We start from the raw sequence: 144,179 nt of genomic DNA on the forward strand, positions 1-144,179 counted from the left end.
CAGCTGACAGTCCATAAACAGAAAACAACATTTTTGCTGCTGATATTACACACACATGCACACAGACACTATTCCCTACACCCCTGTCAAGCTCAGCGTACATTTAGAGGTCTGGTTAGGTGTCCTCCAAATAAAATTCTGGTTCCCTGCAGCGGACTGTGTAAAACACATCTTTCATGTTCCACTAGCATGTCCAAGTGAAATTGATGCAACTGTTAAGTGCTACTCGTCAACACGAAGTATAGCTTAAGAGCCGTTTGTAAAATGTATATTTCAATCTACAAATTCCCATGAGGGCAAACACCAGCACACCTCTGCTCTCAAGTGAGATTCATACAGTAAATATGGGACAATAAGTCCATAGCCAAAGAGCATCATTTTTCATTGACATAAAGGTGGCAACACCTTAGGTCATGGCTTTGCAATATTGAGAATGCAACTTTGAAGCCATGTATGACTTCACTTATTTTGTTGGAAGAAACAGCAAAAGTTTTAGAAAACCTTATTTAAAATAGAGCTAATGACAGAAAAGTGTTAACCGGAGGTTTTGCAGCTATACGATCATATTTCCCCATAGCACCACCGCTAAATTAAAATTCATTTATTTTCTTTAAAAGGAGCGGTGCAAAGCTTATTCAATTTTTAATGGCGACTGCACATACCTATTTATTATTATTCCCAATTATTCCACAAAGGCCTATAGGCACCGAGTTTGCAGTTCTGATGTATGAAAAATCCTCGCCCCCCCCCCCCCCCCCACCCCACCCCCCAAACAAAAAAAAACAACAACACAAGACTGTGCCAATTTTGCTCATAAATAAATCCTTTGAAAATGCACTTGCGCCAGGTTTCTGAAACCACGCACGATTACCTCTGCCTCTTTCAAAGCCGCTCAATTAAACAACAAACAAACAGGAAGTGGGTCCCGCGCATGCAAACGAGAGTTCTCACCGAACCTCAATGATTAGGCTGTCCTTCAGTGAATAATGAGGAGCTGAAGGAATATGAAGACCCCCCCTCTGCCCCAGGTACAGATTACGTTGGAAATGAATGTTTCTGTCAGTCGCCACTATGAGCTATTGTAGCACGGTGCTTCCGCCCTTTCTCCGAAATTGGTTTCCCTCAAATAGTAATAAATCACACCGAATGAAATCTACATAAACATTCGTTATGATTATTCGCTGGGAAGTTTTCTGGCAAAGTTCCCCTCCACCACCACAAATAACACAAATCAAAGACGTCTTTGGACGTGGCCAGCTGGCGTTAAATTTTAAGATGTGACTCAGCGAAAAGCTCCGATAACTGGACCCGATAACCTCTATCGCCGTCTGCCACTGTCTCATGGTGATAATGTGCATTTATAAGTTTTGACAAAATATTTTCTGTAACATTCGTGCTCATGCTGTTTTTCTATAATGTGATTTTTTTGTTGTTGGTCTAATTCATTCAAAATTTCTCCCAGGAATAGTGTAAGGAATATCTTTCTGTGCCCTCTGATTAGTATGAGATTAGTAACCTGGTTAAAACTAACTATCAAATTATGTCCAGAGAATAAAACAACCGCCCCCCCAAAAAATAAATAAATAAATAAATAAAACGAAAAAAACCCAAAACAAAACTGTGGGGTTTGGATCTAAGCCAAATTATTTAGCTTCCAGCTCTTCAAACAGTTTATGATTTTAGCTTCAAACTCTGCTAATAACTGATTCACCTTCAAGCTTTGTTAATCATCTTATTCAGCTTGAAGCCTAGCAAATAGCTTATTTAGCTTCAAGATCTACTAACACCCAATCTAACTTTAAGCTCTGCTAATATCTGATTTAGCTTCAATCTATGCTAATAGCCAATTTGGCTCAAGCTCAACTAATAGCCTTTAGCTACAAGCTCTGCTAACAGCGGACTAATAACTGCAAATAGATGTTGGCCAGGAACACAACTGAAACAAAGCACTAACTTTCCAGAGTACTATTGTTTTGTGTGTCTGTGAGTGTGTGTGTGTGTGTGTGTGTGGGGGGGGGGGGGGGGACCTTTATGAAGTGGGGGTAACACTTATCTCCCTTCCAAATAGAGGACCATAAATAGTCTCAATCCACAGGCAGTATGATCAGTTCCTGTGTTGGTGGTGCAGTGTTTAGATTAGTGTAGCTCACGCATTGTTCACCCTTCGCTGGTCGTTACGTGGTGCCGAAAAGGCCCGGCGAGCCATAAATCCCACATCCTGTAACCGCTGGAGGGACCAGGCGGCGCAGCGGGGTCGCAACGGAGTTCGGGAACGTTAACCGTAACCCTCTTTTCATTGGGAATGCCTGGAAAACTAGTGTCCTTCCTGTTGAACGTGACAAGAAAGGAAAGAAAAAAATAGATCCCCCCCGATGTTTTCAGGATGCGCGGTTGGTTTCCTGGTGCGCTGTCTACGCAGGCCTCTGTTGTTTCAAGCCCTCCTCGGGCCCATCGATTTCTCCCCAGGAGTCGGCTCCGCAGATAGAGGAGATGACATCTCCAGCAGGATTGATTATCTTCCTCCAGCCCTCTCTTCCGGTACCGTGTGGAATTTCCTGGGTTTGAAAAATGGGAGCTTCCTGCTCCCCCTGCAGACCCTGCCGCCGCTGTACGGAGCTGGAAATCAAATTCCCCGGGCTGTCATCCCGACAGGAAGTGGGTCCAAAAACAGGGCTGGGGTGGGGGGGGAGGGTATATGGGTTGGCTGCTTTTCACTTGTTGAGGAACTTATGTACTTGTAAGTCCCTTTGGATTAAAAGTGTCTGATAATTGATTACATTTTTAAATTTAAATGTAGGGGAGCAGCTCCCCCAGCAGCTTCAATCATTCATTAAATAATATATATATATTTTTTTACATTACGTTATTTGTTTGACGCTATTATCCTGAGCGACTTACAGTTGATTTAGACTACGCAGGAGACAATCCCCCCCAGGAGCAATGCAGGGTTAAAGGCATTGCTCAAGGGCCCAAGTGTGCTGATCTCACAGCGGGGATTGAAGCACCAACCTTGTGGCTCCCAGTTATTTACCTTTAGCCACTACGCCACAGGTGCATCACTTTGGTGGCAGTTTCTCCAAGCAGCTGGACACAACTGTAGGGGGCGCTAGTGCTCCTTAGGCCCAAACAGACTGGCACTGGGTCACAGCTGGCTCATGCCTACAAACCAAGTGAAGCATTCACTGCAGGTTAATGCGTAGCGGACTGGGCTTGAGATTCTGGATCGCCAGTACAAATCACTGATGAGATACAGCCGTCGTGCCCTGGGAACTAAACCTTAATTGTTACAGTACATATCAACCTGTGGACTGTATGTCATAGAGACTGTAATCTGAGCAGGTGGGTGTAGATGTGGATAAGGGCACCTGCAGTGTAATACAGCAGACAAGCAAGGTGGAGGGGAACAGAGGCACAGGTGGGTTGTGTGATTGATAGACTGCAGAAAAACTGTGGACCAAGTGCCTGTAACATCACCCACTGTCTATCCATGGGCTCATGAAAAGAGTCCATAAACCATGGAAGTTGAGATTTTCAGGCACTGCCTTGGACAATTTGGAGCCAGACACTGCGCAGTAGAGAAAAGGGAATCCCTTACATAGGCATGAAGTCCACGGAGAGTGTGAAGTCCACAGCGTGAGAGAGAGTGACTCAGCCGAGAAGCGAACTGTGCCTGAGTCGTCCACAAAGTATTACTACATTGTCTTAATAACACAATCATTTATAGAGAATCTATAGATTGACTTAAAAAAAAAAAAAAAAAATTATCGTATTGTTACCACTGACAAGCTGGTGGCTGAAACACATATGCAGGAGCCAACCACACTGACACACGAGTGCAACGTCTCTCAACAAGACCGCATCAAAAATGAAGCCTCAATACAAAGCCCGGTTTTGGCTGCTTGGTTTGATTCCTCCTCAGCTTAATTTTGATGAATTTCCTGAAATGTGTGACTTCAAATGGAACGGACCACCCTGCCAGCTGTGTAGTACCTGAAAGACAGGCTCCTGAGCTGAAGACCCACCCTTCCAAAGCATCATCAGGGGAATCCAGATCAGGCCTGTCACGTATTTTCACACACTTTTTTTAAATAAAGCCCCTCCACCAGAATGAGCAGGACCACGCATTGTGGTGAGAGGGCCCTTCTAGAGCCAAAAACCTGCTCTACCGCATCTGTCCCAGACCAGGAAGCAGGCACACCAAACCAAGGGAAATAGCACAACCTTCAAACGCCAGCCGGAGTTCGGCTGCTCCAAAACAAAGAGACCACCATAGCATCATCAATCATCATGACATATGACATCACACACATATATACAGTTACAGATGAATGGTATTGATATACAGTGCTATATAGCCGATTTGAAATTTTGTGAAATTTTGTAAAAGTTTGGGGTTTGGGGGGCTGGACTGCAGGTCTTCGAATGACAACACCACAGACTGACTATTAGGGTCAGGGGTTGGGCAGGTTGGAGATCACTACCTCGATCTGGATAGCTGGACTGCAGTTTCCAGGCAACAATATCAAAGCCACTTGGACAGACAAAGAAAATGTGTAAAAAAAAAAAAATTGTTATTCACTTCAACAGTTTAGACTCGGGAAGGTCTGGTAGCATGTGGAACAAGGAGAGAAGTGCGGCTCCACGAACAGACTATTATCCATACGGATCCAGAAACCTGTGCTAACACACATTTTTTATTAAAAACATCTAGAGGTCACGAAGGAAATGAAAAACAGAACCTGCTCTGCGAACAAACAAACCAAAACAAATAGCATTTAATTTCTTGAAGACGCATTAAAGGAAAATATGGAGAAAAAAAAACAAATAAAAATAAAAAATTCTTCCCCCACATGGAAACTGTGCAGCAGGCCAAAATGACTCACACCTCAAGCAAGGCTGCTTGACCTACCAACAGGAAGGACCACTTCAGACAACAACGGTAACTGTCAAAATTCAAACCAGCTGAAGGACTGCTGGTTTCCTGTCCTGTATGTAGATTAAAGGGATTGGGAAAGTGGGACAACATTGGGACAACATAAATGCACATAAAGAATACCTGATCAAAGACCAAGTCAGAAAACATTACCCTGGTCACTTTGGGAGGGAGCTCAAAGGTCAACCTCTTGGCATTATTTACACTGAATGTTGTCATAATCATAACACAATATAATGGACAGTAAAAGAGGAGGTTCTATCTTCAGGTAAAGGCCACCTACAAGAGTGTTTCTCCAGATCTCGAGCTTCCCTCTTCAGTTTTGTTTTTTAAAACGAAACAAATACTTGCATACTTACGAAATGATCTACCCTTATGTGTAATAATAATAATAATAATAATAATAATAATAATGAGTCATTAAACTGTGAAGTAACATGGAAAACAGCAAACAATTTTACCTCTCAAAAAACTAATTTTAATTAAAACAAAAAAATGTTGAATCATTAACAAGTTTATAAAACAGTGATTTAGTTACATAAATAAATTGATATCGGTGTATCAAATCTTAATTTCAACTTCATGAGCATGTTGACACAGGTGATGAAGAACAATCGCTTACCTATTATAATAAATAAAACTGAGAAACATGATATTTCTGTTTCTAAACAAAAAGAGCTACAGACATACCTCTAAGGAAGAGAACAAGAGACACTAGACAACGTTTTGCACCAAAAAACATAAGAAAACTGCTTTTTAAAGCACAAGATACAGAACCATTCAGCTAAAATTAAAGACACTAAAGTTGTAACCAAAGTTGGTTGGCTTTTCATTTAATGAACAAGTTTGGTTGTTAGAACTCCAGTTTGGTTATTTTAAAGCGTTAAGACAAGGCAAGAAAGAAGGCTGTTCTTGTTTGAGGAATTCTAGAGAAAAAAAAAAAAGAGAAAAAAAAAACAAAAAGAGGAAAATGCGTAAAAAAATTAAATAAAATTAGAACAGTCAGACCTACACAGCAACTTTCTGTCCTGCACAAAGTCAATATGTCTGCAGAATCATTGTGTCTGTTATTGTGCATAAACGGAGCTTCCAAATACCTATTTTATTTTTGTTCACTGTGGAAATAGACGCAAATGTGGTCAAGCCAAATATATTCTGTAGTTTCGGATTAACGTTGATTAGCTTTTTCTTTTTTTTTCTAAAAAGGAAAAAAGTTGACTCTGTTTAGCCTGTTTATGTGGGATCTACACTTCTAGGCTGGGAGGCGCTCTGCCCACAGCCCTGCATCCTGGCATGGTTATGCTAAGGCTCGCTGCTCTGCTATGACGCCCTTTACAAGTGTGTGTACAACAGAAATATATTTTGTACGCAGATACAAAATATACCCATTTATTTGTTTAAATATATACCAGTCCAATCATGCAGTTGAAGAGGTGGCTCTGCATAGATGCCCAGCGTATAAGTTAACCACCTGAGCCAGCCCCTGGTGCAAGGTCCACGGAGTCCTTCTGATATGTTTCTGTTTAAAACCAAGCTACTGTAGCTTCAAGTATTTTGCATTACATAGAATATTCTTTATAAATTAGTTAACGTATACTTTTTTTTTCAATATTCAGACATATACTATCATATATACAGTACAATAAATGCTCTCATACTTCCTTTTTCCTTTCTTTTTTTTTCTTGAGAAATCCCTGAGAATGGATGTTGACAGTTGCTAAGTTTCCACACGAGTGAGCGCTGTGTTGTCACGCTTCTCTTGTTTCCTGTTGTGGTTGTTGACATACAGCACTGCGAAGCCATGTGATCAGCCAGGAGTTGGAGATCTCTTGTTTTTCTTGTTTTGTTTTTTTTGTTTTTTTCAAAGTAAAATCTGGATTTTTTTTTTTTTTTGTTTGTATCCTTTTGCATTTTTTTTTTTTTTTTAACTACACTGAAATGTGAGAATGGATTACAAAGGAGTAAAGCTGGATCCATACGAGGTACTTGTCACTTAGGATGGAGGTGCTTTGTTTGGTTTAAAGCCATATTTCTTTGAGGCTGTGAATGCTTAGAGAAGTAACAGGAGAGCTATGTGGACTTTCGCCACTGGACAACATATACTCAGTGTAAACCAAAACATTTTGTTTTTCTCTTTTGCCTCTCTCTCTCTCATTCTCATTCTCTCTCTCTCGCTTTCTCTCTCACTCATACAAATAAAAAGAAAAACACACAAACTTTCACAACATGACAATTTTCTCTTTTTTTGCGAACTAAATAGTTCTGCACACATTAATACCGGTGTGGCTCTTGTTAGTGTTTTTTGTCGTTTTATTTTATGTTTTTTTTTTTCATCCTTTTTTTTGTCATTTTAATGTAAAAAAGGGTACAAAGGCAGGCTCAAGTAAAAAGGGGGGGCAGAACACCGGTTACCCGAACCGTTCACGGACCAGCATCATGAGTTTCTTTTTGCCTTTGTAAATCTGTTTTAGGTTGTCGATGAACTGTCTGAACTGGATATGGCCGTCGTGGGCCATGAGGAACGTCTCTCTGGCCTTGCCCAGGAACTCGATGAACTCGCTATAGTGCCGCGGGCTGATGTGCGTCAGCCTGGAGTGCGTGGTGTTGATGTAGGCGCCGATCGTAGCGTCCAACAGCTGCCTTAGCGGGGCCTTGTCCAGCGACATTAATTTCCCAGAGTTCCTGCGCCCGTGCAAGGCCACCATGCCCGGCGTGGTGAGCGTGCACCGCCGCAAGATGTCCGACAGCACAGTGGCGCACTTCACGCTCTTCACCACCAGGGGGATGATGGCGGCCAGCTCGTTCTTGCCCAGCGAGTGGCTGAGCGCGCACGCCCACAGCACGTCGTTGATGGCGGGGTGCGTGTCCTGGTTGTAGCTCAGGTTGAGGTGGGTCATGGCCAGAGTGGCCAGCTTGTAGGCCCGCATAGGGTAGCCGCGGTGCTCCATGTAGCGGGCGATGGTGAAGAGCTGGGTGTAGCTCATGCCCGTGGAGGCGGCGTCCAGCACGATCTGGTAGGCCGTCTCGAAGGCGATGTGGTCCTTCTCGCAGAGCGTGAGCGCCGACAGGGCGCAGTTCTGCGGGTCCTTCATGGCGCACTGGAGGGCCAGCGTCCGCGCGCTGCCCGCCAGGTTCTCCTGCTGGTGGCAGTCCAGGTGCAGCCTCACGATGGTGCTGTTGGACATCACGGTGGTGGCCACGATGCTGGTCGCCTCAGTGGGGGTGAAGAGAGTGAACCAGCTCTGCATGATGCTGTCCAGCGCAAAGACCCCTGCCACAGGACGACAGGACAAGAGTGAGCACTACTGACGCTAACGTGAGCTTTCACACCCATATAATGCGTGGAGCTACCACACACTGTCAATGATTGATTTCTTGATCCACTGATTGGTTAATATACTTTATTGCTCCGGGGTGTGGAAATTCACATGGTCACCAGGAGAAAAACAAACGCACATCAATTAAACAGGAACATAAAACAAGGGCCCACCAAAATATTACTGTACCGAAAATGATTTACAATGACACAGAGTACAAGTCATAAAAACAACAAAAAAGAAACCAACAGCAACTCTGTCTAGAGTGGACCAATCACACGACTCTGCTCTCCGCAGTAAAACCCAATGGCAGGTTGCAGTAGGCGAGTAAACTGCTAGCATACGACGGCTCCCCTGCATTGCGAGCAGATGGAGCCCCGGATTTGGAAGCGGTTCCAGACATTTTCCTCTTAAGCCCCATCTCCGCCCCCTCCACAAACAACAGAAGAAGGAATAAAAGCTATGACCACAGCCTCTAAGGAAAAAAGTTTACTTATTAAAACCATGTTTTTGAGTAATCAAGTAAAGCACATTTTCCATGAGTGAGTGCCACATCACACGTGCTATCATAATTTAAGGCAGTACCTTGTCCTCGACTCTTGAGAACAAACTTGGAGAGGCCTGAGTGACTCACCCACTTCAGTGGCACATGTGACTAGCCATCGCACCATCTCTCGCCTGCGCCAGTTTAGCGTGGAGAGTGTCATTCTCATAACCTGGGGAGGGACAAGGGTGTGAGGAAAGACCGTGAAAACAGAACACAGGCCCCGAGTTGGATCTGCACAAATATTTTAATCTGCCTCAGATTCAGTCAATCTGCTTCAATATTATTATAATCTGGTTTTGTCATATTTTAATCATTTTAACACATTTTAACCTGCACATATTTGTGTGTGCTTCAATCATATCTTAATCTTCTTCACACATTTGAATCTGCTTCAATCTTCCTCAGTAATATTTGAATGTGCTTCCATATTACTTCTCTAGTAATTAAACACCCCATATCTCCATGTTGTCTTGGGAAACCCATATTAGCTAAACCATTTGCGGTCACTCAATTTGCCGTTCCTAGCAGGTAATTTCCGCAGAAATAATTCCACAGTTCCCAGAACCCTCCCTCCCACCTGAGCAGCGGGTAAGTGGCTACCTGAAGACCCAGCTCCAGCGAGACTTTGAGCAGAGTGATGTCGGGCAGACTGTCCATGAGCGTGGCGATCTTAAAGGCATCCTGGGCCAGCTTGAAGATGTGCGATGAGGAGTGGATGTTTTTTTGGATGGACTCTAATACTGTTTCAAGCCGTCGACCGTCACCTGAAAGGTAGAAACGAGACCACCTTAATTTCTGACCGATTACACATGCCGTTGCTACCAATACATTACCTACTTTCAGAACGTAATGCATAATGAGGAGAATAGGCCATTCAGCCCATATAGAACATGACAATAGATACTGAAGAAATAGACCATTCAGTCCATGTAGAACATGAAAATAGCTTTGCAATAACAGTGCACCAAGACAGCCCCAAGGTTTCTGCCTCTACTAAATTACCTTGGCAAAGGTTCCACACATTCACAACTCTGCGTAGAGAAATACTTCCGAACATTTGTCCAAAAAGCAAAACTTCCTGACATTCTTTCATAAACAGTCCTTAAATAAATCTCCACTGGGTTGCACCTCTGCTCACTGTTTGTTGATATAATGTGATGGACGTCTCTTGGCCTGAGTCACTTTACAACCCTAACGTGGTAAAATAAAGGTTATATGTATGCACTAATAACAGAAATTTGAGGACAGAGCTGAACATTTGAGGAGAGAAAGAGTCCAGCACAAACTTTGTGGCCCAACTGAGAAGATTAAGCCTGCTGAACAGAGAGGCTTGTCATGTCCTGGGCCCTCCGGTAACAACCCCCCCTCCCCCTCCAACCCCCATACCCGAATCACCGGGCTGCCAGGTGGGATGGTACGGTTTGGCAGCCTCAGTGTGGAATCTGAGCGTGTGCGTCCTGGAAGGGGGTTAACTAGTCCCACAGACTCCAGCGGTTTGGAAAAGGGGAGCAATTTATTCAGCGTGTTTGAGTAAAAACCCCTCATCCAGAGCCAAGGCACAACAGAATGCCGCAGCGCTGTTGGATGAATTCGGGTGCGAAGGGTGTCGTACCTCCGTGTCCCTTCCTGCACGCAACCCACCCCGTTTGCGTGTTGAGGGGACACGGATCTTCCAGGAAACTGCTGGCCCGTGGCACGGAATGGCGGCACCGGGCGTGTAGAAATGCGCTGAGTGCGCTTGAGCCGGTATGTCGGCAGCGAGTGTATGGAAAACCATTGAGTTGTCTGAACACGGAATGGCGGCTGTGCCTACCTTTGGCTGCGGTGAGCATGGTGGAGGCCAGCTCGCACTGCTGTGACTCGATGTGGCTGAGGGTGAACCAGCGCGGGTAGCGGTTGGGAACCACGGACACTATGTGGTGAGGCCGGGACATGTCGCCTGTGGGAGCTGTGGACTCCAACACTGGTAACCTGGAGACGGAGAGGGGGAGGGGGGAAGAGAGAAAGAAAAAAGAAAGAGAGAGAGGTATGTTAGGAAAATTCTGGAATTAGGCCACAAGGCTCTTTATTATGACTTCCAACAGATGTGACTACTGATCCGGCAAACCTTCAATATCTACCTTCGATCTACCTTTTGTCTGTGAATTAGGTACATCATGGTACCACAGAGCAACAGCAAAACACAATCCTGGCACTCAAGTCATGGATATCAAGAGGCCAATCGATCGAAAGTGTAAGCGTTTGGTTAACTGAGCGACCAGACTTTCAAACCAACAAGCAAGACCCGCGTTCAAATGCAAATTTGGTTGAGGCAGAACGGCCTCCAAATCGGCTTCCCGAAAAAGGAGGAAAACATTCCGGAGGCAGTGGAACGCTGCATTGGAGTGTAATGATGTATGAACTGTGAAATTCCGGGGAGAAACTCTCGGAGCTGTTCCCTGATCCCAGAACGGTATCAGGTTCGCGCATCTCATTTGAAACGCATTAAAAACCCGCTAAAAGCGCCACTCCGCCGGGGGTTTGCCACTCTCCAGGCACACGGCCCGCGAGAGAGGCGACTGTCCCCGGAAAGTGGGGCTCTCATTTTTAGGGGTGGGGGAGCTGGGCTCAGGTCTTAAGAGCCCCAGAAGAATTTTAGGAACACGCACGCTAAGAAGAGAAGGCAGTGAGTTTGGCCTGTTAATGCCGGCTCCACTTCCTGTCCTTCTGAGGTTAAAGGTCAGCCGCTCTCTGTGCTGACTGAGTGGGGAAGAGTGCTGAGCAGGTACGGGCGGGCGAGGTGCGGTCCGCAGGCGTGTGAGCGCACACACACCAGGGAACCGCCCGCAATCTCCCGTCCCGAAATTAGAGCGGGAATCTCTCCCAAGAGCTTCCGTTTCATTAACTAAACTTACAAGTGTCTGCATCTAATCTCATTCCATTAACCCCACCCCCCAAACTCCCTCCCCATACGTTTCTCCCAGTCAGCTATTAAATCCCCCCCCCCCCCCCCCCCCCGCCTCCTTTATAGACGCTGGGTAAGTTATGGGACATTCCCACCAAGGACTAGTCTGGTTTCTCTTCCTCATATAACCACGTTAATGACCAACCTGACTCTAATGCAGAAACGCAACACCTCACATTACGGAGCGACAGGCGAGCCACACGACTGCAGGAGCACGCTTGCTGCAAACACGGCCTGCTTTTCGGATCCTCAGCTGGGGCACAACCACCGCACTTGTCCCTGATTTCAGTTATGGACTTTGTTGCACGTCGCTCTGGATAAGTGTGTCCGCCAAATGCCTATAATGCAGGGCTCTCCAACCCTGGTCCCGGGGAGCTACTGGGTCTGCTGGTTTTTGTTTCACTGTAAAATCAGCAGCCTGTTGAGACCCAGGTGAGGCGAGTTAACTGTATAATCAACTGCTCTCATTCATGAGTTAAGTGCAGAGTAAACCAGCAGACCCTGTAGCTCTCCAGGACCAGGGTTGGAAACCACTGCTGTAATGTAATGTCATGTACTGTAAAGTAATGCTAAGGGAAGCAAGCTAAGGCCACGCTCTCTGAAAACGGCCCGGCCGAACCCCACGAGCCACAGCGCCAGCTTCCAAAAGTCAGGCCTGCCATCGACGCTCCGGTTCTGCGGCTCAAGAGGAATTCTGCCGACGGGTTTTTTCGCGGCTGTCGCCACCTGAGGAAGGATGCAGGCTCCCGCAGGTAAATGGAGCGGTTTAACAGCCCATTTGCAGCTGTACGTGTGGGCTCTGGGGTGGCACGCACCCCCCCCGGTCCCCGTCACCTCTGCCAAACGGGACCCGAGCTCCTCGGTTTGGCACTCTCCCGATTGCCTGGCTGCCACAGTGTCCCAGAATCCTCGGGGGGAGGGACACAGGGGCCGGCGAGCGAGATATACATCACAGGCCCGGCTCCTGAAAGAGCTCTCCAAACCGCTCAGAGCGAGGGAAAACAAGCTTTTCTTCACTTCCTGAAAGGTTTTGCCAACATAAATTCCAGGATTCTTTTCCTCATCTCCGCAGTGTAGATTCTGAAAGATTTCATTTTAATATATTACCAGACCTGCGCTATCCTCTCAACCGTTTCCCTCAGCTATTAAAAGTCAACAAACCACATAGTGAAGCTGGTAACCAAGCACAGTATAAATACACGGTTGCTGCTCGTAACGTGTTTGAGTTTCTCCTTCAGTCCATGGACTTTAATTGAGTGTTTTTATTTCCGTTTTAGCACTACATCTGATACTCTCAAGAAACGTCACTCAAAAGCCGATACCGGAATGAAACCAGGAAGCTCGAATGTGAGAACTGAACTCTGTTAAGGAGAAGCCAGGGAGCAGCTAACTGTGTTTTTTTCAGGCAGGAAGAGGTGGAAACTGGCAGAGCCGGAATGAGAGCCACAGGGTAACGGGAGCCACAGTCCTGGAGGGGGCGCTGTGTCTGAATTAAACCTGCAGACATTAGACACCGTTGTACTGATGAAGCCTGGTGGCGAGACTAAGACCCCCATCACTTGACCATTGTGTGCCAAACTAAACTCCTGCTGTGTTTTGCTTAAAGGTACAACAGGTACTTTCGGATTTCTAAAGGTCAAGAGAGGAATTGCAGCAACAAACACGTTCAAACCACAATACTGTTTATCCTACCCCTTCTCTGTGAACGCGCTGACGTTGAAACGCCATTAGCTGTGGCAATTAGAACCAATTTTCAACAAGCTTGAAATGAGCTTGAACTATTACAGCTGTGCAATGTTTTGGTACAGAGTGCTGGCCTGTCAATTGCATATTTTGAAACCCGAATTTAAGGACTATAAACACAGGCAGAGTCAACATGTCAGTGGGCCTTTTTCAATGATAGGAAGGGATTTACAATGGTTTTGTAACAATGGTTTAACACAAATATTTTGCCTATTGTACCTTTAACACAAACATATTCAGAAACAGGCTCCAGAAAGGGCTACAGTCAGAATCCACGATCACTTCAAATTCAGGGCTCAAATCGCAACCCTTCATTCACACAGTATTTATTTACATAATTTCTTAAACCTGACACCTACATGGGGGTTTCGCTTCGGGATGCCCAAAGACGTGTCACATACACCGAAAATATAAATAAATAAAAAGTAACCCTTCAGGGTTTCATTCAGGAGCAGCGACCGAGACGACCATGGCTCTGTAACCCAATCACAGCCCAACGTTTTATTTTCTTTTTCTTCTTTTTACGTAACCCGGGCAACAAATGAGACGATCCCTGCTGTCGGTGTCACACAGCAGGCAGCCAGAGGACACGCCCCACGTCCTGGGGGGGTTTGGGTGCTTCCTGCGGACCGCTGCCCAGAAGGGGCGAGGGTTTTGCGTGCCGACGGCCGCGGCACTCAGAAAAGAATGCTCTGTTTACGGCGCGTTGACACCCCGGCCCGCTCCACCGCCCCGTAACTACACACCGCTGTTCCAGTTTGGCGTCCTGCTCTGGAAACTGCACTCGGGACGGGCGGGATCCAAAAAGCCGTTTCCAGCCCTTCCTGTTCGTCCTGCTGCTCCGTCACCCCCCCGCTCGGTCCTGACGCCGCCTTCGGTGACGGACACGCCTCAGACGGTGCGGCCAAGAGCGCCGCGGCCCGGCCAGAGGTCCGGGTTTACCCAAACCAGATGGCCGGGACTGATCTCACAACGGCAAAAACAAAGCCTGGCCTTTCACTCCTAATTCAATGGAGACGAGCCGTGAAGGAGAGAAAAACAAAACTGCAACGTTTTCACGCGCGCGAGACATTAACCCTTTCACCGCACGGTCTATCGAGACCCTGATAAGCTCATTGCTTCTTTCTTGTTGTGCGGTTCACGTGTTCGAAGTTCTGTGCATTTCAAAGATTGGCCCCCACTCCACCCCCCCCCCCCTCCAAAAAACCCCCCCCCCAAAAACAAACAAACAAAAAAAGAACAGCATTTAAAATGGTGGCGGAGAAAAACAGGGAAAGAAAAGGAAAAACAAAAGCTGTTGAAGAAACACAAGCGCTCCTGGCGGTCTCCGTGGAAATGTGGCAGGACTCTAACATGGCGGCCTGCTGGCGCCTGTGGCAAGCGAGGAGTGGTGTGAATATGAAAAAGAGAAAGAAAAAAAGACACGCAACACCCTCCGAGGCCAAAATGAGACCCAACGCCACATATTTATTATTCACACATTTTCTAAAACTAATTTTCAAAGGCAATGAATTATTTAGCGAGGTTTCGCCGAGGCTGCTTTGTGATTAAACAGTGCCCCAAATACTCCCCTCCTGGAGAAACTCTGAGGAGAGAAGTATTCCCCCTCACTAAATGAAACGCCTCTTGCTTCGCGAGGCTTATCCTCCTCAGCGGAGTGTAAACACGCAGCTCAGAGCACCCCGCTGAACACACACCCCGCTCTACACACTCCCCGCTCTACACACTCCCCGCTCTACACACTCCCCGCTCTACACACTCCCCGCTCTACACACTCCCCGCTCTACACACTCCCCGCTCAACACACTCCCCGCTCAACACACTCCCCGCTCAACACACTCCCCGCTCAACACACTACCCGCTCAACACACTACCCGCTCAACACACACCCCGCTCAACACACACCCCGCTCAACACACTCCCCGCTCTACACACTCCCCGCTCAACACACTCCCCGCTCAACACACTCCCCGCTCAACACACTCCCCGCTCAACACACTCCCCGCTCAACACACTCCCCGCTGACGCTCCGGGAGAAAAGAAGAGGGCAGAGAACAGAAGACAGAAAGCAGACCGAGTGACAAAGACAGAATGAAAGAGTATAAACAGACAGAGGCCTCTTAACGCACGCTCTTAAACGCACACTCTATCGCACACTCTATCGCACACACAGACATGCACTTTGGGGTTGTGGGGTGTGAGGGTGTAAGTGTTGGGGTTGCTAAGTGTGAGTGTTGGGGTTGCCATGTGTAAGTGTTGGGGTTGTGGGGGGTAAGTGTTGGGGTTGTGGGGTGTAAGTGTTGGGGTTGTGGGGTGTAAGTGTTGGGGTTGCTCTGTGTAAGTGTGTGGGTTGTGGGGTGTAAGTGTTGGGGTGGCTCTGTGTAAGTGTGTGGGTTGTGGGGTGTAAGTGTTGGGGTTGCTCTGTGTAAGTGTGTGGGTTGTGGGGTGTAAGTGTTGGGGTGGCTCTGTGTAAGTGTGTGGGTTGTGGGGTGTAAGTGTTGGGGTTGCTCTGTGTAAGTGTGTGGGTTGTGGGGTGTAAGTGTTGGGGTGGCTCTGTGTAAGTGTGGGGGTTTTTGGGAACTCACCGCATGGCTCTCAGTGCAATTTTATACGCCAGTTCAGCATCGTGAGGTAGGAGGGAGGTGAAGAGATACTTGGCGAAGGTGTGCATGGGAACGCTCTCTCTGTACACAAGCTCCCCAAGACCACTGTATGGACCACCTGTAGGGAGAGAGAGGGAGGTAGAGAGAGAAGCGTTGAGCATCATCGAGGCCACATCTCACAGCAGAGTCTGTAGGAGGTCAGAGTGTAACAGAGGTGGGCTGTGTGCAGCTGCTCTGTGTGTCTGTCGCCTCCTCTAGAATGAAAGCACATTCTGAGAGCTTGGGGTGGGGTTCTGGGTATCTTTGGGGGATTTGAGGAATTTTATCGGGAGTAGGACTTCCTGCCTCACTCGTGTGGGGCGGGGGGGGGGGGGGGGCATTATGGTTCAATTCCCGCCCCCACTGCAATAAAGAGGAAGGATTTGGAGTTTTTTTGAGTAACGTTCCAAAATGACCATAGCAGGAAAAAGGAGAGAAAAAGGGAAAAAACTAACAAAAAGGGATATGCGGGGAGAACAGAAGCGGGGCGTGGACGTGGGGGAGGGGCCGCTCTGGCGGTAATCTCTTTAGGGCCTGTGAGGGCCCCTTCTCCAGCCAGACGAAACCGCCACTCGCTTTCAAGCAGTTTTGTGTTGCCCGCCCGCAGTACAAGCTGCCGTGCGGAAAGCCACATGTGAGAGCCGTCTCCCCAACCGCCCCCCGGCCTGCATCACATGACCCCAGTGCCCACTGGCTGCCGTCGGGCCTACTCTCCGTGCCAAGCCTGGGAACTCTATTATTCCCGCCCCCAGCGGTGGGTGGTCCTCCCTGGGGTGGGGGGGTGGGCTTGGTGGGGTAATGGGGGTGACTCCCCAAACTGATTCGCCCACCACATCCTACGCCGCCCAGCAGGGTGACGACTTCCTCTGCGTTTGGCCGTTACGGTGTCAAAAAACACGTTCTTTAGTTTAGTTTCCATTAAGGCTGTGCAGGATGCCAAAAACATGTTGAGTTCTTATGCTGATATTGTGACACTAAGACGTGGAGCCTGTTACAGAGCCTGGGCTATGTTGTTCAGACATGCACACACAACAGCAAGTCTTTTCCGCATCGAGTCAAGCTACACGACAGCCTCAGCAGTCATCGATATTAGATTAATAACCAAAACAACACTGCTATTCCCTGAAATCAGCCAGCTCTGCTTTGAAAGTGTTTTTCCTCTCTGCAGAAGAGCCTCCACTTTCTCTGGAACATACGGCAGACACCTGGGCGTTTCTGGCTCCTGATGCCCAGCCATATGCCAAAGGCACTGACGGCTTATTGGTTGGATGGCTAGAAGCAAACATTTTGATCGAGGTGAGCACAGAACCTTTTTTCCTCCCTTTATGTCTGTCTGGCAAACGCTTGCAGGGTTTAGCAAAAGGCACCGTGAAAATCAGCCATCTTGGCCTAATAAGACAGAAGTAACGGGAAACAAGACAGCAGGGATCAGCAAATCACCGTCCTCAAGGGCTGAGACCTGCTGCTTTTCCACCCTCCCTTTACCTGGGAGTCAGGTGTGAAGATAGTCTGGCCAATCAGTAGCACTAACTACCTAACTAGAAAAGAAAACCACTGCTCGATTTGGATTTGAGGGCCTGAGATGATGATCCCTGTGCTGGAAGCATAGCTAGCATTGGATGCAATAGTCTGGTATCCAATGTTCATTCACTGGTCTGGGAATGTTGTTAACCAGTCTATGTCCTCCTACATTGTGAGTTACTCTAGAGAAGAGCATCTCTCTAAGCGAATGCAATGTAAAATAATATAATCCACAGCAATATTTTCAATCCTTGTTTTTAACTATATTTTAAAGAGGAGAAAAGAAAGCCAGGTCAGGATTGGATTGGAGGGCCAGAGTTGATGATCCCTGCAGCAGGGGATATTCTGAACCTGTGCTAATTGGTCTTTGTGAGCAGGTCACAGGACGGAGGCGGGTGGGCGGGCGTGCCTTGCCTTCTAACAGGAAGACCGCTTGCTTGCGGAATATCTTGACCAGCGCGTCGTTGAGGTCCACCTCCAGCAGCTTGGCGATGAGCTGCTCCTCGTTGCGGCACACCTTCTCCTGGGCGTAGAGCCCGTCGGGCATGACGCGCTGCTGCCCCAGCCCCACCAGGGCCATCTCCACCGCCAGGGACAGGCACGTCTCCCCCTCCTCCAGGAACCGCAGGGCCGCCGGGAACCGCTGAGGGTCCAGGAGCTTCGCCTGACCGCCGCCGTCTGAGAGAGAGAGAGGGAGAGAGAGAGAGAGAGGAAAAGAGAGGGGGAGAGAGAGAGAGAGGTTAACATTTGCGACATTAGCTCAGGCAGTAAGAGCTGTCGCCTGGCAGCCAGGGGGTTGCCAGTTCGATCCCACCCTGGGTGTGTCGAATTGTCCCTGAGCAAGACACCTAACCCCCAAATGCTCCTGATGAGCTAGTTGGTGCCTTGCATGGCAGCCAATCGTTGGTGTGTCAGTGTGTGTATAAATGGGTGAATGAAACCATCAATTGTCCAGCGCTTTGGATAAAGGCGCTATATAAATGCCAACCATTTAGCATGAACATAAGAGTCAGAGAGCACTGCTGGGGAGTCACAGGACTCTGTTGCTCTTCATCCTGCGCTGCTCCACGGCTACAACACCCCCCTCTCGCCCCAACCCCCCCCCCCCCCACCCCACCGCCCATCTGCAGCGACCACAGTCCTCCAGCGTCTCTCTGGCTTATGAAGGACTGCAGCTTTTAATTGGCTGTGAAAAGTCACATCTCTGGGGCGCCATGCGGACGCGTCTCTGCCGCAATTAAAGCGGGGCTCTGGGTAAGAGCGCGATTATTACCACCCCGCCCCGCCAGGACCCCCCGCCGGAATATTCCACCAGCCGCGTGAGTACTGGGGGGGGGGGGGGGTGGGGGGCAGCCCAGTCTCTGCTTATTAAAGGAAAACCCTAGAAAGCTCTGGAACATCAAGAAAACATCTGAGGCCACGCGCTGTCGGGACAACCGACAAACGCACACTTCCCCTTTCTCAAAAAAGGAAGAATGCCGCCTGTAATGCCTCGCAGTAACAAGAAACAGCACTCAAACTGTGAACAATGAGAGCGTAACAGTTACATTTACCCATGAAATATACTACAAAAATAAAATATATTATTATTATTATGATTGGTAGAATGATTATTATAAAATAAAAGGTATATTATTACATTCAAAAGACAGTGTGTGAATGTCACCATGCGACTGCGCTTAGGCAGCAGTGATCCCTGTTAACAGTCATACATTTTAATCACGATCAGTGTTACTATTACTTATTCATAATTACAGTGAAATATCTATGAAAAAGAAATGTATTATTAGGAACGAATACTATTAGCACCGTTGCCTTACAGGAAGAAGCAAGAAGGTCCCAGGGCCTCTCTGCTTGGAGTTTGCATGTTCTCCCCGTGTCAGTGTGGGTTCCCTCTGCGTACTCTGGTTTCCTTGTTTGGTCTAAATTGCATGAGTGTGTGAGCGAATGGGGTGGGTGCCCTGTGATGGATCGGTTGACTTGTCCAGGGTGTATTCCTGCCTCTTGTCCAATGCATGCTGGGATAGGATTCAGCACCCCCAGGAACCCTGACCAGGAATGAGTGGAATAGCTCGATGTACAACGGGATTTGCTGATCGGGACTAGCAGGACTGATCGTAGACAGTGGACGGCACACAGATCAGAACCCACGGGGAGTCAGGACTGTGAATCCACATCCAATCCAAACTCTGCCCTTGAGTGCGCTCCTGTCTGAAATTATTTAGACTTCAACAGTCCTCTTCAAAAAAAAATTTAAAAATCAATACTTCATCATACAGTTATCTCTTAACATGCAATTCTAATTGGAGTGTGAAATGAATATTTTTTTGGATACAAGTTAATAAGCATTTCTAAAGGATCCCACAGATGGAGGTGACCCTAAGGCCAGCACAACGGTTTTACAGCGAGGTCCGTAAGTATTTGGACAGTGACGCAATATTAAAGGACAGCAATTTGCACACATTTCACTCAATATGGATTGTAAATACCCTCAAATCCAAGCTGATTTTCATTTTCACACTTTCATTTGAGGATATGTACATCCATATGGAGGGACCCATGAAGGAATTACTGCCCTTTCAAATTGGGTTACTGCCCAAATACTTACGGACCTCACTGTATGAACACACGACTGGTCCAACTGAAAGCTTTCCTCTCTTTGAACGTCCTAGAATAGCGGCGTAATTGGGGGGGGGTCTCTGGGGTCGACCCTAAGAGGATCAGCCTCCTAATCCCTGGCCTCCAGGGAACGAGATCAGTCACCTCTCACACCCGATCACGCCATCGCTGATCCGGCCCGGCGCAAGGCTAAACGCTAAAGGACACTCTCCGGCTCCAGGTGCTGCTCTGCACATATGATAAGCGGCTTGATTTCCTGCGATAAAGGAGAAAAACCAACAGAACTGTTGACTTTGCTCTGGGCTCGGTTTTGGGAGAGAAGCATAAACACTGCGTTTTATGGCCGGACCTCGAAACAAAAGAATAACGGTCATAAATTCATAAAGCTTCACGCGTTGCGTTTCCCCCAGAAGGTGAACACTAATGTGTAATCTGCGACCGGGATGGGTCAGGCCTCCGCCTGGGTCCGGGGGCGGCGTCGGGGAAACTGACGCTTTTTCCAGAGAAACTCAGGTGATGAACTGCAGGTGCAGTAACTCGGAGGGTGGGAACTTTCCGGAACATTTTAAAAGCTTCGCCTCCTCGTTCCCCTGTCCCCATTACATCAGTTAATATCTCAACTGGGAATTGAAACTGAAAAAAGAGAAAAGAGACTTTTAACTCGCTTCCGGGTTTTAGGGCTGAAAACGGTTGCACAGAGTACCCAGAAGCACACGCTCTCCCGTGAAAGGACAGGATGTCAGCCATTACCACGGTGGTGGTAATGTCAGACGCGCACGCAGCCAGAGGAAGTGACATCACATGCAGCTGAACAGGTGGACCATCAAACTGCATCAAACCGACCAGCAGGGGTCGCTAGCGAGCAAAGAGACACTGAAAACCAGCTGAGTAAAACTCTGCCAGATGGGGGGGGGGGGGTGATGGTGTGTGTGCCAGTGATGGAAGGAGCGTCTGGATCAGCCTGGCAGTGCCGATCAGCTGGACACCCGCATCACAGCCTGCACACTGCAGCTCTGACGACACAGTCCGCCCAATCACAGAGAGAGATGGGAACAAAAAAACATTTAAATCAACAAGGCATTAAAAATGCACAGAGGATGAGATCCCATCCAGTTTGCTTTCAGACCCCCCAAAACAGACTTCCTTCAATTCACACTTAAAATAAAAAATAATAAATCTATGCTGGGTCTATTAAGAGTGCATGCACTGGGCTCATGCACTATGCATGGCCCTAATTGGTCAGGGACATTTGGTGAGACTCGACAGGCCGTCCGCTGGCCTCTGTCTAATGAAACGCTTCGGAAAAGAGGGAGATATTACAGAGCCTTCCTACTCGGGGGTGAAACAGAATGTTTTAAAAATGAATTAATAGTGCCTTAACAGCTCATTGTAGCCTGGCTCCTGATTGGAGGAATGGTTGCTAAGGGTACTGGAGGTGTCTGGGGAGGGGGTAGGTGAACTGGGGTAAAACAGGTTGATTTACACACCCAGTCACACTAGCCGTTTGGGCTGATATTCCAAAAGCCGGTTTTAGTCCTTACAAAATAAGGCCCTCAGCCAATAAGGGCTGACCCAAGGCAGGACCTCACTACCTTGGCCAATAAGGGCTGACCCAAGGCGGGACCTCACTACCTTGGCCAATAAGGGCCGACCCAATGCGATGACCTCGCTACCTTGGCCAATAAGGGATAATTGGAGGCGAGTAGTAAATGGTGCACATCACCTGAAAGCACAGCCCTTTCACCAGCCGCCTCCAGCCAGCACAGGCTGCACATTCTGCCACACAGCGTATCTCAGTGCCCCCTTGGGCCACCTTCTACTTCCATGAGCAGGGGACAGGGTCCCACACACAGACACACCTCAGTGTGTGCGCACACACACACACGCGCACAAACGCACAAACGCACGCACGCACGCACGCACGCACGCACGCACGCACGCACGCACGCACGCACGCACGCACGCACGCACGCACGCACGCACGCACGCACGCACGCACGCACGCACGCACGCACGCACGCACGCACGCACGCACGCACGCACGCACGCACGCACGCACGCACGCACGCACGCACGCACGCACGCACGCACGCACGCACGCACATATCCCAGAACCCCATGGAAAACCATCATGTCAAAAAAAAAAGAAAGAAAACTAGGAATGCAAGAGTGGAGCAGATATGTGGAAGAGGCTGCTTCACAGCTGCCATCACTGCGAGATTACCCATAACTGACTGAGCACCACCAAGTCAAAAACTACACCCGAGACCGACACCCCACCAAGCCAGTAAGAGCTGCTGAACAAGTGGTCTGTACGGGAGCTCTGAGAGACCGGAGCCTCCGTGCACGCCACGCTCTCACGTCTCCGGGGGACCTCGCGCCCCTCAGACAGCGTACCTGAGAAATCCAGGACCCCCGACGAGCCCTCATCCTCGCCCCTCTCCGTCAGCGTGCTGAACAGGGTGCCGATGGGGTCCAGGGGGTGCCCCACCCACCCCTCCAGGTTTGTGATGGAGGTCACGCCTTTCAGGAGCAGCTCTGGGTGGGGGGCAGGAAGAGAGCGAGACGTTACTCCACCACACCACGGACATGTACAGTGCAGTCCATAAGTATTTGGACAGTGACACACATATATATTTTTTCCCCTCACCCTGTACGAACAAACAGTTTAAATAAAACAAAACACTATTTTACATTATTGGCATTGGGCAGACACTCTTATCCAGAGCGACGTACAGTTGATTAGACTAAGCCAGAGATATTCCTCCCCTGGAGCATTGCAGGGTTAAGGGGATCTTATCGTGGTAAGACCAGGCATTAAACCGCTGACCTTGCATGTCCCAGTCATGTACCTTAACCACTACTCTACGCTACAGGCTGCCCTGTGTGGGTAAAGTGCAGTTCAGCTTCACGTACAAGCCCCAGACATAAGCCTGTATGGCGCATGTCGAGTGTAGAACACTGGAGCACCCATGGAAGTGAATGGAGAATATCAGAAACTCAGTTTTCATGGTTGTCACATTTCCAACGAATGACAGATTGTGAAAAAATGTTATATGTAATAAAAGACGTGAATTTTAATAAACATTTCCCCAAAACATCTGGATCAAAACAACTACTACATCACAAACTGCTGCACATTATGAAGCTTATGATCACAAAAAAATGACCGATGAGGTTCTTTGGTCTTTAAATCACCTCAGGTTTCTCCACTGACTTAATGAACAGCGAGCTCTTTTGCCCTCAAGCATGCAAAGCAGAGCTTCCTGTTAGGCTTCCCCACCAGGTGTGTGTGTGTGTGTGTCTGAGAGTGTGTGTGTCTGTGTGTGTGTGTGTCTGTCTGTGTGTGTGTCTGTCTGTGTGTGTGTCTGTGTGTGTGTCTGTGTGTGTCTGTGTGTGTGTGTGAGTGTGTGTGAGAGTGTGTGTGTGTGTCTGTGTGGGAGTGTGCGTACTCTATGCACCGCACACCAAACAAAATGAAACACCCTCACACAGGGGGGAGGAGGAGGAGAAAGAGGAAGAGGGGATGAGAGTCTGGATCTTCATCTTCAGCGACCCATCTCCCGAAAAAGGGGTTCCCCATGGACCCTATTGGGGTTCCCCATTTTAAAATGTGACACGCACACATCACTGGGCTTGGGTTGGTGTGAGAAGCTTGCCAGTAGCTCTCCTAACAGTGGCTCCTGTCCTGGGCTTAGGGGCGTGGTGAGGGGCGTGTGACAGACTGATTAATTGGCACCGCTATCAGCTTTAGGCTTATTAGCAGCACCGTTCCCTGTGAGCGCAGCAGTAGGGCTGCAAATAACTGGGGTTTAGAAGCAGGAAGTAGGAAGCTCTGCGCTGGTGCTTAACATTCATGTGCGGTGTTGGCAGTGGAAGCTTCTCATTTAAATGTGAATTATGCAGACGCACAACAGGTCGCCATTTGCATTTAAATGCGTTTGACCTGGCATGCCAGGCACAAGTGGACATTAAGCTTCTGAACAGCACATTACAGGGGGGGAAAAAAATGAGTTTCCTAGATTTACAGGACAACCGTCGCAGGATGAAAAAAGACACAGCTTCTCCACCTCCGGCTATGAGGAGGACTGCAAGGTAAAGATACGGATTGAAGAAACAGAATTTCGGTGTAAACAGTGAAATAATACCAATCTCGTTCCTCACTACATGACAATATGGAAAGAAAGCCCTGTTTCACCAGCTTTCTTACGGCCTTGTGTTTTGACCTCTGAGAGAGCGATTCTGCACGCGACACTGTCAGATGATCGAGATTAATCTTTAAAAACCATGGACAAAAATCCTCCAAGAATGACACAAGCACTCACCAACTCAACTAAACCAACACATTACAGAAGAAAATGGCATTTAAAAATGTAATCATTAACCCACTTAACCGTCAACCAGTTAGTCTGTAACGTTCATACCAAACGTTTGAGAGAAGTTTGACTCCAGTTCTGAAGGTAACACTCATAAAATACAGCTCACTTTAAATACCATACAGTTTACTTTATCGGCACCAATCAACCAGCTTGGTAGACCGGCACGGACACTATTTCTTAATGTCAAAGTAAATGGGGAAACAACAAGAATTTACTATTGCTGGACAATCTCCCTATTACTCATTAATAATGAGAAACACAATCTCCCAGCGATCAATCAGGAAGTATTCAAACTCTCTGTCAGGACGAAGGCCCGAGTTCAGCCGTAATTCTGACGCTTGTCGAAAAGTGAGAAAACTTTTCACGCTCACGCTCTGCACCGCGTGGGCCTGGCAGGCCATGCTAATGATTAATCCTAACAACAGCTCCCCGGTGAAGGCATTGAATGATTAATGCAACAACAACGAAAAGAAAATTCCCCGGAGAAAAGTTGCCCATTACAACGGCAAAAGGATGGTAGTATAACTGTGTCACTATATATAGAAAAAACAATTAATTGTAAGGCAAACACAGACAACGAGACAAACGAAAATAAACTAGCCAATTTTTTGCAGTCAATAACAGGTTATGAGCCCACCATTTATGTGCAAACGAACACACACGGTACAGAGACATAAGAGTTTCGCTTTGTGCCAGGTTTTTACAGCTACTGTTCTGCCAAAATTAACTGTAAGATGGAGGCAATGAATATGACAAGGTGAAGCCATGACCTCACACAGAACTCGAATGCAACTAAACATGAGCAGTGTTACCTGTCATTTGTGGGTTTGCAGCCAAGGTAGATCTTACGCTAAGACAACTCTGATACTAATGGAACCTGTTTCCGCTCAGATCAAGCAGCATCGCAGCACATATGTAATCCACCATACAGACATTAATGTTAATCCAGATATGACACACACAGATTTCGGGGTTCAGGCCTAGTTTTTGCACTTTTGTTCTTCTTCTGTTAATCTGTAACTCTGTAAAGCATCATTATGACTTCTGTAAAAAGGCGTACAGCTACAGGCGGGGGACTAAAGGTACATGACTGGGACCTGGAAGTTTGGCGTTTCAAGCCTCGGTGTAGTCACGCTAAGATCTGCACAGCCGTTGGGCCCTGGAGCAAAGCCCTTAACCCCCACATTGTTCCAGGGAGGAACGTCCCTGTGCTTAGTCTAATCAACTGCAAGTCACTATGCATAAGTGAGAGCTAGATAACCTGAAGCAGCCTATGAAACGGATTGGATAAGGGGAGGTGGTGACCTTTCTTGTGGGCGCGGAAGAGCTCCAGCTGCTTCTGCTGCTGCCTCCGCAGGGTGCTGACGATGGAGATGGCGAGCCACAGCGCCTCGCGGGGGTAGCCGTGGGACCGCAGCGCGTCCACCCGGGCGCAGGCCGTGGGCACGTGCTCTGTCAGGGGAACAGCGGGGGCGTCAGCATCCACACACGCACCCTCCCCACGCCACAAAACCTAGCTGCATAAAACCCCGACATCCACACACGCACCCTCCCCACGCCAAAAAACCTAGCTGCATAAAACCCCGACATCCACACACGCACCCTCCCCACGCCAAAAAACCTAGCAATGTAAAACCCTGCCGTTTTGTCCAATAGCGGCACCCTGGCAGTGGAAAATTCATTCCGTAAACACAAGTCCCCACCCTCACCACTATACCCGCACACATTTTAACCCTCCCCCCCAACAAAAAAAACGACATAAAACCCAGCCATTTTGTCCAATAGCGGCACCATTGCCATGCCAAAAGCCCTTGAAATTCTTTCAGTAAAACAAGTCCCCACCCTGACCACTACAACGCCCCTCCCTCCCCCATCCCTGGAGGGCCCCCCCCCCCCTCCAGTCCTATCCCTTGTCTCTTTCTCTCTTAACTCTCTTTCACTGCGTCTTTTCTTGGCTGACGCTATAGAAACGGAGGGCACAAAGAGCCAGGTCATGCGGACGTTCCGGTCCTTTCCGGTCCTCACCATGCCACAGGGGCCGCCCACGCGAGTCGAAGAGCGAGTTTTCAGTGTTGTCGTGGTAACAGTAGTTGGTGTAGAGGTCGCTGCTGATGATGTGCTGCAAGTGGCTGTCCTGCCAGTGGAGGTCGCAGGCTTCGATGGCCCGCGTGAAGACCGTCCGGTGGGGCCTGTTGGCCAAATCTGCCGCAGAGGGGACGGGGCGGTGGGAAAGAGGGAGAGGGAGGGAAAGAGAGAGAGGGAGGGAAAGAGACAGAGGGAGGGAAAGAGGGAAAGAGGGAGAGCGGGAGAGGGGGAGAGGGGGAGAGGGGGAGAGGGGGAGAGAGGGAGAGGGAGAGGGAGAGGGAAAGAGGGAGACAGAGGGAAAGAGAGAGAGGGAGGGAAAGAGGGAGAGGGAGAAACAGGGAAAGAGGGAGAGGGAGAGGGAGGGAGAGAGGGAGAGAGGGAGAGGGAGAGGGGGAGAGAGGGAGAGGGAAAGAGGTAGAGAGGGAGAGAGGGAGAGGAAGAGGGAGGGAAAGTGGGAGGAGGTGGAAAGAGAGAGAGGAGGAGGTTAGCAGGGCATGGGTCCCAGAAGCAAGTCCCAGAGGCAGGGGTGTCAGCCGAAAGTCCTTTTTACACCTCAGAGTACCTGTCCGTTTACCACCACAATGTGTCCCGGGCAACTGAAAATGCACAGGACACTGGAATGCTGTTTTTAACACACTGCTTTCCTCCCCTTTTTGTCCTCCTTTCAGGTGCAATACATTATTCATTCCCCCCCTTTGGCAATTTAATCCATAAAAGTCAAAGAAATCCGGGAAGCTTGTGTAAGTTGCCAAGCTCCAGAGAACTGGGCTATACCATGTAGTGCCTCGGAAGCTTCTGACAAATTTCCCAAGAACTGACATCACCCAATGAGCTCACTATGGCATCAACCAATGAGCTCGCGACAGCATCACCCAATGAGCCCATGCCAGCCTCAGCTAATGAGTCGGAGGCGATGCCTCATTCCGGCGGGGAAAGTGCGTTTCTGAGACAGGGTGTCATATTTACGGCTCTCAGGCCCAGGGTTGGGAGCTCTGTGTCAGCAGTGAGGACCCTGTATAAATCTCCCTCAGAGCCGCGGTTTCTGTTCCACCAGCCACTCACTCATTCCCCCCTTTTCTCACCGCTCTGCTCAGTGGAGGACCAGCATCTCCCAACGGGAGCGCTGCTAAAACCAAACCTGATGCCCGGAGCGCACCGGTTTATCCCCCCTCCCGCAGACTGGCAAACAAGAGGCAGGTGTGTGCCCCCCCCCCCAAACTGTTCCTGTACAACTGAGAGAGGGGGCAGAAAGAGAGAAGGAATGAACAGTTAATTCTGCTTTAAGTCCGTTAGCGCCGGTATGTGGAAGCGGGAAAGAAAGGCTTCAGACCTGAAGGGCATGAAGTGCTTAACAGGCTAGCAGTTTAGCCCGCAGTCACAACTTTTTCTGTCCAAGGACAAAGCGTGGGGGGCGAGGACCGGGGGCTCCTGATTATTAGGGCCGCTCCATTAGTCACAGACAGGCTAATAAAGGCCCGCAGTGCCTGGGACGGAGAGCTGATTAAAAGACTGGCTTTTCCTCACTCCGCCTCACCTTGGTTAGCGTGCGCACCCTGAGGCAAGGCGTTGGTTAAATTGGGCAGCTCGTTTCCGTGGTTACCGTCCTCCCAGGGACACACGTCCACGCTGTTCCACTTGTTGAGCTGTCTGAGCCAGGCCAGCTTCTGCTCCGGCTTACAGTGCGGGTTCAGCACGATGCACATCCACAGAGCGCCTGGGGGAGAGGAGAGACAGTCAGAGTCTGCACACACACACTCACTCACTGACACACACACATACATACACTCTTGCGCACAAACATGCACACACATACACACACACACGCTCAGACGCTCAGACGCTCACACGCTCACATGCTCACACGCTCACACGCTCACACGCTCACACGCTCACACCTGAATTTGTCAATACAAACAGCAGGATACATGAGGCCCAGCTGATAAATGAGAAAAGAGACACAAGAGCAGTAGAGGGAAATAAGCAAGCTGAAGTGCCTGATGGGAGTTGTAGTTCAGTGCCCAATTGGAGGACAGTTTCCTGTCGAGCACAACAGGCAGAAGCTGCGTATTGATATTTAAAAAAATGAACGAAGCTGGATGAGAACAGCATGCGTACGAGCAACAGCATACGGGCTGGGTTTACAAGCAAAGCTCGCTGAGGACAGGGTAGTCATTCTCCTCTGATTGTCCTCACATTCCACCCAACTACAGAGAGGCTGGTCTGGCCCCTCCAATGTCTGCATTAATCAGTTTTACTGTCCAACACACACTGACCCAGGGTTAGTTTCAGCTGTGGATCATAATGAATGAGGTCAGGGGATGGACAGGGGGGAACCTGATCATAGATCAGTACTCTTACTGTGGGATACTAGGGCATATGGGCCCTGATTGGACATTTATCTTTTCAGTTGATACATGATTCAAGATAAAAAAAGTCTTCTCCTTCAATTCCACTTCAACTCAGTCAGTTCAGGACAGGAAGTAAATCTCAATTAATTCACTGAAAACTCCTCATTGGCCTTTTCAATCAATTTCCTGAACGGACACAGCCCCGCCGAAGGCAATAGATATATTTTGAAAAGTTGGTAGGGTCGGGGGTCACCTCCACTTCCACTCAGTCAGGAGCCACTGGTGTAATTCAGGTCACAGAGATGTGTGTTTAAAAACAACCTGAGGGCCTGCTGATGACAGGGGTGGACTGTAGCCCCATCACAGGTCACTGCCCCCCACCCCCCTAGGCCCAGACCAACCCACTGAACCCTGGGAAAGGTTGGGGCTTTTCCCTCACTGGGTCTGGCTCCTGGGCTGATCAGCTCAGAATGGTAAAGATGACATTAAAAGCCATCCCCCTTCCACCTGCATTTACAGAAGCTGAGTTTGACCTCAGGGTAACATAACATGATGATGAGAACAGTCCATCGGGCCAGTAATGCTCACCTTTCCCCACCACTAGAGTACCTAGTGCCTAATTCACCTAAAAGCTAGATAGCACTGAGCAACGTATCAACCCCGGCCTTGAAGAAACTGCCTGGCGCACTTTCACAAGTCAACCACAACAGGGCGGCCTGTAGCGTAGTGGTTAAGGAAAATCACTGGGACACGCAAGGTCGGTGGTTCTAATTATGGTAGCCACAATAAGATCCGCACAGCCGTTGGGCCCTTGAGGAAAGCCCTTAACCCTGCATTGCTCCAGGGAAGGATTGTCCCCTGCTTAGTCTAATCAACTGTACGTCGCTCTGGATATGAGCGTCTGCCAAATGCCAGTAATGTAATGTAAAGTAATTAATGTAAAAAGAAGAAAGTATAATGAAATATAATGATTTGAATTGGGACAAAGTAGACCCTTGTCTTGTTCTGACAGAAACAAAACAATTTTTTGGGGGGTAGGGGGAGACCCTTAACCCAGCCTGGACTACCAATTCATCCAGACGAAAGGGGGAATGGCAATGAACCCCTAATTAAAGGGTTAAACCCTCTGGGCAGGCAGTATTTGGACAGGCAGAGAGACGGGCAGCCCCATTAAGCCCCCACAAAAGCTGCATTCAGTCCACACAACTTCATTACTCCAGACAGACAAACAAAGAAATGGGTCAGCTGACTGCTCCAATAAGCCCGGCCACCTTTAATGCAGACAAACGACCTCGTGCAGTATCTTTCCACTGGCCCATTACCCGTCAAATAAGAAGCCGGCTTCGCCGTCCTGGCGTTTTCCCGGGAAGAGACGGTAAACATGCGAATCCACAGGCCAGGGGAAGAACCCGGCGACTAATTTAATCTTTTAAATTTATTATTTAATTTTATTTTAGGTTTCACATCACCGTGGTTTTTTCTCATTTAAGGACGGACAAAACAAAGGGCGTCTTCAGCTGAGCCTTGTTTCTGGAGCCTTGTTCTCAAGCGCTGGCACCCTCTTTTCCTCTCTCACCTTTACCCGCACACCGTGTATCCGTCAAAACCATGCTGCCCCCAACAAACCCCCAACATGTCTGTCTTCAGTCGAGCCCCTCCCTCCGCAGGTGACATGACAATGAAATCCCTTTTCAGAGAACACTGACAAACCGCAGGGTCTTGTAAGAAAAGATACTGAACCTGACTGGTTTATATCCAGCTGTGAACAGATTGTAGTAAACCATTTAACGTGCAGGATCACAAATATGTGATTTGAATGAGAAATGTACACTTCTACTACACTACACTTCTACAACACTGACTTTTTTTACATTCTGAAAAAAACCCAAAAACCTCTTTAAAGGGTTAAAAGTGGAAATGTTGAAATTTGTTCTGGATACGAGCGTCTGCTGAATGCACACGCGTGTGCCTGCTGTGAGCCGTGAGGGGAACACGCCCAACACCTCGGCCTCCCAAACGAGAGGGAGCAGGACAGCCCCTCCAGCTGATGCAGCGTTCCTGCCTGAAACAGAATTCCCAAACCTTCATACGGATAAAACGGAAGACCGATTCCCCACGCCCTGACTTTTGGGTGAATTTGACGTGAGAACAAAGGGTCTAAACATCTGTGACCCGCACCTCTGTCCTGCTTTAAGGCTGCGGCGCAGGTAAACACCGCTACTGCGGAAGAATCACGCTCCGGAACATTCCGGAAATCTCTAAGAGAAGGCCCAGTGAAGCCAAACACCTGTCTCAGCCCTGGGGAAACACCTTAAAAATAAGAGTACACAGGACCCGGGGTGCATTCTGCTCCAGATCTGGAGAGGAACCGACTGAGGAGGTGGGGAGCTATCCCATAATCCTGCTGGCTCGGGGGCGGAGCCCCAGACAGCTGTGCGGTAGAAATGGGCTTTACTTCTTTGTGTTTACAGTGTTAAAGTGCCATGTACAGCGCTAAAGCTGCTACTGGGCCGCGTGTGTGTGTGTGTGTGTGTGCTGTGTGTGAAGGTTTAATCACTCCCTGAACAACACACACAGCCCTGACTACAGAGAGGGGGGGGAGGGAGAGAGAGAGACAGCGAGATGGTGAAGGAGAGAGAGGGAGGGAGAGATAGAGACCTATATAGAGAGGTAGGGACAGAGAGAGAGATGACAATGGAGAGAGAAAGGGACGGAGAGAAAAGGAGAGGGACGAGAGACTGCGAGGGAGGGAGAGAGAAAGCGAGAGAATGGGAGATGAGAGGAGAGAAGATGTGGGAGGTGGGGGAGACGGAGAAAGAGATTGCCGGTGAGAGAGAGGGAGCGATGGGGAGAGAAAGGGAGATGGGGAGAGGTAGGGAAAGGGAGGGGATGGGAAGGGGGGAGAGGGTGACAGACAGAGAGGGAGAGGCGTCAGTGCAGAGTCTTTGTTTGAGGAGAAGCAGGGCTAGACGCTGGAGGACGCACAGGGAGCCTGCCTGAAGATATTAGCCAGCGTGATACTGCGCTAGCAGCCACCGCTAACAATTAAACAACAAATAAACATCAAAAACCATCAAAAGAATAAATGGACAAAAGAGCTGTGACAATACACTTATGAGCAATCACCAGGAACAGAGGATCAGACAAAACAGACATCAAGAAGACGCGAGTTAAAAAGAAACCAGGACAAAGGATGATAACGAGACCGAACCCAAGCGCCCAAACGGCAGACAGCCGATAATCTGGCCTCAGCAGCAGCGTTGGCTCCTCATTTATCCCAAATGTTGGACGAGCGAAAACACAAGAGTTAATGAATCATTACGAGATAAACCCACAGACCGCGGGGTGGACATAAAACAATCATATTCATCCAAAAAAGCAAGTAAACAGGCTTTCCATTGGCCAAGCAGAAGAGTGAGCCTCTTCTGGAAAGGCAGAGGCTGACAGCTTCTCAGACTGCGACGGGATTACAGCATGCCGACATAATCACCTACACACTGCCCCCACTTCAACTCTAATCAATTAAGACAATATTTGGTTTTATATCACATCTTAAGTCACACAAACACAGGGACACACACACACACGCACATGCACATGCAAACAGAAACAGACACCCCTCCCCCGCTCCCTGCTGTGCTAGTTTCCCTCTCTTTCAAGGGCCTAATTTAAACCTTCTGCCCATCTGACTTAGTCTGTCAGCACTCACACTCTGACCTCAGAGCACAGAGCCACGCTGTCCGTCTGACTGAGCCCCGCCCCTTTCAGATACACGCACGCCCACGAGCACGCACTCTCACTCTCACTCTCACTCTCACTCTCACTCTCACACTCACTCTCACACTCACTCTCACACTCACTCTCACACTCACACTCACACTCACTCACACTCACACTCACACTCACACTCACACTCACACTCACACTCTCACACACACACACCCTCTCTCACACACACACACACACACACACACACACACACACACACACACACACACACACACACACACATACCCTTGCTCTCACAGACAGACACAAACACACTCACACGCACACGCACACGCACACGCTCACGCTCACGCTCACGCTCACGCTCACGCTCACGCTCACGCTCACAGACACAGACACAGACACAGACACAGACACAGACACAGACACAGACACAGACACAGACACAAACACAAACACAAACACGCTCACGCTCACGCTCACGCTCACGCTCACGCTCACACACACACACACACACACACACACACACACACACACACACACACACACACACATATACACACACATATACCCTTGCTCACAGACAGACACAGACACACTCACACACACACACACACACACACACACACACACACACACACACACCCTGCAGGTAGCCCTGGTTGTGGGGACCAGCACGCGGGACTCCTCAGTCTCACACAGGCGCTCCTTTGTTCCTGCACAAAGGGGCAATTTCGGCTGTGTGGGAGGGGCCGCTATCTCTGCCCAGCACATAAATCTGTTACAGTAATCTCTGCGCATGCTGACAGGCTGTCGGCCCCCCTGCGGAGGGGCCACGCTCGTCTGGAGCCCCCCTACCTGCCCGCTCGTGTCGGGGATTTACGGGACGCTCTCGGCTCCCTCTCGATCCCGCGCACGCGCTCCCACCACAAACCCGCTCTGAGAGCAGCCTCTCCTCTCCCCGAGACAAAATGGCCGCCGGAACGAGGAGGGGAAGGAGTGGCATGCGCCGCGCCCGGCATTCAGGCACGACCACCACCCGTCTTCACCGAAACGGCTCGGTGTAACCGCTCCGCCGATACGACTCGCAGTCAGAGGTCTGCGGGACGAGGCCTCACTCCACGGCAGGTCCCGTCACAGGAGGGGGGAGAGACAAATGCGGGCGTTCACCAGGCCGCACTGACAACAGCACCCCTCGCTGCTTGTGCTCCGAGACAGCGGACACACACCTCAAGTGATTACCCAGCAACGGGCATCGACAGCACACAGACTAAACAGGATTATAATCTTTTTTTAAATCCGCATTCACTCATAATGGCCACAATGACCCCAACACCAAGCCATTCGCCGCATTCTGAAATGCAGAAGGAAACACAGGTTTGGCAGTGTGTTTGTGTTCGTGTTTGTGCCGTTTGCCGACGGCAGGAGCTGGCGCCTCCATACCTCCCCCTTAACATTCTGCCGGAAAATTTCCCCAGCAACGCCAAAGACACACCGTGCCGGTTTGGCCAAGGGGGGTGGGTGGTCCGGCTATAAAACCCCAAACCTTTGATCAGCCCACTAATAAAAAGATTACAGATCAGGCGCTACAGTTCTGCTCTACAGGGGGGGCTACAGGGTTACTCAGTCAGCAACAGACACTAAACGCTTTCCGCCCGTCTGCCTCTCTGCTTTTCTTTAATCCAGGCCCGGTCTCTCTCCAAACCCAATAAAAATCTATGTGTATCTCAGCATTAGCATTTCTCTGAGCACACAACAAAGAGTTTGACTGTTTCTTCGTTCAGGGGTGAGAGGTGACTCAGCCCCCCTGCAGGGTCAGTTGTTAAACAGACGACTGTCTCCGTGACTCAAATAGGCACTTACCCCCCCACCCCCCTGCCCCCCCGCCCCCCAGAGCTAAGTGGCTAAGCCCGGCAGCCAGCGGAGAAACACACTGGTACCTGTTACACATTAATCGGCGACTCCCAAAATAAACAGATTAGCTCTTCCCCTGAAAATTCCACATGGGGTGGAAGAGTTCAGCGAGAGGCGAGAGGAATCCGGGCCGAAATCTCCCACCGCACATTCCGCGAGAACCAGGCGCAAACCGCCACGCCCGTTTCCAAAATTTGGGCCTTGGGTTGGGGCGAGAGGCTGCATTGCAGAGAGCGGTGGGTAAGCCGTAATGAAAGGGTCATTACTCAGCACTGCTCACCCAGCGCCAGGGACCTGCATTACTGTGCTGGGGCAGACCAATGCCAAAAAAACCCCACAAAACATCCCGGGCTTTGAAAGGCTGGCGGGAGACGCGCAGAGGCGAGCCAGCTGCTATAAAAGTGATTACCCATCATTCCCGGCTCGCTCCGGTATGGGAGAGGGGCGGAGAGTGGAATATACAAAAATGAATCAAATCTGGGAAAAGAAGAGACAACACCTATGCTAGAATGCGTTCGCTGATTGGACGTGTGATGGTGTGACACTCTTTGGAGGACTGTTAAGGGTTGTGCTGTTGGTCATGTTGTACTGAGCTGAGTGTTGGTGTGATACCCTAGGTAAGATGTTATAGGGAATGTTGTATTGCAGGCCTGTTGCACATTTTGATGTTTTGTAGGATTGTTGTATTAGGTTGTGTGTTGGTGCAGGTCCCTGTGTAAGATTGCAGAAGGTTGTGTTGTACTGGGTTGTGTGTTGGTGTGGTACCCTGTGTAAGATTGTTAAGGTTGTGTTGTACTGGGTTGTATGTTGGTGTGGTTCCCTGTGTAAGATGGTTAAGGTTGTGTTGCACTGGGTTGTGTGTTGGTGCGGTTCCCTGTGTAAGATTGCAGAAGGTTGTGTTGTACTGGGTTGTGTGTTGGTGTGGTTCCCTGTGTAAGATTGTTAAGGTTGTGTTGCACTGGGTTGTGTGTTGGTGCGGTTCCCTGTGTAAGTTTGCAGATGGTTGTGTTGTACTGAGTTGCACAGAGACTGTATGTGGTTCCTCCTCCACAGTGACACATGATGCATGCACATGTGAGCTTGTGGGAGACGTGCAGAAGTGATGAGAGCAGAAAGCCCCTCGTCTGAGAGACTGAGCAGATTTAACCGCTTTATTGCTCTCTCCTCAGCCTTAGCTGGAGGCCATTTCTGAGAGCTCTACTTTCCCATAAAATCACAATTCGGCCCTCCACCCTGTCCTCCTCAGTTTGGAGGAGACTCTCTGGTTCACTGTTGTACCGCCCATATATGCATGCGTAATGTGGGCACATGTAATGAGCACGCGTGTAACATCTGAGCCGTGACCCGGCTATACGATACAGTACAACACTACAGGAGTCACAGCGGATCTCACGCAGCGTTAGAGAAAACTAACGAAGAGAGAAAACATGGCCACCCAACACGAGTCCTACCACATACACACACAGCTCGTGGACTCAGAGGCACATACTCAAGTGCACTGACTCACTGACTCACTGACTCACTGACTCACTCACTCACTCACTCACTCACTCACTCACTCACTCACTCACTCACTCACTCACTCACTCACTCACTCACTCACTCACTCACACACTCACTCACACACTCACACACTCACACACTCACACACTCACACACACTGTCAAATCATTCTGCCGCACGTAAAATGACTGTCATACACACACACACACTGTCAAATCATTCTGCCGCACGTAAAATGACTGTCATGCTGGACTGGGTGTGTGTTTGGATCACGCACACAGGTAAAAGATCACAGAGGACATTGGCTCAGGTGAAACAGCGGGCGGGGACAGGGCGCTGTGTTTGGGCGGGACTCACCCAGCTCGTCCCACAGCTGCCTGTACTTGTCGGTCATGGTGGTGCCCTGCTGTCTCCATAGCGACAGGCGGGGGTCGGCCATGAACTGCTCGGTGATGAGCGTGAGCATGCGCGCCCCGTTAGAGTCCCTCATCTTCAGCATCTCCCTCACCTGCAGGAGGAAGAGCACAGGGGTGAGAGAGGGAGAGAGGGGGAGAGACAGGGGGGAGAAGGAGAGGGAGAGAGGGAGAGAGGGATGGAGAGAGGGAGAGAGGGGGAGAGAGGGGGAGAGGGGGATGGAGGGAGAGGGAGAGGGAGAGGGAGAGAGAGACAGAGAGAGAGGGAGAGGGAGAGGGAGAGGGGGAGAGAGAGAGAGGGAGAGGGGGGGAGAGGGGGGGAGAGAGGGGGAGAGAGAGAGAGGGATGGAGAGAGGGAGAGACGGAGAGGGAGGGGGAGAGAGAGAGGGAGAGAGGGGGGAGAGAGGGGGAGAGGGAGGGGGAGAGGGAGAGAGAGAAGGATAGATGGAGGAATGGATGGAGGGAGGGATAGATGGAGAGAGGGAGGGATAGATGGAGAGAGGGAGGGATAGATGGAGAGAGGGATATATAGATGGAGGGAGAGAAGGAGGGAGCCCCAACAGAAGAGGAACTAAACTGGTAACAGTGTAAAATCACCGGAAAGAGGGGGGCACATTATGTTGCTGCGCAATTGTCCAGTAACAGATGTGGGTCCTCTGTGTGAGCCTGACTGGGTGAATCTATGGTCACGAGGATGAGCGCTGTGTTCAGTAAAGGGGCCGAGGGGTTGCAGGCTCAAACCCCAGGCACTGTCTAGGGCACAACATTAGCTCAGGAGGTACAGCGGTCATCTGCCTCTCTATACCTTTCATCATTTCCTTTCCTTCTTTTAACAAGGACACATACAACTGTTATCAAGCCTGTTACTAATTATTGTACACTGATGTATTATTCTCATGAACAAACACAATACAACTACTATTAAAGAGTGGATCCTTGAGAAACCTACGGAAAGTTTAAAGTTTAAATAATAATAATAATAATAATAATAATAATAATATCGTACATCATAATAAACGTCAGGTAAATCAGTACATTAAAACATTCCCTTTCCCCACTGAGGTTAATTTCCAAATATGCCCATTGATTCTTTTTCCACACAAAAACAAACTACAAATTCATTTCAAGCTCTTATTCAATACAAACATTAAATGTTTACAGAAGTATCGAACAACGGCATCAAACAGCCCAAAGTCAAATTGCCCCTCGCAGAGAGAAAGCTGGAGTGAGTGAAACCACTAATGAAAAGTGTGGCGAACCCCTCGCTGTGTGGAGACCGCACTCCTGGATCAAACCGCCATTTTGAATACTTTAACCCAGGGATCAGCAAATCTGGGTCTCGAATCCAAATCGAGCCGTGGTTTACTTTTCTCCCAGGTAATTAACTGAACAATTTCTGCTACCGATTCTGCTACTGACTTTACGACCTAGGCCTACAAACTCTACTGGCTTTAGGAAATGGGCCTACAAACTCTACAGGCTTTAAGGACCTGGGCCTACAAACCATACAGGCTTTAGGACCTGGGCCTACAAACTCTACAGGCTTTAGGACCTGGGCCTACAAACCATACAGGCTTTAGGACCTGGGCCTACAAACCATACAGGCTTTAGGACCTGGGCCTACAAACCTTACAGGCTTTAGGACCTGGGCCTACAAACCATACAGGCTTTAGGAAATGGGCCTCAGACTACACAGGTAGCTGGTTGGATTCCCAGGAGGCTAAGTGACCATTTCAGTAAATACATGAAAATGTGTGTGAAAGAATGTACGTAAAACCCTCTAATTCGGCTAATGAGCAGACCTGGGTCAAATATGTAATTGCTTTGAATTCAAATACTTTTTTGTGGTTTACTGAGCTCGTCTGGTGTACTGGAATCAATCAAAGAGTGCAAACGGCATTCTTGGTCGGCTCAGCTGTGCCAGGCAAGATCAAGCGAGCACAGAAAAGTATTTGACGCAGGTCTGATAATGAGGGGGTATGAGGGAGTATGAGGGGGTGTGAGGGTGTGTGAGGGGGTATGAGGGGGTGTGAGGGGGTGTGAGGGGGTATGAGGGTGTGTGAGGGGGAGTGAGGGCGTGTGAGGGGGTGTGAGGGGGTGTGAGGGGGTATGAGGGTGTGTGAGGGGGAGTGAGGGCGTGTGAGGGGGTATGAGGGGGTATGAGGGGGTGTGAGGGGGTATGAGGAGGCTTACCTTGGCGAAGAGGAGGTTGAGCTGCTTGCCGGAGCCGTGGTAACCGCCCTGTGAGAGGAAGAGCTTCACCTGCTCCTGCACCTGCTCCTCGTCCAGGTGCCAGCAGTTCTCATCGTCTATACTGGCCCCTGCCGTGGGGTCCGGTGCGCCTGGGGACACAGGAAACACACGTCGCCTTAGCAACCGCCCTGCGCCCACAGGAAACGCACATCGCCTTTGCAACCGTGCCTTGGGAAACAGCTGAGGGATGACCCGGTCAAGCAGAGCATTGTCGGGCCAGAGTCTGGGGCGCAACCGGTTACCGAGCACTTTATTAGGAACATTTTTACTTGATTACACCTATTTATTCATGCGATTATCTAATCAGCCAATTGTGTGGCAGCAGTGCACTGCATACAATCATGTAGATACAGGAGTTTCAGTTAATGTCTAAAGTGATTCTATGACCGTAGAATGATTGTTGGTGGCAGAAAGCCAACCACCAGCGCACACTCTAGAGTTTGCAAAGAATGGTGCAAAAATAATAATAACAATAATACAGAGAGCAACAGTTCTGCAGACAGAAACGCCTTGTTAATGAGAGAGGAGAAGGGCCAGACTGATCGACGCTGACAGGAAGGTGACAGTAACGCAAATAACCACACATTACAACAGTGGTATGGAGAAGAGCATCTCTGAACACACAACGCATCATAACTTTAAGTGGATGGGCTACAGCAGTAATAAAGTGCTCGGTGAGCGTAAGCGTCCAGTCAATCCAGGAAAAGGGATTGAAATTCAGTACTACAGCTGAAATGTGGCTGGTCTCATCCACCAGGCTGCACGCCACAAACCGCACCAGCATGTGCCCAACCTGCATGTCTCTGGCACTCTGGCCAAAAGTCCCCTAGGCGCTAATTTGTTTCCAGCAACAACAAAAAAAAGACAGTACAACAACAGATACATCCTCAATCACATTCACACAACAATAGGAGCATTCATAAGCAATCAAACATGGACCCCATACTGACATAGCCCCTGTGAGCAGTGTCTGAGAGTGCAGATGTCTAAAGATCCGGTCCACCGGGGTTCAGCTGAGTTCCTGGCCCGACTGGACTACAGTGGGATTCACCTAAAATAAAGGGGACAGGTGCCATCATACCTCTGTCCTCTACCCCCTGCTCTAGCGCACACACTGATTATCACATGCACGGGTTCTAGCACACACACAGGTTTTGGCATAAGCACGGGTTCTAGCCTCTCTACGTGCACCTGGCGGTCGAGCTGCACGTTCACGCCTGTTTTCCGTTCTGGTTCCTCAGTGGTGGAATGACTTGCCTACCACTGTCAGAACAGCAGAATCCCCCCCCCCCCTATTTCGACGCAGACTCAAAACCCACCTTTTCAAACTCTACCTTAGTCCTCCCTCCTGATTTCCCCTGCCCCTCCTTTCTGATATCCCTATCCTTGTCTAACCCCCCCCCCAAAAAAAAAAAAAAAAAAAAAAAAAAAACACTTATGATGACAACTATGTTTAGAACAGCATTTCCTGTGTATTTTGCTAGTTTCTGGATGTGATGCTTTGACTTATGGTAGAACCTATGCTCTTGTAAGTCGCTTTTGATTAAAAGCGTCTGCCAAATGACTAAAATGTAAAATGAAAATGTAGCACACATACAGGTTCCAGCAGATGCACAGACATTTTTCACGATGCTATCATTGCGTCAAATGAGGAATTCAACTCCACCCAAACCTCACTGTGTCACCGCTGGGTCAAATGAGGATTTTGACTCCACCCAAACTTCACTGTGGCACCAATGCCCTCAATGCCCTCGTAAACAGCCCCAGACATATAAAGCCGCTTGTTGATGCAATTCCTTTAGAATGCATTTACAATCCACATTAAAATGTTTCATGGGTTGGCAGAATGACACATCAAGCAGCAAACTAACAAAGCGCAGGCAACATTTGCTGCAGCAATATTTCATATTTTATGGTCATTTCATATCCGTCTAGATCATTGTTGTCTGTACTGAATTATCTTCAAAGCTTCCATGGGGTAAATCAAGAAATGTAGTTCTTGAAATTTGCCACAGCCTACATACGTTTGAAAAAGTTTTTAGTGGTCTGAATTTATAAATGTCGTGATCAAAATCATTTAGCGAGCATTAGAAAAATAATGAGCGTCGCACTTCCGGCAGTAAACGGCCCTGAATCTCATTAAAACCGTAACGACGGCAGCCGATTACAAAGATCTGGCACATAACACAAGAATCAACAACGACTACAACGTGTAGGAATTACGGCCCTTTATATTTGTGTCTGTCCAAATAATTACGGACCTCATCGCATGTGCTACAGTGGCACAAACACTGCTATGGAAGGAACTGCAAGCTGGTGGAGTGAAATGAAGCAAAGGAGTCCCTTTCAGTATTTAAGGCCTCATAACACTGTTATCAATGAAGCCTGTTAGAATACATAATTTGACAATTAATTTCTATTAAAGAGCAGAATCATGAGCATATAAAACAGAAATCATTCCAATCAATCCCAAGGGGGTTCATTTAAAAAAACCATACCCAGTTTTCCCCCAAATAAATATTGTCTTACATGTGGAGCCTTTTGGCATTTCAGTACAAATCCAGAAGGGCGCAGACCCGTAGAGTCGAGCTCAAAACCATGCAGGCTGGACATGAATAATTAATGATGAAATTAAACTTCGGTGAATATCATGCATTACATACAAGGGACAGACCAATGAAAAGGAAGGGGGGAGGTCACATGCTAATGCCACATTTAGCTTTCCTCTTTCTAATTCCACAAGTCATTTACGATAATAAACAAAGAAAACTGTTCTTTTTCTAATTTATCACAATTTTTCATGGCTTCGAATAGCAAAATCCAATTTTCAGCCCATTATTAAAAAGGGCAAAAGTATTCAAATCAATCAAGTGACTTTCGAAACTGCTGTCCTTCAAGTCCAGTGATGCAGTCGCATTCCGTTCTGCAGTTCAGTGGAAGTACATAATAAACTTTCAGTGCTGAACAGATCGCCGCAAAAAGAACAGCAGTGGAACCTCGACTCTGTAGATAACGCAGGCACTCTAGAGTTCAGCGCTCTGAACATGCCGTTCAGCACCATGGTCAGGAGGCCAGGGGTGAAGAGGCTTTGTTTCTTGGCAATGTGTGGTGAACATCTTTAGGTGTCACAAGGTTCTCCCGGAACAATTTGCTTTTGTTCCCGAAATACCAAATGTTTCAAAGTTTATTTATTTATTAAAGAGCACCTGCAATGGAGGAAAAGCTTTCAGCCAATATTCCATCCTTGACCATTTCATTGCTCTAGCTTCATCCAGCTAAAAAAAAAAAATGCTTTGCTAGTAGCAATTTGCAAATCTCTCTCTCTCTCGAAAACACACACAAACATTCACATACACATACAGACAGATTCTGGCATGAGTACACAGTAAATGTGACTGACACCTCCTGCTACACTATATAGACGGATGGGGGAAGGGAGAAAACTGAACAAGGAGTGTTTCAGTGCCTAGATAGAACAACAACAGTCATTTAAATTGTTAAAACCCAACTGTGAAAACCCAGGTCCCTACAACACAGGGCTAAAACCCCTACAACACAGGGCTAAAACACCTACAACACAGGGCTAAAACCCCAACAACACAGGGCTAAAACACCTACAACACAGGGCTAAAACACCTACAACACAGGGCTAAAACCCCAACAACACAGGGCTAAAACACCTACAACACAGGGCTAAAACACCTACAACACAGGGCTAAAACCCCAACAACACAGGGCTAAAACACCTACAACACAGGGCTAACACACCTACAACACAGGGCTAACACACCTCCAACACAGGGCTAAAACCCCTACAACACAGGCCTAAAACCCAGGCCCTACAACACAGGGCTAAAACCCAGGCCCTACAACACAGGGCTAAAACCCCAACAACACAGGGCTAAAACACCTACAACACAGGCCTAAAACCCAGGCCCTACAACACAGGGCTAAAACCCCAACAACACAGGGCTAAAACACCTACAACACAGGGCTAAAACACCTCCAACACAGGGCTAAAACCCCAACAACACAGGGCTAAAACACCTACAACACAGGGCTAAAACACCTCCAACACAGGGCTAAAACACCTACAACACAGGGCTAACACACCTCCAACACAGGGCTAAAACCCCTACAACACAGGCCTAAAACCCAGGCCCTACAACACAGGGCTAAAACCCAGGCCCTACAACACAGGGCTAAAACCCAGGCCCTACAACACAGGGCTAAAACCCCAACAACACAGGGCTAAAACACCTACAACACAGGCCTAAAACCCAGGCCCTACAACACAGGGCTAAAACCCCAACAACACAGGGCTAAAACACCTACAACACAGGGCTAAAACCCCAACAACACAGGGCTAAAACACCTACAACACAGGGCTAAAACACCTCCAACACAGGGCTAAAACACCTACAACACAGGGCTAAAACACCTCCAACACAGGGCTAAAACCCCTACAACACAGGCCTAAACACCTACAACACAGGGCTAAAACCCAGGCCCAACAACACAGGCCTAAAACGCAGGCCCAACAACACAGGGCTAAAACCCCTACAACACAGGGCTAAAACACCTACAACACAGGGCTAAAACACCTACAACAAAGGCCTAAAACCCAGGTCCATACAAGTGAGGGAACTGACAGGTAGAAATTAAATATTTGGAATAGTGCTGCAGGATTGGAGCTGGTAGGTCCCTGCAAGACACCCAAGTCACAAATCAACCAATCACTGCAGCTGCCAAACTGTTTTTTTTTTTTTTTCAAACAAGAATTGTTGGTGAGTGATGAGTTGTAGGACAGCGAGGCAGCTGGATTACTGACAGCTGGATTACTAACCGTCTTCCAAGCACATTGGCCAGGCCGAGGTGTGGACGGCAGCAGCTCCTGGTGGTCAGAGACAGGGCGCGCGACGGGCCACGTACCTCCTGCTCGGGATGACCGAGGAGGCCCACGACCCGGCCCGTACCCCACCTTCACCTCTGCTTTCAAACATACTCACCCACACAGCTGTACTGAGCTGCAGAGCTAAATCCAAACACGTTTTAAAAAAGTGTATATATAACGTAACTGAAAGGCTAAAACGACTTTAGCCAGATGACAGAACATTGTCAACACTGATCCAGAAGGCTTATGGCACAGCTGGTGCAAGGTGAACGACAGTCGAGGGCGCAATTTTCGCCAAGTCCACCTCCGAACGCTCGGTCGCAGTAAGAGCCAGAGAAACCAGCAACATCGGCCTCAAGGAGCCGCAGGTGTGTCCAGAGCGTCTTCCTACCTTCAGTCCACAGTCTGTCACTCAAAATGCACAGGGGGGTCGTGTCACCCGACTCCACCCCCGCCCCCGCCCCAGAAGGACATCCCCTTACCGTGTACTTGATTGATCTGGGAGTTCTGGGAGAGGATCTCGTCAGCCAGTTTCTGGGCAGTGGGCAGGACTTCCGTGTGGTGCACTGTGATTAAATACTGAACAAACTTCTGCAGCTGGTCTCTGTTCATCTGGAAGAGCGTCTCTGAAATGGGCAGGTGGAGCTTGACCTGGTCGGGTTTGCGTATGCGGTAGAGGGACAGGGCCACCACGTGGGCGCAGTAAAATATGTCCTTGTTTCCGCAGCCGCAGGTGACCGAGGTGATCTTGCAGCGGTCGAAGCTGATGGCCACGTTGCACACGATCTCGGGCTCCGAGGGCGTGGCTGCCTCCGTTACCGTCCCGCTGAGGTGAAACCCTGGAGGAGAGAGAGAGAGGGGGATAAATATACACGCAAAACTCGCTTTACTCTGTTTATTATTGCGCATACAGTACGGCAGATCGTACTTTGGACACATGAGTGTGTATTCGCCATGCCAATTAAATTTGGGTTGAACCGAATTAAACAAAGAGGGAGAAAAATATACACACAGAAATACATTTGTTTCGTTTTTTTTGATCTGTTTGTTACCGCACATACAATGTTGATGATCATATGTTTGGACACGTAAGCGTAAACTCTTGATGCCAATTAGATTTGGGTTCAACTTTACATGGAGAGAGGGGGATAAGGAGGGACAGAGAGGGGGGAAAGAGAAACAGTGAGAGTGGGAGAAAAGGAGAGTGGGGGAGAGGAATAGAGAGGGTGAGGAGAGAAAGAGAAAGGGAGGAGAGAGTGAGGGGAGAAAGGGAGGAGAGAGTGAGGGGAGAGAGAGTGAGAGCTAAAGTGGGAGACAAACAAACAGGAAGGGACAGGGAGAGGGAAAGGGAAACACAGGGTTGAGAGAGAAAGAGAGAGGGAGAGAAGCATAGAGAGGGAAAGGAGACGGAAAAGGAAAGGGGAGAGAGAGTGACAGAGTGCGGTAGTGGGAGCGGGGGGGACAGGGTGGGCGGGTGTATAGGGAGGGAGGGAGGGAGGGAGGGATTAAGAGCAGAGGGGGACAGGGTGGGCGGGTGGATAGGGAGGGAGAGAGGGAGGGAGGGAGGGATTAAGAGCAGAGGGGGACAGGGTGGGCGGGCCTGCTACAGGGGCAGGTTGAGAATACAGCGGCTCATTTGAATAGCGTTTGATCTGGCCCTTCGGCGTCAGGAGAGGCAGGAAGCCCGGCATGTATTACAGAACCAGCCGCAGCGAGAGGCGCTGACTGTCACCCTGCCATGACGGAGGACGGGCACGAGCCGCGGTAACGAGCCCGGCCCGACAGAACCGGCAGCCTGACAAACACCGCTACGCTGCGCGTAAGGGAAATCAAAATGGCCACAACCGGACGAGAAGAACAAACAAAACGCTCATTTTTGCACGGCGCTGTCGTTTTTTCCCCTTTGTTTTCTCGGCTGCTGCCAGACCCGTGATGTATGTGTCTTGTTGGCGAGGAGACATTCAGGGGGCCTTTCAACCGGCGTGACGGATGAGCCGGGCCCAGACGTACCGCGGTAAACAAGAGTAACGATAACGGCATACTAAGCAGCCGTGCAGCTACCGGCGGGCGGCGAGCTACCCTTTTCCCTCCGTCAGATACCCACGTTCCCCTCCGTCAGATACCCACGTTCCCCTCCGTCAGATACCCACGTTCCCCTCCGTCAGATATCCACGTTCCCTCCGTCAGATACCCACGTTCCCTCCGTCCGGCTCTCATTAATCACGCGCGGAGATATCATTCAAATGAGACGAGCGCCGAAAATAAAGGATGGCTTAAACACAACTTAAACAACGTGTCCTCATGGTTTAAGAGCTCACTGCAGCATATTTAAGGGCCATTAAATATGCACTGTAATATCTCCATATCTCGTATGTGATACTGGCATGTGTACTGTGAGATCTGCTTAATTGGAAACAGACATCTTCTCCTTTTCCTGACCTGGAAATTCATAAAGGAAATTCCCACCCATTAAATGTTCCTTCTAGGACCAAACTTTTCTTGAGCAAGGAAGCTTGGTGGCCTGTAGCGTAGTGTTTAAGGGACCCACAATGTCGGTGGTTCGATCGCCGGTGTAGCCACAATAAGATCCGCACAGCCGTTGGGCCCTTAACCCTGCATTGCTCCAGGGGAGGATTGTCTCCTGCTTAGTCTAATCAACTGTACGTCGCTCTGGATAAAATCGTCAGCCAAATGACATGTAATGTAATGTAAACCGGAGCGCATCCTTTGGGGAAGTATTTCGTTGGAAAGCGCGACGTATAAAAGATCGACCTGTCGATTGACCTCTCCACATCTGCCATGTATCTGCCACATCTGTAGCTGACGTTTGAAGGAGCGAGGACTAATTCACCATTCCCTGGTCCACACCTACTGTTCTCAGTTCCTTTTTTGCCTCCCTGATGGTTGGGATAGGAGCGAGGAAAGGAATGTGAAAAACACACGACTGGAAAGAGCTCATGATCCATGTTCGCTGACTCAACCGGACAAAATGAGGATATAGAGCTTAATAATGTGTCCCTTTTCTCTAAAGTCCCCATGGAAACTGGGATAGGCACACATACACAAACATCATAAATACATGCATTATTATTTAGTACAGAGAAGCCTTTGATAATATTAAAGGTAACATGATCATAATCATAGGTTTGACACGGTCTTACCCTCTGAAGCCCTTAGTGACCTCATGTCACCTGAGCAGCAGTAGCCAATCAGAAAACATTTAATCATTTATTACTCAGTTATTCATCCTCTTAATCTACTTCTGCAACTGCATTTAGAACTCATAACAGACAGAGCCCAGGCTGACCCGCACACTGCTGTTTTCAGTTACCATTCCATTACAACTGCTCCTTTTCAAATTCCACCAAAAAAAAAAAAAAGACGGCATACAGAAACAGGAAAAGCCAGCAGTTATAATGCAAGCGCACACACACACACACACACACACACAACCGCACACACACACGCACACGCGCACACACACACACACACGCACGCGCACACACACACACACACACACACACAAGCGCACACGCGCACACGCACGCAAGCACACGCAGGCACACACACGCACACACACACACACACAACGCACACGCGCACGCACGCACACACACACACACACACACACACACATACACATGCACAACAGCAGCAGACCAAAACAGAACAGGACCGCACTTAAGTAGCTGAAATGATTGTTATGTGTTTTGGGGGCATTAGAGATCACAGCAGTGCTAAGCAGCCTGTTGTGCTCCGTGCCTGTGCGAGAGTGTGACTGGTGTTTCAGCTGTGTTGGGGGTGGGTAACACACACTTCACCTGCCCCTAAACTTAAGCACTACTAACCTTTAATCTGCTCTTCCACCGTGCAAAACTGCTTTCCAACACCGCTGCAGCTCACAAATCTCCTAATTACTGTTTTGGGGCGTAGGGATGGGGCTGGAATTGCTACCTTGGGCTTTGCGCGGCGTTGGGCTACAGCAAGGTGTGGGGCTCTGGTCGGGCTGGCGGCTTACGCCTGAGACAGAAATTGTCCTTAAATTCGGGTCAATTATGCGGCTGAAAATCTCACGCCCTCAGAAACACAACAAGCAATCAAAAGACTTCTTTAACAGAGTCAGTAATCGTGGCAAAACTCAACTATTGAAGATTATTAATAAGCGGACGAGAAATCTGCCAAATGAGTGATATTGATGCGTGCAGGACGCCAGAAGAAAGAAACTAAAAGGATTGTGGTAATACTCCGCATGAAAGGCCCACAGAACATGTAGATCACCTGTGGCTGCCGGTCTTCCATTTTGTTTAATCTCCAGCTACACAAACAGATCCACTCTGTGCAATGGCTCCTAATAACCAGCTTCAAAATCTAAAGTATTCCCCCTTAACAGTCTCCATGGCTACAAATGGAGGAAATAAGAGCAAATGTTTAGAAGCCTATTTAAACAAACATGAAAGACAAATTTATATCACTGGGCTTTTAAATGAGTCGGCTGCATATTCACAGTGTGAAATTTTTAGATGAATGTACGGTAGGCAGTTATCAACCTCTGTGCAGAACAGAGAGAGCGTAATCTCATTATTTAATTTAAATCAGTGTCGCTATTGAGTTTAAAAGCAACGCGCTTTCCCTGAATTAATTTTTTTATTTTGCCGTGTCAGCAGTAGTTATCAAAATACATAATACCAGAGCTCCATGTTTTCCGAGGTAATGTGTTGCTTCGTAGGACTGCTGTAGGTTATGGTGTATTGTTTTGATGGTGTGATTGCTGTAGGTTGTGTTGTACTGGGTTGTGTGTTAGTGTGGTACAATGTGTAAGTTTCTAGAAGGTTGTGTTGTACTGGGTTGTGTGTGCGTCTGGTACCCTGTGTAAGATTGCAGAAGGTTGTGTTGTATTGGATGTGTGTTGGTCTGGTACCCTGTGTAAGATTGCTAAGGTTGTGTTGTACTGGGTTGTGTGTTGGTATGGTACCCTGTGTAAGATTGTTAAGGTTGTGTTGTACAGGGTTGTGTGTTGGTGTGGTACCCTGTTTAAGATTGTTAAGGTTGTGTTGTACAGGGGTGTGTGTTGGTGCGGTTCCCTGTGTAAGATTGTTAAGGTTGTGTTGTACAGGGGTGTGTGTTGGTGCGGTTCTCTGTGTAAGATTGCAGAAGGTTGTGTTGTACTGGGTTGTGTGTTGGTGTGGTTCCCTGTGTAAGATGGTTAAGGTTGTGTTGCACTGGGTTGTGTGTTGGTGTGGTTCCCTGTGTAAGATGGTTAAGGTTGTGTTGCACTGGGTTGTGTGTTGGTGCGGTTCTCTGTGTAAGTTTGCAGAAGGTTGTGTTGTACTGAGTTGCACAGAGACTGTATGTGGTTCCTCCTCCACAGTGACACATGATGCATGCACATGTGAGCTTGTGGGAGACGTGCAGAAGTGATGAGAGCAGAAAGCCCCGCGTCTGAGAGACTGAGCAGATTTAAAGCGCTGAGCTCTTATTGCCAAGTCAGCGGTAGTTAACGGAAGAAAGAACACCAGTTCCACATTATCCGATGTAGTATTTGCACGTATATCTCGCACACACAGCACACACGTATGGACACGCACGTACACACAGCACGCACACAGCACACGTATGGACAGACACAGGCGCATGCATGCACACAGCACACAGACACACAGCACACACAACACACACACACACACACACACACACACAAAACATACACACACACAGCACACAGCACACAGCAGACACAGACAGCACACACACACACAGACAGCACACACATACACACACACAGCACACAGCAGACACAGCAGACACAGACACAGACACAGACACAGACAGCACACACACACACACACACACACACACACACACAGCACACACATACACACACACAGCACACAGCAGACAGCAGACACAGACACAGACACAGACAGCACACACACACACAGACAGCACACACACACACACACACACACACACACACACACACACACAGCACAGCTCCCTGGTCTTGGCTGGCAGTTAGCACGAGGAGCCGGGCGGGGCGAAGCGGTAACTCTTTAATGAGCGGCGGTGAGAGCCGAGGGTGTCGCGGGGGGAGTGATGAGAGAAGTCTCCGGAGTCTCCGCATCTTGCGAGGAACGGCATCTCACGGACAGTTCATCAGATCCGCACCATCTGTTCGCCTGGGTTAAGGGCGGCCCCCGCTACTCTCTGACAGAGTGCTAAATAATTAGCTGCATCTCCACACTCCACCGGCTACAGAGTTTATTATTCTGCCTTTTAATTCCGCTCCTACGCTAGGAGAAAGGAACACTAACACGGACAGACAGGGATTGAAGAAGGGCTGCCAACTGGGTTCAAATATTTTACTCGTGCTACTATAATAAAGACGATACCAGTATCGTCCTGGCCTATCCTCACACTAACTATGCTCAGCAGTGGAGAGACGAGAACATTTGTTGCCAATTAGGCTATACCCAAATGTAACAATGACCACAAAGCAGAACGGCAATACTAAAATACAACTAATTCCAGATCTCTCTAGATGTCAGGTCTCATGTACACATGGGATAATTCCACGCATACGTTTCATAAGGGTCCTTGTAAAATAAAATATCTTCTGCATAGGGACTGATGGACACCTTCTCATGTGTCATGTGTATGCCACAACTACAGAGAAAGGAAACTCACCACAAATCAGACGTCGGGCAAAGGCAGTGGTTGTGTTCAAAAACCACATACTGGCATACTACTCTTACTAAATTTCAGGCTGGTTTTAGTAGTATGTTAAGCATGCGGTTTTGAACACAGCCGTGACTGGTTCTGCCAGAGAGCCTGGCCAACGATAACAGGGACTGACCGAGCACAAAGCTTCAGAGGGCACAGAGAGAGAGACTTCCTGCCAAGGCCAGCCCCCCTCCGTGTGCAGCGCCCCCTTCTGGGGGACCTGTAGATCAGGCGGTGGTGTACGTCACCCCAAACTTGCCCTGCGCTGGGAACGCGCCAAAAAAATACTAAACGCCCTCAGCAGGGTGTTAGGCTTCCTCACACAGCACCTGATTCAGACTGCATTAGTATTCACACCTCAACGCTGTCATTTTAGTCCAGTAAGAGTTAACTTCATTAACACCGAGACTGTGTGGTGGGTGTTCAAAGCTGGCTGCTTCTCCTCTCTCTCTCTCCCTCCCTCCCTCTCTCCCTCCCTCCCTCATCTCTCGCTCTCTCTGACTCGCTCTCTCTGACCAAGAGTAAAAGGTCTGTTTCCATGGAGAAATGAGATTGCTGGCCTAAGCAGGATGGGGCTCAGGCTTTCTTTTGAATTTTAATCCAATCATATTGACAGCTTTCATTATTCAACCTTCACCAAAACAAAACACAAGCCAGCCTTCTCACTGTTAATGACGCATCTTCCCTGCAGCCCGTGCTCAATCTGCGAATAAAGTGGACATTCTTTCAAACCACTGCACCGTATTTAACCAACTAAACATCACCCCCCTGTCATTACTCTAAATGGATTTTCCCAGCTGATCAGTATCATTGGAAAGAATGTCTTCTCACATTGGCCAGTACCATAATAGCACTCAGGAGGGGATATGCCAGACTGCTTCTAAAACAAACAACATTGATACGGGTGGCAAAAACTTCACACCCTCAGAAAAGAAACTATTTCTTTTTCCGAAAAAGAAATAAAAGGACAGAAGATCTGGCCGGCTGGAATGGATTCTGTGTTCCAGACAAGCAGTGCAAGAACGCGGACGGCATGATATGCGCTCACACCTGTTGAGCCGCCATGGATTGATAACACCTCATTTCCTCCCGTCAGAGAGAAAACTCCACTCCTGCATGCGCTGACAGCAGAAATGAAGAAAGATGGCAGAGGGGATGTTTGTTTTTTTTTGTCCGTGCAGCAGGATGAGAAAACCCTCCCTCACACGCACAGTGGCATTATGGGAGATGGACATTTCTGAGAGGGCTCCAAAACACCGGCCATAAATCCATCTCTCTCCCTCCCCCTCTCCCTCTCCCCCTCTCCCTCCACCCCATCTCCCCTTCTCTTCCTCCCTTCCTCTCGTTTACACACACGTACAAGCACACAAACACGCACGCACATCAAAACCGAGGCCTGTAACCTTTTCCTGTTCCTGTCACCCTTTTTAAGGATTAGCATTTCAAAATGGCCAATTAAGCATGAGCTGCGCCTTCTTCAGCGGCCGCCCAGGAAAGCGCTGGAACGTGGAGGAACGGCACGCACGTTCTGCGGCTAGGCTAGTAGTTTTGTGTCGCTGGAGCCCAGACGCAATGCTAGATATGAAGACCTACAGTATGCTTGAGCTACGGGGCGTGAGGGAACTCACAGTCAGGGGTAAAATGGTAAAAATGTCTTCCTCAAGAAGAGCCTGTTTTCAGTCCCTGAGCTGCAGTCTGCGGTCTCTCGCGGATGCACTGCTGGACCGGACCGCTCTGACGGCACCGCTGGACCGGACCGCTCTGACGGCACCGCTGGACCGGACCGCCCTGACGGCACCGCTGGACCGGACCGCTCTGTGTGCATTTCGCCGGTCTGATACACACCTCTCCTCTCCTGCGCACCCAGGAAACACGCGGTGCCATTCTTAGCTCCGACCGCACCTCATACTGCAGAGTTTACAACCATGAAGAAATAAGGCATGCCAATTCAGGCCCGGCTTAAACCTGAAGACAAAGGACAGCAGTCCATGCAACGGCTTATCAACAGGTAGACAAAGCCTTTATTTAAACAGGGAGAGGCCAAAGCTCTTTTACAACGGCGCCCTGAAAAAACTACTATACTCTAAAATACCACAAAAATGGAACAAACACATTAAGAGTTACATTGTAAAAAAATATGTTTCATGTAAAACATCATATGTGAGAAACCTGAAAGCCTCAGTGCTAATCATTCTGCCCAAACTGAGGTAACAAAATAAAACAAAAAGGGTAAACAAAATGAAATGAATATAAAAACTTCACCACAGAACTCTCTCTGGAAGTGCACTCCCAGTCTCGGCCCGACTGTGGAGACGGGCGCACCTCTCAGCGCCCGGGCCGATCAGCTAAGGCACCGCATCCTGCAGCCCACGCGGGCCGCTTCTCCACCGGACCGGAACGCCAAACCACAGCCGAACAGAGGCTTTGTTTATTGCGCGGGTTTTGCAGCTAGAAAACACGTTTTCCTTTTCCCGACTTTCCTCCTGGCAACAACAACAACATATCAGCCAGGCTGGTTCTGTTTATCTCATGAGCAGCTATCTGACACTGGGGTTTCCCCGTATAGGGAAGACAGACGGGGAAATGGCGCGGCGCTCCGTGGCATATTCAAATAGAGGTGTGAGAGTTCGGGCGGTGCCGGGGTTCCGTGCTCTGTATCGCGTTGCCGGGTTTTAGCACCGATTCCCAGAATGCACGGCTCCCCTGCCCTGCCGCCGCACAGTATAAATAAGCCGGGGCCTGCCGATATCTGGCGGAAAATGTGTTTGCTTTGGATAACGGCGGTTTTAGCAGCCCCAGCACTGAGCTCGAATAGCAGGGGCGGGGCGGGTGACGCTGGAGGCGGTGGGGCAAGTCCCCTTTTAGACCGCCGCTCTGCGGAGCTCTGCCCCCCGCTCCCCCGCTCCCTACCGGCCCGGCTTAACACACCGGACCTAAAGAAGCAGCCCGCAGACTCCACGGAGATATCGCTCCCCTTAACGAAGAATGAGCGCCATCTGTCTGACGAGGCCCGTGGTTCAGCAGGGCACTGTCAGACACCAAATACCTGTGTTAAGATAAACTATCGCAGCCAGTTAGCTGTATGCTGAGCCCCCTGAAAGCAACAACACACACACAAACACACACACACACACACTCCGTTTATTTCCTAAGCACCTCCCCTCTTCCCACCAAACCCCCCCTATCCCCCATAAGAAAAATTCCCCATGATTCCAAGATAATGTTTGGTATTTAGGCTTCTCACGTGGCAGTTATTAAACACTGACATGACCCCCTCCCAACCCCACCCAAGCCCCGGTCCCGGCTCCGGCCCCACCCCTGTCTGGGGAAGGGGAGGGGGGGGGGGGGGGGGGCATTCTCCAGCATGTTCGAGAGACCACGGTGTTTCAAAGGCCCCAAAGCAGCCAATTTTAGCAGAAGCCCAGCTCAGCCCGGCTGTCCCAGAAACCAGGCAGTCTGGAGGAGAGGCACAAAAGCCAAAATAACCCCCCCACCCCCGCGCACCAAAGACTACGCAAACACGCGGCAGCCAATCAGCTCTCCCCGCACTCAAGTGTGGTCTTTGAAACCGTGCACTGCGGGTGCAGTTACTCAACACACAACACCCTGCTAAGCTTTACCCTTCACCGGAGGGGGGGGGGGGGGGGGAAGAAAAGAAAAGAGCGCACCAAACTGCAAAAAGGAAGCTGCTCTGATAAACGGCAGCAGCGATGAAGAGGTGCGGTCGCGGCGAAACTGAAGAGAGACGCGCTCGCGCACCGTCGAGACCACGGGGCGCAGAAAGGAGGCCAGCGTCCGGGAGAGAGCGCAAGATGACGTCCCTTCCCAGAAACCGGCTCGCTCAGGATTATGTCAGAGTGGATTTGTATAGATTTTCTGGGGCCGGACCAGCGTAGCAACCAGACTGCAACAAACCCTAACTCTGAGAGAGGAACGGGATTTCAGGGTGGAGGTCTGTGAGACATTTTGGGGTGGAGTTGAGAGAGAGGTTTTGGGGTGGAGGTTTGTGAAAGAGGCCATCTACCAGGAATCAACTTAGTAATAACTGGAAAATTGTGACAGCAATGTAGAAAATTGATTTGATTTAAACATAAACCATTAGACAATATTCATACATGCAAGAGAAGGTCAAAACCTGCAAATGGCTTCACTGAAGCCAGGCACAATCAGAGTGTCCGCCCGTAAACATGAGCGCTCTCCAAACCGGCCGCCTGCTCTCAAATTAGATTGGGCGCTGCGGCATATTTGTCTAATCGAATTTGGAAATTCCCTGAGAATAATCCTGAAGAATTAAGACATAATTGAACCAAGGTCATTAATCCTGTTTGCTTGTTTTTGAGTTACCTTCCAATGAACTTGGGCAAAAGCTTGTTGCGGGTAAAGGTGTGTTCGTGAGTGTGTGTGTATGTGTGTGTGTGTGTGTGTGTGTGTGTGTATGTGTGTGTATGTGTGTGTGTGTGTGTGTGTGTGTGGAGGGGTAGAAATAAATTGAAGTTTCACACATAATACACATACTCCAGGTAAGCATAAAACCACATGGACCCCCATGCCCAAGGAAACTCAAACCATAAACACTAACACTAACCCTAACCCTAACCCTAACCCTAACCCTAACCCAAACCCAAACCCAAACCCTAACCCTAACCCTAAACCTAACCCAAACCCCTGTCCATAGATGGCCCCATAGATGGACCTCCAGGGTCAGAACACAACCAAGAGGCAACAGAAGAGGGGGCCAGTCGTGCTGGGGAATAAACAGGACAGTCTGCATATGTGTGTGTGTGTTTGTGGCCTGTAGAAACAGGACAGTCTGCATATGTGTGTGTGTGTGTTTGTGGCCTGTAGAAACAGGACAGGATCAGGGACTGAATATGTGTGTGTGTGTTTGTGGCCTGTAGAAACAGGACAGTCTGCATATGTGTGTGTGTGTTTGTGGCCTGTAGAAACAGGACAGTCTGCATATGTGTGTGTGTGTGTTTGTGGCCTGTAGAAACAGGACAGTCTGCATATGTGTGTGTGTGTGTTTGTGGCCTGTAGAAACAGGACAGGATCAGGGACTGAATATGTGTGTGTGTGTTTGTGGCCTGTAGAAACAGGACAGTCTGCATATGTGTGTGTGTGTTTGTGGCCTGTAGAAACAGGACAGTCTGCATATGTGTGTGTGTGTTTGTGGCCTGTAGAAACAGGACAGTCTGCATATGTGTGTGTGTGTTTGTGGCCTGTAGAAACAGGACAGTCTGCATATGTGTGTGTGTGTGTTTGTGGCCTGTAGAAACAGGACAGGATCAGGGACTGAATATGTGTGGTCCCGTTAGGGAGCAACATGCGTGTGTGACCGCTCGCCAGCGATATCCTGCTCCGGGGCACAGCTGTGCACACCCCCCAGCCCCGCCCGGCTGAGGGGCCCTCTCCAGGACCTGATCCTTCTCCTGTTTTGCTTTCGGATCGTTTTCCTGAATCAAAGGAACCGGGGGGGATCCCAGAGCTACCACACACAGCTCGCCACCCCCACACCCCCTCACCCCCAACATCCTCCTGCTCCTCCTCCAGGGGAAATACCATGGTTACAGCAGAGAGAGAGAAAAGTGTGTGTCTGTGGGGGGGGGGGGGGGCAGAGGCAGGGAGAGAGAGAGAAGAGGGAGTGACAGAGAGAGATGGAGGGAGACGGGGAGAGAGAGAGGGAGGGAGACGAGGAGAGAGAGGTGGAAAGAGAGCTGGAGGGAAGGAAACAGGGAGAGACAGATAGGTGGACAGAGAGAGGGAGGGAGATAAGGAGAGAGTGGGAGAGAGAGCGAGGTGGTCAGAGTGGGAGAGAGAGCGAGGTGGTCAGAGTGGGAGAGAGACAGGTGGACAGAGAGAGGGAGGGAGAGGGAGAAAGGGAAAGAGGAAGGAGCCACAGTCAGGCAGCTGTTTCCCCAGGACAGCTCTGATATCATGACTGTATGCTGGGGAGGGTGACACTGCAACACGGGTCTGGCCTCACGTTACGGTAAGAAACACTACACCCAGGGAGGGGGTGTGTGAAATGAGGCCCGTGTACACCCCCCTCACCATCCCGCCTTAGCGGGAGATTATTTCAGCACTGATAACATTACAAACACGAGGGCCCCAAAGAGAGCCGGCACTTCCTCTCTGGTCTAATCAAAGGGGTGCGTTGTACGGGGCAGAATTTCCTAACGCCGTATACGTTAACAAGGTCACAACCTCCACACTTCCCTTGAAAGAGAAGAGGACAAAAAGGAAAGGTCGGTACTGACGTGGACGTCGAGGAAAAGTATCTGACCAAACTATCGGAGACATTTTCATAGTTTACATGCCTTTTTTATTTTAGACGTGTCAGAGGGGGGGCACTGCCCTCCCTGGCCTATGGGTGAGAGGACTGGGGAGCGGGTCACCCATGAGCTTCGGCGTGACACGGGAAGCAGAATGTGTGTGTGGGACCTCGTCTGGTGAAAGTACTGTCAGCCAGGAGGGGGGTGTTTCTGTACTGGCACCCAGCAGAGATATTCTCACTGGTGCTTTTTTTAAACAGCAGGATAAGGAAGGGGGGGATTATAGGACATTACTGCCTTCTACACCCCCCAGGAAAGACTCCGGACCAGGGGGATGAATAAGGGTTAAAAATAGGAAGGACCTGCTCCCAACACCTCCTTCCTGCCCTCCCTACTGGCCCTCACGCCCGGATAGACTGCACACACACTCGCACGCACACACACTCGCACGCACACACACACACTCACACGCACACACACACACTCGCACGCACACCCACACACGCGCGCGCACACCCACACACGTGCCCACACAGACATTCGCACACACACACACACGTGCACACACACATACACACACGCGCACAGACACTCGCATACACACAGACACTCACGCTGATTTGCACATATACAAATCATCACGCACACACACACACGTGTACACACGCGCGCACGCACACGCACACAGGGAACAGGTTGCAGTCTGTGTGTTTTGTTTGAAGTCTAAGCAGAAAAGCAGGTGGTTATAATCCCCCATAATGCACCATTATCAACAGGAGGCACATTGCAACAGATCGTAGGGGATACAGGGCAGCCAATCAAACAGGCTGGGCTCCTGCTGACACTGCCCCAGCCACCACTACAACTCGCATAATGCCAATGACTTGCATTTTTAACCACCGCTGGCAGAAAATGGAGTCTAATTCCCCGCAAGATGACTTTCAGTTCTTTTTTGTGCAAGTTTGAATGTGAATGATTCCGTCAGTGATCTGTATAGTGGCTGCCAGCATCCAGATGGAAATTGAGGCTACTAGTTCTGTGTACAGAAAAAGGCTGGGAAAACCCTTTGAGATTTGTATTTGCTGTGGGTTTTGACATAAAGGCAGGTTTTTGCACGCACTGTATGTTTAACCCGATATAGCCAAAACAATGAAACGTCGAGCTAGAGCAAACATGGACCAACAAAAAAAACAAAAAACCATGTAGACAGATAGAAGTGGTATGAATCCAGAGGGATTGAAGAGAGGATTACAGGTTATATTCGAGAACGCAAAGCAGCTGTGCGTGTGTGTGTGTGTGGGGGGGGGGGAGTATAGAAGCTGTGTGTCTGTACGTGTGTTTGTGTATGTATGTGTGTGTGTGTATGTGTGTGTGTGTGTGTGTGTGTGTGAGTACAGGTGTGTGTGTGTGTGAGTGTGTGTGTGTGTGAGAGAGAGAGAGTGTGTGTGTGTGTGTGATGCACTGACACACACACATGCAGAAACACACCCACACACACAGGGACAAACATACACATAGACAGGGACAGACAGACAGAGACACACACACAGGAATAAACCCACACACACACACACACACACACACACACACACACACACACACACACACACACACACACACACACACACACACACACACACACACACACACACACACACACACACACACACACACACACACACACACACACCCAGCGCTGCCTGGCCCTCAGTTGAACCGCTCGCTGGTGGTGATGTCACACAGAGACGGACGCTGCATTCCTGAAGAGCAGACTGAGCAGCTGGGAGCTCAGACAGCCCTGAGCGAGGGAGAGAGAGAGAGAGGGAGGGAGGGAGGGAGGGGGGGGGAGAGACGCAGGGAGAGAGAGCACGAGAGAGAGCGAGTGTGGTGCTTTGGCAGAGCGCCAGGCCAAACTCAGCGTTTTCCAACGCACTTCCTTTCCGCTTAACAGCTTGCATAATGCATCCGCTGCGGCGACCTTTCACCCCGCTCGCCCTGCTACGCCCCCCGCTGCACAAAGCGGGGGGGAGAGGGGCCACAGCAGGGTCACAGGGGACAGGAAACACCCCAAAGCCTGGGGAAAACCGCCGCATTAACCCTCGCCGTGCCAGTCTCCCCTCCCTGAAACCCCCCCCCCCCCCCCCCAAACTCAACAGCTGTCAAAATCTATTCCGCTCTCCAAATAACTTTGTTCTGCATTTTCTGAAGGACAAAAGAAAAGTACGAAGAAGAAAACGCCAACAGCATCGCCCTGCCAGACGATTTGGGCTTCACTAATGTTTGATTGCAGGATTCTGGCACACAAAAGGCTATAGTGTAAGAAAAAACGTATTCACAATAACGCATGTATAATTGGAGAATTTATAATTGGTGAATAAGATGCAAATGTGAGACCACGGTTGACCCAGTAAAATAAATACCCACGGTTTTCAGCAGATGGAATTTACCCAGATTTTTATGTTTTTATAATGATGGTTGATAATATGCACACAGTTTAAACATGTACTACTCATGAAAAGCCAAAAATACAGACCTGATTCATTAATAAAAAAAAGGTACTTTTGGATAGCATAAAAATAATTTCAAAGACATATAATGAAAACTATAAAACAGCACTTGGGCATTTTTACCAAAGCAGCATGACACATATTACTTTTTCCACACAGCATAGAATCTGAAATAAGGAAATTGCTCCAGAACTGTGTACTGAAATAAACTTGTCCTCACGCTAACCGCAGCTGACAAAGCAGTGTGATCAGCAATAATATCACCCAACACACGACCAGACATCTAAAGCAGCACCATCACCATCAAACCCAACACACGACCAGAGACCCACAGCAGCACCATCACCATCAAACCAACACGACCAGAGACCCACAGCAGCCTCATCACCATCAAACCCAACACACGACCAGAGACCCACAGCAGCACCATCACCATCAAACCCAACACACGACCAGAGACCCACAGCAGCCTCATCACCATCAAACCCAAGCACACGACCAGAGACCCACAGCAGCACCATCACCATCAACCCAACACACGACCAGAGACCCACAGCAGCCTCATCACCATCAAACCCAACACACGACCAGAGACCCACAGCAGCCTCATCACCATCAAACCCAACACACGACCAGAGACCCACAGCAGCACCATCACCATCAAACCCAACACACGACCAGAGACCCACAGCAGCCTCATCACCATCAAACCCAACACACGACCAGAGACCCACAGCAGCCTCATCACCTCAAACCCAACACACGACCAGAGACCCACAGCAGCACCATCACCTTCAGACTTCCTTCTGCTCAGTAGTGGTCAGACCTGTTCAGATCACCAGGCTACGCAAGATATGATCAGACAGGTGGCCTTGACCGAGGGCAGGCTCACAATGTAGGTTCTACACAAAAGCACATCTATTTTTAACTCATATTAGCATAGGAATAAACTCCACACAAATGCTAAAGCTCATTGGCCTGTCCAAGAAGCCCGAGCTAGATCCCAAAATAAGCCACAGCCCAGGCCTGCACCTTGGACATCCACACCCCCACACACCCGCGCACACCCTCGCACACCCTCACCACCCTCACACACCCTCACACACCCTCACACACCCTCACACACCCTCACACACCCTCACACACCCTCACACACCCTCACACACCGGAGGCCTGTCACAGTGTACTCCAGAAGGCATCCATTTTGCTTTTTTCTGCCAGGTCTGCAGAGACTCCTCCTGTGAATGACTGTGGGTCCCAAAATCTGCTGCAGTAGTACCCTTCATCGTGAGAGAGGAACACGACCAGGCGTTTGAGCCCTTTGCCGCTCTTTCGGGGCGTTCTTGAGGCGCGCTCGCGTCGAACGCGGCCGAACGGAAGGCTTCCACGCACAGCGATTAGCAGCTGTGAAAAGGTTACCCCCGCTCTCCGTTTCCTGAGAATAGCGTTAAAGATGTCACCCCGGAGGCGGGGCATTGGATTCGGCAGTTAGGGATCCCCCCGCCTGTGGATGCGGTGGAATAACAGCCTGTAATGCCTTCATTTCCTCTGGCCGGGAGAGAACGGGCCGCTCTCACGCACACACCCAATTATACAACACGTCACGCTCCTCGCCTTCACAGCCGCGACAGAGGGAGCAGCTTAGAGCAGAGAGAAGAAAGGGCAGACAGAGGGAGCAGCTTAGAGCAGAGAGAAGAAAGGGCAGACAGAGGGAGCAGCTTAGAGCAGAGAGAAGAAAGGGCAGACAGAGGGAGCAGCTTAGAGCAGAGAGAAGAAAGGGCAGACAGAGGGAGCAGCTTAGAGCAGAGAGAAGAAAGGGCACACAGAGGGAGCAGGTTAGAGCAGAGAGAAGAAAGGGCACACAGAGGGAGCAGGTTAGAGCAGAGAGAAGAAAGGGCAGACAGAGGGAGCAGGTTAGAGCAGAGAGAAGAAAGGGCAGACAGAGGGAGCAGGTTAGAGCAGAGAGAAGAAAGGGCACACAGAGGGAGCAGGTTAGAGCAGAGAGAAGAAAGGGCAGACAGAGGGAGCAGGTTAGAGCAGAGAGAAGAAAGGGCAGACAGAGGGAGCAGGTTAGAGCAGAGAGAAGAAAGGGCAGAGGGAGCAGCTTAGAGCAGAGGGCAGAACCGAGCCCTGATTCCTTATGATCGCTCGATGCCTGCACTGCTCCTGTCCTCTCTCACCCGGCTCCGGGAGACAGCGGACAGACAGACAGACAGACACAGACAGTGGGCAGACAGAGACAGAGACAGACACAGACACAGACACAGACACAGACACAGACACAGACACAGAGACAGAGACAGAGACAGAGACAGAGACAGAGACAGACAGAGACACAGACAGACAGAACCCCCATGTTGTGTGAGAACTGCAGTGTGTTCATGCTTTTTTCCCCCCCATAAGACGCATCAAACTCAAATGTGTCCAATCAGCTCCAATAGGGAGGCAGAGCTTTCCAAGCTGGGAATCTGCTGGGTTTATAGGACTTTATAGGACATCGCTTTTTACACACTACCTTTTACTCACTCACACGCACACACACGCGCACAAACTCACGGAAGACTAGGACGGCAGTCACTGTACCCCTTTAGCACACACATGGGTGGGTGGAGTTTTGGGGGCATTATGTGTGTGTGTGTGTGTGTGTGTGTGTGTGTGTGTGTGTGTGTGTACAGAGGGGCTTTGGGGAAGCGTGTTAGTGGGTGGGGACTCGCACGCTGAAGGCCCTTTGACCAATCAGCAGCAGGCTGCAGTCACAATGAGCAGGGCTGTGTCCTCGTGGCACCGGGGGACATGGCGAATACAACCGCCTCACTCCTCAAAAACCCCAAACCTCCAGCAGGGCGTCACGCCAGAGAGGGACAATGCCCATTGTGTGAGTGAGAGCGTGTGTGTGTGTGTGTGTGTGTGTGTGTGTGTGGGGTCTGTGGGGGTCTGGGGATACCCCCACCGAGCACGACAGCGTGGGCAAATTAGGTCAATGAGATTTCTGCAAATTAGGTCAATTGCAGTCGCTCTAAAGTAATCTCCGCCTGGCTCAGCGGAAGCTTGAAAACGTTCTGGACTTGTGAAAATCCCACCCCTCCGTGATTAAAGGCACTTGATACAATGCTCCGGCTGATTTTCCAAGCCATTATTATTCTTATTATTTCCCTGCATTCATTAGTCGGCCAGACAGAATGAGAGGTCTGGTGCTGGCAGACCGTTGACAGACAGACCCTCAGACATAATCGGCCTGTTTCCTGTTTACCATTTTCAAAGTTTGCAGAGAAGCCTCCGTGACACTTTCCGTCTAATGGAGCCATTTTGGCTCATTTCCAGCCATTACGGCTCTTTTCCCACACGGTTCACTCCCTGGGCTGGTACCAGGGAGGACTTCACATAAAACAGATCATTAGAAGAAGAGCTCCATCTCACCCCTGTACCCATGTTCGGCTCTTTTCCGAATGTCTCCTGGACAGCTGCACACTGGAGCTGGCAGTGTCTGTTTGGGGCCAAACGTGAGCCCCCTTCCCTGCTGCCCCAAACCCAGTAGATCAGTGTTAGCACCCACGGGGGGTTAGCATGTAGCAGCTGCCACTCATGGCTACGAAAGTTAAAGGACAAAGTAGGCCAACGATAGGCTGACGCACTAAATCTGGGTCCAAATACTCAGTGGTAGAACACGCGCACAAGATGGCCTGTCAGCAGATTAAAACCCTGCTCCCTAACTGCTGATAGCTCTGTCCACAGCAGTGTTACTGCGCTATTAGATGTCTGTGGACTTCAAGTGCAGAGAAACGTATGCGCCAGGAGGCATCTGATCTTTGTTAAGGATCCCTGTAGACTTAAACTTTTCAACTGGGGGGTGGGGGGGGGGGGGGGGGGGGTAGGCAATGTGGGGGTGCGCTTCAGAGTCCTTTGAAGCTAAACTAAATAATTCCTCCCTCCCTCCCCAGTGTGGTGGCTGGGTGCCTGTGGGCTTAGATGAAGCCAACAGAAGAGGTGGTGTTTTTACACCCATTTCAGTATCCACCCCGGATCCTCCTTTTCTTCACATCGGAGTTCTTGCGATCAAAATGGATGAGTATCCAGTTCCTGTTTCACTGAAATATGCTTTGAAAAGCAGTCATGTTCAATTACACAGTTTTTTATGTGTCGTCTGTGTGTGCGTGTGTGTGTGTGGGGGGGTGTTTCTCTCTTGCTGTTTTCTTAATAGAATTTTGAAAAATCCATATCATTCTGTGGATGTATCTATTCTTTTTTAAATAAAGTGGAAGAGAATACACTTCGCTTATTTTATGCTGACGGCACCTTTTTTTCATGTCAGTGACAGAACACGACGCGGAGGGAGGGGTCTCTAATGCATTGCCTTCACAAAGTCTCCCAAAGCTTAAAAAAAAAAAAAAAAAAGGCTCTTTTTTTTAAACAATTCTACTAATCAGTCACACATTCAGACACATTCAGACATTTACATCAGCTGTGGACGGTGTAAATGTCCCACCAGACCCGGTCTCGCCACCAGTCAGACACGCATACCGTTACACACACACACACACACACCTGGACATTTTAATCACCTGTCATTCAACTCAACCCAACAGGATTCCCTAAATAAGGCGGGTGAATATAAAACCAACCCCACTGCAGTAAGCTGGGCTGGGCCGGGCCGGGCCGGGCTGGGCTGGGCTGGGCTGGGCTGGGGGGGGGAGTGGAGAGCCTCACGCACCCACAGCCATTCAGTGTCGGAGAGAGAAATCACCGTCGTGTCTCTTTTCCTATTTTACGTCGACGGGTGCTCCAGAAAGTTCCGCGCGGCTCAGCTGCCGCTCCGTGGCGGGTTTCGGCAGGTGTGCGCCGGTTGGTGTCAGGAGGCGGACGAGCGAGCGCGACGCTCAGCGGAACAGATGTGTGTGACCCGGGAGGCCCCTGGAGGGGCGGGGGCAGGCCCTGGTGGGGCCCCTTTGAGCAGGCCAGGACACTTCTCCCTGCACTCCCTGCTTTACAGGGGAAACCAGCACAATTTCATTTATTTTTCTTTAAGATTTTAAAGATAACTATTTTAAGAACACAATAATTATTTACAGGGCAAACTGTGCATCCAAATACAACAGGTTGGATCTCACAAACACGAAGACTAAAAGTAAAACCTCCGCCACAGCTCAAATTCCCTAAATTGTTTCAGCAGTCGAGGCGGAGGGGGAGAGAGGCAGCAGAAAATGGCCCCTGCGTTTGGGCGGGGAAACCCCAAAGTGCTCAACAGCCCAAACTGCTGAAGGCGAAGAGGTCAAGAGGAGCGAGACGCATGTGCCAGCGCGTTAATTACTGCCGAGCTGCTGAGAGGCGGAGCGTTATGGGCTGGACTCGCCGTAGTAACCGCTGAAACAGAGACGCGCCGGCTCTCACATACAGCTCACAGTTTGACCAACGCTCAGATAATGTGCGATGAGGCCGGTAAATGCAAAATGCTTTTGGTGAGAAAACAAGGAAAAATAAAACCTGTCAACGTTAGGGAATGTCCCTGTTCCAGATAGACATTTGGGAAATTCACTCTGGGATGGTCGTTTGGGACAGTATCCTGGGAACATGACTGTTCGGGATGGATGTCTGGGAACATGACTGTTCGGGATGGATGTCTGGGAACATGACCGTTCGGGATGAATGTCTGGGAACATGACTGTTCGGGATGGATATCTGGGAACATGACTGTTCGGGATGGATGACTGAGAACACCACTGTTTGGGACGGACTGAACAGGAATTAAACTGAAGCGCTAATGAATAAGAGTCTCAATGAAAGATTTGAAAGAAATGCCAACTGTCAGCCTTTTCACTTACAATAACTTACATCCAAAGAAATGAAAAATACAGTTAAAGTTACCTATGACTACACATCAGACAGGTTTCATCACCACAAATGAAGGCAAGACGGTGCAGAAGAACATGAGTGGAGGTAGAAAGAAAGAACAAAGGGAGAAAGAAAGAAGGAATAGCCAGGAAAAGGCATCAAACAGACAGCCATTGATCATCAACACCGAGCATATGGCTTAGCACCACTATTTCAGGACTAAGCAACGAGTGCTCATCTGGTAATCATCAAACAGAACACGTATTTCACTGAACGAGTGAAAGCACAATGAGCTAGAAAACACACTCCTCACACACACACTCTCTCACACTCTCTCACACTCTCTCACACTCTCTCACACTCTCTCACACTCTCACACACTCTCACACACTCTCACACACTCTCACACACTCTCACACACTCTCACACACTCTCACACACTCACACACTCACACACTCACACACTCACACACTCACACACTCAGCTGTCATCTTCAAAGGCCTACAAAGGTCGGTCCTGTCCTTAAAACCAAAGACCAGCTTTTCCTTGGCTCCTTCTTTCCAGAAAGACTTGCAGGATTTTCTTAGTGTCAAAAAATAAATAAATACATAAATGACCTCGATGACAAGGTGCAAAAGCATTATGTCCCAACCAGTACAATGCCTCAGGTGACTTTGAAAATTGTCTGGTAAAACACCATGCAAATGCAAGTGTGCAAATGCAAACACAACTGCAAATGCCTCCTGTTCCCACCACTCTTGTAACCAAAAGGAGAGGGAAAACACAAAAGAACCATTCTGTCCACTTTGGCAAGACACTCCAGCACAATAACACCCCCCAATCCACTGCCAGCAACTACAAAAACAATGTAAGCAGCAGGGGATTTTAGTATCATTATTTTTTTAAATATCACTTTGGAGGATTTTCAAGATGTCTACGTTTGTCTCCTAGCAGAATTACTCAGAATGAGTCAGGACGAGTTTGATATTAAAAGGGAGAGGAGGGGGTGAGGGGAGCGGGTGAGTTCTGGGTAGGTTTACGGTAAAAGCGTCTTGCGGAAGCAGAGGCTGCTGGGACGTTTAAAGCCTCCCAGAGCACTTTGCTGAGCGGAGGTGGCAGAGTGCTTCCCTGTGCCTGTGAAAGCTGAGCGCTACGTCCATGTGACATAGAGCTGGGGCTAATGTGGCTACCGCTGAACCTACCAGGCCTGTGTCTCTCCCGCTAACGCACCAGGCCTGTGTCTCACCCGCTAATGCTAATGCACCATACCTGTCTCTTCCCTGCTAACGCTAATACACCATACCTGTCTCTTCCCTGCTAACGCTAATGCACCATACCTGTCTCTCTCCTGCTAACGCTAACGCACCAAGCCTGTGTTTCCCCCGCTATCGCTAACCCGCCAAGCCTCTGTTTTCCCCACTAACCTGCCAGGCCTGCTTCCCAGACTCCTCTGGGGCTGAGGTTTTGTCAGCTGTTCTCAGCGCTGGCAGCTGGGAGGGAAGGCGGAAAACGAATTACAACTGTCTGAGAACCGAAACCAAGGGAGCCCCTCGACAGCCCACAGCTGCGTGTGTGTGTCTGTGTGTGTGTGTGTGTGTCTGTGTGTGTCTGTGTGTGTGTGTGTGTGTGTGTGTGTCTGTGTGTGTGTGTGTGTGTCTGTGTGTGTCTGTGTGTGTGTATGTGTGTGTATGTGTGTGTGTGTGTGTCTGTGTGTGTGTGTGTGTGTGTGTCTGTGTGTGTGTGTGTGTGTGTGTCTGTGTGTGTGTGTCTGTGTGTGTGTGTGTGTGTGTGTGTGTGTCTGTGTGTGTGTGTGTGTGTGTGTGTCTGTGTGTGTGTGTGTGTGTGTGTGTGTGTATGTGTGTGTGTGTGTCTGTGTGTGTGTGTGTGTCTGTGTGTCTGTGTGTGTGTGTGTCTGTGTGTGTGTGTGTGTGTGAGTGTGTGTGTCTGTGTGTGTGTGTGTGTGTGTGTGTGTGTGTGTGTGTGCGTGTGTGTGTCGTGTGTGTGCGCGTGTGTGTGTGTGTGTGTGTGTGTGTGTGTGTTGGTCCAGGGCAGGGTTTTATATTTCGACTGCTCGGATTTCGTCAGAAGTGAAGTGTTTGGATCCTGACTCATTCTCAACAACAAAAAAAACACTTTAAAATGAAATACTTTAACCCCTTTGGCACCAGTTAAATGCCTGCAGATTGCTTATTGACTATTTTTATTTCCACCGAGAACAAAAATGTTCAAACTTTCATACCTCAGAAGTCATGTTTGTTGATGTGTTGAGATTACGTTCATGCCAAAATAAGACAAAAATAAAACAGAACGCAGATGCTGTTGCCTAAACTTTCGTTCCTAAACTTGCGGTTTCCACCACATCCAAAATGGCTCTCTCACACAGCAGTGCGCCAGCTTCGTGTTTCACCCCCAGTGTGTCACCCACACCCTCTCATCCCCCCTCTCTCAGCTGATCTGCACAGTCACACCTGTCACAACACTTTCATTCAGTTACGCCTGATTTGGGGAGTCTCGTGTAATGCACTGAACTACAGGAGTGGCTTTCACCCTTTTCAAAGGCATTCAGGGCTCCCCTATCATCAGTTAAAATGTAACTTGTACTGAAACACTTTCAAATAATTCCTTATCAGGGGCAGGTTTGGAGAGAGGCATGTCGGCCAGCGTCAGGTTGCTCAGCTCAGTGCAGCCGCAGACAGACGGACAGACTGACTCACACAGGCCCATCAAACAGAGACCCAGGGTACCCGCAGGATTTTGGCTACATGTAGACTGCCCTGAACACGGCTATACCGTGCAGACCGCCCTGAACACGGCTATATCGTGCAGACCGCCCTGAACACTGCTGTACCGTGCAGACCGCCCTGAACACGGCTATACCGTGCAGACCGCCCTGAACACGGCTATACCGTGCAGACCGCCCTGAACACTGCTATACCGTGCAGACCGGCCTGAAAACTGCTATACCGTGCAGACTGCCCTGAACACTGCTATACCGTGCAGAGTACCCTGAACACTGCTATACTGTGCAGACCGCCATGAACACTACTATACCGTGCAGACCGCCCTGAACCCTGCTATACCGTGCAGACCGCCCTGAACACTGCCATACTGTGCAGACCGCCCTGAACACTGCTATACTGTGCAGACCGCCCTGAACACGGCTATACCGTGCAGACCGCCCTGAACACTGCTATACCATGCAGACCGCCCTGAACACTGCTATATCGTGCAGACCGCCCTGAACACTGCCATACTGTGCAGAATACATACAGATCACACTGAACATGCACAGAATATAGTGCAAGTGGAGCACACACAGACAGTGCTGTAACCAGGTAGACCACACAAAGCACACGTAGACCACACAGAAAGCCCGCCGTTCTGCCTGTATTAGCCTACTTCATGTTCATTTATCACCCCACTGACAATCAGGGAGCAAAAACACCAGGAAAAGAACTGAAAAATTCAGCACGAACACATGCATCGACAACACCTGCATGTGGTCTGAACACTGCTTTGCCGATTCACCATGTGTTCCATTCTGCGAATAATGAAGAACAATAAAAATCATAATAATAATAATGACGGACAGAAAGAGTAGGCAGCTACCAGAGGATAAGCCCATGGAGAGAACTCAGACTGGTTTAGCATACCCCCAGCTCTGCTCTACTCATACCCCCCCTGCCCCCCTGATCTCCAACAGGTGCTCCCCATAAAGGTGATACAGTCCTGGGGCGACTCAAGGATGTTCCCCGGGAGCTCCACAACACAGTATGGGTTCCAACGTGGGGTTTCAATAAGAAGTGGGAAAGTGGGTTTCTTCTGAAAGAAATGAGCCCTTTCTCATCTGGAGCCTGAATCCCTTGGCAGGAAAGCCCCTAATGCGGGCTTGGGGCAGAAGTCAAATGGAGCAAATACCCAAGGCCAACGAGTGTGTGCATGGAGAGATGAATCCTCATCAAGCTCTCCGTTTCATCTCTAAACACAAAACCAGCTGCCAAAACAAACACCCCTTCCCAGCTCTACCTCCTACACCTCCCCTACCAGGAGTCATACATTTGTACACAGGCACCTGTATGCACACAGCTCACGCACACATGCGTATACATCTACACGCATGAAGCCATCCTCATATGCTAGCAGGGTCAAAGGAATATAGGAGCAGAAATGGAGCAGAAATAGAACAGAAATATAGCAGCACCTGGTCTGGCTCAAATACTGAATATTTAAAACCTTCCGAACACGTTTTAGTTAGTTAGTTAGTACCATTTACTGAAAATGATCAGGGAATCAAGGATCTGCAGGAATGTCATCCAATGTTTCAGACAGCTAAAGAAATCCCAGACACATTAATTTACACTGGTCTGGTACACACAGACACCAGATACATTAACGTATACTGGTCTGGTACACGCAGACACATATTGAATAATAAGATTAAACTCAGATATCAATAAAATCAGCGATGGTTGGCAAATGTGGTTTGAATGAGAGACATTTTTTGTGTGGATAAATGCATCGCAGTTATTGCAGAACAACATAACCTCAGTTCTCCACTCCTTTTGCCCAGGGATGATGTGCCCGGATACACCATCACTGCACAGGAGGTCTCTGCTGCACAGGTGTGGATGTGGCCCACACACCGTTTTAGTCTTGTATTCATATTTCTTCCTATGAAGGAGACAATATTAGCTGGTTTTAAGTTACTGCTGACTTTACATGACATCTAAGTGACATCTTCTCACCCCATTTTCTTACCCGAATGAATGAAATGGTCTCGCCTCATTTTTTTGTCTCATTTTACAAAACAAGTGCTAACTTAAAATACAAGTCGAAATGCCACACTAAAATATGTTTTGTTTTAGTTTTTTTGCAGTGTATTTAAACCCTGAGGCCAGAGGCCTGGTCTCTCTCTCTCACACACTGCCAGGCAATGAGGCAGTGTTGGCACTGCTGGTCATGACCTCACTCTCCCAGCTCCGTTTTCGGGTGGGTGGGAGGAAGTCAGCTGGCGGAGCGCGGGGGGGGGGGGATGCAGCTGTGTGAGCGTTTCTGCAGGTGTGTACGCTTCCCCCGGCAACTGTAGCGCCGTGGTTACGAACTGCCACCACACCCTCACGTCACACTTCACACAGAATAACTGCCAATGGTAACCGTGCATCCTGAGATACACATGCCCATACGCATTACTCAAAGATGTGGTCTGCCTTTGTGCGTTTGTGTTCTTTTCGTTTTTGCGATCTCACCTTTCCTTTTTTTTGTAGCGTTGTGTGTGAAAAAACTATGATCACACAAAACAAATAACTGCCAACAGCAGCTCTGAGCAGCAGGAGAGGTCAGTCTGAGGGAGCGGGGACGTGTGATTTCTTTTGGGGGGGGGGGGGGGGGTTTCTGTGGTACAGTTGAGTAAATGGTGCTAAAACAACCACCCCTCCCCAAAGGTTTTCAACCCTTCGAGGAGTAGAGCAGATTTGTTGGAATGTTTTATTCTAAGTTACTGTTCTCAAACTCCATTGCTCTTCATTACCAGGAGACTGTTACACCAGCATCAGAATGGTCAGCTCTATTTATGATCTTAAACCGTTTATCAGGGTTCATTTATGGCTGAATCGGCTCAACTCTTCCCAGCTAGCCGACTCCCCCGGCGTGTGGGACCCACCTGCCTGTAAACTCAACCTACAGAGGTCTGCTGTTCATTCAGAAAAAAGGTCCCACTCCACTTTCTAAGGGAAGCAACAATGGGAAACCCCTCCCCCAAACCCTGACCACAACATGGACAGGAACCAGGGGCCATGCCCAGGACACAATGAAAACCACCAGCCAAAACAGCATTTATTTACAGAACAGAACATCGTTCAGGAGACCACATCACACGGAACAGACAGAACAGCTAAACAACACGGGGCCTGCCCTGATCTACCCCCGCCCACCCGAAACACTTCCCCACGCAACCCCCCTAAAACAGTTCCACACGCTCTCCCTTGCTCCTGCCCCCCCAACCTCAACACTTCAACTAGCTACACCACCGCTGTATCCCCACAAAACACTTCCACCTGCCCACCCAGCATGGAGGAAATCAAAACCAAACTGAAGTAAATGAGGGCTCCAGTTACCTGGACCGCATGACCGGAAACAGGACTCTCCTGGTCTTTGCAGCCGTCGTCCGTTAGAACACCGTTACCTCTGTGGCCCCCTTGACAGACCACACAGCCGCTCTCTCCAGAGAAACGAGAAGACTTCCAGCCAAATCACTTCAGTGCAGGACTGCCAATCAACAAAATGTCTGTAGATGTAAAAAGATGTAAATCCCCAATTCCAGAGGCTGACTACAAATCATACGCAAGCACTGGTGAGTTACTTAACGCTATTAGTTAACACTAAGGTTTGCATGAAGTTTAATTTGTTCAGTAAATAGGCACCGAACGCCGGTTTTACCGTCAGCAGAGCACTTATGAAAGTGAGGAGGGTTCCACGGTCATTAACTGTGGGAACAGGGGGAGCTTTTTCTGGAGGAATGGGGAGTTCTGCGGCATTTTTCTTTAAAAAGTGGAGCTAAAACCACTCTGAAGAGGCCTCAGGAGTGAAGCCCACAGCCGGCACAGGGGCAGTGGTTTCGGAAGGGCTTCTGCATGATGCGGGCTCGGACTGGGAGGTGCACTCTGTACACAAGATTATATTCTAATTTGGGCATGACAAAAGCCGTCTCTTTTGTCTCTCTCAGCGGAGGGTCACTGTAGGCAAAGCTTTGCCGATGCAACCCGTTGGAAAACTGGTCTTCCGGTAAACAGTCTCGGAGAGGAACGGGAGGGGAGGCGCTCCTGGTTTCGGGAGAAACCTCTGTGATGAGCGCCCATCGGAGCGACCAGGCTCCTCGCACGGCGAGAACGTCCAGTCACAGAAGAATACACCGCGCTCAGGAAATCATTTCAGACGTGTCTATTGGGTGGAAAAATGCCCTCCCTCCCTCCCTCCACCTCTCTCTCATTCTCCCTCCCTCTCTTTTCTTCTCCCTCCCTCCCTCCCTCTCTTTTCCTCTCCCTCCATCCCTCTCTCCCTCCCTCCCTCTTTTCCTCTCTCTCCCTCCCTCCCTCTCTTTTCCTCTCTCTCCTTCCCTCCCGCTCTCTTCCTCTCTCTCCCCGCATGTAATTTGCACACCGAGAGGCTTTCATTCTGGTGTGAGCGATTTGTCATGCTACCTTGCATATCCAATTTCTATTTATTTCTGCCGGGTCCGTTAGCATCTGCGCTAGAAAAGAAGCATTTTCTCGCGGCGCGCAGGGACAGAATTATGATCATTATTACGCCCTCCTGGCCCCCCCAAACAGCCTGCCCCCCCCCTGTTCCACAGCGGCTCCGAACACTTCACACTAAATTACTCACACAGCGCCATTCCGCGGCCGCTAAATACGGCGTTTATGGCGCATTCTTCCTTTAACCGCGCCACGGCACAGAGGGGACGAGCGACCCATCCGTCTCGCTCATGCCGCCATAAATCCTGATTGGCTTTGGGGGGTGGGGCTGCTGCTGAATTAACGCTCCCTCACTCTCTGTTTCTGAGTAAATAAAAATGATAAACTCCTGCCTGCCGTGTGGGAGCAAAGCTCCGTTAGAAATGCCACCAGCCCTGCTGCTCTTCCCCCTCTCCTCTGCTGCTGATCCAGTGCAGTGAACCCCTCTGCTGCTGATCCAGTGGAGTGAACCCCTCTGCTGCTGATCCAGTGGAGTGAACCCCTCTGCTGCTGATCCAGTGGAGTGAACCCCTCTGCTGCTGATCCAGTGCAGTGAGCCAGTGAGCCCCTCTGCTGCTGATCCAGGGAGTGAGCCCCCCTCTGCTGCTGGATTGAGAGCATCCTTATTCCAGATATCGCTCACTCACACTCACACTGCCAGCTAATCACACCCCCTCTCACATGCACACCAACCTCCAATCACAGTCCCACACTCAGCACACTCCAATCACAGTACCCTCCAATCACAACCTCACTCACTCACCAACCTCCAATCACAGTCCCACACACACCACACTCCAATCACAGTACCCTCCAATCACAAGCTCACTCACTCACCAACCTCCAATCACAGTCCCACACACACCACACTCCAATCACAGTACCCTCCAATCACAAGCTCACTCACTCACCAACCTCCAATCACAGTCCCACACACACCACACTCCAATCACAGTACCCTCCAATCACAAGCTCACTCACTCACCAACCTCCAATCACAGTCCCACACACACCACACTCCAATCACAGTACCCTCCAATCACAAGCTCACTCACTCACCAACCTCCAATCACAGTCCCACACACACCACACTCCAATCACAGTACCCTCCAATCACAACCTCACTCACTCACCAACCTCCAATCACAGTCCCACACACACCACACTCCAATCACAGTACCCTCCAATCACAACCTCACTCACTCACCAACCTCCAATCACAGTCCCACACACACCACACTCCAATCACAGTACCCTCCAATCACAACCTCACTCACTCACCAACCTCCAATCACAGTCCCACGTGTTCGGTCGCCATGCTGGCGCTGCGGCTCTCGTTTCTGAGCTACGCCCTCATCAGCGAGGTCCGCCCGCGTTTCTGAGCTCGGCTCCTCCCGTTTCTTCTCTGGCTGGTCAGCAGGTTTGTGATTGGTTTACTCAGGGGGGAGGGTCAAACAGTGACCCTGACACAAAAGGTAGAAACGAACCCAAAATGGTGGACAAGAGCAGCATGCCTGCAGCAGCAGCACACTGGAGCCTTGTTTACCCCAAACAGAGGGCACCATCTGAGGCCTACCTGTCACTCATTCTAGGGCGTCTGCAGCTGTGCTGGGAAACGTGATGAAACTCACTCTGGAAGGTGTAGTTTTTTGCGTGTGGGAGGGGGGGGGGGGCAGGTAAGCGAGCCACCATTTCTGACCAGGGCAGAGAAAGAGACGCGCTACCACACGCGATGCAGTCTCCCCCTCCCCCTCCAAACCCGGATTCCGGATCTTTCCGCGCGGCTCCACACGGGTGGCGCTCCCGCGCCAGCGTTAATGCGCTCTTAAAGGTCCCATCGATCACTGCTCGGCATCCGGGTCTGCCGGTGGCCCAGATACTCCGAGGCTGCCGCCGTCTGCGCCCGCCCGGGAGGGGAGAGCTGCCGGGCGGAGAGGAGTGGAACGAGCCCTCCCCACACCGTCCCGCTAACACACCGACAGAAATAGCCACGGATATCCACCCCCCGCCAATACCACCGTGCGACACGCAATATCCCATCATGTACACCGGCTTACAGTGAGGGTGGGAGAGGAAGGGAAAATCGCAGCAGAGATGACCGCAGACTTCCACTGGGATGTCGAGCACCCAAGCTACTTCGAAGAGGAACAGGTGCAGCAGACAGGAAAGGTTTACATGCCTATATTAACCAGCTGGCTTAACATGTCAAATCTCCAAGTATAAAATAGCCTCCATAACTAAATGACAAGCAAGGCCTGCAATCCATATTGTGGCTTTCAAATAAACATTGCAATAAAATCGCAATTTACCACAATCGAAAACTGAACAAACGACCGATATAAACGCATAAAACATTGCAAAGGATCAGTGCACAATTTGATTACTCAAACAAAAACGTCGGTGCAAAACAAAACATTTTATCCACCTTATTTAAATAGCAATGGAAGCCAAGGTCCTTCCAATGGGTTCTGAAGCAGCGCGATTGTTTTGTGTTCTTTGGCGGTTCTGAAGCAGCGCAATTGTTTTGTGTTCTTTGGAGGTTCTGAAGCAGCGCGATTGTTTTGTGTTCTTTGGAGGTTCTGAAGCAGCGCGATTGTTTTGTGTTCTTTGGAGGTTCTGAAGCAGCGTGATTGTTTTGTATTCTTCGGAGGTTCTGAAGCAGCGCGATTGTTTTGTGTTCTTTGGAGGTTCTGAAGCAGCGCGATTGTTTTGTGTTCTTTGGAGGTTCTGAAGCAGCGCGATTGTTTTGTGTTCTTTGGAGGTTCTGAAGCAGCGTGATTGTTTCGTAAGCAGCAGGATTTTCATTATTCTCCTCATGCGAGACTTCAGTGACACAGGCCTCCATGCATTAGTGCTACGGGGCCTGTAGAAAAAGGCCATTTAGGGACGATGGTCTGCCCATCGTCCCTAAATAGCTAGCGCTATCTGCAGCCTGATGTCAGTGGCACCTTGCAGGGCAGAGCACACTCGCACGGTGGGGGTAATTACATTCAGCCCAAAACATTTCACTGGTTTTTTTGTGTGGTTTTTTTGGTATCTTATTCATTTTTCTTTTGCAGAAATGTAATTGGTTTGAGTGGAATAGCGCCCTCCATAATGTTTTTTTTGCTTCACCATGAAGACATTCCAGCCCTTTTCATACATTTTACACACACACACACACACACTCACTCTCTCTCTTTCTCTTTCTCTCCCTGTCTCCTTCCCCCTGTTGTTGCTGAAGGTTAATGGTCGCAGACAATGGAACTGAATACAGATCAGCGGAAGATGGATTGTACACCGGACAGGAACAACACCTCAGGTTCTGAGTGTACAGATTAACTAAATATTAACCAGGATAACTCCCCACCCCCCGCCCTCCGCTGCACCCTTCTCAACAGCCACAGGCCGTTATTTTTCAGCGGCCAGCTCGGCGGACATAAACAGAGGGGCGGGGAGGCTGGGGGGCGAGGCGATTCTCACCTCCCACCTCCACGGCGTATCGATCAGCTGGGTGGAGGCCCTTTTGTTTTGAAACGCGGGGCTCTCCCTCCCGCCAAAGGCCGATGCCCGCCTCGGGCCACGTTCGTGTCGCTGGGATTCACCGTCCACACGGCTGGCATGATGAGGACGCAACCGCCATTCTCCCACATTCAAACCGGGGGGAGAGGGGGGTGGGGGGTGCCCTCGAGTGGAGCTTCGACAAGTGCTCTTTTAACTGGCTGACATCAAGGCAGAGAGAAAGAAGCCCCCCCCCCCCCCCCCCCCACCTCCATGTCACAGAAAGGCCTGTAGTATAGAAGGCTGTTGTGGTTAAGTGTGCATTCTTAGCATACCACGCTGACAGACAAAACATTGAGTAGAACTTAACGATGCTTCTCGTCCCAGCCAACCTGATGCAGGAGGTACCCAGATCCTTCTCACAATGCTGCTGCAGTGTAGTGGCCATGTTGTAACATTACCAGTAACACTGTGACAACGTTTTGTGTTTTGTTTATCGGGGACTTTTCTGCGTTACTTCCTCCGACTGACAAAGTCAGCAACATCTTCAAGGCATTTCTTTTCTCTTAGTCCCTAATGAGTGCCAGCCTTATTCCACGTAAACACCGCAGTTCCCGTTTGAGTCAATTCCACAGGGTAGAAGCATGTTGAATTACGCTCATAACCTGCCTTCACAGGGCGGGTTGGGACGCACACGGACTCAGACAGCAGCCTCACGCCTGGCCGGTCCTGCTAAACCCGCCTCTCATTAAGCGCGTTTGCTCCAGGTCATTGATTCCACTCGCCGGAAAAATGACTGAGGAGAAATCCAGAATTTATCAGTGCATAAATCAGTGTGAGTCTGTGAGGCCGGGCACTGAATACAATTTACTACATTACCCATAACCCCTCCCGCTACCACGCAAGACCTCGGTTGGTTGTCATGCACCGTCCATCTGCCCTAACACACACACACACACACACATGCACATACACATACACATACACATGCACATGCACACACAGACACACATGCGCAGAAACACGCATACACAAGCACACACACAAACACACACACACACACACAGACAAACAAACATGCACACATACATACGCGCACACACACAAACGGCATCACACACACACAGACACGTACACATGCGCACACACACAGGGGATGAGAGGGAATGTGCGAGAGAATGTTCTAGAGACATTGTAGGATTCCAAGCCCCCTCAACAAACCCTGTACAAACAGACACACTTCACCAGCTATTCAACAGCACTGCACTGAAAACACAAGCACAAAATACCACAGGACAATGTCATGCAAGCTGACTAACACACAAATAAAACATTCTAGTGCAAACACTTTCGGCCTTTTAGCTGAACGAGGGGAGTATCCGTTCAGCTCAATGATTAAAACGAAGGTAGAGCCCGTAATAAAAACAGCTCGTATTTTTTTTTCTGCTCACTTGTGTTTGACTAATTTGTATGGAAACTTCATTCTGCCTGCATGACTCAGTGCACACCAGTCTGTAGGTAAACAGCAGGCACAGACGGGCTGAATAGCTTGTTCTCATCATGTACTCACAGAATAAAGCCAAACACAATCCTGACGGCAGCCAAACCGGCTCAGGTCTGAAAGGAGGGATTTGGTAAAATGCAGGCGTTGGAATGTTAAAGGTAAAACTCCGGGAGTTCTCAGTTACTCAGAGCAGGTCTGGCAGAGCCAAGCCATCTCTCAGCATGGGCTGGGGAACCAAAACAATGCATTCAGCCATCATTAATCTCGCTCAAACTGTCAGCCATCACACAACTGCCTCCATTTTGCCTTATCTTGTTTCTTTAGTTTCCTTTTGTTCGAATTCCCGACTGCCAGCAGAAGCGGAGTTTAACCACGGATTAACTCTCCCACCCGCCGCAACAGAAGCGGGCCAGGGTGCAGATATAAACCTCCCCGGCAACTTGGGATACAAAAAAAAAATACAATGAGACAGGAAGTGACATCACCAGTGTTGTTGGAATGCAGCGTGGGAGCCAGGCCCCGATGGTGCGCGCTTCCTCCTCTGACACGGATATGGTGGGGGGCCCCTGGGAGCAGACACACCATCGCGGCGCGCGGGGGGGGGAGGGGCGTACAAGCTCAGTGATTGGACACAGCTCCGGTATTCCAGCGCGGTGGCACTGATTGCATTCCAGTCAGTCAGTGCGGCCGTCTAATCTCCCCTCCCGGCTCCACGGGCTGACGCCCTGAAACCCAAAACTAGCTCCTCACATACAGCCTGGGTCTGCAGGCTCATGACTCTCCTCCGGCAAGGAAATAAACACACTCACTCGGTTAGATACTATGCCATCTCACACAAAGGGGGACGGAGATATCTGCTAAAATGCAGTGAGACCCCCCCCCCCCCCCCGCCTGGAGGTTCCTGAGCATGGGCCCCGAGTCACTACGCAGATATCCCCTTTAACAACACACCCCCCACCCCACCCCCTCATCCCCCTCACTTCAGCTTCTGGGCTTAGTCCAAAAGCCGGAGCCACATCCTCTTATTAAAGCAACCAAAGCAAATGAAAGCTTTAAATTGGCACTTCACCCGGCAATCAATTTCTGATGGTAAAATTGATCTGTACAGTGTCAAATATCATACAAAAAAAAAAAGAAATAAAATACAGCCATCACAACCACTCCAATCTTCTACATGCCAACCTCCCATTTCTGGAAGAGGAGGGATACATAAAATTGGAAAAGATCAAATTAGTACGTGGAAAATAACTTTCCCCTGAAGGGCAGGCTGAAGATTCAAACATGTGTGCGTGCTGATGAATACGCAACACTTAAGGAGTCTGTATTTAAGCCCCCAGATGAAAGCAGAAGAAACCTCAGCTTAGGCTGAGTAATGACCCGCCTCACTCGGCTCATCTGTAGTTTGTTTTTCAGGGGTTTTTTCCCCTCTTTGGTTTTGGTTTATTGGACCAGCATGTGAAACGCGCCGGTTCTCTCTGCTGCTCATTTCACAGTGGTTTGAAGTATTAGCTTTGTAAACCTGCAGAAGGGAAAACGAGATCAGCCTCGTATCCACCAGGTAGCCGCATTTGCTTTCTGTCAGGCAGAAGAAAAAAAAACGTTTTGCTTTCAATAAAAGCTACAGAAGTTTGCCATTAACTGGTTTACAGAAGAAGGATGATTTACTGACAGACAGGCGGGCGGGTGGGGGGGGGGGGGGGGGGGGGGGTGGAAGCGGGTGTTCATGCTGCCAGTACCAATGACTTTCCACAAAAATCCCACAGCAGTCCGGTCTCTCTCCTTCCACTGGCACGCACAGCTGTGCTATGGCCTGAAGCGTCAGCTTTTGACTGGTACCTGCTGGTCACGTGACTGCCATCAAGCCGCCATAGAACCGTGGCCCGTCTCGCCGTTATGCAGAACGGGTTAAAACGCCTGAAACCATACTCTCATGCATCGCGACAGAAGCCATACTCTTTTTTCTTTCAACGAATCAATCCACCAAAAGCACTTCACGAACAAGAAAGGAATCATATGCACAGAAAATAAGAAAGAAAGCCTGACGGCTTCAAACAAATAAGATGGGACACAATGGAACCCACGACGACAACAAAAAGATAGTCTGTTATCTGCGGGTTTACAATTTAATGCAAATGTGGTCTATTCTGCCCGGGCACTGCGATGTGGAACCCTACACTGCTGTGTGGAGAAGCGGCCATTTTTTCAATTAGCCCTGTGAAAGGGAAACAGCAGCACATTGTCTGCCTGATGCTCCTGAAGGTATCACGATGAACAGCAGTTCACGCAGCATTCAACATAAATTCAATTTAGACCCCCCCCCCCCCACACTCTCACACACACACACACTCTGCTTCCAATCCAAACAACACGCCACATGCCAGACAATGGGTAGGGTGCATGAATGGAGCTTTCCAACAATGCGGGCGCATAAAAAAACTCAATTTATTTCAAAATATCCCTGAACTCCATCAATGGAGCGAATTGATGCGCCTACACAGGTAGAATCAAAAGGCAGTACACGCGGCCCAGCAATCCGCTCTGAAGTCCCTTGTAATCAGCGGCGGTTTCTGACCGCGTCGTGCCGTCTCGCGCCACACTGCCGGGCTTTATGGAGCTGGTAGCGGCTCAAACACCATATTCACATTTTGGCTAATTATGCTTAGATTGGATTTCTTTCCCGAGAGATGGGAGAGGCTTATAATTCTTTCTGCCCATCCCGGCTATAAACGCCACTCCGGAAACAGCAATGGCAACAGCAAAGCGTGACGTTGAGTAGGAGCTCCAGTCCATTATCAAACACCACACTGAGCACAGGTCCCTTATCAAACACCACACTGAGCACCAGTCCCTATCAAACACCACACTGAGCACCAGTCCCTTATCAAACACCACACTGAGCACCAGTCCCTTATCAAACACCACACTGAGCACCAGTCTGTTATCAAACACCACACTGAGAACCAGTCTGTTATCAAACACCACACTGACCACCAGTCCCTTATCAAACAACACACTGAGCACAAGTCTGTTATCAAACACCACACTGAGCACAAGTCTGTTATCAAACACCACACTGAGCACAAGTCTGTTATCAAACACCACACTGAGCACAGGTCCCTTATCAAACACCACACTGAGCACCAGTCCCTTATCAAACACCACACTGAGCACCAGTCCCTTATCAAACACCACACTGAGCACCAGTCCCTTATCAAACACCACACTGAGCACCAGTCCCTTATCAAACACCACACTGAGCACAAGTCTGTTATCAAACACCACATTGAGCACCAGTCTGTTATCAAACACCACACTGAGCACCAGTCCCTTATCAAACACCACACTGAGCACAAGTCTGTTATCAAACACCACACTGAGCACCAGTGTTATCAAACACCACACTGAGCACCAGTCTGTTATCAAACACCACACTGAGCACCAGTCTGTTATCAAACACCACACTGAGCACAAGTCTGTTATCAAACACCACACTGAGCACCAGTGTTATCAAACACCACACTGAGCACCAGTGTTATCAAACACCACACTGAGCACCAGTGTTATCAAACAACACACGGAGCACAAGTCTGTTATCAAACACCACACTGAGCACCAGTCTGTTATCAAACACCATACTGAGCACCAGTGCGTTATCAATCACTGGCTCAAAATAAAGTAAATAATGCATTCAATACAAACTGAATATCAGCACCGAATTCCATTAGTGCCATGCCTGGTGAAGATAATTGACCACAGGATGAGGAAGTGATGAAGGCTGTACAGCTGGGCGTATGCGCTATGAGAACACAGCCAAAATCAAACCACAGATGTGACAAAGGAGCAGAAACTGACAGACGGATGACGATGATTTCAAAGTTGCTTTCGTTCACATATCCCTTCAAAAATGGACGAAGGAAGAGAGGACCTCCTCAGCCAGATAAAGAGATGAGACGCAGCCACCCATGTGATATTTCTGACCAATTGCAGGAGACCTCCGCATTTACGTTGGTGTGCGAACATCTTGGCTAGCTCAGCCAGCAGTGATGTACGTAGCAGTGGCCGAAATCAATGTGGAGCTTCGTTTTCTTCACAAACGTGTCATTTAGCACGAACTGGGGGGGGGGGGGGGGGTGTATTCCACCCAAAAATGGTGGAACACCCACAGTCCTGCTCTTACTGCTAAAATGATGTTCCATTGATGTAATAATATGAAAAACCACAGATGGAACAACCTAAAAATGTGACTGGCTATTCGGTATGTAACCCTATTTGATGAGTACCTGCCCTGAGCTCCACCAATATGTTCACACGCATGTGCAGTGCCTCAGCCCCGAGCCAGAGAATGCTGGGAAACACAGGCGGGGGGTTAAAATGCTCCCTAACCAGAGGTCAGGATCCAGTTCAGGTGTATAGCACTGAGAGCAAAGCAAGACCTATTAATTAATGCTTACATTAGCAGCACATCTACGGATAGCATATCTACATAATACCTGGAAAAATGATATTACCCTAATTATTTAATATTCTGCACATTTTCGGCAACTCGGGTCCATTTCAAATACAAGCACAGGAAATGTGTTCTTGCGTACAGTGAATAACACTAATGAATGAAGGCTGAAAATGAAGTTACTCCGGAAACGTGAAGCACAGGGACTGCAGTAAGACAGCTCGAGAGTAGGGTACGCACAGCTCAACACCCAGCAAGAGCAACAGGACGGTGCCAACTGCTGCACTGTAAACCTCACCATATAGAAACCTGAGCCTATAGCAGCCCAGCCCTATAGCAACACGGCCTTATGCCAACCTGACCCTATAGCAGGGGTCAGCAGCCCTGGTCCTGGAGAGCCGTAGGGAGTGCTGGCTTTTGTTGTTACTCAGCACTGAATTGGTTGCACAGTTTTCTCACCTGAATTTTTTTTTCTTGGGTGTGCTGAATCGATTGTTGGTTTTAAGGTGAAAACAAAAAACAGCACACCCAGGTTTACCGACCCCTGCCCTATAGCAACCTGACCGTGTAATGGCATTTCCATAAGCAGCACATGGGAGGGGGAGGTGAGAGGAAGCAGACACTCAGAATGTAGCCGTTAGCATCCAGACTGCGTGCACACCGCAACTGTTCAAGGGCTATGTGGCTCACTGAGGTCGGCCAGACAGGTGCTGTCACGCCAAATGCCTGTTTGTGAAAACGCTGCTGTCGCCGTTCGGCTAAGTACAGCCTGGACACACATCTCCACACTGAGTCCGTTCTGTCCTGGCTGGCAGCACAAGCTCCAGGACGGTCCGTATGGAGCCCGCTGTCTCAGAAACAGCACATCCCTGTAAGATTTAAGTTCCAGATCTTAAATTCTGCACTTCTATGCACAAAATGTCTGAAATGTCAGCACATGCCTACCAAGGGCCTGGGACATTTCTGTCAGAACAGAGCCTTGAGAGAGGACCTGCCTCTCTCTCTTACACACGCACGCACACACACACACACACACACACACATGACCATAAAAACACAAACCGTTACACACTCATGCAACCAAAAACACACAACCATAAGCACAAGAATCGCCTTGCACACAAACATATCCAGGCAGCCAAAAACCCACAAGGCACAGACACACAAGACACAAACACATGGTCAACATAACCATGTATACAAATGCCACACACACACACACACACAGACACACAGACACACAGACACACAGACACACAGACACGGTGCTTTCTGATCCCGGGCTGATTAATCCTGAAAGCTTGTACACGTACATGCTGTGCTGCACCGTCAGAGGGACGTGACCTCACACACCTGACCAAAGCTGTGGAGCATGGCTCCGTGTGCCAGTTCAATAAAGATGATTTATGGCCCTTACGAAGGCGTGAACGACCGTGAAATACGCAGCCGTGACACCGCTCCGCGTGCACTCATCGAGGGAAGATAAATTGCCAAGATATATGCTTAAAGAACGTATACAGAGCCTGTAATTACGCCTTCATGCCACAGTAGGCATAATGTAATGACACGGCCGATTCTATATCATATTCCATACCTCATAATGTGCACCCTGTCACACACCCAGCCTTAAAACGAACCATTACTGGCACCCTGCAGCCCAGAGAGGATTCTGGGAACCGTGGGTGTGGAGGACTTCAAAACCAACGGTTAGAGCAGGGAGACGTTTGAAAATGGTTATTCAGACTTAAACATACCCTAAAATGAGCAAATACAATGGGGTGGGGGAGTCACATTCTGAAGCTCAGAATTCGCTCAGAATACTCATCATATTTTGAACAAAAACGTGCAAAACTGCATTACAGGCAAATGTGCAACTGGAAAAAATACTGAACCATAACTACATCCCTCCCGTTCTAATACTGTACTTCAATCTCCCCTCCCCCTCCCTCAAATAAGCGGACCCCCTGATTATTCAGGGCAGTGCTTAACGCAGCATCAGAGCCGCAGATCAAAGCCCTCTGAAGCCCCCCCGATTCCCTGGCATTAGCATGCAAACAACGCTGTGGCTCTCCAGACACCCCCATCACTTCAGATCTTCTCTCCATTCAAAGCTCTCCGCGCTTTAAAAATAATCATCTTCTGTACTGGAAAAGCCTCCATTTACATTTTTTTTTTTGCCACATTTCATCCCCAAAGCTACCGTTTCAAAAATAAATCCAGTCAATTTGTGGAGCTGAGCCGGGGAAGGGAACAGCACAGAGCGCGCATCGCTAAGACGGCGCTAATGCTAACAGGATCAGCCCAGCCTGACCTCTGCCCCAATAATCCACTGACAGATGGGGGAAGGACGGAATGCAGGTCACCGCGGAGACAGAAGAGCCGAGGTCTACCGCGGAGACGGGAGAGCCGAGGTCACCGCGGAGACGGGAGAGCTGAACTTGACCCTGGAGGTGGACGGTGCCGAGCGGCCATGTTGGTGGACGAGCATGAAGACCCCAGAGATTTGGTGGCAAAAAGGCCACCCAATACACAACCACACACACACACAGGTATCCCACAACTACACAAACATCCTGATACCTGCAACCACACAAACACGCTCTCACACACCTTGGTTCCCGCCCCTGAAATCCTTCACAGAAGGGGCTTGTGGGATGTGTAGTCCTGATGTGGAGGTATGTTTGGCAGCTTGCACCTGTCAGCACCTGTTGCCCAAGGAAGAGGAAGGTCTTCCCATAATGCACTTGGGTGGAAGACCTGCAATGCGCAGGAGCGCAACGGCGTACAGGGGGAACGGTGTTCTCATCACCCCCTCCAGTCTGCCTCACAGAGAGACCTGGAGCCCCAGAACCCCCAGAGCTGAGAGGCCCGCACCCTCCTGGTCTGGGGGCTCTCCGGAGAGTCTCCCAGCCACTCCACGCTCCGCCAAAGCCTAAACACCCTCCCAAAAAAAATACAGTCGGGTTAAAAGCACTTCAAATAACAAGGACCAGAGGTAGCCCCTTCCAACGCTCTCAGATTTTAATAGGTTCTTATGGCAGCCTGCCTCAGATGCGAATGGGGGGGAAGGGGGGGTTGCCGGAGTGCTGTTTGGTTTTCCCATATACACTTCCCTATGCTCTGCTCTCTCCCTTTCTCCCAACCCCAAACCCTGAGCCACACCCCCTCCCCAACCCCAATGAATCCCTTTTGCTGTGTAGCGTAGCGCTACGCGAGAAGTTAGCATACGCCACAGTGCCATTCTCAATCAGCCGCCCGGAACTCAGCCCCTGCCCCCGCGCCGGCCCGTCTCCCCAGGAAGATTGCATCTTTTATTTATCAAGTCTTGCCTTTATTCTCACACACGCTGAGTTCCAGGCTACGATGCAATCAGCCCAAAAATCCTCCCTGTCCCGCGTGCAGACCTGTCATTCCCCACAGCTAGCATGTGGAATGAGACTGACAGAGAGCGTACACACACATACATACAGAGCATACACACACCACAAAGGGGGGTGAGGGTGATCTCTGCCAACAAAACCCAAGCCAATTCTGGTGTTTGACCGTTGGAAAACAGGGCAGATCATTTTGATCTGAAAAATTTTTTTAAAGGCTAAAACAGACCAGAAATAACGGGATCTAAATGGACATTACGCGAGACAAAATACAGACACGCACGACACATTGTCAGCTGCACTCCCTCTGGCTCTCACGCAAGGGCACAATGCCCAGGTAAAGCACTCCAACTGCGTTTGGAGGAGGGGGAAATTATCATGCAGAAAATTACGTTTGCAGATTGCATTACAATTAAAACCAACCGCAGACAGTAAAGCGATTAAAATCCTGAAGCCCATCCAAGGGCGTGGAGCCTCAGATCCGAGACAGCTCGCAATAGCGCCGAAACAAAGGTGTTTGAACTTGGAACGTGGATGTTCGTTTGGCAGGTAATATTCGACGGTAGAAAGGGAGGACGGCTGTTGTTGCTGTTGACATCCCCCACCCCCCGCTCGGAAAATTTACTGCGTTATCGCTTCCCGTTTCCCTTAACTGACGCTACCCAATTATGAAATGTACTAATATTTCTGCCGGCCCAGAACAAAACGCGAATCGAGAACCAATTAGCAGCAAATTTGTGCAAATTACCGAGGTCCATTTAAAAATAGAGGTTCTGCAGCTTTAAATCGCTATCCCTCCCTCCCCTTTCCAAATCTCTTCTATTTAACAAGCAGTGAAAAGAAATAAAAAGGCGCTTTTGTTCCCCTTCCTTTTGGAGAGTGACAGAAAGCTGAAAAGACACAAATGAACGCGAAAATGGAACAAAGTACCAAGCTTTCAATGGGAATGCCTGACGGCTATTTGATATGCGCACTCGGCAAATACTAGCTAAAAAGACTAGGGGGGTTGGCTCCCAGGGAAAGAAATAGCCGTTATGGGTCTTTTAAACAAATAAATTATTCGATCACATAATGGAAAAAAATATTGCTATTTGTGTGTTATCTCCGCCGGGTAACGTTAATGGTTGAAAAAACTTGGGAGATTGAGAGTAGATGCGCGTTGGCGTGGAGAATGACAAACCCAGAAAGCTAGTTAGCTAGTCTAGCTACGCCAATAACCTCCCCCATGCCTTTCACTTCGAAAAAAATAAACAGAATAGGCACAGCCTCGTCTTTTTTCCACATCACTACCCAAAACACCACAGCTTCTCTGGCTTGCTGTAATGGAAAGCTGGAGCACAATTTGACTCGAAAACAAGACAGAAAAGAAAAGAGGTCGAGCAAAATAATCTTGTAGTAAAGTATGTTATTGTGAGACCAAGCCAGCTATACAATTTAACAACCATCCACTTCCGTAATGATTCTTCCCTTCCAGTTACAAAAAAATGTACCGTCGACCAAAATAATTAAAGATAAAGCTAGCCATAGTCGACCACAAACCAAGCTAGCGACTATGCAACCAACCCGTCAGGAATTTTACAACGCTTTCATTTATTTGGTGAAGAGATGACACGCCAATGCAATTTTTAAAGGAACCATTTAGCTCGACAGCTAGATTTAAAGCCCCAATGTATGCCCTTTAACGTTCCTCCCTTTGTTCAAAGCAAATTTATTCTAGTTCTTTCCCCCGTGTTAATCAACACGTTTTCTCTATGCAAATATAACCACTGTGTTTTGCAAATGTAGAGGATTCATTGCGGGAAATAAATGTTTTCAGAATGGAATAAATAAAATATTGTCCTCCCCTTGGTCCTCGCACTCACCGACTTGCAATACGTTGTCTACGCAGCCGCTCTCCAGCAAAGCGATGCCTCGTCGGAAAGGCAGCCGCGTCTCGTCGCTGTTTTCCGTGGCGGCCCCACTCTCCTCTCCGCCTGTGTTGAAGGAAGAATACATGCAGATCTCCCGTTCGCTCCTGGGGAAAGACCAGTAGACGATCCTCCTTTGGACGGGCTCCGGGATCCTTTCGAAACGCTCCTCCACCCTCTGAAACGGCCACTTCTCGGCTACCTTCCTTGCCGCGATGTCCAGCAGCGACTCCGGGCTCTGGGTTTTGCCCGATCCCCCCTGGGCAGTCCCCGGACCACCGCATGCTGTTCCTCCGGCCCGCTGTCCCTGTCTGCACGTCGGGTTATAGCCGGGTCGGCAGCAGAGCCGTTTAGCTGGGGGCTGCTGAACGCGCTCCGCCATGATCGCACTGCTCTTACAGCAACGGCGGAAGTCACAGTACCATATAAACGGGATAAGGAAGGGAAAGGGTACACTTCGCTCGATTGTTCCCCGTGTATGGGTAGCCCGACCTTATTTGGTAAAATAGGCGGTCGCTCTGAGTGTTGATAAGTCCTTTGTGTAGCTTAATTAAGCATGAGAGGCGGATACTGGCTGTCTGGCAGTCCCCGTGCTGGGCTAAAAAAGGAACGAGAGGCGGAATTCCCGAACGTCGGCGAATCCTCTGTGCAGCCATACAAGGCCAAAAAGGCGGAGTTCAGGAAGGTCGGAAAACTTTGATGTTTTCCTTTACGAGTTCATAGGCGGCTGATGTTACATTCTGTGCGCGAGCAGCACGGCCTGGTTGCACATACGTCGAGCCTCAGCCAATGGGGGGATCGTTGTCCCAAGGCAGACGGAAGTGTTGGTCTGATTGGATGTAGCTCCTTTGTCAATAGGAAGTTTAATTCCAACATGCTCTCAACTCTTCAATCACGACGAGCTTGCATTAAATACGATAATTTCCAATGGATGGTGTTGTCATTGCATTCCAGTTAAATAGCATGTTTTGTTTTTTACTTCTCTGATTGATGTAGCCTATTTTTTTCCAACTGGCAAAAATGTCCAGTTGCTATGACAGTCCACGATAGGGTCTTAGTGTAGCTATTGATAGTCTGACTACTAAGCAAATATGAAATTATAGCAGTGCTTTTATAAATATAGGCTACATGTCCTATTGCATGGGCTATATATGCAGCAAAACGACTGCTGTAAAAATGTCATTGCCGTGTATATTTTCTTTCACTTTGCCTATACTCCCAGACACAAGCCGCTGAAAGGTGGAGTTTTGTGTAATGGGCGGTCTCAGACGTTTCATTGAGTTTCAAGGGGGAGGTGCCTGACAACTACTGGGTCGTGGTCCAGTGATCTGAAACCACAAGCTCTGTAACCGTAAAAACACGAGCCTGCCGAAGGGGGTGGGGGAGTAGCCGGTCGGCGAGAATGCTTTGATTGTAGAGCGGGAGGAGAGACAGTGACGCCCTACGTGGCGCGCGCTGTATTTGGAAAAGAATGTGGGCTGGCCCCATTCGCTCGCTCAGCCGGAGCTGGAGTTCCATTTTCAGAAACAGTCTGTGACGTCAAACTTTTTTTTCTTCTTCCCCAAAACAAAGAAAAACTTAAGGTGTGGAAGTGAAACTATATGGTTTAACGCAACAGGAATAACGTTGCAACTCTTGCTATACCTGCTTTGATTTCATTTCATGTTGAAACACTTCTTCAATACTGCTCAATCATATAGCTACACGACAGTGGGTACGCGGTATTTAGACAGGTTTGGGTAAAATGGATGGTAAATCGCACTATTTCCTAGCCATAAATGTGATCTATCGTATGCCCTTGGACCCGTGTGTAGCGTTATTTAAATTAGTCTGGTATGGTGCAAATCTTCTTTCATGTTTTACCAAGTATGTTTTATCTGATTGAATATGGGGCACTTATTCTTCATAGTATGCATTTTGTTTTGTTTTTTTTACATATCGTGGCCTTAATTTACACCAGTATAGGGCGCACAATGAGGGCCATTTATGCTCTTAATGTATTTAATTTGCCTAAATGAAATCTGAAATAAAATGTATCCAAACGATGTTAATGTGCTCAGGTACATGAGTGAAATAGCGTAGTTTATAGATCTGCCAGAAAACTAAAACTAACGTAATTGGTTGGAACAGAATGCAGACCAATTCTTCAGTGCACTCCTGCATTTGTGGCGTGAGAAGCGATTCGTGGCTTGTAACAAATGAGAGGTTCTAATCACAGTTGGATTATAATCCGGTGGAGCCAAGGACTGAGTTTGGGATGCACTGCTAGCAGTAAGAGCTTGCTGGTACAGCAGCTCAGGCAGGAAAGTTCTCACTGGGGAAGGAAAGTAGACTATGTTCATACTGTCTCAGTCTCGCAAAAGCACATGCAGAAAACAGAGTGCAGACTAGTACTACAGGTTTACCTGCGATCTGCTCATGAGTGTCACTAGGTGTTTGTCTCAGCCAGATCCTTACTTTCACAAATGAGTGAAACCTTCACTTGACAGCTGAGGTTTCAAATAGAAAGGACTGAGTTCCTACAGAAATGGAGTTTGTACCTGACTCACTCACCTTCCTGAGCATTAGGGGCTCATTATTAACTCAGGAGGTGAGCATAGCTGGGCGTGCTGTGAGTGATCCTTCTGAAGGTGGCTTATGAACATTGCTTCACAGCAAATCAAAGGTTCACATGATCAGCGAATACAGTCAAGGCATTTTAAACCAGTTCTATGACCCTCAGCAGGTTAGCACTGAATTGCATGTCATGTACTGACAGTTTATATTTTATGTGTACATGAACATGTTTTTGTTTTTAACAATACATTTATAAAACTGATGTCTGATGCCATTGGTTTTGAACAAATGTGCATTTGAAGAAAATGGTAACTGGTAACCCAGTACACAACAGGTTTCAGTGTTATTTATATTTAATGTCTGTTGGATAAATAATCAGTTGTTATCCCATAATTAGCTAGTGAATTTGAACCAGCACCTTTGTTCTTGCAAGAGAATTGTGGAATTACAGAAGCCAAATTGGCTTGACTACGGTATAGTACACATTCGGAAATCCAAAACACATTATAGTTGGGCAATAGCATGGTAATGGCAGTGATAATAATTGTAATATGTGTATTTGGTGTAGATATTTGTGTGGTTTCACATCAGAAGGGTAAAATTGTATACTTCTGTGGTTAGTCCTGAGCAAATACCTGGAGGAAAAATAACAGCCAAAACTGCTGCCTTGATTCTTCATTTCATTTCCAGAGAATGCCGCGAATGAAATGCTTTTTGGAAAATCAGAATCTGGGGCGAGACCAAATACCTATGTTCCACAACAAAAACTGGAGGAGGACGGTTCTGAGATGTGAGCTTCACGGCAGGGTTATTGGGTGCCAGGATATGGGATAAACTGTTTATAACATTTAACATTAAAGCATTTTCATGAAGCTTTGCGGATGCTTCATTCAAAGATTCATCTCTTTTTTTGTTGTCGTTTTTCAGCGCTAAGCCTAAAAGCATGCTTTCGGAATGTTCCGGATAGCCTGCTGTGTGCAATGCACGTGCTCCTTTCTTCTTCTTTATCTGATGTATCTCTTCAACATGCATCTTGAACATGGCTGAATGTTTTGTGTGTTTCCTGAGTGGAGCAAGTGCCAAAAATGAAAAATAAAACATAAAAAAGAATGATATTTTCCTGAAATAATTTGAAAGCAAAACTGTCTATTTTCCTCTCATTTTAAAATCACATATTGAGTCATCACATCGGCAAACTGCAAATGTTTTTGAAAGCATCATGCAGTAGTTCCTGTTCCTGTGTTGGTATAGAATAAAACTGTTCAAATGCTGTTTAAGTGGATAACTCAAATAAAACCTTGAAATAATGTTTCATGAATTTACAACAGCACCACATACTGCATATTTGTCCCTTATCTAAAATTTAAATCTTAAATCTGAATTTTGCACAAAGAAAATCATGGCTTTCATGTGTTTTCAAAGGTTTTGTTCATTTAAAGACCCTAATTTCCATTCTTTTTAGAAATAAAAATTCAGAATGGATGGGTCCCACTGTCTGTTAAGGCAGTGTTCTGGTGCATGGATAAGCCCAACGGTCTGGTATCCATTAAGGCTGTGTGTGTTTACTGCATGTATAAAAGTGTATCTGTATGTATTTATACTACATGTATTTTTCTATTTATATAGTGAGAGGTTTAATCCAGAATATCCTCAAGTATGCTACCCGAATCCCACCCATTTCAGAATAAATATATCCAGCTTTCTGCAGTAACTTGATTTGGTATGAAATTATACAGTGAAGACATTCCGTTTTTGCATTTTAAGACATCAATGCTGAACAATATTACATTGAAAAAAGGCTGCTTTGCGTTCAGCTGGACCTGTGTGATGTAGATAAGTTTAGAAGAACAGCTGGGATCGATATGCAGTGAGATACAGTCACTTTTAATAGGCCTACTGCTCTGATCTACTGACAGCTTCAGCTTGCTTATCGCTGGGACCCGTAAGGTGAAGTGTATTTGGTATGCATGAGAGTGCATAGCCCATAATAACCATCTATGGAACCTGGTCTTAGAAACCAGTCTCGCTGTTTAAGTGATCACTCACGCTGGCAGGGCTAATGTGGTCTTCCTTGTCACTTCGCAAAGTGCATTTTAACGTTTTTTATTCTGCAACCTCCTTTTCATCCCCCGCTGATCATCCTTCACTAATCAACCTTTTCCGATGATTTTACTCTTCTACTTTGTGTATTTCCATTAGCGTTTGCTTAACTGCATGGACAGGTTATAAGAGTAAGAAACCATGACTGTGTTGACTGCCGGTATTGGCTGCTAGCCCCTGGCAGGCGTCTCCTCAAGTTCTCCAAGCGATCCATTGGTCTTGTGACTTGTGACTGTTCACAAGTATCAATACCATAACCGGCACAGCAGCATTCCTCGTGTGGGTTCCCTGATGTCAATTTGTAAATCTCCACCCTCCTGTAGTGTTATTTCTTTCTGAAGCACAGACCACATAAATGCTTTCTTTTTTTTTCTTCTTCTTCTTCTTTCTCCTCAGTTTGGACTGGCCAATCGTGTTCACACTGTTGCGCTCCCTTATTAATATGGGATGGTACACAGAGAAGCGTGATATCAGGCTCTGATTCTCATCACATCACAGTTTCATCTCTGAGTCAGAGGAAGACATATCATATGCAACTCATTCCATTACATTCCATTGCATGTCATTACATGTCATTTGGCTGACACTTAATCAACCGACATAGTTGATTAGACTATGTAGGATCCCCCCTGGAGCAACTGGCATCTGCCTTCCATTTGGAGTGAGTGAGTGAGTGTACACAAACCATGCTAGCAAAAAGGGCCTCATGCCATTTCCATAACATGACTGGAACACCACTACAGAACCAGCAGAACCCATCAGTGCGAGAGCACCATTACAGAACCCTTCAGTGCTAGAACACCATTACAGAATGAGCAGAACCCATCAGTGCCAGAGCACCATTACAGAACCCTTCAGTGCTAGAACATCATTGCAGAACCCTTCAGTGCTAGAACACCATTACAGAACCCTTCAGTGCTAGAACACCATTACAGAACCAGCAGAACCCATCAGTGCTAGAGCACCATTACAGAACCCTTCAGTGCTAGAACATCATTACAGAACCCTTCAGTGCTAGAACACATTACAGAACCAGCAGAACCCATCAGTGCTAGATCACCATTACAGAACCATTCAGTGCTAGAACATCATTACAGAAGCCTTCAGTGCTAGAACACCATTACAGAACCAGCAGAACCCATCAGTGCTAGTGCTAGAACATCATTACAGAACCATTCAGTGCTAGAACACCATTACAGAGCCAGCGGAACCCTTCAGTGCTAGAACTCCAATACAGAGCCTCTAGAATCACCACATCTCTTTGCTTTTGGGACAAATGTGTTTCTATCAGCTTGTTAAAAATAAAATATTATTATCTACCTCTGAAAGATAATAAAAAAAGATTTGAATATAATTTTTTGGAAGACAACATCTATCAGAAGTTTCACAAAACTGAAATTTAAAATTTTTTTTAAATGAATGAGTTTCATATTACACGACATCATCACCCATCACAGTATGTCCTGGAGGTAACTTGTTTTCCCACATCTGGGCCCGGTTCTCACGTCTTAACTGTAACAGAAACCTGTTTCAAGCACAAGGCACTCGGCACTATCATAAAACAGAGCTTGTCTGATGTGGTGAAGAAACAGAGATGTCTAGTCCACTTCAGCAGAGCCTCTGTGATCTTTGTAATATTTTTCTAATATTTATCCTGCTTTGTTCTTTACCACATTTCATTATAATTTCCATAAATGTGCCTGTAGTTCTGCCCTCTCTGAATACAACTAAAGTCAGTACTGCAGGAAAATAAAGGAATCTGCAGTGGATGAACTGAAAGTATCTCCTAGAGACAACTGTATTTCTTACTGTATATACTGTAACTTTATTTACTGTATATAATGTATTTCTTGGCATTTGGGTTTGTAATTCTTTCTGCTAGTCAGTCTAGGGTACTTCTTCAACTGTGGCATTCTAAGCACCAGCCTAATGTTTAGTATTGTGCAGTATTTGTAACGTAAATAAATGTGTTGAAACCAGGTAAAGAAGACATGCAGGTGTCAAACCGGCACTTGCGTAGGAGAGGCTCTTGATCCTGGGACCCGGCTGAAGATTTCAGCTGCTTGGGCCCTGAGCAGAAAGGCTTGTGTTTACGGCTGTCCTGTTCATATCCGATTCTATTGGCAGCACTGAGCCACTTAGCTTTGGCAAACTAGGCTAGTTTACCATTCCATTGCTTCAATTAAAAACAGAATACATATGACAAAAATGAAAAATATAAGTCCTAGCTGAGCATAAGAAAATGAAGGCAAGGTGATGAAATTAGCTAATGATGTGCTAACATGCATTGTGCCATAAATACCTTCCATTATCAGGGCTAGTCTGTGTTGATATCGTTAGTGATGTAATCTGCATAAGAGTGGTCATTCAGCGATAATTGTACAGTAGTTAAAGCTGCCTGTCACACCTATATATCACTAGAGAAAACGAGCATGGAGGATAGGACAGGCCAGTGCAGCAGTGCAGTCTGGGACGGTAAAGTAACTTGCCATGCTTCATTTATTATACACTTGCTTCACTTCTTGAAGTCACCAGTTGTCATGACTTCATTTAACCCTTTCTCTGAGACTGCGGTTTTCTAACCCTGGTGCTGACTTATTTTTAATCCTATTTTCATTACTAGTTAGTTAGTTAGTTCCTTGCCACATGATTGGCTGGTTAAATATGCAAATTGTAAAAATGTTAAATTGTACATTTGCATTAACAAGCTGGTTTACAGGTCTACCAAATAAAGTGAGTGTATATCATTGAGTGTATATCAGCCTTAATGTAAAAACTACATTTCCCTGCATGTTTACAATTAGGCTAATTGTCATCATTGGTATCTGAACAGAGTAGGTCATAATTAAGATAAATATTTAGCATCTTGCCTTGTGTTTTCAGAAGGCTAATTGCTATTAACCAAATGTTAGGGGTTAACACAGGTGGATTGTGTGAATGGCTCACAGCTGGGGATCCAAATTAACTCCAACCTCAATTTGGAGAGGAAACAAAGAACCAGCTGGTTGCCCACAGCAGATGAATGCAGGCTACTGGAATCCAAAAACCATAATTACTATCACTGATATTTACTGCTCTCCTACAATAGAAATGATTATTCATTAAAGTATTTGAAAAGGTTGCATTTTAAATGTAATTTCCAAAGTGTTGAAAGTTAATATCTGGTAATGTGGCAGGGATATTGGTGTTTTTGTTGCAGCTGCCATGGTGCACATCTGCTCATGTTTGTGTGTTCATTTCAGAATAGTAGGAATTAATCCAAAGCGGTCAGGGGACATGACCGCTTCTGTGTTGACTGGCTGGTGACCCCACCGGGTGACGAATGATTGGCTGTAGTGACACCAAATTCGGCTGGGATTACGCGTCCCCTCGTGTAATAGCGACCCCTGCCAGTTGATCATGCAGCCACAAGCCCAGCTGTTCAGCTGAACTTGAAGGGTCTTCCTCTGACTCATGTCTGTGGGAGCCTGAACTGCAGTGCGATAAGAAGTGGCAGCTGACATCTTGCGTTTCAGAGGAGAGTGCATGCTTATCTGTGCTCTCCCAAATTGCTCCCAAAATGGAGGCTACAGTAATGAAAGCTGACAATGGGTTATTTCAAATTGGGGATAAATTGGGGGTTCAATTATTAAAGCTTGGGATGAAAATGAAACAGGCCTTGCTGATCCAAAGAAATGTTCTTTGTTGCGAGTTATCTGCAGTTAGATATAACAGTGGCCTTATTGAGCAGCAAACAAGATGACCTTGTGACAATTTCAACGTCAGTTCATCAGTTATCACGACTCTCATCATCGATCAGTGAAATAGCTGTAGAGTCAGATGGGAACTTTTTTCCAGATTTATGTGCCTTAAAAGAAAGAGCAGTTCTGCAATGTAATGTAAGCAGAGATGCAGTCAGGAGAGAGAATAACCACAGAGAGCCATTTTTTCCTGAAGTAAGGCAAAATGCATACAGTTAATGTCACTGAATGTGTACGAGTCAGGAAAAAAGGCGATCGACAGCGTTTTATATCTCTCAGCAAAAAGATCATATCAAAAGAGATATCAGTGTGTGATCAATTGCTGTTGAATGATTTTACTTGGTCATTAGGGCTTGGCCTACAAGACTACAAGCTTAATATAGTCTTAATTAAAGCTAATTGACTTAACCTAGTTAATGGCTACTGTGACAGTGGGGAAGACCAGGTCAGCTCAATTTAAATGAGTTCCTTTTACGGTTCCTTTAATCTTTTCACTAGCTCACTGTGTGCGCTTGCTTGGCTGTGGAAACAATGCCCATTTCATTATAGCTTTTTTTTTTTGTTTAGTTTTTCTTATTGAATTTTTTTCTTCTTTTTTTTGGGTTCCTGGCTTCAATACATGTGTAAATGAGGTGTATTTGATCTTAAATAATTAACTCTATCTATCTTGCGCAGAGAAGGCCTGTCTCCGGGATGAAATGCTGGCCAGCAGCGAGCTGATCTGTATTCCGCCGGCCAGGTTTTGGACTGATTAGCGCCATTTCTCTGCGAGCAGAGCGGGACGTCGCATCCCCGCGGTGACGTTCTTAAAGACATAAAGAGAGGAAAGTGGCCTGAAGGTTGCAGACAGCGGGATTATGACGGGCTGAATGGATTTTTAAATCCCGTTTTGACGTTAGCCACACTGGTCCGTATCTACCTTGTCGCAGGGTTCTGGCAAAATGGCGGCTTCTGCAATACAGGTGCAGAAACGAGGAGGATCAAAGAGATTTGAGAAAGTATTTTAGCGACAACCCCCACCCCTAGGAGCACTCACACATGCAAACAAACATACAGTATGCATGCACACGCTCACACATTCACACACACACACACACACACACACACACACACACATACAGTATATATGCACACGCTCACACACACACACACACCTGTCAGTGGCAGTCTGCACTGCAGAAGTATCAGGGAGGCGGGGCCTGGGCGGAGTTGGGGGCGGAGTTTGGGGCGGGGCTTGGGTGGGGCCATCACTTAGTGCCGGCGCTTGCTCCTCCCTCCTCTCCCGCTGGGCGGGCGGGAAGACGGGATGGGCGTGTGTTATCTCCTCTGGCAGGCCTGCCGGCTCGCAAAGAGAGAGAACATAAGCACACAGAGAAGAGTAAATGGGGAGACTCACCTCTGAAGGGCAAAGCCTTCATTTCAAATGGGAGTCTGGCTTCTGCAGTGGCAGGGCTGCAGGCCTCAGGCAGGAGTCATTGATTGGGAAAATGTGACGTAATTCAAATTTAAACTCAGCCGGGGCGCGTGCTCGCCCAGGTAATCGCAGTCAATCGGCGTAATTCATGGGTTTGTCTTCTCACACCTTCTCGTGGACAGGTTTTGTTTCGTTGTTGTTCTGTGTGCATGCGTGTGTGTTTTGGAGACGCTCACAGACATGACGACGTGTTGCCGGCCCAGACTGCATGTCTCGCTGCGCGCTTATTTCATAACGGGTGTGAGCTGCCCTCCTGTCATGACATACACTCATGTGTTTACACACACCACAGGCCTGTCATCTGCATTTCGCAGGCAGGGAACGTAAATATCAGGACGGGGCGATTGTATTCGCGTACGCGGCCTTAAATGGCGTTTAGGATTTAACAACGGCAGGCGCTGGGATTGACATGACTGAACGCAGACGCTGTGATTACCTGCAGAGAGGAAGATCTGCATGTGAATCCCGTAAAGTATTCAACTTTCAAACACACATTATGTGTTTTTATCTCTCATATATTCCTCCCATCTTAAATGGGTTATAACACAGATTCTGAAAACATACCAGCTACTCAAATCCATATTCCCAGCACTTAGAATTCCATTTCCCATCACTGAAGACCAAACATTCAGACATGATCCATTGATTCAGGGGCGTAACCAAGGTAACTGACCTGAACCAGCACTGGGAAATGTGAGAAATGTAGTGTGAAACTTTGAAGTAATGTACGATATGCAATGTGCTAAACAGATCTGGCTGAGATAAAAACTCAGACCTGAAAATGACCTTGACGTCTCATCTCTAGGAAGCTCAACTCTATTGGTCAGGATCCCTCAGTCCCCCCCTCACACACGTACACACGAACACACACTCATACATGCTTGTACACACAGACAGACACACAGACACACACGCACGCATGCACGTACACACAGATAGACACACACACATACACACAATCACACATACACACACGCATGAACTCTGCCAGCTGTATTGTGCAATAACACACATTCCTGTGGTAGGGCATTGTATTACCCCTTTACTCAATTGACATCTAACACAATTGTAGGATGTCACTGGCTACTGCTTAACGTTTCTTAAGCTCTATCATTTAGACAAGTACTGTATTTAATGAGACTTTTTCAAACAGCAGTTTTTTCAGCAGTAACCATTATGCTGAAAACATCAAATCTCCTGTGTGTCAGACAGTGTCAATCAAAGCTAAAATGTTACAACATATTTAAACATTTTAACTGAATCTGAAACATGCTTAAACAGATGATTGGTTTTAACTGAGTCGCTCATTGTCATGCATTAATGATGAAAACATTTAGCCAAATTATTTTTGTAGTGGCTCTAAATATTGCTTACAATAATAAACTGGGAGATGCACTATTAATGCATTTGGAATTTTGGTGGTCATATTTTGTAAGGCATCATTTTCATTAAGTTGCTTTGAAAATGCATTCAGAGAGTCATTTTTTTGTTACTAATAGCGGTCTTCTACTAAAGGAAATAGTTTGTGCACCATCACACAAAAAGCAAAATAATGTCAAGCATGCTGATTTTCAAAACAAGTTTGCAGTTTCAATTTCTTTTTAAAGTTTAATACTTGACCTTCACATTATGGCTTGCAGTTCAAATAAAAGCAATTTCGCTGGGGGATATAGTTTTTAATATGGATCGGCCACTATTTTAAAGGATCTAAAAGTTAGATATTTGGTGAACATGGCTGACATTCACAGTCGTTTTTATTTTTTTATTTTTTCTGAAAACATTATAAAATGTCAGCAATGACGCAATGCACCTGTTCTAATGGTAGTTGTTTCTCTACAGTGTGAAATAGTGAGGTGCTGGGCTCGATCTGGTGTGGTTTATCTAGTGCACAATGCACATGAACACCACACCTGAGGACACAACGACAGTCCGCTATTGGTTGAACACCACACCCGAGTGCACAGCGGCAGTCCGCTATTGGCTGAACATCTGTGAAAATTTTAAAGTCACCGTAAATTTTGCATTAGAAAATACTGTCCTGTCGGCCTGTGCTTCAGTTATTATAAAACATCCGCAGGTGAATATAAAAGTTATGTAGTATTAATATGTAAATCATGTAGCTGCATGATCAATAAACTCAGCCCATTAGAGCGTTTTCCAAACGATTCATCACAGCCTCAAAAATGCTGCATTGATTTAAGTATGACAGGCCAACAAAACACTCCCATGAACATGTTTTATTTATTTTATTTAGCGTATCGATTCCTCATCGAAAAACGTCCCGGCACCACACGGAACATTCTTCTTAGTACCTACTTAGATGATGGATCAGCTGTTTATGTTCCTTGGACACATGTTGCATTTTCCATTTTTACTTTGTTTTTTGGAAAGACCACAATTAAAAAAATATATTATTTTAACCAACGACTTTCCTGGCAAATAGCTATGTAGCTTCCTGCAAGAAACATTGAACCTAATTTCTGGCAACCTCTTTACAACGTTTCATCAGAGCAGTCCACTTGTCAAGTAATCTTCACATCTCAGTCTGTCATCCGTGAAAATCGATGTTCATATTTCAAATTTTTATCCCAATGCAAATCTATCAAAGGAATAATGCACTGGCTTTAGAGCTACAGTCCATTTACAAAAAGGATAGTTTTCTCATCCACAAGAAATTAAAAGTTACATGTAGCAATGCATGTGTATTTTTGTCCATTACGTATTGCCCAATAAAGAGGGAGGGGTTCCAGGTTGAAGGTTTTACGAAAGGTCTGCCACAGGTACACAGGTTTTTTGACGGGTGACAGTCCTGCCAAAACAGAGACCCGCACCTCCGCGAATAAGAGCGATGGCGTGGCTTTAAATCGCATCGTTGGTGATATCACACAGTGACATCACACAGCGACATCACACAGTGACATCACACAGAGAACAGACCCGAAGCCACAGCCACGTTCAGGAGTAACGCTAGCGGTGTGGACCCGGACAGCCAAGAATTGTCTGACCTGCCGCTTTGTGTCTCTCCTCCAGCACTGACCTGGGATCAGTCTAAAATCGTTTTTATGTACAGGTACTAGTTGTGATTGGAAGGAAGCTTGGAGGAGCTGACCCCAGAACAGTTGTTGGAAGGAGAGAGGTGTGAGAGCTGTACACAAACACGCCAGCACCAATCTGCAGCCTGATACCCAGGAGACAATACAACACATACGTGGGTGCAGATTATTTTCACCTCCCATAGCGCAGAATGTAATCAGTAATGTATTTATTTGTATTCATTTATTTCTTAAATGAAAACAGTCAGAAATTATTTACCTTTTTGTCCAACGTCTTTTGACTACTCCAGGTGGACAAACAGTTTCCCAAGTGTGAAAATCACCTGAAAGCATCAGAAGGCTCTCTGCTAGAACAACTGCATCAGAAGTATTTGTGTGTTTGTGTGTGAGAGAGGGAGACAGAGAACATCTGTGTGAGACCCTCTATGTGTGTGAGCGCCCGTGCGTGTACTTGTGTGTGAGAGAGAGGGAAACAGAGAACATCTGTGTGTATCTGAGAGATCCAGTGTGTGCAACAGAGAGAAAACTTTGTCTGTGTGTGTGTGTGTGTGTGTGTGTGTATGTGTGTGTGAGTGTGTGTGTGTGTGTGTATGTGTATGTGCGTGTGTGTGTGTGTGTGTGTGTGCATGTGTCTGAGTGTGTGTGTGTATGTGCGTGTGTGTGTGTGTGAGTATGTGTGCGTGTATGTGCGTGTGTGTGTGTGTATGTGCGTGTGTGTGTGTGTATGTGTGTGTGTCTGTGAGTGTGTGTGTGTGTGTATGTGTGTGTGTGTGTGTGTGTATGTGTGTGTGTGTGTGTGTGTATGTGTGCGCACATGAGAGAGAGAGAAATGGAGGGAACGAGAATGAGAGGTCAGACCCTCTAATTGTGTGATTGGGTGACTGGCCTGTTAGCTGCAGAGACAGACAGCTGGTCCCTGGGTTGAATCTCCAGAAATGTGAGGGGTGTTTGGCAGACCTCCACAGCAGCACAGCGCTGGCGAATTCCCCCAGTTTTGGGGGAGAACTCAGCCAAAATCTCCCATCTGTGAGGAGACGGAAACATACTGGACGGCCCTGCAGGCCCATTAACTGTTGGTTTTTATTCAGATAAATTAGTTGGCGAGGAAGACACTTTAGATAGAGATGGTGAGAGGGGTCGAGCTGAGGGACACTGTAACCAATCAAAGGATCTGGTAAGGCGGGGCATGCCCAAAACATCTGGGTCGACTAATGCGCACAGTCCTTCTGTTTCCCTCATCACCTGCCAAATGTATTCATTTTACTTACATTGCAAGTGTAGCCTAGTGGCTAAGATGTTTGTCAGGGGCTGAGAAGGTTTGTGGTTGGTGGTTTAGGCCCCAGTGTGGCCAAACTGCAGCTGTTGGGCCCTTGAGCAAGCGGAATGCGTAAATGCAGGGCACGAGATGATCTGGCACAGAGCAGAGAAACAGGCAGGCTTATATGCAAAACTAATGACAGGCAACTAGAAACAGGTGAGATGATTACACATGAGGAGACATATCTGGTGCGGGCGGCGGAGACTGGGCAAAGCATGAAAAATGGGGAGAACACACAGAAACAAATGCTGAGACAGAAGCACGAGCTATGACAATTGGGGCAAAACGGACCCATTTTTGCCCAAATAATTGCTAAATCAGCTAAACTGAAACGTGCCGTTCAATGTGCGAGCGTGAGGGTGGGGGTTTGGGGGGGTTCACGTTGACGACACCACGAGCACAACGCTCCCTTCGCCCGGTGCGTTACCACGGCAGCTCCCCTCCTGCACGTGCGGAGCAGAGATTGCGGCATTGCCCACAATGCACTGCGGGTGGGGCGGTGGGGAAGACGGAACATTAAATAACGTGCCTCCCCGCGCAGTCACAGCGCCACAGGGACGTCTTCATATCAGCGCGTCGCGCCCGCGCTGGGCTCCTCCATTTGAATATCTGGATGAAATCTCATTTTGTCTGCAGGCGGATGGATGGAGGCCCTGTAATAACCGAGCCCATTCTCTCCGCATGACCGCCCAACAGGCAGGGAAGCAGCGCCATACCACTTAGTCAGCATCAGCAGAGCTGCCTGCATTCAACACAACACTGTGCAGCGCTATGAGGCTAACGCTGCCTGCATTCAACACAACACTGTGCAGCACTATGAGGCTAACGCTGCCTGCATTACACACAACACTGTGCAGTGCTATGAGGCTAATGCTGCCTGCATTCAACACAACACTGTGTAGTGCTATCAGGCTAATGCTGTCTGCATTACACACAACACTGTGCAGCGCTATGAGGCTAATGCTGCCTGCATTCAACACAACACTGTGTAGTGCTATCGGGCTAACGCTGCCTGCATTATACACAACACTGTGTATTGCTATCGGGCTAACGCTGCCTGCATTACACACAACACTGTGTAGTGCTATCGGGCTAACGCTGCCTGTATTAAACACAACACTGCAGCACTATGAGGCTAACGCTGCCTGCATTCAACACAACACTGTGCAGCGCTATCGGGCTAACGCTGCCTGCATTCAACACAACACTGTGTAGTGCAATCGGGCTAACGCTGCCTGCATTATACAAAACACTGTGTATTGCTATCGGGCTAACGCTGCCTGCATTACACACAACACTGTGTAGTGCTATCGGGCTAACGCTGCCTGTATTAAACACAACACTGCAGCACTATGAGGCTAACGCTGCATGCATTACACACAACACTGTGCAGCGCTATGAGGCTAACGCTGCCTGCATTCAACACAACACTGTGTAGTGCTATGAGGCTAACGCTGCCTGCATTCAACACAACACTGTGCAGCGCTATCGGGCTAACGCTGCCTGCATTAACCACAACACTGTGCAGTGCTATCGGGCTAACGCTGCCTGCATTCAACACAGCACTGTGCAGCGCTATCGGGCTAATGCTGTCTGCATTCATGGTTGTCATAAATGTCTATTACAATGAATCTGTAACTGATCGAAAGCATAAACATGAGACCACGATTGCTTTTTATTTTCATTGTTTACAGTTTATAAGTGAAAAAAAAGGAAAAGGACCCTGTGAGAAGGTTTGGGAACCCTGTACATTTGTCTGTGTTTTAGTAATGTAAAAAGATGATTACTAAGGCCCAGACCCAGGTGACTTACTTGTTAGGGCTTCAATGGATAAATTCCAGGGCTGAACTTTTAATTCTGATGTAACTCCATTCCTTGTAAAGTATCCAACCACAGTGGCTGTTATGTCTGGTGTTAACAACCATAAACAGTTGTCCAAGAAGGAGAAGACTACAAAAACTCTCTCAATGTTTCAAACCACCTATTTCCACTGTCAGAAACATTATTAGAAAATGGAAGACAAATAGAACAGTTGAAGTCAAGGGAAGGTCTTGAAGACCAAAAAGGATTTCAGATAGAATGGCCTGAGACCTGGTGAGAAATGCTCAGAAAAACCCACACATCACTGCAAAAGAGTAGCAAACACAGGCCAAGCTGTTCACAGGACAACAATACAACATACAACAAAGACCTACATGGCAGAGTTGCCAGAAAGAATGACCTTAACACAAAATGAAGTGTCTGAAGTATGCAAAAGAAAACATTGGAAGCCTGGAGCCTTTTGAAAAAATGTGCTTTGGACTGACAAAACCAACATTGAAGTTTTTGGCCACCAGTAAAGAAGTTATGTTTGGAGAAAAAAGGGTGAAGCCTTTGTAGAGAAGAACACCTTGCCAACTGTGAAGCATGGAGGTGGATCCATAATTCTTTACCTCAAAATCAACTATGAAGTATCTACAGGAAAGGTGGATGAAGGTTTTGGAATGGCCACCACAATCCCCAGACTTTAAAATAATAATATTTTAGAAAATCTGTGGAGAGATCTCAAACACACCGTACATGCAAGGAGGCCAAATAATATTTCTGAGTTAGAGGTTCTGCCAGGAAGAATGGGGAAAAATTCCAAAAGTGAGAATTGAAAGGCTACAGGAACATTTATGAGCTGTTATAGTTGCCCAAGGAGGAGTTACTAAGTATTAACTGACAGGGTTCCCAAATGTTTGCACAGGGCCTTTTTCCTTTTTTCATTATTTTGACACTGTAAAAAAGACAAATAAAAAGTAATCTTTCTTTAAAATGTGAAAAAATCAGTCACGATTAACATTGTACCATTTAGAGGTCAGGCTTGCTTCTGTTCACTTAGATATTAATTGTAAAAGGGTTTTTGACCAGGGATGCCCAGATTTTTGCACACTACTGTATATAAACTACATGATCCATGTCCGGATCCAATGGCTGGACGCCATTACCTGGCTGTGTGACACTGAAGCGAAGGAGAACACAGCGCTCAGCTCCCTTTAACAACCTGACACTGACTGAATATCAACCGACTCCTTAAAGACGGGAGAGATCTGTATGAGGTGGGAACACGCTTGATAGCATCTCTCGCAGACGCAGCGTCAAAACCAAAGGCCATACCTGATGAATAAAATTGTTACCTTTTGTTCCAATAAATAGTATGGAAATCGAAAGGAAAAAATCTTACAAATATAATTTCTGTTTAAAAAAAAAAAATGCAGTTGCTGAGGCTTCCTTTCACCGAATTTGGTTGGACAAAATCCCCCGCTGCGAGAGCTCATGAAATTATTCATGATGCGGCTGTCATGTCTGACGCCGTCAGCGATGTTCGCCAGGCAGGGGCTGTTCTTCCCATTATTTCATGTCACGGTAGCAGCATCTGGATTAAAATACACCAAAACGCCTCACTGATTAGGGGGGGAGACCAATATTTTAGCAGTTATATTACTACCATCAGTACCAACCGGCGAGAGAATCCAGTCCACACAATACCCACAGAGCTGCTCCCTCTTCAAATAAACTTCCCAATTCTACCCAATTTATTTCACTGTTATAGTTAGTGTCCAACGAGAGTGAGAGAGCTACAATATTGTGAACATACATTTGAGTGAGAAGGGAGAGAGCAATGTTGATGGAGAGAGAGAGAGAGAGAGAGAGAGCGAGCTTTTTTGTACAGATAATAGTTGTGATTTTTTACAATTGTGATTCGTAAATTTAAACAGAAGTATTGAGGACCAAAAATATATTTTTAATTGTTCGCATTTTCCAAGTTCAGCACAAGGACCCTGGCTTCATCGTGGCCCCCTCATTGTTCCGGTCTTCCATATAATCTGGGTCCAAACAGATCTTTCCTAATGCTCTTTACCTCGCGGAAGCCTGCTTTTTCCACTGTGCCCGCATTCTTATTGAAAAATCTATTTAGCCGGAGTCATTTATGCGCGCGGTGCAGCCGGCTACCGCAGGAGATAACTAACGACACTTCTTCCTGCACCTAGGGATTGTGCATTCTTTTATCCCAGCTCATTTGCATTCTGATTAGTATGCATGAAATTTTCACTGAACTTTAATACCCCGACTGCTGCATAATACACTTTAATGAGCATAAAAGTGAGCATGACAATTAAACCTCACATTAATCACTAAACGCTACACTCAAGGAAGGGGAGTGAGGGAGGGGGTTGAGGACGAGGAAAGAAGGAAGAGAGAGAGAGAGAGAGAGAGAAGAAGAAGAAGAGAGACGAGAGCTTTTTTCGGCAGAACGCCGTAGAGCGAACCGGCAATCTCATCTCAGCGGGTGCGAGCGAATGAGTGATGCGCTCTCAGCTCCGGAGCTGACACGAGCCGCGAAGCAGAAATGAGACATTCCATCAGCGGTACAGTAGGTGACCGCCGCGAATTAACATCACAGAGGAGCGCCGCGGACAGAGAGAGCGTTTATAAATATTTATCCCTCTACTTGATTTGGGAGCTGGACAGTTACGTTCTCAAGGACGCCACCCTTCTGCTGCCTAACCCTCACCACCTCACCCCCCCCCCCCCCCCTCTCTTTCTGTATCTCCCTTCCAAAGGGCACCGCGAGCTGACCAGAAGAAAGCCGCTCATGGAGAAGGCAGATGCTGCTCAGCTGTCAGAAGAAATGTACGCCGCGGCGAACGTCGCAGCACATCCAGGACGTCTTCCTCGCTGCAACGGATTCATTACGGATTTGAATTGTTAATGATGTGAGACAAAGACGTTTTTTCATGCATTAGCATTTCAGTTAGCCGCTTCGGAGCTCAGCTTCTTTTCTCCTTTTTTGTTTTTTATTTGTATTTTATTCATATGGAGCTTTACATATAGGCTATACATATATACATAGTTACATATATATAAAACTTGTTTTGTTTTGCTTTGTGCATTGAACAAAACACACAGGTGCAAATAAACATACACACAGGCACTCCCGCACGCACACACACTCTGAGGCACATGCACAGACACACAGATGTTGGGGTTCCTGAATTGCACAGACGGAGCCTGGCATGATCTGCTGTGCGCTTGGAAAATCAATTTTAAGGAAAAGGAAATGAGCGGAAGCAGAAAGGACATCTCGGCGACTGCCTCCTTCTGCTGAATTACAATTCAGACCAGTGGGCAAAATTTACTTATGCATGGCACACACACCCACACATACCACACACTCACACATACCACACACCCACACATACCACACACTCTTACATACCACACACTCATACATACCACACACCCACACATACCACACACTCATACATACCGCACACCCACACATACCACACACTCATACATACCACACACTCATACATACCATACACCCATACATACCACACACTCATACATACCACACACCCACACATACCACACACTCATACATACCATACACCCATACATACCATACACCCATACATACCACACACTCATACATACCATACACTCATACATACCATACACCCATACATACCACACACTCATACATACCACACACACATACATACCACATATCCACACACCCACACATACCACACACCCACACATACCACACACTCATACATACCATACACCCATACATACCATACACCCATACATACCACACACTCATACATACCATACACTCATACATACCATACACCCATACATACCACACACTCATACATACCACACACCCACACATACCACACACTCATACATACCATACACCCATACATACCATACACCCATACATACCACACACCCATACATACCACATACCCACACATATCCTACACCCACACATACCACATACCCACACATACCACACACCCACACATACCACACACCCACACATATCCTACACCCACACATACCACACATCCACACATATCCTACACCCACACATACCACACATCCACACATATCCTACACCCACACATACTGCACACCTACACATACCGCACACCACACACCCACACATATCCTACACCCACACATACCACACACCCACACATATCCTACACCCACACATACCACACATCCACACATATCCTACACCCACACATACCACACACCCACACATACTGCACACCTACACATACCGCACACCACACACCCACACATACCACACACCCACACATATCCTACACCCACACATACCACACACCCACACATACCACACACCCACACATATCCTACACCCACACATACCACACACCCACACATACTGCACACCTACACATACCGCACACCACACACCCACACATACCACACACCCACACATATCCTACACCCACACATACCACACACCACACACCCACACATATCCTACACCCACACATACTGCACACCTACACATACCGCACACCACACACCCACACATATCCTACACCCACACATACCACACACCCACACATATCCTACACCCACACATACCACACACCCACACATACCGCACACCACACACCCACACATATCCTACACCCACACAAACCACATACCCACACATACCACACACCCACACATACCACACACCCACACATATCCTACACCCATACATACCACATACCCACACATATCCTACACCCACACATACCACATACCCACACATACCACACACCCACACATACCACACACCCACACATATCCTACACCCACACATACCACACATCCACACATATCCTACACCCACACATACCACACATCCACACATATCCTACACCCACACATACTGCACACCTACACATACCGCACACCACACACCCACACATATCCTACACCCACACATACCACACACCCACACATATCCTACACCCACACATACCACACATCCACACATATCCTACACCCACACATACCACACACCCACACATACTGCACACCTACACATACCGCACACCACACACCCACACATACCACACACCCACATATATCCTACACCCACACATACCACATACCCACACATACCACACACCCACACATACCACACACCCACACATATCCTACACCCACACATACCACACACCCACACATACTGCACACCTACACATACCGCACACCACACACCCACACATACCACACACCCACACATATCCTACACCCACACATACCACACACCACACACCCACACATATCCTACACCCACACATATTGCACAGCCGCACCCAGCTAAGCAGTCCATGCCAGATCTACCAGCCCAACTCCTGTGCAGTTACCCTCACACACACCAACCCTCCCCTTGCAGTTGACCCCCCCCCCCACCCAAACAGAGGCGCAGACATGCCTTCCTGTCCTCTCTCCTTCCTTCTTTGTCTGGACAGCTCTTTCTGTGGAGCTCAGAAGCAGGGGTGGGGGGGGGATGTTTAAAACATAACCCCCATGCACAATTTATGATGATGCACTGCGCACCTGACAGCGCGTGGCTTATTAGCCCCAGCCCTCGGGCCGTGCTCTCAGGAACCCCAGCCCAAATGTACCGAACGCGGCCCTGCTTTTATGTAAATGCGCACCCCCGCACCCCACCCCTCGCACGCACCGCGGTAACGCATGCAAATGGGCACTTCAGGACGAGGAAGACAAAGGACCATCGGAGAAAACGAGCAATGCGCCCGTTTCAGGCGCGCGGGTCGGCGGAGATAACGAGCTCTCATTGGCCGGCGAGAGAAGACGTGCCGCGGTATAGGACGGGAGCGGGGCGGGACAGAGCGGCGGCCCCTGACAGCGAGGGATTTGAGCGGAGTGATGGCGGAGGTGTCATGGCCGCCGCGGCAGGAATGAGACAGGAAATGAAGTGCTAACGATGGCTCGCCCAGAGATATTAAAGCAGCGCTCGCTTACAAAATGGCCGATTCAGTACGACGGGCCAGGTTTCTCCTTGTCAATGACAGCAAAGCCCTTTACAGGTGTTAGTTACAATGCCCATTTTATACAGGGTGTCAGAGACAAAGTAGCTAGCCTCACAGTTGCAAAAAATATCCATATATATGCACAGGCAAACTATAAAACATATAGAGCAGTATGTTGTAACTTCACACACTGATTCAAATCGGAAGGTTTTTCCATTTTATTCTGCAATTAAACTAGATACTATCAGTTTGATCACTGGAAGACTGGTTTTAGGCTATTGGAAGATTTTTGCACAATATTGTTGAGTTTGAGCCGTACGTTGATGCCATCGCCTATATGTTTGCAGACAGTGGAGCAGAAGTGCGTTTGTTCAGAAAGCAGGTGGGCCAGCCTCGATCCTATCACATCCCTGCCCTTTGGTCGTTCTGTCTTCTGTGTATTTATTCCCTTTCCATACAAGTTTCTGTTTCCTTTGTGTTTTATGTCCCTGTTCTCCTTCCGTAGTCCATTCTGTTCTGCCTGTTCATTCTGTTCACCTGTGTCTCCGCCCTCCACTCCTTACAGCTATTTCCTTCCTGTCTCTTGTCATTATTTTCACCTGTTGCACGTTGTGTGCTTGTTAGCTTTGACTCTATATCTGTTATTTTTCTTTCCCTGGTTCTAGCTGCTGCTTCCCTGTTCCTTTACCTCTGTGGTATTCTGCTTGGTTTTTATTCTGTTTTGGATTTCCCGTCTATGACCTCTGCCTGGTTTATTTGTATTTTTATTCTGGATGACATTTCGTGCTTTTGCTCGTTTGGACTGGTTACCTGTTTTTCAACTTTTGCCTGCCTTTCGTTTACGCACCTGATTGCCTCTGATTACCCTGTCTACCTGGATATCGACCACTGCCTGCCCTCTGTTCATTCTGTATTGAAGCCTGTCGTTTTTCACCGTATCCTGAGTCTGCTCTTGGTTCCTCTGTCCCGGGTCCTGACAGATCCTGTACCAAGGCCTTAACATCCAAATGCTACCATGGCTTCTGTGTTAGCCTACTAAAGCCAAACATGGTATAGTAGCCTAAATTTGTTAGTGGACCCCCCTAATACATTCACAGATCCTAATAAAAAGTAAAAAAAACTGTAATACTGAAACACAACTAACTGACTGTATAAATAAACAATAAAAACAGTTTATTCAACACACTGAGGCTTAAGGACAGTACAAATGATCTCCATCAGTCCTGAATGTGTCTCAGTGTCTCATTATGAATGCAACAATCAGGGCCACTCAGAACCCACATGGCTGGAATCCGCAGTTACCCATCATTCATAGCGTGAAGCACTTAGGTAAAAGTATCCATTATTTCAGGTCTTTGATCAACAGATTCACCATCACAGACATGAAAGCTGCCTGATGCTACATGACCACTTGAAGAAATGACACTTGCTCGTGGTTTCAGAGAAAGCGTGCGGCGAAGTGGCCTGTAAAAATGCTAGAAGGAAAAGAGAAATTAGAGCTATGTAATCTCGCTTTACAGGAGGAAATTTCATGCATTGTTGAATTAACAGGCTAAAAGTGACGGTGGTGATTTGTACTTAAATAACTCTTTGGGCTTCCATTTCGGAACAGAGCTTTTTGATACGTTATTATGAGCTGGCTGAGCCTTCCCAAGAAAAAAAGAAGAAGAAAAAAACAGGTTTAATCAAAATGATGGAAGAAACATTATACTATACGTCCAAACCGGGATGAAAGTGACGCATGAAGACAGGAAAGGAGGACTGAGAATCCCGCTGTCATTTGACCAGTAAAGATAAAGGCTAACACTTTCATTGAAGGGTCCTAAAGAAGGGCTATATAATTCCTTCTTAAGCACTACATTGCACATATGACATCAGCATTCATATGAAGAAGAATATTCCATAGGTTCCAACACACCAGACAAGCTCCATAAAGCGTAGAAAAGCATTTGAATTCAAAACAATTACATATGTGACCCAGGTCTGTTGGCAAGGCTACATAACCCATAGATGAACACCATATCCAATTGTAGCAAGCCTCTGTACACATCTCTGACATTCCTCATTTTTTTGACATACCACAGGGAAGACCTTTTTGTCCTTTGTTATATAATTGGAGCCCTACCGTCCTGTTATTTGGGGAATTTGCATAGGAATTGTACAGCTAAGACCTGTAATCGTTGAACGCAGGCGCCTGTTGTAGGAATGTAAGAATCAGTCCCTCCATCCGCCGTATTATCACGTGGCGTTTTTCTGAAGACAACGGCACACGTGCCTGACCACACCATGCTACACCGTCTGCTGCACTGTGCCACCAATGGACACGGCACATGAATTACAGCTTACTCCTTATAAGGGAACTTTAACAGATGAGAACTGTCTCAGCCAAACAGAGCCTATTTACGCCCTGCGGCCCCCCTCCAAACCCACTCATTTCCCCAACTCTGGACGCGCCACGGCCGGAGGGGCGGGGGCGGGGGTGAAAATGGCAGGAGCTGGGGAGTTCCCTTTCAACACCTGCCGTGCGGGAGCGACCCAGCGCCTCCTCTCAGCCTCCTCTCTGAACGGGCGGCTGAATTAATGATCAGAGCGCGGGTGCGGTGCGAGGCTCTCCGCCGCGCTGGTGAATATTTATGAGCTCGCACCTGTCTGCCCAGGTTTGGTGTGAGAGGCAGGGTGACAGCGCGGGGTCTGGCGGAGGCAGGATCCAATTTGGAGCCTGATTACCAACAGCGTCCCCTCTGAGCGTTCCCGGGCCGACTCCGCGCCCTCCCACCAATCACCTGCCGGAAGCGCCCACTTCGGCCCGCCCCCCCGAGCCCGCTGGCAGTGTTCTCTCTCCATTACTGCATTTCCTTTCTCTCAGTTAGTCTATCTGTGGCTGCTGGGCTTCTCCACCTCGCCTTTAAAATCAGCTGTGTCTGCGTTCGGCCTGGGTACGCCTGCCTTCGCAACACTTTTCTGTACCATTTAATTATGAGTTTAATCATTTAAAATAAATAATTTGTCATTTAGTTAGCGCTTTAGTCCAAAGTGACATATAGTTGATTAGACTAAGCAGGGTACAACCCCCCCAGGAGCAATGTGGGGTTATGGGCCTGACTCAAGGGCCCAACCGCTGTGCGGATCTTATCACGGCTACACCGGGACTTGAACTTGAACCTTTCAGGTCCCAGTCATGTACCTACAGGCCTTTACCCTTCGTTGATTTCGATAAGTACTTGAGTATGCGTTGCACTGTTTGTGTGCACTGCTAACAACACAACCTGATAAAATAAATCTGGTCCCCCCAAAAAACCCCATCCCCACTGACAGGGGTTTGGGATGGAGGGCGGGGGGTGGGGGGGGGGGGGTGTGTGTGGGCACTGCCATTTACTTACTGAAGCCTAACTGAAAATAGGCCCTCCCTATAAATCTAATTGACCAATGTGCATAATTAACAGGCTGAAGAAATGCGTGGCTGAATGTTCATCCGTCTTCCGTCTCCTGAAGGAGGGAGCGGGGAGCGTGTCTGCGCACACGCAGTGAGAAGACGCTCAGAGGCCCCGCCTCTCGCCCGACGCCCGTTTGAGAGCCACGGAGAACGCCAGGTCACGCCTCGGAATCCTAACTGACAGCTTTATGAAGACCAAGTAAGTCTGTGTGTGTGTGTGTGTGTGTGTGTATGTGTGTGTGTGTGTGTGTCTGTGTGTGTGTGCATGTGTGTGTGTGTGTGTGCATGTGTGTGTGTGTGTGTGCATGAGTGTGTTTGTGTGTGGATGTGTGTGTGTGTGCACACGCTTTCCAATCAGATCAGGGATACAGATGCTGGCACCTGCACTTTCTTCCCAATTTCCTTAGTGATAACTGATACGGGTGACGGTCTCCATGGATACCACCGGCCTATCTTTAGATAACAGTCAGAATTACTGCCTCAGCTGAGCTTCAGGACCGAACGAGGAGACGCATGTTCCGAGGTTTAAATCTTGGGCTCAAGAAGCAAATAAAAGCAGAAAACACTAAACATCAAAAACATCACAGCAGATTAGTTTTATTATCACATAAATAAAGAATGTTTAAAGGTTAAAAACGGCATCAAGGGGACAAGATGCAAACATCCAGCTGGATTTCACTATGACATGTCTACACCACAAAAACGGAAAAATACAGAATCTTATTTATTACTTTTTCTGCAAAATAATACAAATTGGGATGAGATAGTTTGACTCATTTCAAAATTTGACTTGCCAACGTAACTTAAAACAAGCTCATCTTTTCTACTTTTTACTATTTTAAGTCTCATTACAAGTTGTTTAGACAGGCTTTTTTTTTTACAAGTTGTTTAGACAGTTGTTTTTTTGCAGTGTATTTTTTAAATACCATACTACAGTCTTACAGGACCGTGCAGCTGACATCAGCCCGAAGAGCAAATTATTAATATGAATATATCAGAATTCTGCGATATGGCTCATGAAAATCACCAGAAGTGTTCCTCGATGGTTTCTTGTAGAACGCTTGAACAATCGCTCACAGTATTTCTAATTCAATATTTGTAATAATGATAATCACATATATTTTTATAGAAAGATAATCGCCTTTCCATTTCATTCCATCTTAGGAAGGAAATTGAAAGAAAGAAAATGGCAAGCCTGAAGCCATTTCATAGCAATGATGTGTATTAAATGCACACAGACAGACACAGGCACACAGAGATATACACTATGTAGTGAGACTGGGATATAGTGACATGTCTTGTTGTAAGTATTTTTATGGGTTATAGGTTCATAAGGCACGCACAGACACAGACACACACACACACACACACACACACACTATGTAGTTAGACTGGGATATAGTGACATGTATAGCTGTAAGTCTGTTTATGAGTTATAGGTTTATAAGGCACACACAGACACACACAGGCACAGACACACACAGACACAGACACACACTATGTAGTGAGACTGGGATATGTTTACGAGTTATAGGTTTATAAGACACACACAGACACACACAGACACACACAGGCACACACAGACACACACAGGCACACACTATCTAGTGAGACTGGGATATGTTTATGGGTTATAGGTTCATAAGACACACACAGACACACACAGACACACACAGACACACACTATGTAGTGAGACTGGGATATGTTTACGAGTTATAGGTTTATAAGGCACACACAGACACACACAGACACACACTATCTAGTGAGACTGGGATATGTTTATGGGTTATAGGTTTATAAGACACACGCAGACACACACAGGCACACACAGACACACACAGGCACACACACACACACACACACACACACACACACACACACACACACACTATGTAGTGAGACTGGGATATGTTTATGAGTTATAGATTTATAAGACACACACAGGCACCCACAGACACACACAGGCACACACAGGCACACACACACACACACACACACACACACACACACACACACTATGTAGTGAGACTGGGATATGTTTACGAGTTATAGGTTTATAAGGCACACACAGACACACACAGACACACACTATCTAGTGAGACTGGGATATGTTTATGTGTTATAGGTTTATAAGACACACACAGACACACACAGATACAGACACACACTATGTAGTGAGACTGGGATATGTTTACGAGTTATAGGTTTATAAGGCACACACAGACACACACAGACACACACTATCTAGTGAGACTGGGATATGTTTATGAGTTATAGGTTTATAAGGCACACACAGGCACACACAGACACACACAGACACAGACACACACTATGTAGTGACACTGGGATATGTTTACGGGTTACAGGTTTATAAGGCACACACAGACACACACACAGACACACACTATGTAGTGAGACTGGGATATGTTTACGGGTTACAGGTTTATAAGGCGCACACACAGACACACACAGACACACACTATGTAGTGACACTGGGATATGTTTACGGGTTACAGGTTTATAAGGCACACACAGACACACACAGACACACACTATGTAGTGAGACTGGGATATGTTTACGGCTTACAGGTTTATAAAGCACACACAGACACACACAGACACACACAGACACAGACACACACTATGTAGTGAGACTGGGATATGTTTACGGGTTACAGGTTTATAAGGCACACACAGGCGCACACACAGACACACACTATGTAGTGAGACTGGGATATGTTTACGGGTTACAGGTTTATAAGGCACACACAGACACACACAGACACAGACACTATGTAGTGAGACTGGGATATGTTTACGGGTTACAGGTTTATAAGGTACACACAGACACACACAGACACAGACACACACTATGTAGTGACACTGGGATATGTTTACGGGTTACAGGTTTATAAGGCACACACAGACACACACAGACACACACTATGCAGTGAGACTGGGATATGTTTACGGGTTACAGGTTTATAAGGCACACACAGACACACACAGACACACACTATGTAGTGAGACTGGGATATGTTTACGGGTTACAGGTTTATAAGGCACACACAGGCGCACACAGACACACACAGACACAGACACACACTATGTAGTGAGACTGGGATATGTTTACGGGTTACAGGTTTATAAGGCACACACAGACACACACAGACACACACTATGTAGTGAGACTGGGATATGTTTACGGGTTACAGGTTTATAAGGCACACACAGACACACACAGACACATACTATGTAGTGAGACTGGGATATGTTTACAGGTTACAGGTTTATAAGGCACACACAGACACACACAGACACACACAGACACAGACACACACTATGTAGTGAGACTGGGATATGTTTACGGGTTACAGGTTTATAAGGCACACACAGACACACACAGACACACACTATGTAGTGAGACTGGGATATGTTTACGGGTTACAGGTTTATAAGGTACACACAGACACACACAGACACATACTATGTAATGAGACTGGGATATGTTTACAGGTTACAGGTTTATAAGGCACACACAGACACACACAGACACACACTATGTAGTGAGACTGGGATATGTTTACGGGTTACAGGTTTATAAGGCACACACAGGCGCACACAGACACACACAGACACAGACACACACTATGTAGTGAGACTGGGATATGTTTACGGGTTACAGGTTTATAAGGCACACACAGACACACACAGACACACACTATGTAGTGAGACTGGGATATGTTTACGGGTTACAGGTTTATAAGGCACACACAGGCACACACAGACACACACAGACACAGACACACACTATGTAGTGAGACTGGGATATGTTTACGGGTTACAGGTTTATAAGGCACACACAGACACACACAGACACACACTATGTAGTGAGACTGGGATATGTTTACGGGTTACAGGTTTATAAGGCACACACAGGCACACACAGACACACACAGACACAGACACACACTATGTAGTGAGACTGGGATATGTTTACGGGTTACAGGTTTATAAGGCACACACAGGCACACACAGACACACACAGACACAGACACACACTATGTAGTGAGACTGGGATATGTTTACGGGTTACAGGTTTATAAGGCACACACAGACACACACAGACACACACTATGTAGTGAGACTGGGATATGTTTACGGGTTACAGGTTTATAAGGCACACACAGGCACACACAGACACACACAGACACAGACACACACTATGTAGTGAGACTGGGATATGTTTACGGGTTACAGGTTTATAAGGCACACACAGACACAGACACACACTATGTAGTGAGACTGGGATATGTTTATGGGTTACAGGTTTATAAGGCACACACAGGCACACACAGACACACACAGACACAGACACACACTATGTAGTGAGACTGGGATATGTTTACGGGTTACAGGTTTATAAGGCACACACAGGCACACACAGACACACACAGACACAGACACACACTATGTAGTGAGACTGGGATATGTTTACGGGTTACAGGTTTATAAGACACACACAGACACACACAGACACAGACTATGGAGTGAGACTGGGATATGTTTACGGGTTACAGGTTTATAAGGCACACACAGGCACACACAGACACACACAGACACACACAGACACAGACACACACTATGTAGTGAGACTGGGATATGTTTACGGGTTACAGGTTTATAAGGCACACACAGACACACACAGACACAGACTATGTAGTGAGACTGGGATATGTTTACGGGTTACAGGTTTATAAGGCACACACAGACACACACAGACACAGACACACACTATGTAGTGAGACTGGGATATGTTTACGGGTTACAGGTTTATAAGGCACACTCGGCAGCAGAGCCAGTGCGGTGTTGGGCCCGGCCTCAGCAGCGAATAGGAGTGTGAGGCTCATCAGGCTACTGTGCCTTAAATAAATGATCGCACCAGGAGCGGGGTGTAAACAGAAACATCTGCGTTTTGGGGATAATACTGGGATTTACAAACGGCCTCACAGCGGCTGAATTACAGATGAGTTCAGCGTCGTCTTTAAAGTCACTGTAAAACATTGATGCCAGCCAATCTAGGGGGATGTTGACAGCGTGTATCTGTTAGGAGAGCAACAGAGACGCAACTCGCAGACTCTAACGGAGAGTGAGAAAGCGTCTCACACACACACACACACACACACACACACACACACACACACACTCGCTCATGCCTCAGCTTTTTGTCTTGACTGTCATTGTACCTGAAAGGACAATGATGCCATGTTTATGTGCACTATTAACAGCCCCCTGACTATAATTCAGTCTGTCGTTTATTTTTAAATTACCCACCTGAGGAAAATAAATGGAAGCCACACAATTTCTCTGAAAGTTGTAAGATTGATAAGAAAAAAAAAAAACCATGGTTAAATAATTGACAATATTATAACATATTAAGGATGTTTTTCAGCAATGTGGCTTTGAAATGCTCTTATTGCACAAAGGATCTTTTTTATTTACACATCAAAAAAAAGTAATAATTGAAAGGATTGTAGAATTCTAAATATTTCATTTCATGTTCCCGGATTCACAATTTGAATTAAAGCATTTTCCCCCAAAAAGTGACATAAATTTTTCAGCCAGTTAAATAATTAAGATTAGACTGTTTGGGGCTGTAAAACTGTGACAAACTAATTTAAAATGAAGCTGAGGCCCAAGACTGTGAGGGCATTAGATATTTATTCCTTTCTAATCCATTATTAACACAAAAAGCACCCCTTACAATTCACAGACAACGGCGCTCAGCAGGGAAAATAGTATCAGCCAGGCATGGTCAAAAATGCATCTTATTCTCATTCAGCTGTAAAGGAAATATGTTATGGGCATACGCTAGCTTTTAATAACCCCATTATTCAAAACGCCCCCCAACATCGCATGTCACATGAAATACGCCTCACAGCAAGACGGTCCCAGGTTCAAATCCCAGTCGCAGGCCTTAATGCGTGGAGTTTGCATTTCCGAAGGCAGATAATGCTAATGGGAGACTCTAAATTTGCTGTCGGTGTGAATGTGTTAGAGATTGAGACGTGCCCTGCGATGGATTGGCGACCTGTCGGGGGTGTATTCCTGCCTCTCACCCACTGCATACTGGGATAGGCTCCGCCCCGCCACCGCTAATAGGAATAAGTGGTTTAGAAAATGGATGGATGGATGGATGGATGGATGGAATACCACAATTGTTACACAATAGTTTTCAGCTTTCCTTTCAAACTTACCCTCACTCGCCAAGCTATTCGTACAGTAAGAATGATACCTCTGTGTAAAATATTACTCTCCAGATCATACACTTTTATGTGCATGCACTGCGTGTAACTGCCAGTGGTGTGACAGGGGTTAGATTGACAGGTATGACCCCGCCCCGTATCACACATGTCCTTGAGGGGGTTGTTAGACCAGTGACATGAATTAGGCTCCTGCTGAGGTACGGTACAGCCACACGTGGGCATTTACATGACTGAGAGACAGAGAGAGAGAGAGACAGAGGGAGGGAGAGGGAGGGAGAGAGGGAGAGAGAGAGAAAGAGGGGGAGGGAGAGAGAGGGAGAGAGAGAGAGACAGAGAGAGGGAGAGGGAGGGAGAGAGGGAAAGAGAGTGAGAGGGAGAGGGAGGGAGAGAGAGACAGAGAGAGAGAGGGGGAGGGACAGAGGGAGAGAGAGAGAGAGAGAGAGAGAGAGAGAGAGAGGGAGAGAGAGAGACAGAGGGAGGGAGAGGGAGGGAGAGAGGGAGAGAGGGAGAGAGAGAGAGAGAGGGAGAGAGAGAGACAGAGGGAGGGAGAGGGAGGGAGAGAGGGAGAGAGAGAGAAAGAGGGGGAGGGAGAGAGAGGGAGAGAGAGAGACAGAGAGAGGGAGAGGGAGGGAGAGAGGGAAAGAGAGTGAGAGGGAGAGGGAGGGAGAGAGAGAGACAGAGAGAGAGAGAGGGGAGGGACAGAGGGAGAGAGAGTGAGAGGGAGAGGGAGGGGGAGAGAGAGGAAGTGGGAGACCAACAAAGAGAGACAGAAGGGAGAGGGAGAAATAGAGAGAGGGAGAGAAAGGGAGAGGCAGTGTCAGGATACATTTGGCACAGCCTCTTTAAATGCAATTTGTCAGGAAGAGGCATTATTTCCCACAGACAGGCCTGAGATTAACTAATAAGTACAGTCCCATTACAAGAATTAGGGTTGACAAATCTAACCGTAATCTTTTCCTGTACGTGTAACATGCCTTCAATCAGTTTTTCTGGACTCTGATTAAAAACATGCTAGAACAGAGATGTGTACTGGTGCATGTGTGCTTCATATGGGTAATAAAGACACACACTGGTCAATGCTGTACAGGAAAAGGCCCAATGTACGATGACTGCATTTCATTGTTTGTGTATCAGACAGACAAGGCAAGTCGTCATTAAGCTAACACCGTTAGCTCAACAGCAGTCTGTGTGCAGATCTTTCCAGAGACCGGCGTGTCTAACATCCCTCCCACTGAACCTCAGAGGCAGATAGACGGTGGGGTTCACACAGTGTTGCCACTGGCGTTCCCACAATATCATCCTGGGTGAGCACTGAGGGGCGCTGCTGGGTACGCGACCGGGGGGCAGTGGAGGTATGTGTGCAGCTTTTGGTGACTTAAGTGGCCATTGTCTGTCGTTCTTCAGCAGGGTGTGCTTTTCTCAACGTCACTTCTGCCTGTGGCACAGACAGCTGATTTGCGAGAAACTTCTGCCCAATCACAGGTCTCTCCAGACTAGGCACCCCTAGTCACCCATTGTCATGCCTATCCCCCCCCCGCACACACACCAGCACCACAGACCAACCCCCCCCTCCACACACACCAGCACCACAGACCAACCCCCCCCCTCCACACACACCAGCACCACAGACCAAACCCCCCCCCACACACACCAGCACCACAGACCAACCCCCTCCTCCACACACACCAGCACCACAGACCAACCCCCCCCTCCACACGAACCAGCACCACAGACCAACCCCCCCCCCTCCACACACACCAGCACCACAGACCAACCCCCCCCCTCCACACACACCAGCACCACAGACCAACCCCCCCGGCTGGAAAGAACACACACTACACATCACATAAATATTATCCCGACATTGGTTCAGCCCCCAGGGCGGCATGGATGGTGCAGTGGGTAGCACTGCCGCCTCACAGCAAGGAGGTCCTGGGTTCGAATCCCCGTCGGCCGGGGCCTCTCTGTGCGGAGTTTGCATGTTCTCCCCGTGTCTGCGTGGGTTTCCTCCAGGTACTCCGGTTTCCTCCCACAGTCCAAAGACATGCAGGATTGGAGAGTCTAAATTGCCCGTAGGTATGAGTGTGTGAGTGAATGGTGTGTGCCCTGTGATGGACTGGCGACCTGTCCAGGGTGTATTCCTGCCTTTCACCCAATGTATGCTGGGATAGGCTCCAGCCCCCCTGCGACCCTGTTCAGGATAAGCAGGTTAAGATAATGGATGGATGGATGGATGGTTCAGCCCCCAAGAAAATGCAGAGAGCGGGCAATCACACACAAGGACTACAGATAGTATCCTCCCCATCCTCTCCCCCCACTGCCCTCCCCATTCATCTGCACTGACTTCGCTCATAAATAAACAAATAAATACAGGGCGACATAACCTCAGAGGTGAGAGCGGCCTTCTGGCATTCAGAGGGCGAGCTGTTCGATCCCCCGCCCACGGTGTGTCGAAGTGTCCCTGAGCAAGACACCTAACCCTAATTACTGCCGACGAGCTGGGGTGAATTTCCCGAAGGATGGGGTCCTGTAATCTGCCTGAATTGGCTGACTTTCCGCCATTAGTGTGTGAGTGTGTGTGAATGCGTGAATGTGAGGCATCAACTGTAGAGCTAATACATTAAAGATAAAAGCGTTATGTCAATGCAGTCCATTTCCGAACTACAGTGTCACAAAATTATCAACAAATGGATTTTCATGAAATAATCTGGGCTATGGACTTAATAGACATAATTGAGAGAAACAAGCCCCCCCCCCCCCACCCTTCCGTATTGGTACAACTAAACAGCCCCCGACCCTTCCGTATTGGTGCAATAGAACAGCCCTCGACCCTTCCGTATTGGTGCAATAGAACAGCCCTGAAACAGAATAATAGAATAACGCCCCCCTCTTTCCGCCCCTCTGTATGTCTCTGCTCTCTGGTCAGTGAGTACCTTATTAACTCTAATCTGTGGGGCTGGGCCCGGGGGGGGAGGGGGGGACTGCCCCCCCGTCCGTCACTCTGTCTCCCCCCAGGCAGCCGCGCACTCGATGGCTTTTATGAAAATATCATAAATTCAATCAGCGGCTGCAAATTTCATGAGCCGTCCGTCTCCCCCCCCCGCGCCTTTCCAACGGCGTGTCAAACCAATCCGCCCCTCTCCCTCTGATGGGCCGTGCGCTGAATCGAAAGCGTCTCGGGAATCTGTCTCTCCAGCTCCTCCCCCCTCCGCCCAAAAAAACGCCAAATCTGAATTTCATATACCTGCATGCAGAGGAGAAATATGAAAAATGAAGGAGGATTTACTGAATAAAAGCGTAGCGCTCGTATCCTTCGTGGAGAGAATGTTTTTTTGGCAAACTCCCTTCAGTGAAGCAGTCTTCCTGAGCTGTGGATCTGGAGTCAGGGGCTGGTTTGTGTCATTCTACTGACCCAACACAGCCTGTGTAGAACTGGACAGTGAATGAAGCTCCTGTAAGCTGTAGAGCAGGTCAGTGAATGGCTATAAGATTGGTCAGTGAATGAAGCCGTTGTAGGTCAGGTCAGTGAACGGATGGAATGAACATAAATCCACAGAAGATGGACATTTATCCAACCCCCCTGCAAAAAAAACTCTTTCCCTGGCGACTCATTTTCAAATATTTTTTAATTCTTTCTGTTGTTCAACTTAAGAATGACGCTGTGTGTGCTGAGTAACATACGTGTGTGTGAGTGCTGAGTAACATACGTGTGTGTGAGTGCTGAGTAACATACGTGTGTGTGAGTGATGAGTAACATACGTGTGTGTGTGCTGCTCAGTAACATATGTGTGTGTGCTGCTCAGTAACATACGTGTGTGTGTGCTGAGTAACATACGTGTGTGTGAGTGCTGAGTAACATACGTGTGTGTGTGTGCTGAGTAACATACGTGTGTGTGAGTGCTGAGTAACATATGTGTGTGTGTGCTGAGTAACGTGTGTGTGTGCTGAGTAACATACGTGTGTGTGAGTGCTGAGTAACATACGTGTGTTTGTGCTGAGTAACGTGTGTGTGTGCTGAGTAACATACGTGTGTGTGAGTGCTGAGTAACATACGTGTGTGTGTGCTGAGTAACATACATGTGTGTGTGTGCTGAGTAACATACGTGTGTGTGTGCTGAGTAACATACGTGTGTGTGTGCTGAGTAACATACATGTGTGTGTGTGCTGAGTAACATACGTGTGTGTGTGCTGAGTAACATACGTGTGTGTGTGCTGAGTAACATACGTGTGTGTGTGCTGAGTAACATACGTGTGTGTGTGCTGAGTAACATACGTGTGCGCTCAGTAGTTAATTATTGCTGGTCTCAGAGAGCAGCCCTGAGTGTCCTCTAAAACAGTGCTGCATTGCCCCTCAGACCTGCAGACTGTCAAATTGCCCTTCTGAAAGATGGGAGAAGGATTCTCATTACCGCTCTTCATCTCGTGGAGCAGAGCCCGTGGATAATATAAGAGCCTGTGCCTTCAGGGAGAGAGAGAGAGTCCTCTGTGACCGAATGCTCCTGACTGCTCACCCAAATGAACTCATTAATATTCTAAATTAATGCAAATAACCATAAATGAAGAATAATTGTTTCAAATCAAAATTCAATTACGGTTAAACACTGACAAATTGAAAAAAATAAAAGGCTGGCAAACTATTGTAGCGCAAAGCACGGTTTTCTGAATCAAATAATTATTGAAAGAGTTATCCTTTCCAACAATGCCCTGACACAGAAATTGAGCCATTTTATATATATTAGAAAACAAACAATAATTCTTATGTGATGTAAAACTCCCCCCCCCCCCCAAAAAAAATGCTCAAACAATGAAAAAAAAAAAAAGAAACATGAAAACATGAAAGACAAAACCAGTGTTGCTGACTGCTACTTTTTTAAAGAGCAAATAAAATGATCTTGATGTTGTGTGGATCCTGGATGGCTGGTTTTGAAATTAAAAACACATTAGAATTCCTTTCCTCACACACACAAAGCCGGCCCTGCCCAGCAGGAGAGACGCCAGTCCAAAGGGAAGGGCCGCACTAATAACACCCCGCATCACATGACCTTGAGAGCCAGAATCATGGCAGACTTCATAAAGTCTTAATCAGAAGGAAGGACTGTACTAATAACATCTTCATGAAGTCTGTGGTCTTCATTCAAAGGGAAGGAACATCCACCAGAGGGATGTATATTTTAGGCACTCTGTTCAGGTCACAAGTGCAGAAGTGTACCGTACAGTATGTAGCCCCTTCCACAAGCCCCACCCAGCTACCCTGATTCTGATGAGATCCATCCATTACATTACATTACATTACATTACATTACATTACATTACATTAATGGCATTTGGCAGACGCTCTTATCCAGAGCGATGTACAGTTGATTTGACTAAGCAGGAGACAATCCTCCCCTGGAGCAATGCAGGGTTAAGGGCCTTGCTCAACGGCGCAATGGCTGTGCAGATCTTACCTTAGCCACTACGCTACAGGCTAATGTCTAATGTCTAATGTCTCCCCATATGCCGATTTTCTTTAAGTTATTGTGTTAATAGGAAAATAGAGCAATAATTTGCAGATGAATCAGGGACAGATTACATCACTCTGAAGCACTTAGTGGAGGAACCGCACTCGCCCTCCCTACTGTGCACTCTGGCTCCAAAGTGTACAAAACGGCGGCTTTGTACAACCTGAGCTCCGCAATTTTTTCACAACGCTTTTCACAACTCCGTAGGTAGTCAGTGGATGACTGTAGCGGCCTGTAGCGTAGTGGTTAGGATAAATGACTGGGACACGCAAGGTCAGTGGTTCTAATCCCGGTGTAGCCACAATAAGATCCGCACAGCCGTTGGGCCCTTGAGCAAGGCCCTTAACCCTGCATTGCTCCAGGGGAGGATTGTCTCCTGCTTAGTCTAATCAACTGTACGTCGCTCTGGATAAGAGCGTCTGCCAAATGCCAATAATGTAATGTAATGTAATGTAATGACATAACAGGGACCTGGTCCGTATTGTTTCTTCAGTCTATGGCCATGACGCACAGCAGAAACACACCACGCAAAGAGGCCAGCAGAGGAGGACAGAGGAGATGATTCTGAGGGTGGGGCAGCTTCCTCTCTGAAAGCAAGACCTCGCTTCATGTCAGACGTTAGGGTTGGGGTTGCGGTTGGAGGGGTGTTTGTGAGGTCCGGGTGACTGAGGCAGGGCTGACAATGCTGATGAAGGGGAAGCGGTCTTTCTGGCTGCCTACTCCAGCCGCTCGGTGACACAACCAACCCACTTCCTTTGTGCCGGGCAATCGTGTGTCACTCTTTCCCTCCAGTCCATCTACTTCCCTGCCTGAAGAGCTTGAGCCTGAAATAACCTCCCAGGACCAGTGCCCCAGTGCACTTCAGAGGCAGCGGAGGGCTTTTTCTGGAACACAGGAAGCCAGGAAAGCAGGAGAACCCCCCAAACACACAGAAAATGCCTGGTCAGGAAAGCCAGATCCTGCCAACACTCTGACTGTAGCACTTAGTTGCGTTTCCACCTATCAGGTTTCCGCCAACCACGTTTCCAGAACTGAAACCTGGGTCAACAGCCCTTTCCACACAAATGCTTCCCACTGCACATAAAACTGAACTCTCGCTCCATCATTATACATGAATTATAGCCGATAGGACTAGGATGAACTACTACTATTACTAAACTACTGCTGCTACAACTAGTACTACGGCTGCTACTGCTACTACTACTACTACTGCTGCTGCTACTACTACTGCTGCTACTACTACTACTACTACGAAAGCCTTTCCACAAGGCAATACAAGAAAAGTGAAGAAAGGTGAAACAATACAGAAATAGTCAAGTTAGAGAACTAAAATAAACAGGTCATACAACAAAAGTAGCACGGATAAAATAAAAATAAATACATAAAAAGATGTGTTTTTAAAAAGGTATTTCAAAGTGAATACCCTGTCAAGCCCTTTCTGGTAAAGATTTGCACAGTCTGGGGCATGGACAGAGAGAGCTGTAAGGGGGTCTCGACTCAGAAAGCAGGAAACCAATTTCACAAACGCGCAAAAGCGCTTGAGCGATAGAGATGGAGAGTCTGGATTTGAGACCAACTGCCGTTCTACTTTGAATTAATTTAACTGGTCACACGTACCTGAATGTTCCACCCTCTGTGACAACCTTATCATTCAGGAGTACTTTTCCTTCAAAAACCCACAGATCTTCTTTTACAAATGTTTTTTTTTATAAGGCAAAAAAGGTCATTGATAAATCACTTAATGTCATCTCATGTTTTGCTCGCAAGGGAAAAACCCCATTTAGCTGGCATTTATTTTAAAAGATATAAAAATTACCCCAGGATGGAAAAATCAATAAAGGAAAAATAATGGAATGAAGGCAAAAAGACAAAAAGCAACAAACACTGGTAGAGGGAAGAAAAATGGCAGAAGTAGATTAATGAACTCCCAAACACTGTCTTACGGCTTCCTGGCTCCACTCCACAGCAGACATAAAAGGCTTTTTGCGGCATAATGGAATGAACAGTTACAGTCAGAATATTTCATAACTGGTTATGTATAACGCAAGACTCCCCAACAGCACAGTTAGGGGTCATGCAATTAGCTATCAGTCTTCCTCAGCTTTGAGGAAAGTGAATCTTTTGCACAGAGACCGTGCTCATTTACTGAGGCCCACAGGCAGAGAGAGAGAGAGAGAGAGAGAGAGAGAGAGAGAGAGAGAGAGAGAAATAGAAAGAGAAACAGAGAGAGAGAAACCTGGCCTTTATCTGTGGTACCACAAAGCAGGAGGTAGCCTGAAATCACTGAAGCACAGAAACTCCCTGAAATAAGTATTTTACTATGTATTTCCAGTCAGACAATAATAATAATTTATCAATAATTCCTTGCATTCATATAACGCTTTTCTCACACTAAAATGGCATTACAGTGAGGAGAGGGAAACACACTTCCACCACCACCAACACGAGCTTGTACTTTTTAGTGCAAGTGGTGAGAAAAGCTTATTTTTCTATTAAAACGGATTTTTGTATCCAAAAGGCAAAGAAACATTCATTTCTATTAACGTACAGTATATGAGTGTACGTTGTTTTATGCTCAAAGTCCAAAAAGCTCTCCAAAAAGGATTACTCAACCTAATGATTTCTACATGGAAGATGGGGAGGTAAACGAGCACACCGGGGTGTTTGCAGTAACGAATCCCTGTCATGTTTTAGTCACACTGATGAAATATTTGCACTGGCAAAATGAGATCCTGACCAATGGGAGGTCCTTATTTAAACAGTCACACTTATTATTCATGCAAAATAATTAAAAACAAGCCAGCTAAAGATAACAGATAGCACAGTATGTTTTTCATTGGTTCAGATGTAGGGGCATTGGATACAGGTTATTTTTAATGACATTATTATCCTCTTAGGCAATGGACGTCTTTGACTTATATACTGTATATGAAGAGTTTCATTGCAAAATGTGATGAACGGCAAGTCTGAAAATTTAGATAAGTGTCAAAACATCTTCGATTGATGGAGTGGTCAGGCTCTGAATACATTACAATGACATCCCACAGTCACAGGCGCGTGAATACAGTGTTTTTTACAAACCGCTATAAAAGGAACATATTGCGTTATATCTGCGCAGCCAAACGATCAAGTAAATAATAAACGATTTTGACAGTTTTGAGGAAAGGGTGGTGTAGTCACCACTCCCAAGAAGGTCGGTGGAGTACCATGAACAAGAAAAACTGAAGACGCAGTACTCAGGGGGAGGCAAGATGGCAGCTATTGGCTGTACCGTGTACACACTGTGAGGGACAACGGCCAGTTATGACACATTGACCAACTGACTGACGCTGATTTGGCTATTAGTCATAACAAGTTTAATGAAAACCCCAATAAGATCGTTCAGGACCAGCTTATGTTGATGTGATCGCAAACAACATCAAATTCCTGTCATTACATTACATTATCAGCATTTGGTAGCCGCTCTTATCCAGAGCGACGTACAGTTGATTAGACTAAGCAGGAGACAATCCTCCCCTGGAGCAATGCAGGGTTAAGGGCCTTGCTCAAGAGAAAATCACGCCAGGAAGGTGAACGTATGCAAAGCAACCTTTATCAAGGTTCTTGGTGAGCTGTTTTTTTATATCCAGAGATTTAAAAAATATCTATCTTAAAGTCCTCTATTAAGCTCACCTTATAATAGGATCCTGATGAATAAAAATGTTCATGTTGATTAATGGCATTTTTCTATTGTGTATTGCCTTTTTAAAAAAAATCTTTTTTTTTATTGCATTACAATAGATTTTATTCAATAATCTATTTTACAATGACATTTTATCCCCATTTACCTATAGTAACAAAAAATTCTCAAAACACCAAAAACTGACATGAAATTCACGGTGAAGCTGCATGCACATGCATTGCACTCCATTTTTACGGATATATAATTTCAATGAGGGCAGTACCTAAATGAAGCAGCATTTCGATTATTGGCAGTATCCTTATCAATGCAATCCTTGTTTGACTTTAGACTGTAATTTAGGAGTGTTTTTCTACCCTCTCTCCCCCTAATTCAGAGTGCCAAGTGGGAATCATTTCTCAGGGCTCACTGCTGCAGCGTTCTCTGTGGATTTGGCAGGTGCACACAACGTCAGGTGCCGCTGCAGGTCACTTTCACACAGACGTGAAGCTCAAGTTCATGTGTTCAGTTAAAGGAAAAGTTAACTTTCTGTGTTATTGTTATTCAGTCTTAGTGTATGGGCCGAGACCATTTTATGTGCAATTAAGGATATTTTAGAGATGTACAGAAGTTTCTGACGACCTGCTGGTTTTATAATGCCCAGTTTCTTTATTTAAACAAAAGAATATGCTTCAAGTAACTCCAAATGTACACATTTACCATGTACACATTTAGCACAAGTTTGTGATACAGACCACAATGGTTCAAACAACAACAGAAAGCAGCAGGATTGAGAACCATTTGACAAGCATTTTCTCAAGGAGAGGTCTAGTCCAGTGCACACAAACAATCTGAACTTAAGCACAAGATAAACTAGTGAATGAACTTTATTTAATATCTGTGATATAGTAGCTTGGACTCCTACGATTATAAAACCATTGGCACTCACACAAATGATATACTTCCTTAATTTTGCCCATGGGATAACTAGTGGCTGACAGATCAGCAATCTGGTGCTTGCCCAATTTTATAAAATATTTTTTGTGTTTGAATAAGAATTCAGTGAGAAAAAGCCATCTGTTGTTGTGTTAAAAACAAACTGTTGAGAATGTGTGGTTCTTGTCTTTTTTGCATTTGCCAGAAGAAAAAGAAATAAATCATTAAAAAGCTCATGTGGGGATACTAGAACATAGTTTGGTTTACAAAGGTTGGACCTGACAGAAACCCCCTGGCCCATTTCCCAATGGTATTAACAGAAATAATTAAAAACTAGGAGAAGAATAATTAAAGTAGCCTTTGAACCGTAGTTTCAGACCCCAATACTTTGCCTGAACTCATTCTGAACTCCCCCTCACTCTCTGCACTAATTAGTGGCTAAACGGTGCTTGGTTTTCAATAAAATATGCAATAAACAGACAGAAAATGCTGTACAAATACTGGAGAATAAATGTAAAATGCATTCATATTTAGTTTGTTTATCATTCCAACTCCACACACATTCTGTCTGGCGTGGTTTATTTCTTCCACTTTTAGGAAATATTCTTCCATGCCATGCAATACAATCTGCTAACTGGCTTTGAATTGTGACACGTATGACGGAAACAAATTATTGTATCTGCAGAAATCTTCAATAAATAATTACCACCCACAATTCATCAAGTTTGAAGAACAAGAACACAATTCTGCAGCCTGCAGATCTCAAAGTCAGTAATCTGTCCTCTTGCTTGAAGGTTATGCTGAGCCAGAATGCTCTGTTGCTCATAACATGACAAGCAGCACCCCTAGTGACGGATCAGAAGAACGATTTCAAACCTTTCCACAGACACCTGTGGTTAAGGAATTAATCCTTTCACATCGATGAATGCACATGTTCTAAACACACTATCCCAAGTGATAAAGGTCTATTGTGTAAACTAAGTTGACAAAATCACTCTGCACATATGTTGGAAATGTACAAATATCACCTATTGCCAGTGACAGTATACAAGAGCACACATATATTATACATATATTATATATAGGTTTCTAAAACCTATATATAATTTATGTGTGTTTTCAATCCAGGCATGTGGGAGACCCCTGTGGAGAACAGTGATTAATCAGGGCAAACAAAACATTAACACAAATGGATTCAGTGCTTGATTAATCAGGGCTGATAAAAATGATAACACTACCCGATTCACAGAGCCTACATTTACATACATTACCTGATCCTTCTAATACAACATAGTGAAACTGAAAACACAAACAGTCAATTGCAGGTGTTTCCCCAAAATTCCTCCAAGATTCCCTAAAAAATTATAAAAGTGCTGCTATAGGACATGGTGTGAACATCTTCTCCTTCAATAAACTGGAACCCCAGGGAATTGTTAATACATTTTTCATATTTTTGCATGCTCCATGGATCTTGCGCCAATGTTTTGCAAACCTATAAATATGATTCACTATTGAGGTGTCGATACTGTTATGCCGTTAAACGTATAAAGGATGTTGTGGGTAGACTGAAGTTCTGATAAACTTGGAAATATCCCTGCCAAATATTTACAGAAAAATTATATATGACTTATGCTACAAGAAGACAAGTTTAATTAATTTAATTCCTGGAGGGAATTCACAGCAAAGAAGGATGGACACTGCCTTAAGGAGAGGTCCACCAGGACAAAGACACATTGTCAAAAATGTGATCCATTTCAAAACAATACAGTGAGCACTATGACAACTTGACAGTTGAATTAATCCATCAACAAGAAACCGGTCACAAATACATTAGTGTTGTTACTTTAAATTATCCCAAGAAAATATTGCTAATTGACAATGGGCTTGGAAAAGCTGCAAACAATAGCATTCTAACCCACAGAAGTAAGTGCAACAGAAAATGGATGGAGGAGCTGTGTTCTGTAATTAGGATACGGTGAACCACAGGCTGTTTGCGAGGAGATAAATGCTTCTGTGCACAATGTACCTCGAAAGGGGAGAACTTTCCAGAGGAAACTCTCTCCCATGAGACAGGGACAGTGTGCAAGTCTAGCTGAGATTACGTGCTAAAACTGAGCTATTATTCAGACAGAACCATTGGGTCTCTGGGAGCAGGAGCAATTGGGATCACATTCAAAATGGTGTCCAAGTGTACCTCGAAGGGTTCCTCTGAAAAATCCAAACTCAGGGTTTGGCCAGATTTTCTGTTCATTTGCCAAACTCCTGTATATGAGTCACCCGATGTGTTGGAGATCTTGGCATCACTGGTGAGTCCCAGCTGAACAGACATATTAGTCGAGAAAAATAACAGCAGGTGTTTCCCAGAATGACCCCAGGTTCCCTCTCCTCTCAGAGTATTTCACTGACATCAGAGACACATCAGTGGATGCTTAGAGGCCGACAGAACCACATAAAGCACAAAAACCAGCCTCCAAACCAACACTGAGAAGAAACTGGCTTCACATCCTGGGCCTCTGAAAGCCCACAAGCCCCTTTCTAAATAAAAACTACCATAATGGCATTGAGAGATATGGCCCAGTGCCCATAATGTGCTGCTTCCTAGATGGTAAAACGACCATCTGCGGTACACGGCAGTAACCCCAAGCTCCCGACAGGAAACAGATTCCTGGGGAGAAGGTGTTGTCGAGCTCCACTTCCTGTGTCAGACAGGTGGCAGCGGGACCGGAAAGTGCACGACCAGGATGTCCTGTTACCAGATACAGCTCTGCCGACATGAACAGGAAGTTTGGTCCCTTTCGCTGGCTTTAATGAGACAGAGACAGGACTTCAACTGCCATGGAGGGGCTCAAACCACCAGAACATACAGAGAACCGTACATGAAGGAGACACAGCTGCATGCCAACAACTGTGCCATACAGATTGTTCCGTAGCGCCTTAATCCCATTTGTTAAGAGTATTATACCCCTCCCCACCACAAACTTTAAAAAAAAATAATAATCCAGAGAAATATGAGCCCCCCCCCCCCCCCCCTGATCAATAATTGGGGCTTTTATTGGGCAATTGAGTGACATCATCAGTTAACATCTGTGCCTTATTTATGATGACTCCCCAGATTTACTTCAGCACATTTAGTGGTGGTCCCCGGTCAACGCTTCTCTCTCCCAGTCCTGGGTTTTAAAGCACCCTTCACCCACACGCCGGCCCACCCGTTTCAGATCAAACAGAGCCCGCTTTAGCAGGACATATGGCTTAAATAATACATCAGGGGTTATTTTCAGAACACTGAAGGGAGAAATCATCGGAGGGCCACGTTTTTTTGTTCCGTTTCTGTCGAAGGCGAGATTTAAACCACGCCGCTCTGCTAAAGGGAGTGTGGCTAGCATAGCAGCAGAAAACGCCGTCGTGTTATCGCCCGCACAGAAAGGACGAATGCGGCACTCTGCTGGTGAACTCTCACGGCTATCACCGCAGGCAATTAGTGTGTTTGTACCAACAAAATAAACCTAAACAGAGGCCTAGATCTAATGTCTAATCTCTGCTCTTCGCTGGGTGGATGAGCTACTTCTTAGCTTGAATACTTGAGGCATATGTCAATGTGTTCAGAAGGACTCCGGCCAAATTTCCTGCTACAGCACAATGTAAAATGCAAGCATTGGCTTTTGAGGCTGTCATCGTAAGACCACTAAATTTACTCAGTTAATTTACTCTGCAGGATTTTCTGTATCTTGGTGAGGGGAACCCCAGCCCAACTGCAAGCAGTCCTCCATTCCACCCCAAACGTTTGATACTGGTTTATTTGGGTATCTATAACAAGTACCTGTTACAAGCAAATGAGGTGCACACTAATTGTGTATTGCTGGTTACAGGTAAAATGTTATGTACAGATAGGGTACTACCCCAGTGACAAAAGTTTGCATACCTTTTACAGGTGTACATGCAACGCAGGCTGATGAGCTCACCAGCACAGGTCAGAGGACAAGAGGGGGCCTTGGGAGCACAAAACGCATTGTAGGGAGGAGCAGTTTCCTTGGTAACCTGAGGAACTGTTGCAGCAGAATGTAGCATTAGCCCAGCGCTACTCAACCCCACGTGTCTGCAGGCATTTGCTTCAACCCTGCACTACACCACCTGATTTCACTAATTAGCTTACTATCTGGAACCAAGCGGGCAAAATAATTGAGTGAAATCAGCTGGCTGCCGACACTGCAGCCCACAGGATGTGGAGTTGAGTAGCCATGCGTTAGCCAGAGAACCCGGGCAGGTGTGAGTGCCGGTTTTGTTCAGCCCAGCATTAGCACACCTGATTCTACTTCTAAAGCTCCTGATTGCAGACCATGATCAGTTAATTAGTTGAATCAGGTGTCACAGGGCTGTGCTAAAAGATAACCTGCATCCACTTACCCTTACTATGGCACCCTTGCCATAGTAAGCACCTTTAGCAGCTCAGCCAATCCCATGCCAGTTCTGAGCGGTTATATTTTACATCACTGAAAATGGTTGCAGGATGTTCTGCTACACTTCCCTCCGCTCACATGCAGTGTTTATTTTCTAAAATCTTTTTTCATGACGTCTCGTACCTGGAGCAGTGTGCGGTCTATAACACGGGCATCTATAACCACAAGCAGTACAGGAATTCTCCTTCTGTGGAGTTTACAGTGTCCTACAGGGAGTTCTGTAGAGAATATGCAAAAGCACAGCAGGATGAGAGTCCAGCTCCGTGTTTAAGCCAAAGCATTTTGCTACCAATCGCCCTTAATGCTACATTCAGTCTCGCCTCAAGTTCCAGGCTCAAATTCCCATAACTTTGTCTTTGGCATAACTCTCCTGAACTTTGCTAATACACCAACAGAGATACTTCTCATCTAATGAATCAAAAAAATCTGTGGGCAGGATTCCAATTAGATGCAAGGATTCAAAGCTGGTTGTGCTGCCAATAATGCTCACAGTGTAGCAAGTCCCTGTTTTTTAGGGCACAGCAGCTGGAGGAAGTGGGGTTCCGGTTGAGAAAGCCTGAAGCCTACATCATGCAACCCAGGGATTGTTGAAAGCATTTTCACAAAACAGCTCTGCATCTTACAAAATGGCCTCCCTGCTCCTCCCACACACCTGCTGTTAATCCATGTTCATATGAATCACCAGCAGGGGTGCAATTCGGCTCAGTCACAGCTCCTGACAGGCAATTAGCAGTTCACAGCTAAAATACAAAAAATAACTAATCTCAAGTCTTATATTCTTATATTCAGACTTAAAATTTATTAAAGTATTTCTATTATGCGAAATAACGCCAATTAGGTGACACTCATTTCAATATTTGCCAATTGGGTAAGAACTTCAAGCAAATAGAAACTTAAAACAAGATAATATTTTCTACTTTTTTTTGCAGTGTTGAAGGAAAATAATTGAAGTGCACTCCAAAAGAACAGGAACAGAGTAAAATGTGTTATTTTTGTTATCTGCTGACGGCATTTGGATTTGAGATCAAAAGATGTCTACTTTAGGGCGGCACGGATGGTGCAGTGGGTAGCACTGCCGCCTCACAGCAAGGAGGTCCTGGGTTCGAATCCCCGTCGGCCGGGGCCTCTCTGTGCGGAGTTTGCATGTTCTCCCCGTGTCTGCGTGGGTTTCCTCCGGGTACTCCGGTTTCCTCCCACAGTCCAAAGACATGCAGGTTAGGCTGATTGGAGAGTCTAAATTGCCCGTAGGTATGAGTGTGTGAGTGAATGGTGTGTGTGCCCTGCGATGGACTGGCGACCTGTCCAGGGTGTATTCCTGCCTTTCGCCCAATGTATGCTGGGATAGGCTCCAGCCCCCCTGCGACCCTGTTCAGGATAAGCGGGTTCAGATAATGGATGGATGGATGGAAGATGTCTACTTTTGTCTCAGCTTTTATTTAATGGTATTTACATGTGTATTATGTTTTATGATTAACAGAACCATTGTTTTTGTGTTGAGTCCCCACATTTAATGGATTAACTTGAAAGTAATTCAAAACAAAGCAGTCAAATATTTGGTTGCACAGACTTTAAATGCAAGAACTGCATTGAGTCTACGGCCCATTGACATCACCAAAGGTTTAGTATCTTCTTCGGAAATGCCTTTCCTGGCCTTCAATTAGGTCTTCAATTATTGCTTTGTGTGTTTCTGTCTTCAGTCTCCTCTTCAGTAACTGAAATACATGCCCAGCTGGATTTGAATCTGGTAACTGACTTGACCAGTCCAGAACTTTCCATTATTTTCCATTGATGAATGCTTTGGTTGTATAAAATCTGTCTGTACAATTCATCTTACTGCTGCCCTCCTCCGTTACATCATCAATAAAGATGTGTGAGCCTGTTTCAGAAGCAGCCATACGTGCCCAAGCCAAGACACTACCTCCTCCATATTTCATCGATGGGCTCTGGATCACGGGCTGTTCTTTTCTCCACACTTTTGGTTTTCTGTTGCTTTGCAAAAGGTTTAGTATGATTTCACATCTCCACAACTCTTCTGACTCAACTCTGTATTTTGCTGAATTCAAATCTGGCCTTTTTATTCTTGCTGCTGATAAGAGGTTTGAATCTTGTAGTGTAGGCTCTTGAAGTCTGCATACAGCGGCCTGTGATATTTTCACTCCTGCCCCTCTGGGGACAGCTGTTGATGTCACTGACCATTGTTTTAGTGTTTGTCTTCACAGATTTTATGCTGCGTCAGACAGGAGAAAGTGGCATGATGGGAATATTTCCCATTGGCCCGATATGATTGTGTTCACGTATTGCACATTGGTTGAGGTGGATTTGAAAAACAGTTGGGTGTTAACATCTATGAAGAGGGAAATAATTGGTTAAAGTTATGCTTGATCCGATATCTAGCCTAAATTATTGACACACTGAAAATGATTGACTGTTGCAGTTTGTCTGCTAATTGAAGGTAGCCCCCTCTATTTCTCACTAACAACATCACCTTAACAGCTACACCAAACCAATTGGTAGCTGGTAGCCCTACATGAACACCAAGGGTTTCTTTGTTTTTCAATACTTTTCAAACCACTGTATCTGATATATCCAGTTTCTATCCTGTCCTTCTTCATGAATTATTCTGTTCTCTCAGCTCACAGATGAGCTGTTTTCTGCCAGGGCTCGTTCTCTGGTCTTCAAGATTGTTTACGCTTCCTGACTCCAAATCAAGTGGCTGAGATTTCCAGCGACCAATCAGAGTGCAGCAAGCCTATGCCACAAAAATAGCATATTTTCCTGTATGTGTGTATGTCAAAACTTTGTTCAGTCCAGTCCGCAATCAGTTGCAACAATCTTTGAGGTGTTGCACATTGTGGTAGGCATGCCAGGGGTGCTCTGGACTGGTATAACCAGAAATAGGGAGTGAATTATATAAGAATGGGTGCATATATACTGTAAAGTACTGTTTCCTGTCCACAGTGTAACATAACAGCACTTTCCTGACAAAACATTGAGTCCTTGTATGCCAGTGTAAGTTTATTAGCCCAGTAGATCTATCAATTCAGACCCGAGAAACCAGGTGAGGTGAGCTAACTGTGTAATGAACTGCTTTAATTGATTAGTGCTGAGTGCTGAGTAACAAAAAGCCAGCAGACCCTGCAGCTCTCCAGGACCAGGAGTGAGGACCACTGCTGTAGGCCTACCTTTCTCTACAGTGCACCTGTATGCAAGTGCAAGCCTATTAGTCCTATTAGCCCTGTAGACCTACTTTTCCCTACAGCGCACAGAGTAGCATTCCCCCAGCTCTTAGCAGTGCAATGCAGAATTAAACGTTCTGTCATAGTTTGTGTTTAGCGGCCACTATCACCGCTTGCTTTAATACATCAGTTAACGGCTACAACTGTTTTCTCCTGACTAACTCCATTCCTCTTTTGCTGCGATTATCACCAAGACAATACTGAGCTAATGTGGCCACCCTGTGGCTGGAGCCTCACCCCCTCTGTCCCAGTTGCAAGGATTAAGTCCTTTATCACTGAGAATGGGGGCAAGCTTCCCAGAGAGGGTAGGCACGGACATCCCCCACACATCCAGCTCTTCTTCCTGAGGGACTGTAGTGTCAATCCTTCGTGAAAAATAAACCTGGACTCCTGAGCTAGCAGGTGCAGCGCTGCCACCTCCAGGTTTAGCAAGTGTAGCGATTGAATTTGAAAAAGAGGGCGCGGAGGACATTAAAGACACAGTCAAATGGAAGTTAGAGCAGCACTAGCTTCTGCATTTTGACGTATTCGTGAGCGAAACAAATCTTTTGGGGGTTATTTTTGAAGGCCCGCGAGTTGATTTGACTGACGTAATGTCAGCGAGGAGGGGGAAGAAAGCACGCCGCTGCATGAAAAGACATGTACAGACATGTAGACGCTTCTCATTGGCCTCCACTGGCTTCCTATTGCCGCACGCATCCGTTTCAAGGCCCTAGTGTTGGCATTTCAGGCTGCTAAGGGGACTGCCCCACCTTACATACAATCCCTGATCACTCCCTACTCCCCAGCTAGACCACTGCGGTCTGCCAGCCCTTATGGTTCCCTCTCTACGTGCACCTGGCGGTCGAGCTGCACGTTCACGCCTGTTTTCCGTTCTGGTTCCTCAGTGGTGGAATGACTTGCCTACCACTGTCAGAACAGCAGAATCCCTCCCCCTATTTCGACGCAGACTCAAAACCCACCTTTTCAAACTCTACCTTAGTCCTCCCTCCTGATTTCCCCTGCCCCTCCTTTCTGATATGAAAAAAAAAACAAAAAGCACTTATGATGACAAATTTACTCGACATGCACAGCACTGGTACATAATGACGTGAAAATGGAAGTCGAAATCAAATCGTTTTCCAGGAAGTGGATGGAAAAAAACTTTGGTACGAAAATACACGAGTTACAATTGTATTAATTTTATGGACTATATACTTTAAGACATGTTCATATAGTTATGGAGAATTTAATAAATTGAGAGAAGAGTAGATTTTGTTTTCAGCTCGTCTTTAGCATTTACATAGTGATGTCTAGGAGGAAAGACACACATAGAATGCAGGCCATTTTGGGGTTCTGACATTTTTCTGAGAAAATACTCCCTGACTGCTACATAATGCCTCTACTTTTACAACACAGGGGCTCCGATTCTGCAAGTGGTGATATAAAGCCTCATTTTAGCCATTCTTCTCTGGTTTTTCCAGCGGTGTGAATGTAATCCCACGGTGCAGATAATGCGCAGTGACGCCTTCCGCTTTTGTGCCGCTCCTCTTCGTCTCCCGCGGTTTGATATTTGGGAGAAAGGGGATCAATGCTTCAATCCGCAGGTGACTGCCAAGAATCCTCCTCTTCCCACTCTGCACTTCCCCAGTGTTGCGGTTATGGTCACAATCACTCTGCGTTCAATAGTTCGGCCTTAAAGGCCACCTGAAATGGAAGGACATGACGTAAACACAAGTGAAACGGGGGGAGTTTTGATGGGCAGGGACTCGATTTCACTGACGTTTACTGAGGAGGGGGACATCAAATGAGGATGCACGCCTCTGCGGGAAAAGGATATTGATTGGAGGAAAATGGGCAGACATTTGCTTGACATACACGCCCACTGGTACACGATGACATAAATTCCTCATTCTAATCGTTTTCCAGGAAGTGGATGAAAAAGTGCTGCTCTAACTTCTGTTTCAGCCTGTCTCTAAGGCTATCCTCAAACCTCAGCTACAGCTACAATGAAGACAAGGTTTGTAAAGGGATTCAATAACATTTGGGACCACATACAGCAATGTATAGTAACAGCATCATAACTAAATCTTTCTACATAAAGTTTGGGGGAATGCTTTATACATTTTTAATTTGCAATTACTAATATTAATAGAAAGAAAAACTGAGTCATTAATCGCAAATAGAAGATGTAAAAACTTGTAAAACAACTTATTATAAAAAAACTTATTGAAACAAAGTCAGATAGAATTACTATAAAGATTTCTGTGCAATGAAACTCAGGTCTCTCACAACTAGGTGAAAGAAGCTGATGTCATGATTGAGTTATGTCTAATTATAATTATTGTTATTAGTAGTAGTATTTATGATTTCTGGTCAATTAACATGTTAGGTAAGTGTACCTATTAAGCCCATGTACCATTTCAATTTGGCTGATTATATCAAATGATGCATGCCCTCTAGTGGTGGCTGTGCATAATGACTCTGAAGCTCATCTCGGGGGTCTGGCAGGACTTAACCCCATCCCCTGAGATTAGTAATATGACCGAGCTGGGCTGGACACGCAAGATGGCCCCCAACGCGTTCCACATCTCCATTGTTGTAAATATTTCACCAATGATGTCAGATGCCGGGGTATTATTTTATCTCTCTCATCCTCTCATCCAAACATTTACTGGCAACTTTGTGCTGCCCCGGCATTCAGTGTGGTGTGATATCTTATGATTGTCACAGCCATGGCAATATGTCCTCTACTGTCAATCATCCTGGCTCATCTCCACCCTACTCCGCCATGCAGGTGTACAAGAGAAGAACCATAGAAAAAGAACACGTCTGTATTACACAGGGTATACCAAGTAAGTAATGTCCTTCAGACATTTATACTAATTATTTTGTAATTAAGAAAACCGAAGAACTGAAACTGACCAAATACTGACATCTTAATCAAATTAAGTCCATCAGCAGATTTAATTATCCAGAGTAAAGCAAGGTGCAAACACAAATTGACCGCACCAACCAGCAAACTAACTAGCTCTACCTTTTCTGGGTTGATAGGCCAAAATCAAATAGCTGTGAGATAAACAGATAAATAGTACATCAGTTTATGGAAAAAATAGTGTCCTCCTAAGGCAAAAGCATTCTCTTGTAACAGCCCCTCCATATTAAACCCTGAAAGGGGAATAAATAGGCGGAATAAATAGGGTAAATACAGTTAATTAACTCTCAACAACCTAATATTTATGTTATCTGTGCAAACATTAGTGCAATTCCTGATCGTTTGTTAATAGCTAAGTATGGCAGTGCCATTTCACATATGATTGCGGGGTATTTCAAATTTATCATTTCTATTAGTGCAAGGCCTCCCTTACTCTTCACGGTGTATTTATTTGCATTTTAATTAGAAACTTGCACCCGTTTCATCATGTTTAATTTTTCATTTTCAGTTGGCAGTCCACGTTTTTCATCATCTAGAGCCAGAGCAGGGAAAAAGAATAGCTTGTTGTAAATAAAGAAAAAACGAGAATTTACCGGTTCCTGATGGCTCAGTGTGCTCACGTTTGAAATGAAATGTTTTTCCACTCTGCTTCAGTCAATGAGCCAAGAGTTAAAAGCATTAAAATAATTAGCTGAGAAAATATTTTGTTGACGAATGTGAATGTGCAAGATTTAAAGTGGGCCTAAAAACTGTAGTCTAGTAAATTTTAAAAGCATCTAAATCAAAGAAGCCAAGCGATTGTGTTACAGCTGAATGTTCAGAATTTATCAATGTGAAGGAAATACTGTCTATGAAGCCTGCAGCCTGGGACACACTCCAGGATAATCAGCCCGATTTTGGGCCCGATTCCCCCCTCCCAACATATGACAATGAGGGGTGTTCCAGATTTGAGGCCGATTATCAGACCAGATTACCCTGTAATGCAAAGCGTTCACAGACAGAATCGTAACCCTCCCGACGGGCTCGGAGTCTGCCCGGTTTACATTGCGTAAATGCGTAAATTATATTTACGACCCGAAATCCTGCAGCGTGAGGGGAAAAGTGATTAAATCTCAAACAGAAACACGCAATAGCCAATGGGAGTTGAGATGACTGGGAACTAAAGTCTGCTTTGCTTTAAAGTTATGCTGGATCACTCAAGTTTCTGCCAGATCCCAGGTTGTGAGAGATGGTACACTCGTAAGTGATTGCGACTGTAAACGTGTGTGATGCTCCCTCTTGGCAAAATCTTCTACTGGGTGCGTTCTGCTGACTGAAAGGACCAGTGAAATCTGTTACTGTGAGTGGGGCCACAGAATATAATTTAGGATTTGAAAGGTCCTGTAATGTGCACCAGGCTTAAAACCGATCATGTGAGATTTAGGAAGGAAAGCACTTGCACTCTGCTAGTTCCACACAAGGGGGCAGCATTGGCCTACATAAAGGAATAGTGTTCATAATGGTAGTAGTGGAATACACATTGTACGATTTTATCCTGCAGCAGCAAGCAAAGCAAGTTTCAAACTCACCTTTGCACTAGAATTACACACATGTACAGCAGCACATACAGCAGTGGATTATCTCTAGCAATTCTTGGATCACCCTATCACCCTCCTCCACTCCATGCCCCCGAAACTGTTCTTTGTGGACCCCCCTCAAAAAATGTTCATACAGCTCAGAAAAAAAAAAAAACTTTTATGATATCGATTTCTTCAATCCAGGACATCGACGGCAAAGCCTAAAAGCTTGTCCTGATTTTCTTCACTTGTTAACTCCACTCGTTAACTTCACTCCTTTGCTCCACATTCTCGCTGGAGTGGAGGAGTGGGATTGGGGGAGAGGAATGAAAAATAACTGGACACACCCCTGATCTCTGAGATAAGTGGGCCTTTATTTTGAGAGGCAGTTCTCAGGGCAGCCAGATTAAATTCCTGGGCCCGAGACAAAATTATATTATATTATTATATTATAATAATATAATAATCCCGGGACACCATACGTTCACAGACCATTGGGCCCCCTCCTCCAGGGCCCAGGAAACCCTCCAGGGCCCAGGAAACCCCCCGTGTTGTCCCCACGGGCGGCCCTAGGTGCCACTACTGAAAACAGAATCAGGCCCACAGTGGTCAAATCCACATATCTGCACAATCCCTTACAGTGGCCCATAACTACGCTTGTACGACACGTAGTGGAGGCAGAACCACTGGGGGGTTTCAAGACCAGGCTTGATACAGTGCTAGACACTATTTAGTTTTTAGGCTAACTAAGCAGTAGGTACAGTTTAATGGTTTTAATGGTAGGAAAAGGCGAGCATTGCTGGGCTGAATGGCCTGTTCTCGTCATTATGTTATGTTACACTTCACATCTTTTATCTAAAATGGGTAGTTAACTCATTTTAACTAGTCACAGACTGACAGACACACAGACGCACACACACAGACTGAAAAAGATCTAGTGCCAAATCCTAAGCAGAAGGTATGACTGTGAACATAAACATATATCCCACATCATCTAAACCTAGGCCTGCTGCTGCTTTTTGTACGGCTCAAATCAGATTCAACTGAGACCCTTTTGCGCTTTGTACATAACCGCAATGAAGGTATTCAAGAAACCTTATGGGGCAAAATGGTAAAAAAAAAAAAAAACCCCAGCAAAGACGTAATGTGTTTCAGACAGGAGTATAAACTGAGCATTGACCCTGCTGTAATCATAATTCACAGTCCACTCAACACACAGGCAGTAAAACATGCCATGTCTCCTTTCATGGCTTCCTCCCATTATTGCTGCAGGGCTGGAGCTCGCAGACCTAATTATTTACAGTGCAGAGGGGGCGCAGGTCAGCTCCGAGCCTTTCGGAAGTGGCACTCCTGCCCCTTCCCTTTCCCAGACTGGGGGCGGTTCCCGGAGGACCCGGCGCACAGCTGAAACATCAAACTTTCTCAAACCTCAGCTTTTCGCTCGCTAATTCTTCAGCGCGAGGCGCTGTTTGAGGAAGGGGAGGGGAATTAAAGAGTTTCCTTTTCAATGTTTGAGCGAACATCAGATTCCTTGCGTGAGAATACCGTATTATGTGCCACTGATTGTGTTACCGGGTTTCTCTGTTTTCCTTTCAGCTAAATTCCCTGGTCAAGAAACTCCACCAATTTCTCAAGGGACGTCTAGCATTAACTCAGTGTTCCTCTTAAAAATGCGAAAATATTACGTTCGGGTCCTCCATCTCTGCATTCAACTCCCACGGGTACATGGAGGAGAAAATTAAGCAAAGAACATTTGGTTCCAATGGATGCATTCACCTTCCACATACTACACCCTTCAGCTCCAAACAACTGCTACCCTCAAACTCTCAGCAAACACGCCAGCCACTTTCCCCTCAATATGTATTATTAAAAATCGTCCGGATGTGAACTCAATACATTACTTTCGTTGAGCCGGCACTCTAATAGAATGAAAAGAACGAAAGTGCATCCAACAGAATTACGCGATGACATCGCCAGACCAGGAAGAGTAACTGCAACATCCATACAGCACTACATGTAACCTCACTTGTAACAACCGAGAAACGCAACTTACCGACAGAAGCAAATGGAGACTCACATTTCCAAATCAGTAGCGTACCCAAGAGGAAAAATTGTTGACACAAAATCATACAACGGTCAGTGAAGTTGATAAATTCAGCTCCTTTTTCGTGATCAATCATACACACATAACCTTATTTCTAAATGGATATAAAATGGAGGTCGTATAGGGCTCCATCTCCCTATACTGTCACTGTGCATAACAGGCCCTGTCTGCCTTATGGTCTCTGATGACTCCAGCTTAGTCACTGATACTCATTTAATTAATCATGATATGACATTTTTCAACGTTCATTAGATCACCAACTAGAAACAGCTTTCGGTAACAAAGCAAACATACAAAAGAACAGCAGTACAGTGCACAGAGAACAGGTCGGCTGGCGGTGTCCACTGTCAAGCGAATCAGCCTGGCACAGCGACTGTAACAAACGTATTTACTCCTTTACCTCCTGCCCATTTTAGCCTCAAACACAGCAGGGCTAACTGATCGTAGACACCCGCGGGGCTGGTTAGTCAGCACTTCTGATCAGATTCCGATTACACCATTCATTAAATGGCCGGCTTGTTAGGTATAAACTCATTTGTGATATCAGTATGAACACAAAAAACTAGCACACTACAAAACAACGTCTTAAAGACATGTTTTTCATTAGCAAATCCAGAAACAAATTAAACCTCATTGGCAATGTTTACCAAAAAGTTAATAAGATTTTTATGTCTAAACAGAAGACTAAAATACTTGTTGATACGCACTCATTTTTGGTTTTTGCAGTGCACTGCTTAAGCCCATTAAGTAAAGAAACCCTGGCCAGTACCCAGTTTTTGGCCTGTACCCTGGAACCAGGGATTAAGCACAGATTCCATGTACACAAATTAAAAATACAATGCAGCTGCATTCTTACCTGGACAAACGTACCTCCGAAAGAAGCGAATAATGATTATATCTGCCAGTTATCGCCTCAATTGGCCATGGCCAGAAAAAAGACACGGTTCATTTGTGCTTAATCTCATCCACGATTTATTG

At 47.3% G+C, this 144,179-nt stretch overlaps 1 protein-coding gene across 2 annotated transcripts; it reads right to left on the reverse strand.

The window, feature by feature from the left end:
* Positions 1–5,388: 5,388 nt before the first annotated feature.
* Positions 5,389–87,568, reverse strand: zswim6 (zinc finger, SWIM-type containing 6). 2 transcript variants are annotated; one of them, XM_061263576.1, is made up of 14 exons: positions 87,007–87,568; positions 44,267–44,623; positions 38,831–38,979; positions 36,582–36,732; positions 28,265–28,444; positions 26,671–26,847; positions 25,951–26,097; positions 22,664–22,804; positions 18,062–18,325; positions 16,070–16,205; positions 10,611–10,768; positions 9,398–9,561; positions 8,885–8,966; positions 5,389–8,204 (listed from the first exon to the last, which is right to left on the reverse strand). In XM_061263576.1, exons 1-14 carry the CDS (start codon positions 87,431–87,433, stop codon positions 7,342–7,344), a joined length of 3,396 nt encoding a protein of 1,131 aa, XP_061119560.1. In that variant the 5' UTR covers positions 87,434–87,568; the 3' UTR covers positions 5,389–7,341. The 2 variants fall into 2 exon arrangements, with proteins under 2 accessions (XP_061119560.1, XP_061119562.1); XM_061263578.1 differs by lacking the exon at positions 87,007–87,568 and adding an exon at positions 71,224–71,356.
* Between the last annotated feature and the right edge of the window lie 56,611 nt (positions 87,569–144,179).

Source organism: Conger conger, chromosome 12 (assembly GCF_963514075.1).
Source record: "Conger conger chromosome 12, fConCon1.1, whole genome shotgun sequence".
Taxonomy (NCBI): Eukaryota; Metazoa; Chordata; class Actinopteri; order Anguilliformes; family Congridae; genus Conger; species Conger conger.

Bases quoted from the DNA above. Each gene is read 5' to 3' on its own strand.
- zswim6 (XM_061263576.1), bottom strand. From the start codon at position 87,433: ATGGCGGAGCGCGTTCAGCAGCCCCCAGCTAAACGGCTCTGCTGCCGA. The intron at 36,733-38,830 runs GTAAGCCTCCTC...TTCCTCCTGCAG, and splicing joins TCAACCTCCTCTTCGCCAAG to GTGAGGGAGATGCTGAAGAT. The intron at 10,769-16,069 runs GTGAGTTCCCAA...CTCCGTCTCCAG, and splicing joins ATTGCACTGAGAGCCATGCG to GTTACCAGTGTTGGAGTCCA.